The sequence below is a fragment of the Marmota monax genome, unplaced genomic scaffold (genome assembly GCF_021218885.2).
Source record: "Marmota monax isolate L192 unplaced genomic scaffold, Marmota_monax_Labrador192_F-V1.1 WCK01_AAM20220418_F8-fsc00120, whole genome shotgun sequence".
In the NCBI taxonomy this organism is placed as follows: Eukaryota; Metazoa; Chordata; class Mammalia; order Rodentia; family Sciuridae; genus Marmota; species Marmota monax.
In genome coordinates, this window is record NW_026694424.1 from 1,387,677 (window position 1) to 1,531,855 (window position 144,179).

A 144,179-nucleotide genomic window follows, 5' to 3' on the forward strand; every position below is an offset into this window, starting at 1 on the left:
GAGTGGTTGTACTAATTTACAGTTCCACCAACAACATTTGATTGTACCTTTATCCCCAACTTCCACCAACATTTATTATTATTTGTATTCTTGATAGTTGTCATTCTGGCTGGAGTGAGAGAAAATCTCAGTGTAGTTTTGATTTATATTTTCCTGACTGTTAGAGATGTTGAACTTTTTTTCAAATATTTGTTGGCCTTTTGAATTTCTTTCTTTGAGAAAGAAGTGCTTGCCTAGTTCATTTGCCCGTTTATTGTCTGGATTATTTGCTTTTTTGATGTTAAGCTTTTGAGTTCTTTATATATTCTGGATATTAATCTCCTGTCATGGGAGTAGTTAGCAAAGATCTCCTTTTCTATAGGCTCTCTACACTTTTTTTTCCTTTGCTGTGCAAAGATTTTTAATTTGATGCTGTCCTACTTGTTGATTCTTGGTTTTATTTCTTATGCTTTAGGAGTCTTGTTAAGGAAGTCAGTGCCTGTGCCAATAGGTTGGGGTGTTGACCTACATTTACTTCTAGCAGTTGCAGAGTTTCTGTTCTAATTCCTCGGTCTTTGGTTCACTTCAAGTTGACTTTTGTGCAGGGTGAGAGATAGCAATCAAGTTTCATTCTTCATATGTATGTCTAGTTGCTTAAAAGGCTAGATTTCTCCATATTTTTGGAAATTTTGTTGACTGTATCTATGTAGGCTTGTCTCTGTGTCTGTTGGTCTTTATGTCTGTTTTGGTGCCAATGCCAAGCTATTCTGTTACTATAGCTCTATAGTATAGTTTGAGGTCAGCTATTGTGATGCCTCTAGCATTGCTCTTCTTGCTCAGTATTATTTTGGTTCTCTGGGGACTCATAATCTTCCAAATGAATCAAATGAATTTTAAAACTTTTCCGCTACTTCTATGAAGAATGTCATTGGAATTTTGATGGGGATTGCATTGAATCTGTATAACACTTTTGGTAGTGTGGTCATTTTGACAATATTCATTCCACCTATCCAAGAACATGGGTGGTCTTTTCATATTCTAAGATCTTTTATTTCTTTCTTTAGTGTTCTATAATTTTTATTGTAGAGGTCTTGCACCTCCTGGTTTAGATTTATTCCCAAGTATTTTATTTTATTTTATTGAGGTTATTGTGCATGGGATAGTTTTCCTGATTTCTTTTTCAGCAGATTCATTATTGGAGTATAGGAAAGCAATTGTTTTATGTATGTTGATCTCGTATCTGACAGTTTTCTAAATTTTTTAATCAGCTATATGTCACAAACCTAAGGTCAACATCATACTGAATAGAGGAAAACTGAAAGCATTTACTCCAAAATCAGGAATAAGATAAGGTTGTCCACTCTCACCACTCTTATTCAACATAGTCCTTGAAACTCTACCTAGAGCAATCAGGCAAGAGAAGGAAATCAAAGAGAAACAGATGGAGCTGGGCATGGTGGCATATGCCTGTAATCCCAGCAGCTTGGGAGGCTGGGACAGGAGGAGTGTGAGTTCAAAGCCATCCTCAGCCACTGTGAGGTGCTTAGCAACTCAGTGAGACCCTATTTCTAAATAAAATACGAAATAGGGCTGAGATGTGGCTCAATGATAGAGTGCCCTGGGTTCAATCCCTGGTACCTCTCTCCCTCCAAGAAGTGACACTGATAGGAAAGGAAGAGGACAAATAATCTCTATTTGTTGATGACTATTCTATATTTAGAAGGCCCCCCTCCCCCCCCCAAAAAAAAACCTTCACCAGAAGACCTCTAGAGCCTTTTGAGTCATTCTTATATTATCCATCTTACTCATTGTCTTGAACATGTGAAGTTCATTTATAATAACTGTTTTAAGGTCCTTTTCTGTTAATTCTAGTATCTTTGTCATTCTAGGTACATTTCAGTTAGTAACAAAATTTCTTTTGCTAATAGTATTTTTATTTTTTGTAATTTTTTTGAGTTAGTTTCTTTTTTGTAATTTTTAATTTGATGTTAAGCATAATGATTTTTAAATTGTTTGAGTGTGGGTTTTGTTGTATTTCTTTAGAGAGTTCTACTAAAATTTGCTGTAATGCACAGTTAAGTTACTCCAGGAATTGAGGGAATGAGCTCCAGTAATTGCTAGGTGTATTGGTTTCTGATGCTTCTTTCCCTCACTCATACACAGCCCCCGTATTCAGCACGTGTCAGCCACAGTCCTACTCTGATGATCTCTAGAACTCTCACTTCCTCTCTGTGAAATTCCTTTCTCTCAGGCATTTTTAGTTTTTCAATTCAGTGAAACCAATTGACTCTGAGTTCCACCTACCTATTTGGGGGCCTGGAAATTGCTACCAGGACATACGTGGGGAAGACTAAGTCTCACCTAATTTATTTCTCTTTAAGGGCTTGTAATCCTTCACTGATTATTTTCAAATATCTGAAAACCATTGATTTTATGTTTTTAGCAGTTTATGGTGGGGATGTCAATCTATTCCTTATTATTCCAACATGGCCAAAAGCAGATGTTTCTTAAAAGCACTTACAGGAGACTTCTTATCTAATTTCAAACATGAACTACCTGGTGGTGTATTTCCCAGGGTTAGAATAGAATATCACTGAAGGTGTTATTTTTTCTATGTCTTTGCAGCTTTTGGAATAAGCCCTGACTTTGGGAAGAAGGGGCTTAATTTTACCAGGGTATTGTTATCTCAAGTATGTTCTTAATATGAATTAAAGCTCTGGAAGAGGTGTATTAGCAACTTCACTATTTGTGTAAGATATATTTTCTCTTCCGCCTGCATTTTCCCTCTCCCTATTTCTCACTTTATTAGGTCATCAGGGATTGATTTACTTTGGTGTCTTTTCTTTTTTTAAACTATCAATTCTGCCTGAACTCTTTCAGTTCATAGCAATAAGAGACATACCAGTCATTTGGAGAATGTTAGGTAGTTCAGTGCTCTGGAGTGCAGTCTCAGTGTCAGCTGTGGGAATGGTGAGAAATAAAGGTGGGGATGGATTCAGTGGAGTGGGTACATCAGGCTAAACTCAGAAGTTAGCATTTTATCTTGGATGAGTAGAAACCCACTGGAGGTGATATCACCTTTAGAATTTTGTTTTAAAAGACAAGAGATCAAAAAAAAAAAAAAAAAAAGAGATCAATCGGGTGACGATTGAAGGAATGATTTAGAGGGAACAACAATGGAAGCAAAGGTACATTGAATACAAAGAGGACGATTCTGCAGTCATCCTTGCAAGTGATAAGCAAACATCCCAAATAAAGAGAGAGGATATAAAGGGTTGAAGAGGAAGAAATTAATGATCTGAATGCACTTGATGGGATGAGAAAAGAGGGATGGTGGCCTACTCTTGGGCTCTTGATTGTAAAACTGAGTGTAGAGATGATATGACTGATATGCTACTAAATACAGATCAGGATATGATAAGTTCAGGGTTTGGAAGTCACTAAATTGATGTACCCTGAGACAGGAAGGTGGAAAGGTAGACCTGGGATTAAGGAGTGATCTGGGTAGGAGTAGAATTTGAGGAGTTACCAGTGTATAGGCAGCAGTTGAAATAATTTCAATTTTTAATTTATTATTTGTACATGCGTATAATCTAACCTTTGTATAACATATATATTTTGTTTAAAAAAGAAAAAATAAAATAAGTAGGATTAGTGACAATTCCCTGTGGTAGGGCACAAGAGTTAAAACTGTATGCTTATTATCTTCATCTGGAGTAGGGTTAGCTCCAACACTGTCAATCTTTTAGATATCTAGACTTAAAACTTCAGACTATTTTTATTTACCCCTTTAAATCTGCCAGGCAATATCCCTTGTCAATGCCTACCATCTGGCTCAGTAGTAGAGCGCTTGCCTAGCATGTGTCAGGCTCTGGGGTAAATCCCCAGCACCACATAAAAGTAAACAAATAAAATAAAGGTATTGTGTCCATCTACAACTAAAATATATGAGGTCTTGTATTTGAAATATATTTTAAAAAAGAGATGATTAACACATTATGTTAAACCTATTTATCTTCTTAATCATTTATAACTTCGTTTTGGTGAAAACTTTCAAAATCTTTTATTCTAGCTTTTTGGAATGCATATTATCTCTGTTATCGATAGTCGCCCTAATGAGCAATATAGATACCCATGGATCAACCTTCCCTCATCCCTCCCTATCCCCTACTTTCTATCGCCTCTGATAACCACCATTTTAGTCTGTTTCAATGAGATCAACATTTTTAGTTTCCACATATGAGTGAGATCATGCATACTTATCTTTTTGTGTCTGCCTTCTTTCACTTAACATAATGATATCCAGTTTCATCCATGTTGCTGCAAATAATAGGATTTCATTCTTATTTTTGGCTGAATAGTATTCAATTATGTGTATGTGCCACATTTCCTTAATCCAGTTATCTGTTGATGGACACTCAGGTGGTTTCCATTTCGTGACTATTGGGAACAGTGCTACAGTAAATGTGGAGAACAGATATCTTTTTGACATACTGATTCCATTTCCTTTGGAAATATACCTAGTAGTGGAATTGCTGAATCATATAGTAGGTCTATTTTTAATTTTTGAGAAACCTCCTTAATGTCTGTACTAGTTGACCTTTTCAACAACACCGTGTAAGGGTTCTTTCCTTCACATCCTTGCCACCACTTGTTATTCATCTTTGTGGCAATAGCCATTCTTAGTGGAGTGGGGTGATATCTCATTGTGGTTTTATTTTGCATGTCCCACGAGTCAGCTTTACTTCTTTATTTTTTCAAATTTATTTTTTAGTTGTAACTAGACACAATATCTTTATTTTATTTATTTTTATGTGGTGCTAAGAATCGAACCCAGGGCCTCACACGTGCTAGGTGAGCACTCTACCACTGAGCCACAACCCCAGCCCAGCTTTAATTCTTAATAAAACTTTCCTGCTGTCTTCAGATGGGACTTCATTTTATCCTCCATGTAATGAAACAGACTAGAAATCAGCGGTTCCACCAGCCCTCCCCATGGGGCCTATCTGCCCCAACCAAAGGTATATGTCATATTCCTGAATAGAGCTTCTTAGGTTGAATGTGAAATGATGGTTTCCTTATGATTCTACTGGGAGTAGGGAAAAAGATCATTTACAACTTCCCTATTTCTGCAAAATTCAGAAAGTTCTGGTTGACTTGTCCTGCAGGCAAAGCTGTTCCCCAGGCTCTCGTCTCTAAGACAGAGCCTGAACACTTTGCAGTTAAGAATGGGGTTAGGGCAATAGTCAATTTTATCTTCAGGACTTGCCTCTGAGAATATTTGGAGGAAGTAGTAGGTAATGTTGAAGAAGGGCTTTCTTTTTTGTGATTTTTTTTGGTGCATTATAGCTGCATATAATGGTGGGGTTCATTGTGACATATTCATACATGCACACAACATAATTTGATCAGTTTCATTTCCCAGGATCTTCTCTTTGTGTCTCCTTCTCCCTCCTCCTGATAGAAAGAAAATTTCTTATCTTGTGTTTTATAGTGGCTCTCAAACTGAAAAAGAAGTATGAGTCACATATATTTGGGAAATTATATTCTTCAAATTTATCTTGCCTTCAGGATAACCACATAATTCAATAAATAAAATCCAGGACAGTTTGTCCAGAAGGAATACAAATAAGTAAGAGTGTTTTGTTGGATAAATGAAGTTTGACAGTAGAAGCAGGAACAAATGCCATTTTTTTTAGGTCATGACTTGGTGATTTTATATGCATGTAATGGCAAACAGATTGTCCCCTCACATTTTTGTAATGAATTCCATGGTCCCTTCCTCATGCTCCCCTTGTTTCTGTCATGTTTTCTACTATCTCAGTACTAGGAATACCTGCAAGAAATATAAACTATAAAGTCCATGAAATGATCATTCCCAAGCTGCAAATATATAAAATTATTTGTCAGAAAGTTGCTGTCTTTCAGGGGCTCCTGACTAGCTCCCAATCTCCTACTATGTCTGATTGATGACCAGGCATTCTCTAATTCTCTACTCAGGTGATTTGAAGGATAATGGTGGGGTTGGAGACTAAATCAAGTAGTGAAAAATCACTATTAGAAAATCTTTGCTATAATTTCAGAGCCTGGTGAGGATTCTAGAAGAAATGGCTGTTTCTGTATTTTATCCTTTGTAACTATGGCAGTACATGGACAGTTCTGGTTAAGCAATTCCTCTGGCCTTTTTGACTGGAACCTTGTTTATTTCTTCCCATCTGTAATCTGGTTCTCTTTCCTGGCAAAACTGCCTTCACAGCAGGGTCAGCCAAGCTAAACGTCCCTAATTTACCAGCAGAACACTGGCCTTCACTGTTGGGTGAAAGGGCAGAGTACTGAGTTGCAAAATAACATGATTTGTAGCCTTTCAAAGCACTGCTAGCCCATTAGGCAGTCTATGCACATTACAGAATCTCTGTCCCATAATAAACATGAGTGGAAAAGTGATAATGTTTGCAGATAATTGTGAGGCAAGCACAGGAGTGAAACTAAAAGGAATCTGTAATTTCTTCAGAAGAACACCAACAAGCTTTTCTTCTGTAACTCTATTTGTTGGGACCCACAGGGATTCTTCCTCACTTGGGTAACATGCCTGTGTTTAAACTCTTGGGATGAACTACAGAGGGCTGACTGGGAGGGGAGGTACCATGGAGGACCAGTGGCAACTTCTCAGGGAAAGAGTAGTGGCAGGAGAAATATAAATAGTTGTTGGGGAGGAAAAGGAGACCTAAATTTCTCCTATCACAAAGCCTGACTCTGGTTCATGATCTATATTATAAGAGTGAGTAAGAACACTTGGGTGGTGTCTAACAGAGACTCTGAAGCCACCAGGGCAGAAGACAAGAAGCTGAGTTGAATGCTTCTGGGTTAGAGGGGCCACCTCATTTGCATCCTCTTCAGGAAAAGCAGCAATATCATAGACTCAGGAATATGGCCCTGCCCCACAGGGGTAAGGTAGTGAAGTACCAACCCCTGAGTTGATGTAAATATTTGTGACTCTAATGATAAATGTGTTAATATTAATAATATTTATATTACATAATTGACTTTATTTGAATAATGATTCCATGTCAGGCTTCTAAACATCTAACACGTGCTGTGGTCTGAATGTTTGTGTTTCCTTCAAATGCGTGTGTTGTTGAAACCTAACTCCCAAGGTAGGAGAATTAAGAGGTAGGGCCTTTGGGAGGTGTGTTGATCATTAAGACCCTACCTTCTTGAGTAGGATTAGCGCCTTTGTAAAAGAAGCCAGAAGGTGCTGGTTTGCCCCTCCCGCCATGTGAGGATGCACAACAATTCACCACATATAAAGAAAGGGCTCTTACCAGATGCTGAATCTTCTGGCATCTTGACCGTGGACTTTCCAGACCCCAGAACTGTGAGCAATAAAATCTGCTGTTTTGTATCCCCGTTCAGGATGTTTTGTTATAGCAGCCTGAGTGGACTACGACATGCTACTCACTTAATCCCCCGAATAGCACCTTGAGGTAGAAAATTATCTTAATTTTGAAGATGTGGAAATTAAAATAATAATAAGTTAGGTGGCTTTCTCAAGTCCTACAGCTAGCAAATGGTGGAGTCAGGATGTAAAAAAAAGTCCTAGAAATTCCTGCCAGTATGAATCCCTCTAGTATTAGGTTTAGATCATTAAAGGTTTAGTAGCAATATTATTTCATGTGACCTTCTACCTAGTTTCTATCAGTCAACCTAAACAAAAAAAAAAGGATTTTTCTGGGTGCAAAGATGGGTGGGCAGTGGTGGTATATGTGTGTAAAAAGGTATTGAAATTCTTGTCGATGAATTTATACTTGAGGGCTCCCTTAATTCTGAAGTCACTCAAGCCAAGTTATCCTAATGTTTTGTGATACTTTCTTACGCTTTCCTGTGCAGTGACATAACTGCTAGTTATAAATGGCCATTTAATTAAGGTTAACGAAGACTAAATAAAATTAAAGATTTAATTCCTGATATATTAGTTACATTTCAAGTGCTCAGTTGCTTCATGTGGCTAGTGACTACCATATGTTAATATAGGAAGAAAAATGATTTCCATCATTCAGAAAGTTTCATTGGCTAGTGCTATTTTGAGTCATTTGACTTATAATGATCTGCCCAAAGAAGTTGATTAAACTCATATCCTTTGCCTTGCTCTGTTTCATATATTTTATGCTTGGAAACAGTTTCTGATTCCATTAAGAATTTGATGAAAGCCATCACTCAGAAATTGCATACAATTCTGGCAGGATCATGGCCCCTCTGTGTAATAGTTATCTATTGGTGCATAGAGAATCATTTCTACACTTAGAGGCTTTAACACATCAATGTTTATAGGAGCTCAATTCACAATAGCTAAACCCTGGAACCAACCTAGAAGCCCTTCAACAGATGAATGGATAAAGAAAATGTGGTACATGTATACCATGGAATATTACTCAGCCTTAAAGAAGAATGCAATTATGGCATTTGCAGGTAAATAAATGGAACTAAAGACTATCATGCTAAGTAAAATAAGTCAATCCCCCAAATCCAAAAGCCCAATGTTTTCTCTGATAAGCAGATGCTGATCCATAGTAGGGCAGGGTGGAGGGTAGGGAAGAATGAAGGAACTTTGGTTTGTGTACAAGGGAGTGAGAGGAGGGGTGGAGCTGTGGGGATTCAAAGGACAGTAGAATGAGACAGACATTATTACCCTATATACATGTTTGACTACACTACTGGAGTGATTCTGCACCATGTACAGCCAGAGGAATGAGAAGTTGTGCTCCATTTGTGTACAATTTGTCAAAATGCATTTACTGTAAAATCAATCAATCAATAAATTAAAAAACTCATAAAATAATTATAACAAAACTATTTGTTTCAGGAAATAAATTAATTATTATATTAAAAAATTGTTTTAAACACCAAAGTTTTACTTTTTAATTTTTTTTTTAGTTACACATGACAGTAGAATCCATTTTGATATAACTATACAAGATGGATTATATCTTATTCTAATTAGGGCCCCATCCTTGTGGAGGAAGTACACAATGGTGAGATTCAGTGTGATGTATTCATATATGTATACAGGAAAATCAGGTCACATTCATTCTACTGTCTTTCCTTTTCTCATCCCCCTCTTTTCCCTTCATTCTCCTTTGTCTAATCTACTGAACTTCTATTCTTTCCTTCCCCCTCTTCCTTACTGTGGATTACATTTCACTATCAGTGCAAACATTCAACCTTTGGTTTTTTGGGACTGGCTTATTTCACTTAGCATGATAGTCTCCAGATCTATTCATTTACTGTCAAATGTCATAAAATCATTCTTCTTAATGACTGAGTAACACTCCATATTATATATAAACCCATTTTCGTTATCCATTCATGTGTTGAAATGCACCTACATTCACTCCATAGCTTAGCTATTGTGAAATGTGCTGCTATACATTGTGTGACTGTGTCACTGTAGTATGCCGATTTTAAATATTTTGGATAGAGATGGAGGAACGGGATAACTGGGTCAAATGGTAGTTCCATTCCAAGTTTTCTGAGGAATCCCCATACTACTTTCCAGAGTAGTTGCACCAATTTGCAATCCCACCAACAATCTTTGAGTGTATCTTTCCCCACATCCTTACCAACATTTATTGTTACTTGTTTTCTTGATAATGGCCATTTTGACTGGAGTGAGATGAAATCTCATTGTAGTTTTGATTTGTATTTTTTCATGTATTTATTGGCCAGTTGTATTTCTTCTTTTGAGAAGTGTCTCTTCAGTTCCTTGGCACAATTATTTATTGGGTTATTTGTTTTTCTGGAAAACACCAATGATTTATTTTCTCAGAGAGTTTTGTGGTTCAGGAGTTTGGGAATTGCTTAACTTAATGATTCTGGTGTAGAACTCTCCTTGGATTGCACTAGGTTTGCCAGAGTTAGCATGAAAAAGAGAAAATGTTCATCTAAATAAAAGATTCAGTTAAATAACAAATATTTTTTTAGTGTAGTATGTAGGGAACATGCTTTTATAGGGAAAACATTCCATGTTATCTGAAATTTGGATTTAGCTGGGTATTCTCTATTTTATCTTACAATCTTAGGTTGCAGTCAAGGAGCAAGCTGGGGTCTTGATCACCTGAGGACTTCAACTGGGGATCACAGATCCATTCTGGAGGCAGCTCATTTTCATGTCTCACAACTTGTCCTGCTTCTTCATAGGAAGATTAATTCTCTGCCACATGGAACTTTCTGTTGGTCTGCTTGAGTGTTCTCTTGACAGGTCAGTTGGCTTCCTGAAGAGTGAATGATTTAAGAGAACACAGTATCATTTATAACTTGTCTTGAAATTCACATTCCATCATTTCTAAAATATTGGGTTGGTTGCAAAGATCAATCCTATTCATTGTGGGAGGGGATTACATAAGGGGCCAGATTCATCTTGGGGGCCATCTCTAGAAAATATACACTAATTTTGTAGAGTATAATCTTCATGAGGGTATAGTTTTTCTATTTTTTCTTCACTTTTATGGTCCCAGTGGCTATAACAATGCCTTATAAAATTTTGTGTACCCAATAAATATTTTTTTAGTTGTCTATGGACCTTTAATTAATTAATTAATTCATATATGGTGCTGAGAATCAAATCCTTTGCCTCACACATGAGAGGTGAATGCTCTACCACTGAGCTACAAAATCAGTGCCCCAATATATGTTTGCTAAATGAAAGAATAAAGGGACCCTTGGTCCAATACTTTAACCCCAAAGATTCCTTTGGTTTTGGGATTTTATAGGATCAAAAGATGTTTTGCCAAATAGTTTAGGGATGAAGAGACTAGAATATAAGTAAGAAGAATTTGCAGGGGTGTTATTTAGGAATATATTAATAATGTTGTTAATAAATGATTATTATGGTGGTGTTAAATGAATTTAGGGTTCTGTGTTAGAAACTTCTTTTATGTACCTAATTTCATATGTGTAGACTTTCACTTAGTATTATGGAAAAAGATAAAGGATTAAAATGCAGATACTATGAAGAATATTAACACACACATACATACATGCAATATGTGTGCACACACACACATACACACACAGAGATTGAGAGAGAGAGAGAGAAGAAAGAGACTATTGAGCTCTAGGTTAAAAATGGAAAGGAAACCATGAGATTTAATAGAATGTCAGAAAGGTTTTTTGAAGAAAAGTATTTGGCATAGTCTTGATGCATAAATTAAAATCTGGGAGACAATAGACAGGTTAAAGCTCATCATAAGAGTGTATTTTATAAAGAGAAGAGTGTGGGTAGTAATTCAAAGCTGACAAAGATAAGAAAGGAAAGGTTTGTGTGTGGAAAAATAAGAGTAGCCCTCTTTTTACTGATAGTGTGACTCTGTCAAGTTCTGTCACTTTTTGATGTCTGCTGGTGTTTAAACTTCCCAAGATAGAGAGCTGACCTGTGAAAAGTCATATGGCTGTCACCAGTCAAATCACAGTTTATCCCTGAAGAGATCTTATGGGACTTGCTTTTACTAGTGAAAGCCAGCAGGGAGATTCTGGAGAGTGTGGAATACATCACCATTTCAAGATTCCCTTCTCAGGTACCATGTCTTCCCTCAAGATGCTCCAAGTTTTTGAAGTAATGGAATTAAGACAGGAGTCAGTTTTAGAAAAAGCCTAGCAGTTTATTTCTGGATGGTTTACAAAGGGATGCTTGTCTCTTTACACCTTCTCAGGAGGGTCTGCAAAGCAGCTTCAGCTGCTCTCTGGACACTGATACAGTGGTCTTGCCGAAGTTCTTGGAGACCTGAAATGGAAAGAAGAGCAAAGTTAATTAAGGAGAGAGAGTCAGGGTCCAGCAGGAAAAGCAACCCAAAGCAAGGTCCACTTTACACAGCACTGGAAGGTTAGCAGAGGGTCAGGCCTGTGAGCAACTGTTTCTCACACTCATGTTTTACTCTAAAAGGCAGAATTTGGAGCTGCAAGTTGAGGAACTATTTTAACATTGAAATAGGGGAGAGGGTGTAGTTTGGTGGTAGATGTATGCTCAGCATGAGCAAGGCCCTGGGTTCAAGGCCAAGCACACAAACAAACAACCCTGACCTTTTGATCGGTAGGGGTAGACACAACCTCCAGCTGTCACAGTCTGATGGGAATGCTGTCTGCAAAGGGGTGGAGCTGGAGATTATTTTATGCACCATGGAAATTCCAGTGTTTAGAGAACCTCAGAGACAATGATTGGGAACTAAAATTTTCTTTTTCTAAGTTTACATGGAACTTGGAGAAATAAAAGTTTCTCTTTCCCTCAGAATGGAAACTAGAATGGTACTCACGTGTGATCAATTGTTCTCTCTCTAATAACGCCACGTATTGGTTGGTCAAGTTGAGAACAATGGCATCTAAAGTCAACAGGAGAAAGAGTTACTGGTTTCATCAAAGGGGAGGAGTAGATCATGTCAGACTGCCCACCTGGCCAGAAGGTAAATGGTCTAGTTAATGAATGAGCAAATTAAATAACTTTCTGTGAGTCCCTTATAGGATGATGTGAGTGGAATCTGTATTGAGCTTTGAGAACTATGTCTGGAAGTGGTCACTCATCCAGAGAGTATTGGGAAAGTATTGGCCCTGGGTGGGGTGTGGGTGCAGGCATTGGGTTTCAAACTTGTTTAAGATATGGTTCCTGTATTCAAGAACTTGTAAGGTATAAGGTGGCTAAGCCAGTGGGCCTGTCCCCTGTAGGCTGGTTAGTCAGAACAGGCTTCAAGATAAAACTTGGGAATTTTTATAATAGAAAGATCTTCCAGGATTCAATTATTTCCCTCTTGATAGAGTTGACCAAGAGGTGACTCACAGATGCCTACTGGTTCCCATTATCAGTGTCAGCATGTTTTCCTCTTATATCACGCTTTCTGCCCAACCTCTCAGTTTGAAGTGAGTTTAGAATCTGGAGTATGGTTCACGTTAAGGAATGAAGTGAAAGGAAGTATTTAGGCAGAGGTGGCAGGCTTGGAACAAAGACTTGGGAAAAGCAAGAGCAATGCTTAGGATGAAAGGAACATGGAGGGCTCAAGAGGGAGAAGAGTCTGATGGGAGGAAGAGCTCAGGATTGGCAAACCAGAGGAGGTGATAGGTTTTCATTTGCAAGAGAAAGCAAATTCCTTTGAAGGAAGTTGTTGCAAGACATAAAATGACTTTATTCTCAGCCTTTCTAAAAATTTTCATACCAGTAGTAACAGTGTTTATGCTGGGGTAGCTTAAATACTTAGTCCAGGAGAAAACTTGATAGGGAGGATAGACACATCTGAGAGGGCAACGTGGATGTGAGCTCACCTGTGAGCTTGAGGGCTGCACTTCTGATCACCTCCCAGTTGCTGTTGAAGAAGGTGAATGAGCGTGTGTGAAGGATCCACAGAATTTCTTGGTTTTTCTTTGCCTAGATGAGATGTGTATCACAAAAAGGGCGACTGGAAAGGGACGATTTACTACATTCTGCATCTTGCAGGCCCTCAGAAGGGAACCCTAAAGGCCAGTGGACATGCCCACAGCTAGTCATTGATTTATTAACGGATTGAAAATTGTCTTGTGGGTACTTTGATCTCAATTTTATCAGGAAGGCACTGGGGCTGAAGGAACTAATCAACGGATGTGAGTCGCATGAACCTAGAACAGGTCCTACTCAGGACTTGAGCTGGGGGGAATGTTGGGGGGATATCAAGAAACACTGTGATCCTTTCAGGACAGTGGTGGCGCTGGCCAGAGATTCCTTGCTATGTTGTTTTAGGTTCACCCTCTGGGACTTGTCTATACTCTTGTTCTGCCATTTTCAAGGAAGCATTTCTGTACTGTACACTCACCAGTTTCACACAGAATTGTCTATAGAAATCCCTGGCCCTTAGTAGATCCTGATCAAGGAGATGGTCTAATACCCCATAGAGCTCCTGAAGGCCCAGGAAGGGGATGCAGATGACCAAGACATCACGGCAAGCCTGGAAAACAGTGTTCTGTGTCACAGTCCATAAGGCCAGGGCCCTCCTCCTACAGGGGAGAAGTGCTGACTCGTGTTTGGAAAGGAACAGTGTAAGTCAGTGTGGTTTGGAGGGTGTACAGTCTCCCTGGTATTTTCCCAGTTTCAAGGATGGAGGAGGAAACTTGGGAACTTATTGTAAGAATGTACCCAGAATTGGAGAAGCAGTTTTCAGGTTCACCTTTGTGGGGGTAGGGTGACTTCAGATATGGCTTCTAGTCCCGCTAGACCAGGCTTATTGGTGCTTCTCAGCCCTGGGGAGAGGAGGAGGTCTGGGTGTCTGTGGAGGGTCACTTACAGCTCCAATCTTGGGATTGGAGTCCCAGAGGTGGAGAAGGAACGAGATCATGCTCTTTTTTATTTCTTCAGCAAAAAAAATCTTCCACCTTCTTCCTGTTAGGGATGCCAGATCCTCAAATAACAAGACGGAAGTCAGTCTCACATCATCTTGCTCCTGTGGTAACAAATGTTACTTTCTCACAGGCCAGTCCCTCCTGGACCTCTTTGGTAACCTCCCCAACCTGCTCCACTTCAGCAAAGGAAGGCTGGAACTTAGGCACTAAGCACACTATTGCCACCACCCCTGTGTATTCTCAGAATTCTCCTCTTTCTCTCCTTGTAATGCATGAGTTAAAAAAACCAAGGGCCTGGAGTTCAGGTGATGCTATGGAACTAGAGACTCGATTTTTGTCTTTGAGTAGGTAGTGGGAAAGTGTGACGACAGGAACAATTAAAGGTGTCTGCAGAGGTCCGAGAGGATTCCAGTTAGCTCAAGTACATAACATTATCCTAGGGATATGGGAGCTCTAATCTAAATTTTCCCAGGTCCAGAACTCCCCTTCAAGGTGCCAAATACTCAGGAATTTGGGCCTTGGGTCTCAGTTAAACAAACAAGTTGTGAAACTTGACTGCTTTGTTGTCCAGGAGGGTAGGAAATGATTTAAAAAAACAAAAAACAAAAACAAAGGGTAAGATTATGGAGCAGGGCAGCCTCCTATTATTTCATATGTTCCAGCAATGAAAGAAAATAAAGTGAGATGAGCTTTCTGGACAACTCCCGCCCCCCGCCCCTAGGCCTAGAAACCTCCTTTAAAATACTCAAGAACACAGAGGGATAAAAGCGAAAAGTAGGCCTGAGTAGCATAAAATTATTTATCTAAATAATATCTAAACAATAAACATGAAAAGGAAGATGATATAGATCATCCAGAAAAATAAAAATAACTCATTAGGGAAAGATCAGAATAATTAAACAAGCACACCTGTGCAATGGACATGAAAATAGGAACATCTTAAAATATATTAGGAATAAGGCCAAAGTGTATTTTTAAAACATCTCTTTGTAGAAAAATGGAGAAAATCAAAACAAAGTTCCAAAAGGTAAAGAGGCATTTATTTTAAAAAAGGAAAAAAAAAAAACAACCGAAAACCAAAAACAAACCCCCAAAACCAACTTTGGAATTTTATAACATCAATAAAGATAGGATGATGAGAAAGCAGAAGAATTGGCAAAAACATTTTAGGGTGTCAGGAGAGATAGTAGGAACTATCTGTCAAATTCAACGTGTTTGGTTTTCTGTTAAAAAAAAAATGGATTCACAGAGAGTAAAGTGATGACTCAGGATGACATGTGGGAAATGACAGCAGGAAGGTTCCAAAGCATGGGAAGGCAGCCACGAGTTTGGTTCTACCATTGCACTGGAGCATCGTCATGTTTTGAGAATTACCAGGAAGTATTTATATACTTAGAAAGAGAGACCGCACTAAGGGATTACAGAGTTGTAGGCTTAATCTGTAGAAAAGTACAGCTCTAAATCTAATGAAAGAACACTACTGGAGAATAAATTGTATGCCATAACTAAGACCTAAGTTTTGTCAAACTTTACTTTCATGCATATGTGATGGTATTGATGGCTATTAGGAATGAGAAAGATCCAATCTAACAACCAGCTAAAATTTAGATTTTTTTTTTTTTCTCCTGCAGTAGCACTGAGAAACTTTATAGGGACCACAAGATCTTAGGTAGACTTGGGTTTTACTGTAGGCCCAGATTCAAGAAAAGTATTATTAGTTCAACAGCAACCCCAGGAAACCCAACACGTGGGCCCCCCAGGGGTAACTTCAGTCCTTTGTTAAAGGTTGCAATCGGTAATTTGTGGAATGAAAAAAAGAATGATAGCTATTTTTAGAGAAGACACCGAACTGCGTGGGAGCCCAGTAAGCACTTTTGAGGACAATTTGACAATTAAAAGTGATATTGGTAAATTATAGAAACTAGCTGGGAACAACAACAACAAAAAAAGCAGAAAGCTCCTTTCGAAGATGAGGTTTAGGCTAGCATATAAATCGGGGAAATTTCAAAAATAAAAAAAAAACTTGAGAATGATTGACTGTGGGCATATATGGAAGATTAGAATCTACAGATGCATGGTTAATAAATTGCCAGAGAGGAAGAAAGAGAAAGATTTTTAAAAATTGAAGCAAATAAATAGGAAAAGGTTGGACTTGAGAGGTAATTTTTCTTCAAATGGTATTCAATACTTCTCAGGCCTCATTTGGAGATCTGACTCAGACAGAGGCTTATAAAATATTTAATGAGCAGAAAAATTAGGTTTATGATAAACAATGAAGGAAACGAAGACTTTTCAATCTGGAGACTGGAAGGTAAATAAGTAATTTAATAAAGTCTTAATGTTAATGAAAATGCACTGCAGGAGGCAACCAGCAGCTTGCCGTCAGACAACAGAGCAAGGTGAAGCAGATATAGATCACAAAATAATTGATCTAATTTGTTATGAAATTGTATGATTTTTCCATTGATGGTGTGAATAAACCAAAAATAAATAATAAACTGTAGTTTTCTGGAAGGTGTAAAAAATTGACCTTCCCTGTGTGGGATTGTTGATTCATCCTTTTGGAAGTTAAGGCTGTGAACTACATTGGGAGTTGGCAAACTTTCTCTCAAAGGGCCAAAAGAGTAATCATTTGTGGGCCATGTGCTCTTTGTAACAGATAATCAGCTCTGCTGGTGGAGGGTGAAGGCAGCCACAGACAACATGGAATCAGTGTGGCTGTGTTCCCATAAAACTTCATTGACAAAACCTGGGTTTGGTCCGTGGGCTGTAGCTCACTGACTCCTGAATAAAATGAGACTTTGCATTTTGCATGTGGAAAAGACAGTGTCAGAGCAACATCATCTTTATTCAAGGCCTAGTTTTGCACTGGGTTCCCCACAAAGCCAACCTTGAAGTGAGCATTTAGGCTCAAGTAATTTCTTTGGGAGGTGACCACTGGAAGCAAGCCTGGGGAGTGGGGATGAGATAGGGAAGGAAAGAGAACTAAGAAAGGGAGTCTTAGTGAGTGCATAAATTACAGGAGCAAGTGGTGCTCCATCTGATCCTTCCTTTTAAGGAAGCTGGGAATCTAGTTTGGTGTTTCCCGTTATTTGAGGGTCCTTTCCAGGGCTTTCTTTCCCCAACAATACTAGCTCATCCTGCCTACATCAGTCATGATTCCCAGGCCAGGGAGCACCCTCAGGTAGACAGAGACAAAGCAAGTCATCGTCCTATATGAGAATTGTTGGCAGGTGACCTCTGGGCTGACCAAGGAATATTGGTAGAACACAGACGTCTTCTACAAGCAGTATGTGAATGCTTTTTCTGTTTACTCACTCCTGGGGAAGGAAGATTCCTGAACAAGCTCACTTACATCTTCAAAGAAGGTTCTTGTTTGCAGCACTATTTCCTTGAAATAGAAGCTCACGTCTCTGTCTGTAAGTAGCTCCAAGACCTTTTTGAGAGCCTTCAAGCTTTCACAGACGACTTCAGTGCGAGCCAGGTGATACAGGCCTCTGATGATAGATTCTAACATTATCTGCTTATGCTTCTTCACCTATTTTGAAATACAGTCTCTTAATCTCAAAAATTCCTCTATGTGTATCTGGAAGGCTGTAGGAGTTCCCAGGCAAGGAGACTGAAATTCTGTTAGGGTCACACGTACTTGAACCCAAGAGCCACTACACTTCAGTAATATATTGGGATTTTTGATTAATTTCTAAGCAACTACCAGGTGTGGGTTAGTAAATAATTATTTAAAAACTACTTAAGGGATGTATTTTCCCCGTGAACACCTCTTACCTTATAAGGAGCCCCACATGCTGTGTTACCGAGCCCTCGGATGGCCATTTGCCTCAGCGTGGCATTGGAATCCCAGGCACTCTGATCCATCAAGATCAGCACGTCTCGTAGATTCCCCAGCTTCCAAAGGCTTGGCTCCTTCATGAGCTGAAATCAACACACTCCTCCCCTTTAGTTAGGGTCTGACCTCCCTTTCAAGAGGGTGCCAAATGCATCTTAAATACGAAGAAAGGGCCTCACTGCTGCGTAGTAGAGAAGAAAACTTTTGGGTGAGCTAGCCGGTTTTGTAGAGGATAAGCTCCAGCTATGACAGCCCACAGGCCAAGGTTATGTGGTCATGAGAACCAGGATACCTGAATAAGAGGATTTTCCCAGTCTCAGTGGGAAAACGGGGCAGAGAAAACAGCGATTACTGATGACGTTTTTTCTTTGGAGTGTTGGGAACAGTCTTCCTGGAAGGGTCAGTAATGTTATGATTGTTGGTAATTTTTTGTTTTCTCCCTCCCAGGTTTAGTTCCCTCCCTTCTTTGCCCTGGAAGGTTTATTTCTGCAGACAGAGGGCAGGGTGTGTTTGAGGGAGTGTTCTTTCTCTTTTGCTCCCTGCTTAGGTATCTCTGGCAGGAGCTATTTCCTCTGCTACTGAAGTTCCCCTTGAAGGTCCCCATTCTATGGTTTCAGCTCTTACTGAGCACTAGACCCTGAAAGAAGTACCCCAAGAGACCCACTGAGCGTGCTTTGATGGGTGCTCTCTCTTGCCTCAGAGAAGAAAGCTGTGCCGGTGATCCGGTAGTTCTCTGAGGAGGAGGTGAGGGATGGGAAGAGTTGCTCCATGATGTCCAGGATGACTCCACGCTGCCACACCAGCATGCTCCTGCAAAATGCAAATTTTAGAAGAATCTTTTTTTATTTTTCTCTAAGCAATGGAGGAAATCTTAGCCTACTTGTTCCTCAGGCAAATTATCTAAAAAAGAATGCTTGATGAAAGATCATCAAGCCTTAAATTTTAAAATAGCCCATTCAACTATCCAGTTTAAATGTCATTTGTCTGAAGCTGTTCACTTGAATCTTCTCCCCTTTTCTTGAGGGGAGTGAGGAGTTTGGGGCTGATCCTACCATCTCTTGCTCTTTCTTTCCTGTGTTCTTCTTTGATCATACATCCTATGTGAGCCAGTTGTTCTCAGTGAAGTTGCCTGTATTGCACTTCTATTCTTTTCTTTTGGTTTTTCTCTTTTACATCTGGTTCTAGACAATGTACATTACCTGGCCAGTGCACATACGCCTATGTGATGGCTATCAAGACTGCAAAGGAGGGTCCACAAATTGTCCCCCTCGTCAGATTCTTTTGCAAGGCCTTCTTTCATGGCTTGTGCTTGTAAACATTTCAGAGTTGTAGTTGAGAGCCTAAAGGAGACAGTAGGCATCACAAAAGTAAGTCAGTCCCAAACAGGAAATTGTGAAATCCCAAAGCCACTCTTCCCGCTCCCCATAATGCTCGGACAACCCTGGATTTATGGATGTTGTGCAAGAGAAAAACAGGCAGCTTTGCTCTCATACTTTATTCTTGGGATCAAAGGAGACGTCCAGATGATATGGGCTAGTAAATATTGCCACCAAATCTTGTCAACCTTCTACAAGAAAAAATGAAAACAAAAACCCCTGAGAATGGAAGGTGAAAAATACCCTATTTCACTGATTCTAAAGTAGCCTCTGTGAGATCAGGATTCATCTTGCACAGGATGGATGGTATGGTACACAGTTACTGTTGGCTAGACAGTGGTTGTGACATGGTAACTATGGTTTGTGCATTCACATGTATGTGGTTGGATTCAGGTATAGCTCTTCATATTGTTTTCATTTTAGTCAAGTTGCATGTGTTATTGTAACTGCATGTATTGAGTCTACATGCCTTTTAAAACACTTTTACAAAAGTTGCACTATGATTTGACATTGGAATGAAAACTTATGCAAAAGGTAAAGGAAACAGTGATGTTATATAGGTTGAAAATCTCATGCCTAGTAATCCTTGATGAACTCATTTTTTAGTTTATGAATTATATTTTGATATTCATGATATATGTGACACAAGTGGTCAAATTACCATTTAGATAAAAGTTGATTTACCAAACAATTGTTTTTGATTTTTGGGGTTTTTTTTGGTTTGTTTGCATTTTTTGTTCTTTTTAGTTATACATGACAGTAGAGTATCTTTTGACATATTTATACAAACACGGAGCACATCTTATTCTAATTAGGATCCCAGTCTTGTGGTTGTACATAACGTGGAAATTCACTGTGGAATATTTATATATGTACATCGGAAAGTTAAGATTCATTCCACTCTCTTTTCTTTGCATGTCCCCTCTACCTTCCTTTGTTCCCCTTTGTCTAATCTACTGAACTTCCATTTGAAGAGCTCTTTTGATAAGTGTAAAACAAAAATTTAAAAATATAAGTGGCAGCTGCATGGCCGGGCTGTTGGCACCACAGTCTCCTGTGGTGCTCCTCAGACCTTCCCCCAACAGAAATCCCCCAAAGCAAAAAACAGACCTATCTGGAAGAGATGTATTTAGAAGACACCATCCGATTCTGTCCAAAGGAAGAAAGAGAACGTGAACAAACACCTTTCAGAGATCAAAAGACCAGAAAGGGGGATTTTGTACCTCCTTCTGCAAGCTCTTTAAAAAGAAGTCCAGTGGATCAGAATATAAGGAAAAACTAATAATAAGAATCCCTCGGGGGATCCTTTATCCACCAAACAAGATTTCTTCAGAAACTGACTTGCCCTTGCAAATGACCTTGACCAAGGAAGCATTTATATGTGACACATTTAAAGTTGTATTGTCAAGTGGTAAGATGAGGATAAATAAAGCTTGTGTCTATCTGTGTACATATCAATGTATAAATCCCTGAGGAAAGCTAAACTAATATAAATATTTACATATGAAACTAAGTCAGCATACATGACATCAAAGAGATGAAGATTAGTGTACAGTTAAGACCTGTCTTTTTGAATCACAACACTTGGGAAAAGGGAAATGAAGACTTTTTTTTTAATCTCATTATAGAAAAACACAATAAATTTGGAGGAAAATAAGTGTATATAAGAAGAAAAAAAATGTATGTAAGAAAGCATTGACTTATGGCTTAGTTGATATCTTTTTCTCCTTTCTCAATGGTACACAAAATAATGTTGTTTTTTTCAGTTACTGAAGTCTAGATTTGATGAAACATGGCATTTGTTTGTTTTTTCCTTCTTTCCCTACTGGTCTTAATATCACAGAATTCCAGCTTTCCTGGAAAGACCCTGACAAAGGAAACCAAACGAGCAGAGTGGGCCCTTTGGCCATATTCCCTGTGTGCCCGTTTTGGCAGCCACAGTGGGTACTGGGTCAGGGAAAAGGAACTGCAGGGCCTGCCATCAGAGCCTCAGGACAGTAGGACCTCATTTCTTAAAAATATTGGATGCCCTGCCGACAGGTGCAGAGCCTGGCTTTCACAGCCCCTCTTTAGGACTCTGCCTGTGGAGGACAGCCCTGAAACATTCTCCCTGCCAGGGCATTTACCTGCAGGGGTCTGGCATCTGCTGCCGTTCCCCAGGCTGCATCACGCGCCTCCTGTGGCTCATGAAAGAAGTGGGCATCTTCTGGCCGAGCGTGCAGCTGACCAGTTTCAGGAGGAGAGTGAACAGCTCTGGGTACAAGCCGGTGACAGGGGTTCCCACTGAGATCACTTCATATATAGCACAGGCCACCTGAGGGGACAAAGCAAGTCAGTCAGATGGCATTCTCTTCTCCAAGACCATCTTCTCTGGGGGCTGACCTTCAAGTTTGTTTTCTCCCCCATTGATTGTTTTCCAAGTTGACAATGCTCAGGATAAAACAGAGGAAAGGGGGGCTTATTTATCTGTAAATGTTTCTCTCTTGGGACTGCCTTGAGAACATCATGTCTATCATCATTGGAGTTTTTCAAAAACCAAAAAGTGCTTTGGTTTTCTTGAGGACTAATTTGGAAATATAGATACATAGATTTGCTCTGGGGCAGGTGAGAACTGTGCTTCCCCAAATGATCAGCCACAGACAAAATTACTGCCTTATTTGTCTAATACGAACTAGGGTAGAGTTAAAGTTAGCATATGAGAAATACGAATAAAGCCACAGAACCAAGTTCCTGGTGGGAACAGATCATGGAGTAGGGAACGGTTCCAGGCAGGTGATGCAATGTTGGACTCACAGAAATTACTTCTTTCCCAGCGACGTCATCTTCTAATCCCATCTCCAGTTTCTCTATTAACACTCGAATGACTTTGCCAGTGGAAGCTGGGTTTTCAGCTAAGGCCTTCCACAATGTCTTTGTGTCCCTAGGGTGTTAAGGTAGGAGGTTGAAAGATAAGACGCAACTCCTTGGACTGTGAGCTTTTCCATCTGACTCTCTCCAACCACATTATTCTTAATTACAATTTCAAGGACAGATTAAGAAGCTGCATGTCAAGGGATACTAAAGATATTTTATTTAACAATCTATCATTCTGGCCTTGGATTACCAAGGATTGTTAATGTCCATTAAGATGGTAACCTCTCACATAGGTGCATCCTAGGCAACAAGAAAGGAGAGAATATTCACCTTTTAATATCACTTATTTCTATGATGCATATATATTTTGAAATTATAATTCTTTCCACATTTTTATTGGTGCATTATAGTTGTACATAATGATGGGATTTATTATTACATATCCATACATGCACACATGATAACAATATAATTTGGCCAATGTCACTCCTCAGCACTCATTCCTCTTTCCCCGCCTTCCGCCCCGCCCCATTTGATTTCCATGAGTTACAGTGTGTGTGTGTGTATGTGTGTGTGTGAGTGTGTGTGTATTTTAAATCTCAGTACCATTCAATAAAAAAAAAAACACTTGAAAAAACATTACTTGTGATTCAAATACCAATTTTTAAATTATCCAACCTTTGTTTTCAATCTTTGCTATCTTTCTCTCAAACAGTAAATCCTTCCCCAAGGCCTTGCAGGGTAGCTTTTCCTGGGAGAAAGTACCAGTTCAATCAGAATCTACCTGTCGAAGGGCAGAGGCTTCTGTAAAAGGTTGACAACAACGGCATCCATGTGAAAGCTGGCTATCTGGGAGATGGCTTCTAGTATAAACTGAAAACTTTCCTCCTTTTGTCTGAGGATTGGCATGTGGTGGTAAATTATGCCCAGGATCTCCAGTAGCTAAAAGGAAGCCAAATAAAACATTATGTCACCTTTTTTCACTCTACATGAATGGCCCAGGGAAGGTACCTCAGCACATTGTGGTTGGGTGGTTGATGAATTATAAATAATGTTTAAAACAAGAATTGATTCTATGCATGGCTTATTTCTCACTCAAGAAAGTTACTGGTGAATTGGGTGTTTATTCTTAGTTCAATTTAGGAAACAGTCAGTGAAAGAGTGTATTACGCCAGGTACTGTGTTGGGCACTGTGGGTGATATACCAAAGATGAAAAAGATGCCGCCTCCTGCAAAATGAGCCAGTGATCTGATAAAGGCTATCAGTTGGCTGCCCAAAGGAATGTGCTCCAGGTGATACAAGGCAGATGGTATACAAACGGTGCGTAGAAATGATAAGGAAATCGAGAAGCAACTGAATCACGCTGGAGGAGACTTTGGTCTGCGTCTTAAAGGAACTGTAGTAATTTCAAAGGGCAAGGTGGAGATGGTGAGGGAGGGCATCCTGTCAGGAAAAAACAGGTATGGACGTAAAATAAGAAAACATGAAAATGGACAAAGCACAGAGGATTTTAAGGGCAGGAAAATTATTCTGTGGATATTATCATGGTAGGTACATGTCATTATACACGTGTCAAAATCCCTGGGATGGGCACAGTGTAGAATGCAGTTCCTTAAACCTTAGAGTCACAAACTCTATGGGCTTTGGGTGATATTGATGAGCCAATGTAGGTTCAGGGAGGATAACAAATGTACTATTCTGGAGGTGGCTGTTGATAGTGGGGGAGACTGAGCATGTGTGGAAAAAGGGGGGACTGTGGAAACCCTCTGCCCAGTTTTTCTACTGAAACTAAAACTGCTCTAAAAAAGAAAGTCCATAACAAAAACAGCAGGAAAGCATGAACATGAGAAAATGCCAACAAGATTTCTGGAAAAAAGACAATGACGCAGTTCAGAGAACTGAGAGGATGATGGGGCATGAAGGGCAGATGCCTTGATAGAAGAGATACAGCCAGGCAGATCTCAGAGGGCACTGACGGCCACTTCACTGAATTTTGATGTTAATCTGAGGACAATAGGGAAAGATATCATACATTTGGATTTTTTGATGTGGACAAGGGCATGTATCTAGGTCAAATAATGTTTCTTGTCTTAGAAATTTCTCTTATTTAAAATGTATAGACATTTTGAATTAAAAATTTATTTTAAACACCACATTTTCTCCTTATTCCTTAATCATAAATATCCCTTAGATATAATTATCACTTCAGTATCACTGAAGTTGTGATACTTGAAGAGGATTTAATTCCCTGTTGGAAGCCTTTAAATATTCTTTGAACAATTCCTTAAGCTAAGCACAAACACACAGACATTTCCTATTTATCAACTTCTAGTCTCTCCTGTCTGCTAGCACGGTAGAAAAGCCCCATGTTTGGAGAGGTTGATACTGGGGATGGAACCTAGGGGCTCTCAACCACTGATCCACATCCTTAGGCCTTTTTAGTTTTTATTTTGAGACAGGGTCTCACTGAGTGTCTGAGGCTGGCCTTAAACTTGCAATCCTCCTGCCTCAGCCCCCTGAGTTGCTGGGATTACTAGTGTGTGCCACGGTGCCAAGTACTAACTAAACACTTTTTTAAAAGTGACTTATTGGAAAGCAATTGGCACAGGGGTAATTTCTAATGCACAAAAGCCATGCTTTCGAAAAATCTTAAAATCTAGAGTCATTCACTCTGGCATACGGGGTGGGGGGGGGCAAGGACTTCTTTCTCCCTTTTTCCTTGAGATGTGTTCATTTAGTTAAAAGTTTCTTTCTTACATGTTAATCTTTGAGTAATTTGTATTCTGTGTCTGACTTCAGGAGAGAGGACAGAAGAATCTCTATTTGTAGCTCTTAATCAAGCTTCTTGAATTTAAATTCTGTTCCTTCTCTTAACTCTTCAGTTGGGAGGAAGGATTGAGGGCTTTTCTCTAACCCACTGGCAGCCTTGCTTACCAGACAGTGCACCCCCTGGTGTACAAATGGAAAGTGGGAGGAGTAGCAGTGGGATGAGAAGTTCAAGGGTATCTACTTGACTGCTGTTATTCTAGCAGATCTAACAACCTCGTTTTCCGCAATCTGAATGGCGCTGAATCAGAGCCACAACCTCTGGTTAAAATGGGGCAGTTTCGAAAGTTTTTATGATCAAAGACCAGAGAAGCAACCGAGGCAGGACTCAACAGGAGTCCTGTTAACACACAACTTGGCTTTGTGCTGAGGCCTTCTGAGGCTGTGCACATAATCTTGCCTGCTGCCCACCCAGGACAGTCTGAGGAGACGTGGCCTGTTTGGCATTTCAAGAGTAGCAGAGTTCTGCTCAGTTGTACAGTCGGTGGTCAGTTCACCTGGTCTTCCAGCGTGGCTCCGTGCTCCCTGAGGGTGGTGATCATCCATATGCCGCAGGCCTTTGTACACGAGGGATCCAGGCTTTCCAGACCATCGAGGGTCTCCTCCAAGAACATCAGGATTTCTTCACTTGGAATGAATTTGCAGGCAATCTGAGAATGTACCCAGAAAGACTCATGTCACCAAACACCTCATTCTATGTATGGACGCTTACAGCATGTTATTTATTTAAGGATATTAGCAACCACTGGGATTTCCAAACAGCACATGACTGAGGCCATTGAAACTAGAGAAAATACTCAAATAAGTTATTGGCATGACCTTTTATCTCTAAGCAATTTTTCTCTGGGCTTGCCTTTTTATCATTTCATATTTATTGAATTTCAAGCTTGCTAAGGCAATTTCCTCTCCAAACCTAAAGTGATAGCAATACTGCATGAGGGAAAAATAATGCATATTTGTACAGCAATTTTTATATTGTAAAGCACTTTCACATACATTTCATGTATCATGTAAATATGTCTTGAGTCTGTTCAAGAATAACTAAGCCTTGAGAATTTGGTAAAACCTACCTACATATAGTAAGTACAACGCTGAGTACTCAGGTAGCTGAAAGTATCCTTATGGAATATAGATTATTTTGGACCCTGTTTTTTTTTTTTTTGGTTTTCTATGCTTCAATAGTAAGAACAGTCAATAAGGAGAGCAACTAAGAACAGAGCAGGGAGGAAGAGCATGAGAAAATGATTAACATTAAACAGGGGCAAGAGGTGGGAGGGAAAGGGAGAGAGAAGGGGAATTGCATGGAAATGGAAGGAGACCCTCATTGTTATACAAAATTACATATAAGAGGAAGTGAGGGGAAAGGAAAAAAAACAAGGGAGAGAAATGAATTACAGTAGATGGGGTAGAGAGAGAAGATGGGAGGGGAGGGGTGGGAAGGGGGATAGTAGAGGATAGGAAAGGCAGCAGAATACAACAGTCACTAGTATGGCACTATGTAAAAACGTGGATGTGTAACCGATGTGATTCTGCAATCTGTATACGGGGTAAAAATGGGACTTCATAACCCACTTGAATCAATTGTATGAAATATGATATGTCAAGAGCTTTGTAATGTTTTGAACAACCAATAGTAAAAAAGTACTGCAAACTATAAAAAAAAAAGGAAAAAAAAAGAACAGTCAATAAAAGTTCAAGAAAATAAAAACTTGGTAATTTTGGTCTCTAGGGACAAGAACTACATGGAATGGTTGATAGCAATATGTGAATATGAGTGTGACACTTGTGTACTTGTGTTGATGAAAAGAGATTGGACAGGCAGACAAAAGCTGGCAGTGCCAATGAGTTCCAGGAACATTTCTAGGCTGTTAACCAAGTGAAGTGGTAATGCTTTGCAGACAGAAGAGCACACCTAGCCACAGTGGACAGCCCCCGTGCATGGCGTGGTCTGGTGATGGTTCATTGAGACCAAATGAGCTCCTTCCCATGAATAATTGCTCATGACAGCCATTTCCTGGGTGATCATGGTTCCAAGCTCAAAGGACTACCCTACTGCTTCTATCCTATGAAGCCTCCTAACTTCTCTCCCCTCTTCTCTTCAGTTTCTCATTATCTCTTCTGCTGCCACCTTGATTCAAGCTACCTCATCAAACACCTGGACCCTTGTAGTCTCCTCCAGACGGACTTCACTAATTTTGTTCTTAGTGAAGTTCTTCAGATACTAGATTCTAGTTTCCCCAAAGCAGCCAATGTGACCCTTTGGGAAATAAAAATATGATCTTTTCTTAGAATCACTATTAGGCCATTGCAGATCAGGAAAATGCATCCTATCCTTGGGCTATTTCACTTCCCTCTCTAAGTATATTATATAATATACTGATTTTATTGGATACTTGATTGTCATCTGTGGAAAAAATTTCTGAGATGCACATGTAAATCTGTGAAGCCTGCATATTTCACACCAGGCACAAATGTATGTACTGCTCAAAATCATTGATTGGCTTTTGATTTCAACAGGGGTACAAACCAATATCCTTAATAGGGTTCAGAAATTTTCTCAATAAGTCCTTAGCTAACTCTTAGATTCACTGCTTACTTCTTTATCCACCTCGGAGCCTTTGTACTTGCTGTGTCCCTAGCTGTGTCTTTCACAAAGGGCTATTTCCTAGGCATCTCTGTGGTGCTCTCCTTGAGAGTGGATTTCTCTAAAGGTTCATTTCTCCTCTATTCCTTATTTCTTCACTTGCCTTTATTTTTCTCAGTTGTCATGACCTGACATTACATTTATTTTTCAGACTCCCTTTACTGGGATGCAACCTTGATGAAGGCAGGAATTTCATCGTCTTCTACCCTTAGAACCTAGAATACAGCCTGGCATATGCAAGGTGCTTAGGAGACAGTAGGTGGATGAGTGCATGATTGAATGAATTACTGAATTGATTGGCAAATCCTCACTATAACTGTGAAGTAATCTATCTTCTTTCTTTCTTTTTGCTTGTTTGTTAGTTTGAAGAAGAATAACCCCCCCCCCCCCCTTTTTTTGGTACCAGGGATCAAACCCAGAGGCACTTAACCACTGAGCCACATCCCCAGCCCTTTTTTATATTTTATTTACAGCCAGGGTCTCACTGAGTTGCTCAAGGGCTTGCTATGTTGCTGAGGCTGGCCTTGAACTTGAGATCCTCCTGCCTCAGCCACCTGAGCCACTGGGATTATAGGTGTGTGCCACTGCACCCAGCAAAAGTAAACTTTTAACATCAAACAGTGCATAGAGTGCATTCAACTGACTCCAAAGCCTTTGCTCCTTCCACTCCCCCCCCACCCCACTGTATCCCACACTGGGAAAGTCTCCTTAGTTTACGAAATTTCTCACACCGTGACACAACCAGTAGCAGCTGTTAAGTAGGCACATGTACCCAAAGTCAATAAATGACAAGACAACAGGTCTTTCATTTAGCCCGAATGTCTAAACTCCTGCTTCCTTCATGATGTGCAGTTCATAGCTTACACATTTGGAAATTAACTCAGGATCATCTTTGTATGCTTTGGCCAATCTCCCATATTTGTTACCTTAGCTATTTTAGCAGAAATCTTTATCTGGACCTGCAGGTCTTCACATTCCAGTCCTTGCTGCAAATCCTGCAGTCTTTCCACTTCCATTTGAATACCTAAAGTGAACAAAGGGGAGAATACATCAGTTCAAAGACCTTACAAAAGTTGAAGGAGCTGGCGATGTGATACTAACTCACTGCTGGATTCCTTAGACACACATTAGGTTGTCTGATGAGATGGTGAATTTAAGAGCAAACATATCCTGAGTAGTTTCTACATGTAAGCACCATGTTATTTACTCTGCATGCAATGATTTATCACTCAGAAAGATCAACTGAGGTAGACTCCTTTGTTCTTGTCCCTATTTTGCAGATAAGAAAACTGGGGAGGAGAGATTTGAAGTCATTTGCCCAAGGTCACACAGTGAGTAACAATTGCAGAGTCAGAATTTGAACCCTGTTCTGTCTGAAGCAAATGTTTAGGCTCTAACAATTCTGCTATATTGCTATTTTTTCTTTTTTTTGGTGTTCCATTTTCAGTGAGCTACCTTGGGGGGAAATAAAAGGTAACAATTATAATAAGAAATTTACATCAGTAACTGCTTAAGTGATTGTTGATATTAATTTACAAGTGGAGACCTAAACAATAATGATTCTCTGGTTGGATTTGAATGCATATTAATTGTGGAGACTGACACTGGAACCACCCTGTGGAGGGCAGCCTAGCCCAATGGAACACATGTAGACTTAAGAGTCAAACACACCTGAGCTCAAGGCCCAGCTACACTTTCAGTGGTCCAAGTGACTGGTAAACTTCCCTTATCTTAGAACTGATGGAATACCATCCATGAGTATTCACAGGTATTTAATTTAGCATCACAATAGTTACTTGGTAGGTGTTTAATAGCACATGTCCCTTCTCTCCCTCTGACATGCTTATTTGGTCAACCAAGGAAAAAGAGTTAGGTTAATTAATAAGTATGGAATTCTTAGCAACAAACACTTTGAGGACTGGAGTTTTGTGTTTCAGGATGTTAAAGAACAGGTAGAAAAATAATAGAATTAAAATTCCTTTCTTCCTTTGAGTTCCTTTCCTAGCATAGTTCTTCTCTTACTGGAATGGTGCCTTAGCACTTTCTTATTTTTTTGGTGTGGCAAAATCATACATCCCTAATAAATTATCTCCCCATATCCTAAGGGATTTTCAGATCTACTCCAACTCTGACAAATAGATTTTTTATTTTTCTTTTGAACTGACTGCCAACCTTATTCACCTACCCCCAACTAAATCCCACCATTTGGCTTTAACACAGTTTCTTTTGTGGTGCTGGAGATTGAACTCAGGGCCTTGCTCATGCTAAGCAAGTGCTCTGTCTCTGAGCAATCCCCCTCCCCAACAACCCCTATACACTTTTCTTAGGTGACTCTTGGAATTGTAACATCTCCATGTCACCAGCATCAGAACAGTACTTAATACATGGAAAAGCACTCAGTAAGTTTTTAAAAACATACTATTTATTTTAAACCCCAAAACGACCAGTGAACATGGGAATGAGGTGGCATTATACCTGGACCAAGTGTTCCCAGCGACAACTGGTCTACATGAACTGGACACACACCATGCAGGGTTGTCCCTGGTGAAACACCTATTGATTTAGCCTTCAATAGAGGACCCTGATTATTGGTTTCAGCCTGAGACAGAAGTTTTTCAATTCCTTGTATTTTCTGATATTGACAGTTACTCTCATATAGTTGCAGAGCAAGAGGAAATGTGGATCTGTAAGCTCATAAGCCTCCAAAGAATTCTTTCTTAGAGAATTCTGAAAGTAACTTAGCACCATCATAATAGTGCAAGTTTCTCCTGAAAAGAATTATGTTAGAGAAAGCATTGCTAATATGCCTAACAGCTCAGTAATTTAAATAGGAGACTTCCAAAACATGGTGCCTACTTTAGATCTTTGTAATGCTCCAGTGTTATCTTAAAAAATAAGAAGTAAAACAAAGAAACGACCCCTCCCAAAGCAAAACACATAACAAAAAAATCCAAACAAATAAAAACCAGACCCAGTGAGGGAAAATATGACTTGTTTCAATCTCAGCAGAGAGACAGATTCTGTGATTATGAATAAGGCGTGAGAACTGAGAAACGGAGAACTAAAGAGGTGGGAGGAATGGGAGGAGACATTCACAGGAAGGAGGGAGACATAGGTACACAAAGAGGAAAACTGAGAGTGAAAGGTTATCATTAAAAAAAAAGAAAAAAAGAAAGGTTATCATTATCTCCCCATCTCTAGGTTTCCCGCCTTTCTCTCACCTTTTACGCAGAACAGGCCAATCATGGAACTCGTGGCTGCCTGGCGGATGGTGGGCAGGGTGTCACAGGAGTGAGGAGCCAGGAGCCCCAGAAGCGAACCGATTCTGAAGTTCTCTGGTGCCTGCAGGACAAAGGAAGCGCCCTGTGTGATGCGGAGGCTGATGATGACCCTGGGCATTCCCACATTGAATCCCAAGCCCCTTATTTTCTCTCTGCAGATCTTTAGAATCAAATTGAAGCATAAATCTTTTCCTAGGAGGCACATGAGAGGAGGAGCCGAGCAAGCGAAGGAAGAGACAGCTGGACAGCCTACCTCTAGGGTGTTTCCCTCTCTCTGGACTCAGGAGGCCATCTCCGTGGTCCTCTGGAAAGCCTTCCACTTTGGGACTCCAAAACCATCAGGTAGGAGCTTTGGATTCAAGAGGCCTCAGAAATCCCTGTGATTGGCAAGCAATGAAATCTGTTTGTTTCTAGGGGATTACTTGCCTCAATATCATTTGTCAGCACTTTTGCCATGATCTGGAAGGCTCTTTCTCTTTCCCACTCTTTCTGTGAAACAAGCCACATTCGGAGAAGCTGTTGGTCAAAGAATAAATGTCCTTTCCTTAGTATTCTTCATATTCATTGGACCTCCTTCTCTCCCTCTCCCTCGCTGTCCCTGTCCTTCTTCCTCTTCCAAACAAGGCTCCCATATCCCCATAAAAATTTCTTAAGAAGGCTGACCCTCTGTCGTGGGGAAGGTGGGTCAGGCAGTGTTTTTTCTGTGAAGATGAGGTAGCTTGGCGGCACCCTTGGGGACAGATCAGGGAGGAGGGGCATCAGTGTGAGTGGTGGTCCTACTCACATTGAACATTTCTTGGCAGTTTTCTGCATCCACATTATCCCATATCATGGACTTCAGAAGTTTCCCCAGAGCATCCATGGATCGTTCGTAGAGAAACTGAAATCAAATGTGAGCGTGTGAATCTCAGGCTTCCGGGAGACAGCGAAGTCCTAAGTGAGCTGTTGGTTCTACTCAGTCCTCACTGCCACATACGTTGATGTGCTCCTTGTCCTTGTCCGTCTCGCCCTCGTTTCTGAGCTTTTCTAGAGGTGGTAGGGGAAGCAGCTTCCGGATATTCTCCTCAAGAATATTAAGGTGGTCGTTTATTGAGAGCTGAGGTTTCAGTTTGCTGAAATGAGAACCATGTGGAGGAATGGATCTTATGACCAGCGGAACCTACCCAGGGGAGTTCTCAAGACCTGTCAATCAAATGGGCCACATTTTCTGAGATCTTGGGATGTTGAAGGAGGTGGTGATGGGAACAGGGAGAGACTGATTTCATAGCATCAGACTGCAAAAAAAGTGAACAAAGGAACTGGAACCCACTTTCCTTCTTTCTGTTTACTATAGACATCGAAGGATAAAACACAAAACCTAACACAACTTGGGAAAATGTGAATGTACAACAAACATTAAAACTTATTTGTTAGAGCATGGGAAGAAGATTAACATTAAACTGGGATGAGAGGTGGGAGGGAAAGGGAGAGAGAAGGGAAATTGCATGGAAATGGAAGAAGACCCTCAGGGTTATAAAAAATTTCATACAAGAGGAAGTGAGGGGAAAGGGGAAAATAATACAAGGGGGAGAAATGAATGACAGTAGAGGGGGTAGAGAGAGAAGAGGGGAGGGGAGGGGGGATAGTAGAGGATAGGAAAGGCAGCAGAATACAACAGACACTAGTATGGCAATATGTAAATCAATGGATGTGTAACTGATGTGATTCTGCAATCTGTATATGGGGTAAAAATGGGAGTTCATAACCCACTTGAATCAAAGTGTGAAATATGATATATCAAGAACTATGTAATGTTTTGAACAACCAACAATAAAAAAATTAAAAAAAATCTATGTAAAAAAACTTATGTGTTATTGAATAAATGTAAATTAAGACAAGAAGATATCACTTGCCAGTTACCAAGTTAGCAAAGAAATAAAAAATGCTGCTGCTGTCAGGGCTGTGTGGAAAAGTTCTTTCAGAGAGCAGTGAGAGTCAGTACTAACCAGGAAACTCCATTTAGATGCTTTTCTTCTTTATGGACTAACTGTGTTTTAAAAAAAATCATCTCTAATTTGTAAATCAATGGATGTGTAACTGATGTGATTCTGCAATCTGTGTATGGGGTGAAGGTGGGAGTTCATAACCCACTTGAATCAAAGTGTGGAATATGATATGTCAAGAAATTTGTAATGTTTTGAACAACCCACAATAAAATATTAAAAAAAAAAGAAATTACAAAAAATAAAATAAAATAAAATAAAATTCAAGATGTAAAAAAAATAAATAAATAAAAAAAATCATCCCTGAGGTAATGTAAGTAATCTGCATCCATTTAAGGTATACAATTTAATAAATTTACAGAGATTACCCATATAAAAACCACCACAATTTTTATAGAACATTTCTGTTGTCTCTCAAGTTTTCTTTATGCCCCTTTGCAGTACATCTTTTCCTGACCTTGGGCCCAGACAACCACTGATTTGCTTTTTGCCATTGGAGATTAGTTTTCAGGTTCTGCAGCTGCTCTAAGTGAGGGTAGCCACGAGCCACCTATGGCCATTGGATGCCTGAGTAGTGGCTAGTCAGAATTAACCTTGGTATCAGTGTGAAACACTGGATTTTGAAGATTTAGAATGAAGGGTAATTTAAAAATTTAAATACATTTAATATAATGTATCCATTATACTTATAGATACCAAATATGTTATGTAATATAAATTATATACATATAACTATAATATACTAATTATATTGGATTAAATGAAAAATATATATTATTGAAATTAACTTGTTATTTTCTTTTTAATTTTTTTAACTTGTTGCTTTTTAAAAATTTTTACTATGTAATTTTAAATGTCATGTAGTAACTTGCATTATATTTCCACTTGACTACACTGCTCTAGAGCCTAGTTTATTCTTAATTCATCTTCAAGATTTACTTGTTTGAGATTTCTACAAATCTTCCTCATCTTTGTTAAGATGTATTTTGGGCTTTCCCTTATCTTGCCTCTTTTTACATTTTGGAAAAATTATGTGGATGATTTTTGCATCTATTCTCTCCAGTAGGCAAAAACTCCTTCAGGGCAGAGCCATATTTTCTTTTTCATTGTTTTTTTTTTTTTTTTTTTAAAGATTCTTACTCAATAACTGATTGACATGGATGCCACTCAGTGATATTTATTATTTATTGAGGGAAAAATCATCAACTATTATACTTAGATGTTCTGATCACAGTTTTTGCACAAAGGTGTTTATCAAAATTTAAAGTTTTTTAAAATATGAAGCAATTAAATATAATAGGAATAGAAAATTGAGTAAGATGAGGCATAGTTACACAACAAACTATTAGGCAGCTATTAAAATGATGTTTGTTGCTGGGTGTGGTGGTATGCACCTTTAATCCCAGTGGCTTGGGAGGCTGAGGCAGGATGATCACAAGTTCAAAGCCAGCCTTAGCAAAAGCAAGGCACTAAACATCTCAGTGAGACCCTTCTCTAAATAAAATGAAAAATAGGGCTGGGGATGTGGCAGAGAGGGTGAATGCCCCTAAGTTCAATCACTTGTACCTCCTAAAACAAAATAAAATGATGTTTGTTACTTCACCATAATAAATGCCACATATCAAATGTCTGTAGTCAATATCACACTCAGTGATGAAAGACTAAAGAATTTCCCTGTAAGATCAGGACCAAGACAAAGATGTTATTTTCCGCTTCTATTTGACATAATACTGGATGTTCTGCAGAGCAGTCACGAAAAAGAAGTAAAAGGCATCCAAATTGGAAAGGAAGAAATAAAATGCTCTTTGTTCATGGATACCAGAATCTTATATGTAGAAAATCCTAAAGATTAGAATACATGAGTTCACAAAGTTGTAGTATACAAAAATCAACATAAAAAACAGTTCATTTCTATATACTGATGATGAATGATACAAAAAGGAAATTAGTAATTCCATTTACAAGAGCATGAAAAAGAATAAACTACTCAGGAATAGACTCAACCAAGGAAAACCACAACACATTTTTCTAAGAAATTAAAGAAGACATAAATAAGTGAAAAAAATATCTTGTGTTCATGAACTAGAACATTTAACAAAGAGAGTTAGAATTAGATCTTAGTATTGTTAAGATTAAACATACATATTTAATTGTAATTACTATCCAAATACCAAGAACACTTTTTTCAGCAATAGAAAAATCTATTCTAAAATTAATATGGAATCTGAAGGGAACCTACGTAGTCAACATAGTCTTGAAAAGGACTGAAATTGGAATTCTTACACTTACAGATTTCAAAACTTATTATAAAGCCACAGTAATCCAAATAGTATGGTACTGGCATAAAGATAAAAATATAGATCAATACAATAGAATACAGAGTCCAAAAATAAACCCTCATATATATGGTTAAATGATTTTTGACAAGGATACCAAGACCATTCAATAGGGGAAAGGATAATATTTTTCTCTTTATTGCAATATTTATATTCTATTGCATATATTTAAGGAATACAACATGGTGTTATGAGATCTAAATTAAAACGGTTACTGGAGAGAAACACATTGACACATCTATCATTGCATACATTACCCCTTCTTGCTCTGTGGAAAGTGCAGTTATAATCTTACAAGCAAAAATCCTTAGTACAAAATAGGATGCTTATTAGTATACTTGTTAATGCTGTACATTGCATCCTTGGACTTATTCATCCTACATGTTTGCTACTTTGTACTTTTTGATCTACATCTCCCCATTTCCTTCCACTTCACCTGCCCCTGTTAATCATTGTTTTATTCTCTATATTTGGATATTTGACTTTTTCTTTATATTCCACATTTAAGTGAGACTCTGAATTATTTTTCTTTCTATATCTGGTTATTTTACTAAGCACAATGTCCTCCAGACTTATGCATGTTGTGACAAATGGCAAAATATCCTCATTTTAAAAGCTAAATAATATTCTATTGCATATACTCCCCACAGTTTGTTTTACCCATTCATCTGTCCATGGCCACTTTGGTTGTCTTTGTATTATAGCTGTAATGAATGATGCTGCAATGAACATGGGAGATGTATATCTTTACAAGGTGGGGATTTCATTTCCTTTGGGGATATACTCAGAAGAGGTATTGCTAATTCTGTTTTTAACTTCTTGAGAGACTTCCATACTGTTTTCCCTCATAGCTATACTAATATAGACTTTCACCAACAATGTACAAGGGTTCCCTTTTCTCCACATCCTTATCCACACTATTATCTCTTATCTGCTTAATAATAACTATCCTAATGGGTGTGAGGTGATTTAGAGGTTTTGATTAGCATTTTCCCTGATGATTAGTGATACTGAGCATGTTTATATATAACTCTTGGACATTTTTATGTCTTCTTTGGAGAAATGTCTGTTAAGATTTTTTTTAATGCATCTGTTTACACTGGGTTATGTTTTCTTGCTATAGAGTTGTGTGAGTTCCTTTTGAATTTTGGAAATTAAATCCTTCTCAGATATATGGTTTGCAAATATTTTTTCCCATTCCACAAGTTGCCTTTGTATGCTGTTGATTGCTTTATTGTGGTGTAGATGCTTTTTAGACTACATCAAATGTAAAAAGTTCTGGCACCAAAGGACACACAGAGTGAAAATATGACCTATGTAATGGGAGAAAGCATTTGCAAACTGTTTATCTTATAAGGGGTTAATTTCTAGAATCTATAAAGAACTCCAGTAACTCCACAGTAACAAAACAATTTGATTTTAAAAATGAGTAATGGAAATGGATGGACATTTCTCTAAAGAAGATATACAAATGGCCAAAAAGTCCATGAAATGATACTCAGTATCACAAGTCAGTAGGGAAATGTAGCAGTTCACAATGAAGTACTACTTCATACCCATTAGGATGGCAACTATAATTTTTAAAATTTGTTCTTTTTAATTCTACATGACAGTAGAATGTATTTTGGCAGAATATGCATATATAGAGTACAAATTATTTACTTAGAATTTCACTCTTGTGGTTGTACAGTTGTGGAGTTACCCTGGTCATGTATAAAATACAAGTTATGACTGATTAATTTTAATGTCTTTTCTATTCTCCATCCCCCTTCCCTTTCCTTTATTTAATCAAATAGATTTCTATTATTTCCCTCCCCAACTTCCCTTGTTTTGGGTTAGTATTCATGAATCAGAGAGAACATTTGGGATTGGCTTATTTCAATTTGCATGATATTCTCCAGTTCCATCCATTTACTGGCAAATGCCATAATTTCATTTTTCTTTATGGCTGAGTAATATTCCACTGTGTATATGTACCACATTTCTTTATCCATTCACAGATGGCAACTATTAAAGACACCAGAAAATTTCAAGTGTTGATGAAGATGTGGAAAAATTTGAACTCTTAAACCCTGTTGGTGGGAATATAAAATAATGCCACTGCCATGGAAATCACTATGGTGGTTCTGCAAAAAATAAAAAATAGAATTACCATGCGATGTAGCAATTCCACTCCTGGGCATATGCCCAAAAGAAATGAAAATAGCATCTTGAAGAGATATGTGCACCCCATATTCATAACAGCATTATTCACTATAGGTAAAAGATGGAAGTAACCCAAGTACTTATCAAAAGATGAATGGATAAAGATATGTCAGATATATATCTATATCTCATATCTATATCTACATATATCTCAGCATTAAAAAATAAATAAAATTCTGATGTGTACTATAGCCTGGATGAATCTTGAAGACATTGTGCTAAATGAAATAAGCCAGTCACTTGACAAATACTGTATGATTTCACTTATATGAGGTGCTAGAGTACACAGATTCCCAGAGACAGAATACTAGTGGTTTCCAGTGACTGAGGGGAGGAGAAAATGAGGAGCTATTGTTCAATGGATATAGAGTTTCAGTTCTTAAGAAGCTCTTGAGGTTAAGGGCACAACACTGTGAGTGTACTTAACATGATGGAACTCTTCCCCTAAGGATGACTTAGATGATACATTTTATGTTGTATAGGTTAAAATAAAAAGTGTTGTTTGTGAAGAATGAATAACAAAATGGGACTACATAACATGAAGTGAGAAAAAGCAAGATAAAAAAACCACATGTAGAGTAGCATCTCAATTATGTAATAAAAATGGAAGACTAGAAACAAAGACTTGAAGGAAGCATGTCAAAATGTTGAGAGTAGGGGGCTGTAAGCTATCTTTACTATTAATTAGTTTTTTTTTCTATAGCTTCCTAATTTTAACAATAACTTTGAATTTGTTTTACTACAGTGGGAAATATGTCTTTAAAAACTTGATTAAAATTATTTCTTCTTCAGGTTTATTGCTGCTAACCAACTAGAATGTGATTAGGACTTTCATGAGATTTTAATGGGAAGATTAAAATTTGTCTGCAGACAAAGATGTAGGAAGAGAAATTTCCTTTTACACAGAGATTTCAGTCTCATATAACAATAAATCTGATTCCTCTGAGTAACTCTTTGTCCTTGTCACATCAAATGATCAATCTCTCTGCCGGTTTGGTAATTCTTTGGAAAGAGAAAAAGCTTCTGTTTTAAAGCCCCCTTAAGGAATTATGTTCATTTGGGGGAGGGTGTGCAGGATCAGGAGTGGTGGGGAGAAAGAGATCCTTTTTCCATGAGAATAACAAAACATTCTCTACCTTAGGTACCTGATGGCAATTAAGGCTTTCCACCGAATGGGGCTAGCTAAGGAGTCCAGAGGCTCATCCCTGATGAAGTCCTGAAACACAAACAAGGAAGTGAAATGTTTCAGAAAGGATCAGGGGAGTTCCCAGACACACTGCCATCCTCATTGGGCCCTTGGTGCTCTGGGGCAGAAAGAGCAAAAACCTGTTACATGGCACTGATGAGTTTCACCCATTTTTAAATGGAACACTTGGGGGCTTCCTCCTTCCTTTTTTGCACCCTCACCAGCATGTAACCGATCAGCATCTCTTTGTAGGAGAACTGGAACTGCTTATCCTCAGCGTCTTGGACAGCAATGCCTATCTCAGTGATGCTTCTGGTGAAACTCATTTGCAGATCTATGTCCTAAAGCAAAAAAAAAAAAAAAAAAAAAAAAAAAAGACAGTGTAAGCTGAGGTCTTAGGTACCACACAGCTGGATCTGTGAACATGTGACACAGGGTTGAAATAAGTGCTCAGACAGGAGGAAGAATCTTTGTTCCCTTTGACATCTCTATCCCAGCCTGGGATCTAAGTTGCAAGGAAGTTAAGCAAAGCACTGGGGCTGCAGCTCAGTGGTAGAGCACTCGCCTAGCATGCGAGGCACTTGGTTCAATCCTCAGCACCACATAAAAATAAATAAATAAAATAAAGGTACTGTGTCCATCTACAACTCAAAAAAAAAAAAAAAAGAAAAGAAAAAAGAAAAAGAAAAAGAAAGGTCAATATCTTCAATATCTTATCTTTATTATTTGCCATAGATTAAAGTTTCTCTACAGCAGTGGTTTTCAGATGTTTTTTGATCATAAACCATGGTAGAAAAGTGTTTACCATTCTCTCTAGAACTTGTGTAAAACATAACTAATATATAACTGAAAAGTTGAATGATACTTGCTATTGCTATATGAAAGACATTCTACTTTATCTTTTATTTTATTCCATTAATTTTTTTTTTGCTGTTATGAACTATTAATTTGACTGGTGGGTCACAATCCAAAGTTTGGAAAACACTGTTCTAGTTTACAAATCAACTTGCAAACAACCTCAAACCAGAATACAGCACCTTATCCAGTTTTGGATTAAGCTTATGGATTCTGGCTAGAGAATTGAATGAATCACTTATACATCAGGATCCTTTCCACTGGAATTAAATCTAGAGGACATCTATGCTTGATATACTTCAAGGGAGTGTGATTGATTGATCTATAAAGCATTTCATACCTTATTCATCACAGTCATGCCCAGAACCTGATAAATTAAAAGCAAAAGCAGATAATTAGTAAGCAGTGGTCAGAGATACCCCCAGCCCAAAAGGAGCTACCCACCATCCTGAGAGACAGCAGCAAGTAGAGTCTTTCCAAGGCAGGTGTGGGGGCTGTTCACTCCCCTCACATTTATAAAGTGAGACCTTGCACATGGACAGGGTAGTCAAGAGTAAGCTAAAAGAGGCAAGACAAAGACTCCAACCTTTGGTGTTCAGGCTTCACAATCAGTTTAAAGAGGCCCTAACTGAATGTGGTCAGGACAAAGGGTAAAACCTTTTGGAGGAAAGTTCAGTGAAGAGTTAGAAGATGAGAAGTCACAGGGCAGCTAAATCTAGAACAAAGAGTGTACTCAGACTTACTGCAGGTTTCTATTGAAAAAAAAAATGTTCCAACAAGATCGACAGATTAGGATACTTTTAGCACATGCCAATTTTGTGTTTGCTCGTGTGCAGTTGCACAGCTGAACTGAGCCCTGCGAGAACACCCAAAGCACAAAGGTGCCCACGGTGTGGACCCCTACCAGCTACCTCAGTTTGCTGTGTGCAAAGAGCCTCCTCCATCGAAATCTGGTGTTGCAACCTCACTGCACTTCAGATAGGCCTCCATTGTTTCATAAGTCAATATTTGCAACCGGCTTCAGGTGTTTCAAGATAAAGTGTCATTTTTTGTATTCTAATTAAAAAATTTTTTAAGTTGGTTTCTGTCTTATTTTAAAATGTGCCTCTAGCTCCTTAAAAGACTAGGCATGGGACCACCATATGACCCAGCTATACCACTTCTTGGGTTTTACCCTGAAGAATTAAAGTCATCTTACTTCAGTGATACATGCACAACCATGTTTATAGCAGCACAATTCACAATAGTCAAACTATGGAACCAGCTTAGGTGCCCATCAATGGATGGATAGATAAAAAAAATGTGGTGTCTATACACAAGGGAGTTTTATTCAGCAATAAATAAATAAAAATGAAATTATGACATTTGCAGGAAAATGGATGGAACTGGATATCATCATGTTAAATAAAATAAGCCAGACTCAGAAGGTTAAGGGTCATATGTTTTCTCTCATATGTGGAAGCTGGAGAGGAAAAAGGAAAACAAAGCTGGGGGTGGATCTCCTAAAAATCAAAGGGAGATCAGTAGAAGAAAGGAACCAAGAAGTGGGAGATTGGGAGGGAGGGGCAATGCTGGGGGGTGATATTGGCCAAATTATATTGTTCTATTTGTGTGCATGTATGAATATGTAACAGCAGATCCCATCAGTATGTACAACTATAATGCACCAAAAAATGTGGGGAAATGTGTCTCTATTTACAGGTTTTGAATATTGTTCTTCAATTCCACTTTCCCCATAATCCCAGTTTTTCCTGTTATCTGTGCATATGTTGCATGATAGCAGAATTTCTTGTACTCTATAAATATAGTCACCTTTATCTCCACTTTTGTAATAAGTTTTCTCAATGATTGGCTAATAGTTAATGTAACATAAAACATTTTTTATTATGTATCTCATCATTGCTTATTAGATTTGGGGGCATCAGAATCGGCTCTGGAGGAGTGTGTTGATCCATCCCTAAAGACTGGCTTAGGCGTCCTATCTCCAGGCTCTCCATACTATTCTCATGCAATTGAAGTGTGGGGACCACTGCCCCACATGCTTCCATGGACTTCTGCTGCTATCCATGTTTTATGAGCTCCCCACAAGTCTACTCTTATCAGATAAACTTGTGAGGAAAATCAAGAGAGCACATGAATCAAACATGTGGTTCATGAAAACACAGAAGAGGGGATGAAGGGGGATGAGGTACAGACCCTGACATCAAGGTGCTGGCAACCTAAGGAGGGAGGTGGATGTGCGCCTGATCAATGAGAGCTCCCCACACCTGCCTCTGGATCACAGCCACTCATAAGCCTTGTAAGCCTATAGATTTCTAGATGCTTCTGGGATCTATTTGATCAACCTCCCTGGAAAACTATTCTGGAAGTCTAGATTTAAAACTTCATCCCTAGGGGATTCTGAGGTAGCCAACCTGATATTTGTCAGCAAAAGAGTTTTGAATTGACCATGCTCAAAAGGCAGTTTATTAAAGACAGTGCTTTGTAGGGGGCAGGGGCAGAAATGATCAGATGAATTCCAACTCAGATCAGTAGCTCTGAGGCGAACATTCTTGTCATGTTTGTAAGGCATCAAGAAGGGTCACGGTGTCTGGGATGAATGTGAAGGGGGAAGACAGAACAACATGAGGTGAACCTGGTAGCTTGGTGAATAACATGCTTTATTCGCTTAAGAATACATGTGTGGACGGGTGTGGTGGTGCACTCCTGTAATCTTGGTGGCTCAGGAAGCTGAGGCAAGAGGATTGTGAATTCAAAGCCAACCCCAGCAACTTAGTGAGACCCAAAGTAACTTAGTGAGACCCTGTCTCTAAATAAAAAAATAAAAAGGGCTTGGGATATGGCTCAGTGGATAAATGCCCCTGGGTTCAATTCCCAATACGAAAAAAAAAAAAAAAGAAAAAGAAAAAGAATACATATGTGGGTGGGCTGGGGATATGGCTCAGAAGTTAAGAGCCCCTGGGTTCAACCTCTGGTACCAACCAAACCAAACCAAACAAAAAGAATACACCCGCGGCACTTAACTGTTCATGATACACTATTTGGGGTAATTTATAAATATTATCATATAAGAGATTAAACAACTACCATTGGGTCACACTTCTGAGAACTATTATAGGAAAGTTATAAACCAGCTGCCCTAAAGTGGTAAAGGAGTAATTATTTTAAGTTTAAACAAGGCTGAGCTCATCATGGACACAGCTAATCTGGGGAGACATCACTGGAGGGGTAGGACATAAACTGAACAAGGCCTTGGGAAGCCAACATCACCCGGCCCTTCTTCATAATGAATTTTTCTGTTTGCATGTATTTTTGCCTCCCAAACATGCCTGATCTAACTTTTTTATTTTTATTTTTGGCGGGGGGGGGGGGGGGGGCGGGGCTTCTGTTCTTTGAACTTGAACATTTCCAAGAGCTGTAAGATTTAGGAGCTGTGATGAGTGTTACCTGAGAACACTGGCCATAGAGAAACAGGATTTGGGCCAGGAAGTCTTGATTAAGCCTGGTGAGAAGCTGCTCCTTGGGAGCATGGAGGGCCACAGCTCCATAGATCACGATGACATCAGTTTTGGTCAGTTTCTTTTTCCCAGAAAAAATATACTGCAGACCAGAAAATGGAGACATTTGATTAAAAAAAAAATTACCTAAGGAGTTTCTTTTTCTCTCATTTTTTTCCCTCCTCTAATCCTGTGGATCACTTTCAGGGCTAAGAGACTGGACCGAGATGATTAAAGTGAGTCTAAAACTGATGTACTCTTGCTTGTACAAATGTAAAGAGGCAGGACTACCATGGGACTCTCAGGCCGTGGTAGAGGTAACTGAGAGAGGCTTTTTCCATTCAGGGGAAGCAGAGCACACATAATGGGAGTTATGCTGGAGGCCTGGGGAGCTGGTAGCAGGACAAATGCAGGACCTTCCAAGCAAGCACGAGTGACAGGAAAGTGGAGTAGACGTGTTACTTAGCTGACTGTCCGGCAGGGCCTGGGCTTACGTAATTTGGGTGTAGAATAAGGACCTGGGGATAGGAGTTGGGATAATATGGAAAAAGGATATTCACTGAGAAACCAGTATTGTTTTCCCTTGCAGTGACCAAAAGCTTTGGCCATGAATAGTGTATTTACCTTACATCGATTCATGAAAAACTTTTCCTGATCCTGGAATGTTTTAAGAACTTTTAAAACAATGTCCAAGTGGTTCTCGGCACAGTATCCTAAAATAGATGTTATTCCCTGAAATCAGAAAAGGTGTGAGAGTTTGAGGTCAATCAGGCATTCATTCAACAGGTACGTGTTGAGTACCCGCCCATCATGTGGCAGACACTTTTCCAGTTTTTAGGGATACAGTGGTGAACAGAATACACCAAACTCTGTCCCAGCGGATATAGACCTGAGAGGAAGGATGGAGATGCAAAGAGGAAGTGAGCGAACACATAGATTCAGTAAAATGTAAATATATAGTATTTCAGGTGGTGGAAAGTGCTACAGAAATAAGAAAAGCTGGAAAATGGCTAGTGAGGGTTGGGGGATGTTTGCAATGTAAACAGGGTAGTTGGAGAGGTGCTCCTGAACAGGGTGGCATCAAGGAAAACCCTGAAATAAGTAAGAGGGTGAGTTACTGAACTACCTGAGAAGGAGAGATTCAAACATAAAGTAAGTGCAAATGTCCCGAGGACCACTGAAGAGGGCAGAGTAAACAATCATGGAAGAAATCTGTGTAAGATAGGGAAGATGGGATTTTATTCTAGGAGGTCTTTTTAGGTGACCCTCAATGATTTCAAGATTTTGGAGTTGTAACTTTAGATGGAAAGCCAATAGAGGTTTGAGCTGACTGATTTTTTAAAATGTATTTATTCTTTTTTCTTTTTAAATTTAAAATTTTTTTAAATTAAAAATAATTAGTGCATATATTCATACTAGGTACAATACATTTTGATACATATATACTTTGTGGAATGATAAAATCAGGCTAATTTAAAATCTATTTTTTAGATATTTTGAAATATGCAATACATTTTTACTAACTATGTTGACGGACATTTTTAAAGGATCACTTTGTGGCTGAAATGTTCTTACATTTTGAACAGTGAATTTCTCGAGAATTTCTCGAGAGCTGAGAGCTCCTGTATGGCACTCTATGGTTGTATTCCCCTCTGCTCATGCTGGCTTCTCCCCATGTCTCCAGTCCAAGGCTGATTTCACCATAGTGCATGAATCCTGCGGTCTCATCCTACTGCGACGTGTTCATGAATGGTGTTATATTTCATTTTGTTACTTAACCCCACTTGACTTACAATGAGAACCCATAGGTTAGACTGTTGCCAACAAGAGCTCAAATAGCTGTTCTTGGCCTCAGATGCTAGGCCACACAGCTCCCAGCAGAAGGTGCTGGGAACCCTTTGAAGTCCTGGGGACTGACTTCCCTTTGTCCCTTGGTCATAGTCTAAGATATAAACCTCTCTATCTCTGATCTTATTTGTACTCTCACCCCACAATGCTCATTTTTTTTAAAAACATAGAAAATATATAAGTAAAACAGATTATTTGCCTTTTTATTGACAATAATGTGCTATAATAGAAGGAATATGAGTTTTAAGTTAAAGAAGCTCAGATTAATATTCCTGGTCTTCCTTATGAGATGGTGTGACTTTGTGAAAGTTGACTACCCTGCTCATAATATTTTTGTATCTTTAAATTGCAGTAATGCAATTTTTTTTACTGACTAAAAAACATCCATTCTGTATTAGTTTTTAGAAGTAAGCTATAAAAACTGTTGTATGAGATGATCCCACTTTCATAGAATCTCATGTGTAAGACGTACACAAACTCATGGAAGATACTACCAAAATATTAACAGTGGCTATATTCAGGAGGTAGGTTTTACTTAATATATCTTTCTATATTGTTTAAATATGGTATACCAGGATGCATTATTTTTATAATAAAAAGAATAAACCTATTTACATTTTTGAAAAATAAAAACATAATCTTTAGAAAAAACTGAAGCAATGATATTTGTATTATATAATATTTATGAGTGCTTAATCAGGTAACAAAAGAATGGTGGATATTGACCATTTTGCCCCATTGTCTTGATATCTGATCACTTTTATTTTGGTTATATCCACATGTATGAATGTTCGTGGAGAGCAGAGGATTTTTTTATGAATAGTTTTTTAAAAATTTTGTTTATTTATTTATTTTTTTAAAAAATGTTGTGCTGGGGATTGAACCCAGTGCCTCATGAATACTAGGCAAGCACTCTACCACTGATCCACAACCCCAACCCTATAAATAATTTTTAAAAAATTTTAATTAATGGGCTCAGTGGTAGAGTGCTTGCCTAGCATGCATGAGGCACTGGGTTTGATTCTCAGCACCACATAAATGTAAAATAAAGATATTATGTCCATCTAAAACTTAAGAATAAATATTAAAAAAAATTTTTAAATTAGTGTCTTGTAGATGTACATGATGGTGACACTCACTGTTGTATATTTGTATATGTACATAGGAAAGTTAGGTCAGATTCATTCCAATGTTCTTTCCTTATCCCACCCCTACTTACTCCTCTTCAATCCCTTTCATCTACTCTACCCATCTTCTATTTTTTTATGACTGGCCCCCCCATATTCTGGATAGGCTTCTGCATATAAGAGAAAACATTTGACCTTTGACTTTTTGGGACTGGCTTATTTCACTTAGCATGATAGTCTCCAGTTTCAACCATTTACCAGCAAGTAACATAATGCTGTTCTTCTTTATGGCTGAGTAATATTCTGTTATATCTATCTATCTATCTCACATTTTCTTTCTTCATTCATCTGTTGAAGGGCACTTAGGTTGGTTCCATAACTTAGCTATTGAGAATTGAGCTGCTATAAACATTGATGTGGCTGCATTACCATAATATGTTGATTTTAAGTCCTTTGGATACATTCCAAGGAGTGGGATAACTAGGTTAAATGGTGTTCCATTTTTATTTTCTTCAGGAATCTTCATATGGCTTTCTAGAGTGGTGATACTAATTTGTAGTCCCACAAACTATGTATGAGTATACCTTTTCCCCAACATCCTCACCAATATTTATTGTTTATTTTTGATAATTGCCATTCTGAAGTGAGATGAAATCTCAGTGTAGTTTTAATTTGCATTGCCCTGGTTGCTAGATATATTGAACATTTTCTCATATATTTGTTGATCCTTTGTATTTCCTCTTTTGAGAAATGTTAATTTAGTTCTTTTGCTTACTTATGGACTGGTTTAAATTGTTTTTTTTTGTGTTAAGTTTTTTGAGTTCTTTTTATATTCTGGATATTAATGCTCTGAGGAGCAGGTGGCAAAGATTTTCTCCTGTTCTATAGACTCTCTCTTCATGGTCTTGATTATTTCCTTTGCTGTGAAGAAACTTTGAATTTGATGTAACCCCTCCTGTTGATTTCCGATTTTATTTCTTGTGATGTAGGAGTCTTGTTGAGGAAGTCATCTCCTGTGCTGACATGTTGGAATGTTAAGTCTATATTTTCTTATAGCAGTTGCAGGATTTCTGCCCCAATTCCTAGGTCTTTGATCTACTTTGAGTTGGATCAAAGGCAAGATATAGGGGTTAAATTTCATTCTACTACATATGGATTTTCAGTTTTCCCAGCACCATTTGTTTAAGAAGGCTATATTTTTTCCAGTGTATGTTATTGGCACCTTTGTCTAGTATGAAGTAACTATGTTTATTTGAGTTTGTGTCTGTCTGCTGTTCTATTCCATTGGTTTTCATGCCTGTTTTTGTGCCAGTACCATGTTCTTTTTGTTACTATAGCTCTGTAGTATACTTTGAGATCTGGTATTGTGATGCCTCCTGCTTTATTCTCCTTGATAAAAATTGCTTTGGCTATTCCTGAGACTCTTTTCCAAATGAATTTCAGAATTCCACTTTCTAGTTCTGAGAAGAATGTCATTAGAGTTTTGATGGGAATTGCACTGAATCTGTATAGTGCTTTTGGTAGTATGGCCAGTTTGATAGTATTAACTCTGCCTATCCAAGAACATTTATTTTTTTGGCAGATTCATCATTGGAGTATAGGAATGTGATTAATTCATGGGTGTTGATCTTGTATTCTGCTACTTTGCTGAATTCATTTATGAGTTCTATCTTTTGGTGGAGTTTTTTGATTTTCTAAATATATGATTATGTTGTCAGCATACAGAAATAATTTGAATACTCAGTGTTTTTTTTTCTTCTTCTTCCAACTCATCTTCCTAACTTCTTGTCTCTTTCCCCAACTTTTAAGATTCTGTGATATTCTTATTTTTGGCAAAACCCAAGCCCTGAATTAACCGACTCTCCTGTTTCCCCAGCACCTAGTCTGCTGGTATGACTGGAATACAAACAACAGCTCTGAGAAAGGTGGTGGAATTTTCTGGTTTCAACCCCATCTGATCTCCCACATTAACACAGAATACCCCAACTTCTCAGTCAAGTTTTTCTCCCCAGTTCCTTAAGATGCAATTCCAATCTCAAAATTTCCCTTCACTCACAACTTCTCACTGAAGCACCGTATCTGAATATGAACTTTGAGTTAGGTTCTGTTTCCAACTTATATCGGAGGAACTTGAGTCATACAGAGAGTACGTTGCACAGCCAAGATTTGAATTATTTATTCCCATGCCGGAATTGGAGCTCTGCCATTATGTTATAGACAGGGTCATGCTTAGGAGATTAAAAGACAGTTGGGTGCTAGAAGAAAACATAGGTTCAACACTCCAACATATTGGTGCAGCCACTGACTTCTTCAACAAGACCCGTCCCTAAAGCTCATGAAATTAAACCAAGAATAAACAAATGGGATGATATAAAATGGAAAACTTCTTCATGGTAAGAGAAGATTAAGAGCATGAAGAGAGAATTTACAGAATGAGAGAAAATCTTTGCCAGCTACTCCTGTGACAGAATTAATATCCAGAATATATAAAGAACTCAAAAACCTCTGCATGGAAAAAAAATGTAACTCAATAAGTGGGCAAAAGAACTGAACAGATGCTTTTCAAAAGAAGAAACACAAACGACCAACAAATATATAAAAAAAGTTCAACTTCCCCAACAATCAGGGAAATGCAAATAAAAAAATACACTGAGACGAGGTAACTGCATTCAAAATGTCAATAATCAAGAATACAACTAATAATAAATGCTGGCAAGGATGTGGGAGAAAAAGTACACTTATACATTGTTGGTGGACTGCGAATTAGTACCATCACTCTGGAAAGCAGTATGGAGATTCCTCAAGACACTTGGAATAGAACCACCATATGACCTAGTTCTGTCCCTCCTTGGAATTTACCCAAAAGAACTAAAATCATGATATTATAGTGATATAGCCACATCACTGTTTATAGCAGCACAATTCACAGTCGCCAAGTTATGGAACCAGACTAGGTGCCCTTCGGCAGATGAATGAATTAAGAAAATGTGGTCTATATACAATGGAGTTTAACTCAGCCATAAAGAAGAATGAAATTATGGCATTTGCCAGTAAATAGATGAAAATGGAGAAACTCATGCTATGTGAAACAAGCCAGACTCAGGAAATTAAGGGTTGAACGTTTTCTTTTATATGCAGAAGCTAGAGCAAAATAAAGGAAGAAAGCATTGGGAGTGGGTATTAGACATTATAAGAATAGAGGGAAGATCAGTGGAGTAGAAGAAGGTGACTGAGGGGGAGGGAAGAGAAACAGAAAAGCAGAGGAAATGCAGAACGATTTGACAAAATTATGCTATATGCATGCATACATATACCACAGTGAATTCCACCTTAATGTTTATCTATAAAATACCAATTAAAAATCAATAGATAAATAAATAGAAGATCAATTGAGTGGAGGAAGGGGAATGGGGTAGAGAAGTGGGGAGAAAAGGAGGAGGCACTGGGGACTGAAATGGAGCAAGTTAAATTTCATGCCTTTATAATTATGTCAAGACGGACCCAACTAGTATGTAAAACTATAATGAACTAATAAAAGTGTAAAAAAAGGGAAGAAAAATGTGGTGATTTTATTTTTTTAAAAAGGTCAGTTGGGCTTAGTGAGATTGAGAAACTCATGTGTTAACACTTTATTCACCCAATGTCATTTTCTAAGCAACTTGAGCGAGGGAGACTCAAGAAGGAACTTGAAATTAAGTCAACAGTGTATCTGAGAAACTCAAACGGATGCCACAATGTGTCTTGTAAAGTTTGTGCAATGCTCTGACCTTAAATGAGAGCCTTATTGCATGCTTACATCTAAAAGAACTCTTTGTTTTCTACAGTTAAAGCAGAGCTAAAAAGGGCAACTGAGATGGGGGAAAAGGTGTTAGAAATTGTGCCAGAGCAATAAACGATAACACTATCTTACAAGGAAAAAAGAAATAATGGTAATAAGGAGGCAGTTTCAAAAGTTCATTAAAGTATAGTGGTTTCTCCTAATGAATGTGGGAGAAAGGACCCCAGACATCTCATAATTGCTGATAGGAGATATCATACAACACATGACAAGATTTTATACTAGTGCTCTCTGTTAGCCTGGGGAGTTTTTTGTTTGCTTGTTTTTCATACAATCCTCTCCTTCTCCACAGGTACATATGTTCCCTAGCCGAAACTAGGTAGGGAGTAAGTAAAAGTACTGAGTAAAAGCTCTCTGGGTTACACTCACATTCTCTCTAGATTGAAAACCAATGGTCAAAGCTTACTGTCAAATTGTGAATACAAGGATTTCAAAGGTCATGACCGTGCTCTAAATTATGAAGCCAACATCAAAATATATCAAAGATGCTCTTGTTCAGTAAGGATGTCTGAAGCTCAGTTTTCAATATTCCTACAAACGTGGCTAAAAAAATGAAGTATTAATAATTACACTGGGAAACTTCATTTTTCAAAAAAAAATTCTGTTGGATTATTTGAAGTATTTCTGGATAATTCTGGTTAAGGCATATCACCAGAGCTGTACCAGGTTTTCTAGATAGGATTAGCAGTCATCCCCAAAAGAAGAAATCAGGATTAGCAGTCATCCCCAAAAGAAGAAATCGAAAGCAAAAGCAAGGGGTCCCACCTGTCTCTGGTCCCCCAGTTGGCTGGGAGCAATCAAAAAGTCCTTAATCTGTGAGCTTACAAAGTCCGTATCTTGGCAGGATGCTAAGGTGGTCCCCAAGGCTTTCCAAAGAAATTTCTGAAAAACAAAAGGAGAACAACAGGAGTGTAAAGGTTAGAAAGCCAGGTTGATGAAAAGTGGAAGGAATGGAAATTGTCATCCAAAGGAAAGAAACTGGGGTGACTTAACCACTGCTTAACAGTCATGCACCTCACATGCTATCTCTTCTTGAAGGTGTTTCTTTGCTCCAGGTCTGTCTTCCACTGATGCTCTTCTGATTACTCTACACCTTGGGCACCACCATTATAATGCCTTTCACTCTCTATTAGAATTTTAAAAATCTTCTTTGGTTCTGTGCTCAAATTTGGGTTCTTGGCAACCAAGTGTCTTATGCATTATTTCCAATGTACAATTCCTGGTAATAAAAGAGCATTTCACATATGCTCATTGGATAAACATGTTCAATGAAAAAAGGCTTATTTCAAAATTGGCTTTGATTTGTTTTCTAAGTTTCAAATAACTTATGGCTATATCACATCAAATGAGCATCTCTTTGTGTAGAATCTCCATCTTGTCAAGTGCAGGAGAGAAAACTGGCCAGTTGCTGGTATACTTCAAGGACTTTGCAAGACTTGCAGGATTATAGCTATCATGGTCATCATTAATCAGAGGGGAATCTATAGAACAGGGAGAAAGGTTGGTAGAAACAGGTGGAGGGAAATTAATGCGTTCAGTAGAAACTGTGTAGACCAGTCTGACCTGGGACAAGAGGGGGCATAGCTATTAAAAACAGGTGGAACTGTTGTTGCACTCTCAACTACCAGATGAGAATCTGTTTAGGTACCACCCACTTCGTTCCTGGGTATCCAGGAAAAAGGCTCTCCTGTGATAATAGAATTAGAATGAGGAAAACTGTGTACAACACAGAAGTAAACAACCGACAAGGGCAAACTTTCTTGTTTGTTTTTTTTTGATATTGAGGATTTAACCCAGGGGTGCTTTACCACTGAGCTACACCCCCAGCCATTTTTATTTCATTTTTTTTCCCTTTGAGACAGGGCTTTGCTAAGTTGCTGAGACTGGCCTCAAACTTGTGATCCTCCTTTCTCAGCCTCCCAAGTCACTGGAATTACAGGTGTGTGCCATTGCGCCCTACTAGGGGCAAAGTTTTTAGGGTCTATTTAACTTCATCTTGGGGGAAGGACTGGAAAGAACCTGGGAAAGTCTTGTGCTGTGGAAAAACACTGACACGATGAAGAGAAAAGTTGCTTCTCTGCTGGTTTTGGCCAAATGTATAATATATTCCCATACTGGAATTTAGAGGTAAGTCTAAAAATATCAGGAACCCAGCATTGGAAGAAAAGGTGGTAGACTTCAAAAACAGCTACAATGTTTCTGCTCTACCTCTATCCATGCCATGTCTTTTTACTATGGGTGTTGCAACCCCTCATGAAAGGATTTTGTTTTCCTGATCCTTGTGTTAATCTTGTGTTTTACCAACAGAATGTGACAAAAATGATTGTGCCACTCCTGAACCTATATCTCAAGAGACTCTGCAAAGTTTGTTGTCACCCCCATGAAGGCCAGCCTCACCTGGCCTGCTGGACAATGAGACCACAGGAACAGAATCAACTGTCCTAATTGAGACCAGCACCTGCCAGGCAACCTCCTTGAGCCTAATTAAGATTAGAAGACCGCCCAGCTGAGCCTTGCCTAGACCCTCTCAAATTTTTCACCAACAAAATTGTGAACTGAATGGGTGGCTGTTATTTTAAGCCACTAAGAGTAGCTTCTTATACAGCAAAAGCTAACTGGTACACTCTTACTTTACTCTTGTTCAGCATAGGGCTGAAGGCTATGTAGACATCTCATTGCTAAAATTGCTCTGCCCACCTGTACCACCATTATTCTGGAGTAATCTTACAGTAATCTTGTAAGTCTGGAAACTACTGGATGAATGTATGACCTTAGGTGCACAGGGCAAATCTGTAACAAGAAGATGGAACATTGCTTACAAAATCTTTTTAATGTATCTGCAGGCTTGGTAGACCAATTTGGAGAATCAATACTCTGTACCAAATCAGAGAGTTGATTAGTGAGGGGAATTTCAAAAATCACATAGGAGAGTTGAAGGTTAATAATGAATAATTTGTAGGAAAAATACTTATTATTGGAACTGAAGAATTTTAAGAAATGTTTTTTTGGGAAAATAAAATTATGACTGATTTAGCATAATAATGACCATGATCAGCTTTTATATTAAGCACACCCTTACCTGTTCCAGGCACTTTACCAGGAACTTTCTATATGTTATCTACTGAATCCTCATGACACTACGACCCTCAGAGGTGGGGGCTGTTCCTATTTTAAAGATGAGTATGCTGAGGATCCAGAGAAATAAAACAGTTTCTCATGGGCTACATGAGGAGCAAGAAGCAGACACTGGATATGATCTGCACTTAAAATGGAAGGATGCCAGATAGGTGTGACCCTGTGAGCACATTTCAGCCAAAATTGAGGTGAAGAGAGGTAAATGGCCTTAAAAGGAGGGAACTAATTTTATGTCATTGGCAGGAAAATGATTGCAACTGGAGAACATCTTGCTAAGTGAAATAAGCCAGACTGAGAAAGTCAAGGGTCAAATGTTTTCTCTCACATGTGAACGCTATAAAGAAAAAATAGATCTTATGATAATGAAGGGTTAACAGTAAAGGAAAAGAAGGGAGAGGCAAGAGAAGAGAGAGGGGGGAAGTAATGGGGAATAAAATTGATCAAATGATATTATGTGCATGTATAAATATATTACAATGAATCCCACTATTATGCATAATTATAATGCATCAATATATTTTTAAAAAAGATAGAATGGAAGGCTACAAGGTGGAGGGTTACATAGAGGTCACTGGAGACATAGGGATGGAAAAACTGTCTTTTGAGCATTTTCTTACCTCTAAGCTTTTGTTAGTGTAGTGGATCATTTTTGGCAGCAAACCCCACAAGACTGGCATAATGGAAACCAGTACCTAAACTGACATGAAGCCACCAATGTGGTAGAGACTGCCACTCTTTTTTCCCTTCTAGAAGAGTACCCTTGACTCTTAGGCACATATCTATCTTGTCCCAGTCTTCCTTGCAGATAGGTGTGACCCTGTGAGCACATTTCAGCCAAAATTGAGGTGAAGAGAGGTAAATGGCCTTAAAAGGAGGGAACTAATTTTTCTAATCATTCCTCCCTCATTTTGATTGCAGTAAAAACAAGATGGAGCTTGAGAAGCATTTTGGACCATAAGGTACCTGCTTAGGTCCCTCAGCTGAAACACCAACCTTCTCAATGGAGGTGTTGCTGTAACTGTCCATTTGTTGATTGAAATCCCGACTCAACTGGACGGTCCAGGCCGTGTCGTTGATTTTCCATAAAGATTCTTTGAGCAGCTGTTGTTGGAAGTGGAAGTGAGAGATGAGCGTGATGGTTTTATGTGCTTTGTTGGTACTTTTTTGTTGCCTTATCTTTTAAAAGAATAAAGGTATATTAAATGGGACCTTTTCCTATAAAATAACTGGTGACTTGAGAACTTTTCCTCTTTATTTAAAAAAGCATTTTCTGATATGTTCTGAATTCTCTTTAAGAACAAAATACACAAAATATGAAAATAACTCTACGTTAGTGCCTTCCTTATTTTTCCCTTCAACAAAAACTTCTGAATGACTGAAAGTAGAAACTAACCCAATGTGAAATTTAAGTTGAAGCTAACGTTTTTCAAATTTTGATAGACTTGGAAAAACTTCATTTTGTCAATGTGAGTTTGGCTTATTATATATCAAAAATTTAAAAAAATCCATGAGAGAGATCTTTAGAATAAGAAATTAAATGCACTTAATAACCAATTAAATGTACAGGCACATCTCTGCCAACTTCCCCAGTGGTAAAGTAAATACTTCTGGATTCACCAATTGTTTGAGCCAGGGTTATATTCGGTCCTCTGAACCCTTGATATTTCATTCAACAACACATAAAAAGACATTTTTTTTGTTTTTGTTTTTGTCTTTTTGGAGGACAAAATCCATGAAATTTCTAAAATGTATGATTTCTCCTATATTTTTCCACTTCAAGGTTAGAAAAAGACACAATGTCAAAGCCAGTGAAAATGCTTATATGCATTATTTTTTAATAGGAGAGCATCCAATGGGTTCCTTAAAAGAAAGAAATTAAACAGACTTAGAAGATGAGGGGAAGAAGGCACAGGCACACAGTTTTGGAAAAAGAAGACTAGACCTATATTGAAGATAAGAGGAAGATAATGAACTGCTATGAAGGCTTCCTAACAGAGAAAGAAAATTTCTTTTGTTGTTAATCTAGTTGTTAAAAGGAGTAGATGTAACTTTATCCTATGTTAATATATAATATACCACAGTGGATCTAAGCATCAGGTACATCCACAAGAAATTAATTTAAAAAATTCTATGGTTAAATGGCAGAAGATTAGTAGAGGAAAAGGAACAGAAGATGGGAGAGGGAAGGAAAAGGGGAGGTACGGGGGGGGGGGGCTTGTTGAGAGCCACAGCCGAAGGGGCCACAGCCGAAGGGGCCCCAGCAAACTTCCAGCTGCCAGCAAACTTCCAGCTGCCGGCTGATGATTGGCTCACAGCGGAACTGGAACAAGACATATTCCATGTTTTCACAATTACGTCAAAATGGATTCTACTGTCATGTCTAACTAAAAAGAATGAATATAAAAAGAGGGGTAGCTACAGTTTATTTCCTCATTCATCTTTAACAATTCACCTAGAAGCCACCCTTACCTGAAGCAGCATGAGTTCCCACAGCACACTAGCATTGTTTCCTAGAAATAAAAATTGAAGCAATAACTGCAAACAAACTTGTCTCAAATTCTTCCCCACCAGGCCCCCAGTTGATGCTGGAACTCCATTTCAGGCTTTCTTCCTGCTCTGTGATGAAATTTACTATTTTTGCAACTTTAAAGTACTTGTTAGGTAAAGAGTGCGTATTTAATCCCTTAAACAAATCTAGGTTTTTTTTTTCCCTAATTTCAGCAGTAATTACTGAAATCACTATATTTTGATACTCGAATGTGAATGAATAATGACTTTTTAGAAGAATATCAAAACAGAGTTTGTCTAGATATAAGAAAAAGGTCAGAGCAAAAGTAAGCCTTCCTGCAAAGTGTGTGCCCCACCAGGTCCTCTCACAGTATGAGCATTGGTAGAGAAATAAAACACGAGGAATTAAGGAAAAATACATAGATTGTTGTCTAACTTGCAATGCCAAGCTCAGAGCTGTAGCCTAAAATGAGCAACAACAGTTTCACACAGAGAAATGGTGCACCATTTTTTTGTGTTCCCATCTCCTTAGTAAAGACTCTATCCAAGTACCTTCCAGAGGCTTCAGGAGCTCAGGTACTAGTGTTTTCCATAAGTCTACCAATTTGGGGTGAATTATCTCAGGCAGTATCTTCAAAAGTCCTATTGCACCAGCTCCACGTAACGAACCTAGACTGGCAAGCACAGATATTACCTGAAGGATGAAAGAGATAAGTATTCATCAATTTTAGAGGTATTTAAAAGGTTCACCTACCTTTTCCTTTTTTTTTTTATTCCAGATTCTCTTGATTCCTAAATTGGATAGTCACTTAACAAATCATCACAGTCCTTACTTATTCTACAGCAAAGATAATATTTAGACAATCCTCCCATTTTTTCCCCCTGATGATAATAAAGATGAAAAAAATACATGGAAGCCACACACACACACACACACACACACAAATAAATAAATAAAAAGGAAGAAGAAAAGATAAATGGAAAGAATCAATACTCAGATCTATCTATTTATTAAATAAATGAATGCATATGGAAACATGCTTGAGTAAATGATACATATGTGACCAAAAAGATAGAAGGGAAGTCCATACAAATGGTGTGGGATTTGTTTGATGGTACTTCTGGATGAGATTCAGCCTATGAGTATTATAAAGTCATAAAGTTTGAAAAACATTTCAAAGTGAGGAAACAATCTTGCCAGTAGTTGCATATACCACATGTCTTTAGTATAGTAGAAATTTTGTTACTGAGATCATGTTAGTGGTTTTTTTTTTTTTTGAGTATGTATGTAATTTGTTGTTGGGAAAGTGTCTCACTATGTTTGCCAAGGCTGGCTTTGAGCTTGCGATCCATCTTCCTGCCTCAACTTCATGAATAGCTGAAATTATAGGTATGTACCACCATGCCCAATGTTTACGCAATTTTTATTAGCATTGTATTTTGAACTGAATTATCCACAGCAACTGAAATTCGTCTTTTTAACTCACTTACCAGAAGTCTGGCCAGTAGCTGCTGTGGTGAAGGAAGGTTCACTAGAAAGAGAAAGCAATTTTCAATCATCACTGTAGGGGCCAGAGAAATTCAGACTGGGGTTGGGTGGAAGATCAGAGCACAGAAGACTTTCTGGAAATGAGTCTCTCCTAATAGCAAAACTTGGCTTTGTTTCTGAATGTACGAACCAGCTCCTGTAGAGAGGACGAGTGCCGATGACTCCTTCATATTATACTTCTTCCTCTCTTCTGCCATGATCAGAATTCGGATGATGTTGAACAGGTAGTCCAGGGTTCCTGTGTATTCTTCAGGCACCACAAAAGTCAGGATTCTTGGCCATAGGACCTGTGGAACACACAGAGCAAGATGATATGATCACTTATTCTTTTCTATGACTTCTTCCTAAGCCTCACTGAGGTTTCCTTCTGATTCAGAAACTTTCATTGTTTAAAATCTTGTGGTTCAGGACAGGTCAAAATGAAATAAGTTAGGTAAAATCCCTTTTATTTTCAAGTGCTAGTTGTAGTAAGTGTTGCTCAATGGTTCTTCCTGGAATTTGGGGCAGGACAATTCCTCATTGTCAGGGATGGTTGCAGGTACCACAGGAAGTCTAATGTCCCAGGGTCCCCTTCACCAAGTTCCTGTCATCAGTGTGACAACTGAAAATGCCCTACATATTTCCCCAGGCTGCTCCAACTAAGAACCACTGGGAGAGGATAGGATATTCTCAGTGTTCCAGGCTCTCATCTTTCTGCTCTGAAGGTCTAGAATTGCTATAGTTTGTATAAATACTGTGTTTCATGCCCCATTCCCCTACCCAGGAAATCTCTCTTGTCATAATGGAGACCTTGGTGTCAACTTGGACTCTTCTTTCTTCCTTGTCGTCTGCATTTTATCACCAAGTTGTCATTTTCATTGTAAAATCTTTCATGCCCTTCTATGTTTCATTCCTACTGTTACAATGCTGCCGCAGTTCCAATTCCTACAGTTACAATGCTGTGAGTTGTGGCTGGTCTGTCACAAAGTCTCTTTGCTTAGACTACCTGTATCTTGGTCCATTAGTTTCCTACAACTATTATTTGCAGTGCTTAGGCTTTTGATTAAAATTTTCATTGGTTTGTTAAACAAAACACAAGGTAGGAGTTTGGCTTTCCAGGACCTTTAGAGTCTGGGACAGCCTTTATTTGTGGAGTCAAAAGTTTCAATCTTAGGATGCATTAGAAATATTGGAATGGATTTGATTGCAGACTCATGGGCTCCATGTTCAGATTTACTGATTCAGCACATCTGGCATGTGGCCAGGATCTTCATTTTAAATGAATGTCCCAGATAACTCAAACCACGCACCAACATACATGAAGCCTATGATCCACTTAAATCGGGTGGTCTGTTAATTGTCTCCTTGGATGGGCTATGTACTTCTGGCCATGAACATCCTTTCTCAGGCTATTTTGCTTAAGGAAAATGTTGATTCCAAGACTCCTCCCCCTAGGTGCAGATTAATTGGGTATTTGGTAAGGCTTCAGCATGGGTGACTTAACATCTTCCCAGATGAATCAGGAAAGTTTAGTGTCTATTGCATCATAGCTCCCATTCACTACTCAATACTATTTCTAGGTAGGTTCGGGGAGAAGAGAATATATACGCGTTTATAAAACTATGCTGCACTATTCAGATATATGTAGCTATTATTAGTTACCTTAATTATTAAATTGATTTATTCCACTTCTGATTTTTGAGGAAACTCTATGTGCTGAACATAACAATGTACATCCTGTAGTCAAAGCATCAAAAAGCTGATGACACAAACCCCTGTCTTTCATCCTGAGAGGGCAGAGCTTTGGGCAGGTGGTTGAAGTAACTGTAGCAGTTGACGAAGGAACACTTACCTGGGGCATTCCAAAGACGAGTGGATCCAGGTTTCTAAGGACCTTGAGACTTGTTTCTTGAACAGATTTCTCCCCAATTTCTTCCTCGTGGGAATTAGATTTCACTGTTTTTTCCTTTAATAAAGATGAAACAGGTGACAATAAGCCCTAATGTTGGTCCTTCTAACCTTATGTAGATGTGTTTTCAGTTTCTAGAATGGGGATGTTGTCACTCAAGGAGCTCTGGATCCTGGTGATATTGTCTCCAACATCTAATCCCTATTTGAAAGGGCCCCTTGGAGGAATGGGTTGGAAAATACACCCCTGGATAAAATAGAAAAGTAAAAATTGTGAGGATCTTTGAGCAGAGGATATCCCCACCCCCAATCAGTTCTTTTTCATTTTCTCTGGGGCAAAAATTTTTAAAGCACTGCTTCCTAGTGGAGTAGATTGCAATTTCAGTTGTGATTTCTTCCTAAAATTGCTGATATATCTCAATTTTTTTTTGTACCAGGGATTGAACTCAGGAACACTTAACCACTGAGCCACATTCCCAGCCTTTTTTATTTTTTTATTTTGAGGCAGGGTCTTGCTAAGTTGCTTAGGGCCTTGTTAAGTTGCTGAGGCTGGCTTTGAACTTGTGATTCTCCTGCCTCAGTTTCCAGAGACACTGGGATAACAGGTGTATGCCACTTTGCCTTGACTTACACACAATTTTCATCTACAGAAATTTGAGCCCTGTTGTTATGGTCTGAATGGTTGTGTTTCCCCAAAATTCATGTGTTGCAATCTTAATGCTCATGGTGATGGTATTAGGAGGAGTGGCACTTGGAAGGTGATTAGGTCATGAGGGCAGAGGCTTTGTGTTTGAAATTGATGGTCATGTGAAAGGAATCTTGGTGGGCTAGGTGGCTGTCCTATGTGTGGACATAGGGATAAGGCACCGTCTGTGAAGAAGCAAGACCTCACCAGACATTGAATCTTGGATTTCTCATCATGCAGAACTGTGAGGAATAAAGGTTCACAAGCCACACAGTCTATGTCATTTTTGTATTAGCTGACCAAATGGACTAAAACATTAGTGCATTTAGTATCAGTGTCTCTTGTTTTCTTAAAAACAGTACACTCTCTCTGTGCCTCTCCACACCAACCCCATTCTCAAAATTAAGGATGCTGGTTGTCTCCTCAGAGAAAACTGTGATTTAACCTTCCTTTTACTTGTTGACAGGAGTGAAAGGGAGCTGAGAATCCAGAGGCCAATAAAAATTACCGAAAAATCACAATGAAATATAACTTTGAAATCAGTTATTTAATAGAGCCCAGTAATTTTTTTAAATCCCAGGTTTCAGCGTGACACTCAAAACTGAAGACCCCTCATACCAGTTTCTTGTTAGACTTTGCAAACTGGGAGAAGACATAATCAATCAAGGGCCATCCTTCCCGGTCTTCAATGTAGCACTTATCACACATGGTTTGGATGAGAAGAAGGGTGGATTTCCTCACCTAGAGTAGGAACAAGGCAATAGCAATACTTTAGTATTTTTAGAAGAATGGAGATGTACCTTATCTTATAACCATTGTGAGTCATTCAAAGGTGGGAACCTTTTCAAAAGAGAATATAAAATGAGCTATATTTACAATAAATAAATGGAGTAGGAAACAATCTACAGAGTCACTGGAAATGCTCTCTTCAACCTAAATATTTTTCCCCAGATCCCAAAGACATATCCTTTATTGTAAAATGTTGGAAACTTGGGGCTGAAACACTGCCTCACTTTAAATATACTCAATGAAGAGTATTGTAGATTGAATTACAGGTCCTCAATTGTTTATTCACAATTCTAAAATCCAAAGAACCCTGAAAACTGGAATTTTGTTTTTTAAAATCATTTAGTGGCAAAATCCATATTAATCTCTTTTAAAGCTGTTTGTAGTCTTATGCGTAGTGTGGATATGTGTACATTGTATTGCAGAAATACCCATCGATTTAGATTTTGGGTTGCTATTACAATAATATCTTTCTATAATCTAAAAAATTGTGAATTCTGAAATATATCTAGCCTTTAGAATTAGAGGGAGATATTATAAATTTGCGCTATAACATTTTTAGCAATATTTGGTTTAAATTCATTTATTTGATTGCTTCCCTGGAGGACAGAAACCTGAAGACCCAATCCTTGAGTGAATGGGTAATTTATTGCAGTGGGAAGTAAAAACTAATTTTTAACAGAAAAGCAGGGCTGCTTGATGGTCAAAGTATGAAGACACAGAATTACTCTCCATAGTAAAGCAAAAAAGATCCATCTTCTTTTTTTATTTGCCTAGGGAGCTGGCCTTTGAATGTATCCATACTTTTTTATTCTATTCCAAACTACTTTCATAGTTCTTCTATTGGCTTCATTCATTACTGGAACACACACGCGCGCACACACACACACATATATAAATATATAAATAAATGTATATGTATACATAATGGAGTGATATATATTTTTGCATGTTCATATTTTACTCCTTTATTATGTATTGCAAAGTTTTTGTTATTTTAAATAACAAAATATCCATTGAAGTCCAAAGCCTTTTAGAAGGTTTTTCTCCTCTTCTTTCTCCCCTTCTGCAAAGAGTTTGTTCTCAAGGTGTAGGTTTCATACAAAGACTACAATAACTGCTAATTTTCTTGATTTCTCCTAGCATAAGTTCTATATTTTCTGACTTTACTACTTTAATCAAATAATCAGGAAATATTGAGCAATCTATGGTGTGCAAGACTTGTTCTCAGTGCTCTCTGGATGGAAAAGAGGATATATAAGCTAAGAACAAGATTCAGGGTTTTTTTTGGGGGAGGGAGAGGGAAACACATTATCTTTATAATTAACATTTATTTTTAAATATCTGAAGAGCATTGACATAGTGCTGCTCTGGGTGAGAGTCCATTGAAAGGACTCTTAGGGTTTTACCTTCATGGAGTTTATCTTTTTGGGATTGAGTTATTTTAAAAATGAAATTGATCATTGATCTCTTCTTAAAGCAGTCTCACAGTTGATTCTTTAAAAATTAGTGTTATTTCATCTATTCCTATAACTACCAATAACAAAGTAAAAGTTTCTATTAATTCTCTTACTTTTGTATTGGGGTCACCCATGACAACTTTGACTGTTCTTTCAATTGAAATGATGTGATCCCTCAACCTGGGTTCTGGAAGAAAAAGAAAGATTGTGAGGTCAGATCCAGTAGGAGTACAGTGTTTTTACGGTTGGTGAAAACCTACTAGAATTATGGTACATGATTGTCTTTTGTCTTTAACATGTTATTCAATTATTTCCTACCCTTTTCTTTCCTAACTCTTTAAGGAGTCTGTGTCTTTCTTTACTTCCTTTGACATTTGTTTCATCTTGTTTGAAGTGTTCACTTCCATCAGGGATTCAATATGTCATTCCTGGTGGATCAGCTCTGAATTTTGTAAGACTACATTATGTTTTCTGATATGCTGATTCTTTAGTATAGTGCTAACTGTAATTTTTAAAAAAATCTATATTATGTTGTGCAAAAAATGAATTCTCATTTTATTGAATCACAGGTATCATCAATTTTATGATGCACTGTTATTTTATATTGCACCAAAAAAAGAAAAAAAATAGTGGTTAACTAAAGATGTTTTAAAATGAAAGACTCGTTCAATATTATGAAAATACTGAATGCTTTTTGGAATTAATGAAATGTGGTAATTCATTAAATTACTCTCTATTTTAAATGTACTAACATGTAGGGAATTGTACATTCCTCCTGCCTACCTGCTGTTTGTAATTGATTTTCTTAATCTACTTGCTGGATCTTCTAAAATTGAAATTTGATTTGAAAAATCTACTCATCTATTTCAACAGAATGTATCCAAAGTATCATGAAAGAAGAGAGGCAACTGAAAATGTCTGTTTAAAAGTAATGGACTGCTTAAGACTGAGAAGGCAGAGTTTAATGTGCATATGATGTTTTACAGATAACTTAGGATAGAATTAATGGGATGCATAGGCATTAGTTTGCTTCTTGGTATGAAATAAACCACTCTGTATTGTCCCTAATGCTTACCCTCAGCACTGATGACTGATTTTAACAAAGTCAAGACTCCTATTCGAATAACTTCATTGTTACTTCTTATCTGTTCATCAAAAAATTCCATCAGGTCTGCTGCATTGGAATGGGCTGCAGGTTTAAGAAATACTGGGGTCATAAGAACTCATTTTCATCTCAGGTAAATGCTTCTGCATGGGAAGAAGTGAATTTTATCATGAGGATTGTCAAAGTCACTCTTCAGTTTGTAATTTGATTATATGATGTCCATGCTTCGTATTTCAGAATTACTTAAGCAGTTTGGTTACTAAGAACTTTCTATATCTAATGGGTTCACTTATGTTAATACCTGTGAACATGGCCTTATTTGGAAATTAAGATCTTTGCAGATATAATCAAGTTAATAGAGGGTCCTTAGAGTGGGTCCTGGTTCAACATGACTGGTGTCCTTAGAAGAAGAGGAGAAGAGACACAGTTTTGGCCAGACGGAGGTATGGAAATGGAGGCAGACGGGAGTGATGTTTTGCCAGATGTGAAGCTAGAGGACTGCAGGCATTGAAGCAGGCCAAGTTGAGGAAATGCCTGGCTGGAGGAGAGCAGTTTGTTTCAGAAATTGTCAGAGATGAAATAAATTAGTTAATTAGGCCGAGGAGGAATGTATAGAGACAGAAGGGTTTGTCACAAGAGAAGTAGAACATAATAGAAAGGTATACAATGAAGTCAGTGTGGTGACATTTTGGATGGAGACTGGAGATGTGGGAGGCTTTAGATGGATGCTGCGCTTCATCCCCAGGAGCTGAGCTGGTGCAGAGTTTTGCATCCTGACCTGGGGACTTGATTTCTTCTGTGGCAGTCATTCCAACCAGGTGATGAAGGGGCTATGACAGTGCCATAAGAGCAAGAAGAAAAAGGAGAGTGAGGAGGTAGAGAAAGATTGAGGGCTAAAGAGGCTTGAACACAATGGGATGGCCAAAGGTGAAAAGGGGTGACTTTGGACTTGACAGTTTCTCATCATCTGAAATACCAAGAAAAAAATAGCCAATTTCCTATTCTTAGGGTTAGCAACTCTTCCTAGTTTCCCAGGGACTTCTATGGACTGAGAGCTGAAAATTCTCTATTCCCAGAACCCTGCCACCTTACCTATACCATCCCTCCTGGAAGCTTACGGGAGAGGGGCAGGCATAGAACTGTGAGCTGAAGAAACATTTTGTGTGTGTTATATGTGGTGATAACTAAAGTGACAATTTGCACACCCTCTTACAATTGTTGTTTTGGTCACCTGGGGACATTTTTTTTAATGCCCTCAGGATGCAGGATCCTACCTAGAATGAGGAAACAGTTTGAAGCTTCAACTTCATTTTCCTTTGCAGAAGGCTCTGGAATTCTGCAGAACTGAATGGGGAGGGAAAAAAATCAGGTGATAGAAGTGAAAAACAGAAAACCAGTTAAAACCAAACAGAGTTGACAGCAGGGTCATCTTACCTGGTGAAGTAAATTGATAAAAATGGATTTTCTCAAGTTTCTGGGAAGGACAATGTCATACACGACTGCTGCAGCCAGTATCTCTTTTATACTCTAAAATGGAAGCGCTCACAGGTTAGGTGGAATCCACCAGAGATGCAGAGACCCAGGACATGGAATGCAAATAGGTAAAATTTGTGAGGAGAACAACCCCATAACCTTCCCACAGTTACAGGTTTTCTTCAATGATTCAGGCTCCCTTTGCCTTGTTCAGTGCCTCAGTATTTGGAATGAAATTTTTCAGTCCCTTCGCGGAGTTACCATCACTAGCTAAGACAACCTATCTCCACCTCCCATTTACCAAGTATTTAAGTTCAGCTGCCAAACAGGTCTTTAAGTTCCATAGGTCCTTTGAGACTCAATGTCCTCAGAAAGGTTGGAGACTGATTCTGATTCAGTTCCTTTAAGGTGTGGCTGTTACCTGAGTGATGTGGAAATCAATCTCTTGGTCTTTATACTGGTTCAGGAGCCAGTGTACCTGGTTTAGGGCAAATTCACAGAAGTCTTCTCGGTGTAGCAGCAGGCTCACAGTGGGGCCATGGACCTTTACTATGGCCAAAATCTGTAGAAGCAGCAAAATATACCATTTCTAATACATGATTATAATATTTATATATTTACTGGGTATAAGGAGCTTTAGGGGATCCCAATAATTTTTACTTGATGCTTTCAGGCAAGAAGAGGTTCTGTAAAAATCTTTTTAAAAAATGCTTTGGTGAAGGCCACTGCATGAGGCAGAGCAATATTTATATTTGCATCTGTATCTACATTGATACTCATTGTAATACTTGCCCTTCTTCCTATTTGTTGAATCTCTAAGTCACTTTCTTTTATATATTAATGAATTGAAAATTTCCTTCTTTTAAGAAATACTTAGTGACTGCACATCACCTTGATCCATTACTGTTAGCTCCACCCAGTTCCCCCCCCCCCTCCCTGTCTTGGAATAAAACTTTTTGAAGAAGTTTGATACATGTGCTATCTTCACTTTCCACCTCCCATTCACTTCTCCACTATGCTTTCCTCTCCATTTGACTATGAAAATGAACAACTTCCACAGTGCAACCTATAAATGTAATAAATTTTGACTATAAAAATTTAGATATCACAAATATTTGGAAAAAGAAAACAATAGCCACAACAGCCATATATGACATGGTTTGGCATATATTATTTTTAAATTTTTAAAAAAAATTTGTTTCTTTTTAGTTATGCATGACAGTAGAATTAATTTTGATAAAACTATGCAAGCAAGGAATAATTTTATTCTAATTAGGACCCTATTCTTGAGGATGCACACTATGGTGGAATTCAATATGCTATATTCATATATGTACATAGGAAAATTATTATGGATTTGTTCCACTATCTTTCCTTTTCTATTCCCCCATCCCTTCCCTTCATTCCCCTTTGTCTAATCCAATGAACTTCTTTAATTCCCCTCCCCTGCCTCCTTTGTTATGAGTTAGCATCCAAATATTAGAGAGAATGTTCAACCTTTGGTTTTTTGGTGTTGGCTTATTTGACTTCTCATGATAGTCTCCAGTTCCATCCATTTACTGGCAAATGCCATAATTTCATTCTTATTTATGGATGAGTGATATTCCCACTGAGTATAAATACCACATTTTCTTTATCCATTCACCTGTTTAAGGGCACCTAGGTTGGTTCCATAGCTTAGCAAATATGAATTGAGTTGTTATCAACATTAATGTAGCTGTGCCACTGTAGTATGCTGATTTTAAATCCTTTAGATATATACTAAGAATTAGAATACCTGGATCAAATGGTGTTTCCACTTCTAGTTTTTTGAGGAATTGCCATACTGCTTTCCAGAGTAGTTGCACCAATTTGCAGTCTCACCAAAATTTTTTTTAGTGCACATTTTCCCCAACATCCTTGTCAACATTTATTGTTATTTGTTTTCTTAATAATGGCCATTCTGAATGGAGTGTGATGAAATATCAGTGTAGTTTTAATTTGCATTTCTCTAATTGCTATGTGTGTTGAATACCATTTGTATTTCTTCTTCTGTGAAGTGTCTGTTCCATTCCTTAGCCCATTTATTGATTTTTTTTTCTTTTTTGGTTTTTTTGAGCTCTTTATATATCCTGGAAATTAATGTCCTATTTGAGGTGCAGATGACAAAGATTTTCTCCCATTCTGTAGGCCCTCTTTTCACATTCTTGGTTTCTTTACTGTGAAGAAGCTTTTCGGTTTAATGAATTCCAGTTTATTGATTATTAACTTTATTCCTTGTGATTCAGGAGTCATTGAGAAAGTCATTTCCTAAGCCAACATAGTGAAGAGTTGGCCCTATTTTTTTTTTGCAGCATTTGCAGGGTTTCTGGTGTAATTTCTAGGTCTTTGATCCACTTTGAGTTGAGTTTCATGCAAGGTGAGAGATAGGGGTTAAAATTTCATTCTGCCTCATATGGATTTCCAGTTTTTGCAGCACCATTTGTTGAGGAGGCTATTGTTTCTCCAATATATGTTTTTGGTACCTTTGTCTAGTATGAAGTAATTGTGTTTTTGTGGGTCTGTCTCTGTGCCTTCCATTCTGTTCCATTGATCTTCCTGTCTGTTTTGGTGTCGGTATCAGGCTGTTTTATTATTATAGTTCTGTAGTATAATTTGAGGTCTGGTATTGTGATGCCTTCTGCTTCACTTTTCTCCCTCAGGATTGCTTTGACCATTATTGGCCTCTTATTTTTTCAGATGAATTTCATGGCCACTTTTTCTATATCTATAAAGAATGTCATTGGAATTTTCATGGGGATTGCATTGAATCTGTATAGTGCTTTCACTATATGGTCGTTTTGACAGTATTGATTCTGCCTATCCAAGAACATGGGAGGTCTTTCCATCTTCTAAGGTCTTCCTAAATTTCTTTGTTTAGTGTTCTGTTGTTTTCATTGCAGAGGTCCTTTACTCCTTTTGATAGATTCCCCAATATTTTATTTTTTGAGGCTATTGTGAATGGGATAGTTTTCCTAATTTCTCTTTCAGTGGATTCATCACTGATGTATAGTAATGCATTTGATATCTGGGAGTTGATTTTATATCCTGTTACTTTGCTAAATTCATTTATTAGTTCCAGAAGTTTTGAGTGTAATATTTTTGTATTTTATAAATATAGGATCATGTTGTTGGCAAATAATGATAGTTGGAGTTCTTCTTTTCCTATTGACACTCCTTTAATTTCTTTTATCTGTCTAATTGCTCTGGCTAGAGTTTCAAGACTAAGTTGAATAGAAGTAGTGAAAGAGAGCATCCATGTCTTGTTCCTATTTTTAGTGAGAATGCTTTCATTTTGTCTCTGGTTAGAATGACGTTGGACTTGGGTTATTTCTTCTATCCCTATTTTTTTCTAGTGTTTTAAACATGAATGGATGCTGTATTTTGTCATACGCTCTTTCTGCACCTATTGAGATAACACATGATTCTTTTCTTGAAGCCTATTCATGTGATGAATTCCATTAATTGATTGCTGTATGAACCAACCCTGCATCCCTGGGATGAAACCAGTTGATTATGGTGCACTATCTTTTAAATGTGTTTTTATATGGGATTTGCCAGGATTTTATTAGGAATTTTTGCATCTATGTTCATTAAGGATATTGGACTGAAGTTTTCTTTCCTTGATGTGTCTTTGTCTAGAGTTTAATATGCTTTTTAAAATTTTTTACCTATTCTTTCCTTTTTTATGTATTTTAATTAAAATGCCTTACACTATTTTTTCAATTTTTATTATAAATGTTAACTCCTATTAATTGTACAAATCAATGGATTTCACTGCAACATTTCCATAGATACACATATGGCATTTTAATCATATCCCGCTTCCCCACTACTCCTTCTTCCCTCCCCATCCTCTCCAGTCCTTGATAGCTCCTCTTCTACTTTCAGGTCATATTTTCTTTCTTTCTTTTCTTCTTCTTCTTTTAATTTGCCACATATAGTGAAAACATGCTACTTGTCTTTCTGTGTCTGGTTTATTTCATTTAGCATGATGACCTCCAGTTCCATCCATTTTCCTGCAAATGAAATGATTTCATTCTTTAGGACAGAACAACATTCTATCATAAATGTTTATTATATTTTTAAAAAATTCATTCACCTTTAATGAGCACCTAGGCTGAGTATGAAATGTTAATATTGTAAACAGTGCCACAATAAAGATAGGTATGCAGGTATCTCTTTAGTGTGCTGATTTCATTTTGGGGGGTGTATACCCTGGAGTGGTATAGCTGAATTGTATGGTAGTTCTAGTTTTAGTTTTTGTGAGAAACCTCTGTACCTTTTTTTCCCATAGTGGTTATATACTTTATCTAAGGATTCCTTTTTCTCCATATTATTTCCAGCATTTTTTTTTCTTTGGATAATAGCCTTGCTGACTGGGGTGAGGTGGACCCTCAGTATAGTTTTGATTTGCATTTCCCTGATGGCTAAAGATGTTAAGCATTTTCCCCCATATTATTATTGTCTATTTGTACTTCTTTTGAGAAGTGTCTGTTCAGACTGCTTTTAAACTGGATTAGAGTTCTTTTGATGTTTTTTGTCCTTTGTGTATTCTGGATATTAACTCTCCGTCAGATAAATAACAAACGAAGGTTCTCTCCTACTCTGTAGTCTGTCTCTTCACTCTGTTGATTGTTTCCTTTGCTGTGCGGAACCTTTTTAATTTGATGTAATTGCATTTGTCAATTCTTGCCTTTATTTCCTGAACTATTTCTTGAGTTCAAGTCAGGAAATTGTTGCCTGTGCTTGTATCTTAAGGTGTTTTTCCTATGCTTTCCTCTAGTGGCCTTGCAGTTTCAGATCTTATGTTAGGTTTTTGATCCATTTTCATTAATTTTTGTACAGGCTGAGAAATGGGGATCTAGTTTCAACCTACTAAGGATGGATATTCACTTTCCCCAACATCACTTGTTGAAGAGGCTATCTTTTTTTCAACACAAGGTTTGGACATCTTTGTCTAGAATCATATTGCTGTATATGTGAGAGTTTATTTCTGGGTTGTCCATTTTATTCCATTGGCTGTGCCTATTTTTATGCCAATTCCATGCTGTTTTTGTTACTATGGCTCTGCAGTATATTTTGAAATCCAGGAATTGTGATGCTTTCAGCCTTATTCTTTTTTTTGCTAAGGATTGCTTTGGCTATTTGAGATCTGTTGTGGTTCCAAATAAACTTTAGAATTTTTTTTTTTTTAGTTTTGTGAATAATGACATTGATATTTTAATGAGTGTTTCATTGAATCTGTAGATTACTTTGGTAGTATGGCCACTGTAGCAATGTTATTTCTCCTAATCCATAATCATGGGAGGTCTTTCCATCTTCTAATGCCTACTTTGATTTCTTTCTTCAGTGTTTTACCATTTTCACTGTAGAAATTTTTCACTTCCTTGGATAGGTTTACTTCTAGGTACTTTATGTTTTTGAGGCATTCCGAATGATATTGACTTCCTGATTTCTTTCTCAGAGGTTTCATTGTGAAACAGCATTTTTTTTTTTGTTTTTTAATCTTTCACTTCTATTTATTTTCTGATTTTCCCCAATTTCCTTAAGCTGTTTAGCTTCTTTTTTAAATTTATTTTTTAAAATTTTAATTTGTTATATATACAATTCTTAACTAACTATATAGTTCTATAGTCTACTATTCCTAGCTAATATTATATGATAATTTTTTTTTGTTTGGGCTGAATTTTGTTGCAAGCAGACCAGCTCAAAACAATGACCATGTATTCTATTCAAGACAAGATCAAGCTGGGCATGGCAGTGCATGACTATAATTCCAGCAATTGGAAGGCTAAGGCAAGAGGATTGCAAATTTAGAGCCATCCTCAGCAACAATGAGACCCTAAGTAACTTAATGAGATCCCATCTATAAATAAATAAATAAATAAATAAATAAATAGGCTGGGGATGTGGCTCAGTGGTTAATTTCCCCTGGGTTCAATCCTGTATACAAAAGATTGCATCAGGTAGGTGGTGGCTCTTCTACCAAGCATTTCTATGCAACAGGTACTTTTCAAGACTTTTCTTGATTGAGCACTCTAATGATGGACTCTGTAGAACTTTATTCTTCTTAAAAATTTTTCTTTCTTTGTTTCTAAGATTTCAGCTTACTTTGTTCTCCTACTCCTCCAGAACAATCCTCAAATTCCTGTCATGAGTCCTTCCTTTGCTTTCCCGCAGAACTCTATTTTTTGGCACTTTCCACTCTCCATATTTTCCTTGTATAGCTCTATCTGAAACAATGACACTAATATCTATGCAACCAGTTTTTGTTTTTCCTTTTTAACTCCAACCTGAAAATCCCCTAACTTACTAATATCTCCACTTCAATGAACCAGAGACATTCAAGTTGGAATGTCTACATTAATCCATGTTGTACTGTCCCAGATTTGTTCTTCCACCCATTTCCTTTTATCTAAATTCATGGCACCAAGACCACTGATCCCAGAAATCTAGGAAACACACTAGGTGTCTTCTTCAGAGTCTGACTTCATTCATCAAGACCACCGACACTACATTAACTGATCCTTTTACCATGTATGACCTTGCCTTAATTCATCCCTATTCTGAATCTGTCTTTAACACTGACATTACAAAGTGGGAGCCCATGCTTTTGGGGCGATGCAGAGCGGCTGATGGCGGCCTCTGCAATGGTGTCTGGGTGTCGGGCAGAGGTGGCCGCAGCGCAAGAATTTAACGCTCTCAGAAGTATACTGTGGAACCAAAGAAGGCAAAACCACCAAGGGTCATCTGAAATTGTGCTTGGCTCACTGATAATCCCCGGACAAAATTAGAGATCACTACTCAAGCATAAGCTGACCCCCCCAGTGTTCCTAAGACTGCTACAAAGATGTTTGATATAAAGGCTTGGGCTGAGTATATTGTGGAATGGGCTGCAAAAGACCCATATGGGTTCCTTACAACAGTTATTTTGGCCCTTACTCCACTGTTCCTAGCAAGTGCTGTACTGTCCTGGAAATTGGCCAAGATGATTGAAGCCAGGGAGAAGGAACAAAAGAAGAAACAAAAACGTCAAGAGAATATTGCAAAAGCTAAATGACTCAAAAAGGACTGAAGGAATGTATAGGCTCTGTAACCAGAGAAAAATCATTTGGAAAATTATGCAGCTTTGGAAGGACTCACTAAGGTTTCTTTGGATTTCATGATAGTATTATTTAGTATGAAATCTGATCATGTAGAAGAATCATGTTTTGACCTCCATACTGTAGTTTTAGGCTTGGGTACCGAAGTTTGTAGGTATCTACTGGCAGTTATAAATAAGCATACATACAGGTTGAGCATCCCTAATCAGAAATTCTCAAACTTGGAATGCTCCAAAATCCAAATTTTTTTGTGCACAAACATGATGCCACAAGTGGAAAATTGCAGTCAAAACACAAGTATGCTAAAAATATATAAAAATACCACATAAAATTACTTTCAGGCTATACGAAACAAATGAATTTTGTGTTTAGACTAAGGTTCTGTCCTCAACACATCTCATTATGTATATGCAAATATTTCAAAATCTGAAAAAAATCAAACACTTCTGGTCCCAGACATTTCAGATAAGGGATACCCAACTTGCAATACAAATTCTTCATAGGTGATTAAGTTATTTGCCATTTTGCAGCTTTTGTACTGAAATGATTATGGAGAAATGAGTTTAGATTGTGAACTTTATTCAAATAGTGGCTTAAAATGGGATCCTGTTCTGAACAAAATATGTTAAGAATATAAGACAATTATCCTTTCTGAGGTGAAAAGTTTGTTCTTAAAGGAGATACAGTATATTAATCACATCTTTTATCATTATTGCTTATTCCTTGGAATGTACTCATTTTTGGATTTCTCAAAGTAAAATAGTATTAATGAGTATACAAATCTGTTTTCTTCATTTTTTTCCCTGATTTTAGCCTTTAAGACAACTGGCAATTATCAAGACATTCTCATTTTTAAAACCTAATTTTATAAAGAATTTTCTTGATTATGTAGAATACTGTCTTCTGGTTATAACAGTCTTTGTACTTATGAACATTGCCATTTTCTTAAGAGATGGGTTGTTGAGAAGAATGACACTATGATTTAAAGCTTGTAGTAAAAAGGCCAAATACTGTAGTATCTTGGAACCATTTTATTTTTGTGTTATATAAAACAGTGAAACAGTTAAAAAGTTTTATCAGGTAATTTGTTGGTTATATAGATGGCACTTTTGGTTTTATTCCATTCTTTAACTCATAGGTAGTGATGTCCTGTACTTTTTGATTCAAAACGTTTGAGGTAAAAATTGAAATTTCATATTTTTTAATAGAGTTAACAGCTAAGCCATAACTTCTTCAATGGTAAGAAAGGCTTAAAATTTGGGAAGATTTTGTCGGGTATAGTAATAATTGTACAAATAGAATAAAATTGTATTCAAAATGAGAATAGTATAATTCAAAGTACAGAGCTAAAGGATCTCTCCTTAAGTAGTATAACTGGAACTTTGACTATTAAACATGGCTTTTCTAAATGCATGGTCCAGTAATTTTATTCATTGTATTTAATAGCTTATTAATGTTTCTGCACCTCTGAGAATGAATATTAAGTAATTGTCCAACAGCTCTCATTTTAAAATGAAACCAGATAATGAAATAAATTTGATACTTTTATAAGAAAAAAAAAACACTGACATTACAATGATTTTTACCCCTAATATTCTAATCCTTGATTTAAAAACTTAAATGTTTCTCATTTCTTGAAAAAAGTCCCCGTTCCTGGGTAACATGTCAGTCTTTTCACAGTGTGGCTGGACCACCTTTCTGGTTTCATTTCTTTCTGCCTTAGATCTCCTGTCTTCCCTCCAGCTCCCTTTCTGTTCTCACCAAAGTAGGCATCTTTCCCCATCTGCAGCCTTTACTTTGAAGGGTTCGGTTCCCTCTTGGAGGAATGTACCTTCCCTGTGGTGGGTAACCTCGTGGGCTGCAAGGCTCAGTTCCAATGCTTTGCTTCACCAGGGGAGACAAGTGTCTTCCCTCTGTGTTCCCTTATCACTTTGTGTACCCTCTTCTTCATTTGCCTGGCTCTTCCTATGGGAAGCAAAGGGAATGGCCATCAAATGGACCCACTGAATCCTGTTTTGCAGATGTCTTCAAGAAAAGGTTTCTACAGAATATTTGAAAAGTTTCATGTCTGCTACTGACTTAACCAATGCAGGTTGTTAAAAAAAAGTAAATGCTCTTATAACTTAAAGCATAGAAAAGAAACTGAACTCGAGAATGTAGTTCAGTATCAAACTTTTTAATAATATAACAATAGAGGGACCTAAATTCAATATAATTTAGCTTACTTAAAAATTATAGCGAAGAGCAGGAGAAGAAGATTAACATTTAACAGGGATGAGAGGTGGGAGGGAAAGGGAGAGAGAAGGGAAATTGCATGGTAATGGAAGGAGACCCTCAGGGTTATACAGTGGAGGGGGTAGAGAGAGAGGAGGGGAGGGGAGGGGAGAGGTGGGGAGGGGAGGGGAGAGGTGGGGAGGGGGGACAGTGGAGGATGGGAAAGGCAGCGGAGCACAACAGACACTAGTATGGCAATATGTAAATCAATGGATGTGTAACTGATGTGATTCTGCAATCTGTGTATGGGGTGAAGGTGGGAGTTCATAACCCACTTGAATCAAAGTGTGGAATATGATATGTCAAGAAATTTGTAATGTTTTGAACAACCCACAATAAAAAATTAAAAAAAAATAAATAAAAGAAAAAAAAAATTATAGCAATTTAGCAAGATAAAAGATGGGATTATATATGTGAATGCACTTTGTAATCTATTCTCTATAGGGCATTCTGGTATTTTGACACAGCCTGATACATTGTTCAGATATTATTTTATTTAAACATGATGTTCATAGACACTGGATATTTCTGCAGCCTGTTGTTTTCCCAGTTAGTAACTCGGCTCAAATGTGGGTTATGATATATAAAATGTGAGACAGTTCACATTCTCTCTATTTTACTCATTTATTCTCTTTACACTTTGAAATATCAGTTTCACAAGAGCATTATTTGGGTTTGTTTAATCCTTGCTACATCCTCACTGGAATATTAACTGGCATACCGTGGGGATTCAATAAATACTAGATGAAAGAATGACTAAATGGTGATTTGAAACAGATGGAAACAATGAAAGATCTGATAAACCTAAAAAAAATCCCAATAGTGCAATAGTGTCCAAAAAAACAGAGCTCAATTTCCATGTTACAAAAAAAGAGGAGTTTCAAAAAGTTCTATGCTTGATAATGATTCAACTACACTAGGATGTTAAAAAAAATACCTTAATAGGTTAAAGTTTAGAAAAGAAACAGAACTAGAGAAGGTAGCCAAGTATTTGACCTTTTATATTTTACCACAGAGCAACCTAAATAGGATACAACTTAAACCTAGATTGAAATCAAGCCAGAGGGAAATCCATCTTGGTGCCCTCAGAGGCTCCACTCACTTGTGCATGGGAGGCCATGGGGGCCCATTTTTCCATTATGTACCGGAAAAGCATGAAGATTTTGTCAGACAGTCGGTTGGCATCCATTCTGGGATAGGGGAAGTCTTTCCAGTGGTTGACATACTTGTAAATGGCCTTGCTGAACTTCTCAAGGGCTGCATTTAAAAAAAAAATCCACATAGAATAGGCATAGTCAGTGCATTTTCAATTTGTATTTTCCATTTTAGTTTATTAGGACATAACCCCATCATAAGTCAAAGAACTTCTGTATTCCAAATGGGGATTTATAATACAAGTCCAGAATTCAAGACAACAGAAAAAAAAGGGAATCCACTTCAACTCAAGGGACCGTTTTGCAGCCAATTTAAGAAAGTATAAGTGCAAATTAAACAGAATAAAAATATAACCATAGAGAAAAATATAAGAAAGGGAAGAACTATTATGATTAACAAACATATTATAATTTATATACAATCTTACAACTGTACAAAATAAACATATAAAAAGTGGTCAGTCAAGTTAGTAAAATACAAATTGAAACGGTATGAGACATGACAACACACCATACAGAATTGATATTATTTAATATAGTCAATGCCAAAGATTGATTGGTCTGAGGTGTAGCTGGTATTCTTACTTATTACTGGTGAGAGTTGAATTGGTATAAACACTTTGGAAAACTCTTTGGCACTGTATATCAAAGGTGAATATGCATTCTAGATGACCCATCAATTCTAATCTGCAGATGAAGTAATTTTATATGTATATAAAATAAAAAATACATATACCAAATATATATATACCAATAAATATACAGGGCACTATAAGAGTGTATGGTCGAAATTTCTGCCAAGAGCTGGTGAGCGCTCATGATCATTGTCGAGGAAATGTGATTGAAGAAGGATGCTAGGAGAAGAGGAGGCTGTACAGAACAGTATACAAATGAGTCTGGGTGGTCATGAAGACTCAGGTTGAATGCCACCTGTACATGTCACTGAGTATGTCACTGCCTTAGGAAAACTGATTAATTTTCATGATCTTAAAGTTCTCATCTGCACAATGGGATGATGGGACCATTGATGATGTTGCAGAATTGTCGTGAGGACTGAGTGAGAGAACCGGCTGCAGAGGGCCTTCCACAGTGGGAGGCACTCAATAAATGGCACCCATTAGTATTAGAAAAGGCAATAGAGTAGAAGGGAAAATAAGACTTGTGTTCAATTGGTAAAGACTGGTTGTAGTTCATCTTAAGCCAAAAGGAAATCACAGGTATACCCACCGATACAGAAAGTTTGCTTCATACTTTCATCCTCTGCCAGCCTGAGCATAGTCTGCATGGTGAGCAAGGTCATCATCATGAAGGGAATACTTTGGGACACTGCAGTGAAGGAGGTGAGAGAAGAAAGGTATGACTCATTTTCTCACATGGGGGCTCAGTGACTTCCTGCATCAGCAACAAGCATGTCAAAGCTGCAAGGAGGAGGCAGGTGAGGTTCAGGAGGGAGATATTCTCCTCCATCCCCTCCTTCCCCATGTGAATGCCAGGCTGTAGTTAGTACCCCAAAAGAAGGTACTGCATATACAACTACATGTCCCTGTTGTCCAGTGGCTATTGTTTATTTGGATAATTGTTTTATTAATATCAATGTCTCCCGCCCAACCTTCCCTGTATTCCCAAGGCCCAGCAAATTTAATGGGTGCTCAATAATATCTGTTAAACTAAGTAGTGTAGAAACTAATGGTAGGAATCTTTACAAGTGTTCATCAGTTTGCATAATATGCCTTTTGGCAAATATACTTCTGCAAAAGCAAAGCCAAGTAAAGGGAAAGTTGAGGATGGGAGTCAGGTCAAATTCACTGCATTCTGGACTAATGGCTGGTGGGCAGGCTCACAAACATTCATAAATAGCCACACCATGTCCCTGTCAATTCTCTATAGTAGGCAGAGATGCTCTCCTTTCTGCCATTTTCTGAAACCACTGGGTTTTAGACAATTGTTCAGAGGTGGTTGTTTCCTAGTTAAAGTGTATCAAATATTCTCTTTATACCATATCTGGTTGCCAGTTCAGCCAGGGAGAGCACAACAAATTCGTCTGGGAGCTCTAGAATCCTGAAGTTACTCTGGACTTCATACATCACAGAGTTGAAATCATGTGCAGCTAGAGACACCAAAACCTCACCAGCTAGCATTCTGATTTCTCTGGGATTCTGAGAAGGAAAAGAAAAATAATAACAGCTAGAGGAAGATCAAAGTCTTCAGAGAAAAATAGCTTACATAATATTGTGATTTTCCCTAGATATGGCATACAGGGAGAACAGGCTATTAATTACAAATCTATTGTAAAAGACTCTCAGATGTTACTTGCTGGGAAAGAAGATGTCACTTTAATGTATTTTTTTTAAAAAAATGGTTTTAAGGGTTCTTGTAAACCTGGGGTCAGTAGGTGTTTTCTAGCTAATTGATCATGTACTATGAACATAGGATTTATGTTTTATGCTTAAATAATAAGAATTATTGTGTTCAAAAGATCAAAAGTAATGGTGAAAGGAAATGGGCTAGGAGTTGAGAGGGTTGGTTTCATTATCTTCTGACCTAATTGTCTTTGATATTGGAAATATTCTGCTTTTGTTGATGGTGAACTAGGTAAATTTGATCAATCCTCTGGCTAAGTAAAATAAAAAGATCAAGACAAGATACTAAAAAATGTTCTCATAAAAGCATCAAGGAGCTCACGATGTGGAGTATAATGAATTAATGGGTTGAAATCAAGAAAAGATCATACAGTCCCAGATAAGGAGGCACATAAAGAGATAAAAAATCATAAGGGGACCAAGAAAACTGATTTCTAGTTACTTGTTCAGTCAACAGATAGTTGTGTTACTTTAAAAAAAACATGTCAGCATAAAATTCCCTATCTAAATGGAGTCTGGATGATGTTACCTCTAAAGTCTTTCTCAGATTTCCCTGTTTCCTCAACTGTGAAAGGATGAATAATGGGCATGGGAACTGTATTCAAGTATCCATGTAAAAGAAGGAAAAGTCATTTGTGGTTCTAGCAGAGATATAGAAAAAGATTCTGCCATCCACACAGATGCTCTTGGGTGACTTGAAGACCCTGTTGCTAGCCCTGTGCTGATTCACCAATAAGAACCAAACTTACATGGTTATCTCTCATGTCCTTAGAAGTGTAATAAATCAACCGTTGGACAATTGCATCATCCAAGATGTCAGAATTCTGAATAATAGACGTGAGATGACTGTAAATGTCTTCCTGTGAATATATAAGGAGTATTTGGATTGTAAAAATAAAGGAATTGGATGAAGTTCAAATAAATAACACAATTAAAGTAGGCAATATATTTTTATTACACAGTGGATTTTAAATATCTTAATTTGGGCTTCCCAAACATAACATGAATCTTTAGGAGTCAAAAGTTTACATGTAGAACAAAACTAATTCTAAAATTGATTTGAACTTGTTACATCCCTATGGCAAGATCTAACTGAAGGCAGGGACAGGTTGCTTGATATATTAGTCTTTTGAAAGTCATTGTTGTAGAGGTCCCGGGGTGATGGAAATGCCTGACACCCTAATTACCGCTCTTAATTACAGGGAGTGTATAAGGAATCACACTGTATTTCCCAAAAAGGTTTTTATGCCATGAAACTGGATCAAAAGGGAGAGTTACTTTAGGTAGAGGGGAGTGAAGGGAGGGGCGGGGAGACGGGGATAGGAAGGATAGTAGAATGAAACAGACATTATTACCTTATTTACACATATGACTGCATGACCGATGTGATTCTATAACATGTACAATCAAAAAAATGAGAAATTATACCCCTTTATTTATGATATATCAAAGTGCATAAATGCATTCTACTATTATATATAACTAATTAAAGCAAATAAAAAATGTATAAAGTGAAAAAAAGGGAAAGTTATAAGTTCTTGTTTTATTCATGCCTTTGCTAAGAGAAGGGTGAATCCTTTTTGGACGAAGCTGTGGCCTCGGAAATTACGTGGCTTGGCCAGATGCTTGTGTGTGAGTGCCTCTAAATCTCTACATGAAGGAGAGGCTGGTGTGCTCAGATCTCCAACAGTATCAATTGCACACCTCCAGCTGCTGCACCCATATCTGAGGTGTGAAACAGCTTCCTTTGCACTATTTTTAAGGGCTGAGCCTTAGAAGACTCAAGAATACACTCTGCTTTGCCTTTGCTTTCTTCCTTTAAGTACTTTCAGAGACTGTCTCATCATTTGCTCCATGTATGCATTCTGCTTTCTGCAGGCCTGTTCTCTTGGAAAGGTCTCCACTGGGGGGGCCCTCACTGTGTACCTGGAACTGGGCCAGGCCCTTTATCTGGAGCATCTCTTTGGACTCACAGTGAGCCTCTGTGTTAGATGCCACTAATAAACCTTTTTATGAATGAGAAAATTGAGTGACAGAAAGCGTGTGGTTAGTATTAGGTGGTATCGCTGCCCTGGGAACCTGGCTCTTAGCTGGCACTGTGACCTATTTGTCATGCTGGCTATTTCAATTCCTTAACTTGACACAATATAAAAATAAACTGTAAGCATTTGTTATTCTCTGATGCCTTCTCTGGAATTTCTTCCTCAGTACTTAAGGGGTCCAGAGACCATTTCCTACATGCTCCCAAATATTTGAGAAATAGTGCTTCATGGGAAAATTAATTCCTACTAAGAGATTAATATAATGATTTTCAACCATACCTACATGCTAGCATAAGCTCTGTGAGCTTTAAATGTCTAGGCTCTTCACAGGTTGGTCAAATCAGAATCCCTGTGATGAGGTTTGGCAATCCGTGTTTTCCTAAAATTTTCTAAGGGATTCTAATACACAGTCAGGGGTTAGAGCTGCTGAATTAAGAGATAAAGGTATAGGTATTGCCTTTTCCAGGAAGCAATACTGACTAGTTATTAGAAGCATTTTGATGGAGTGAGATGGGCTTGTGTTTTGTTCTTCTCTGGGAAAGTCATGTAACTTCTCTGTCTTATTTTTCTTAGTTGTCAAATGGAAATAGCAATATTTAAGAAGTTGTTGTGAGAAGTAATTATTATATAGTGCACCATTGTGTTGAAAACATCTAGCCCTTCACTTCCTATATAAGTGTCCATTGAAGGGTAGTATTGTTATTTTGGTTGTTGAAGTCTGAATAGCCTTCAATTCTCAGGAAAATTTTCCAGTTGTGAAATTTCATTAGAGATGAGTATGGGAGCTCTTTGTGGATTTTCCTAGGAACCCTAAAATTATGAAGGAGGAGTCTTTAACCCACACGATTGCAAATTTGACATCCCCCACTTTCCACACCTACCTATATAAGGTTATGAATCAAGGCATCATTTGCTAGTTTCTAGAAGTGGATATATTCTTGAAATGCTAAATGATTGCTAAGTGCCATGGTTCTTAAAATGCTAACTATAATTGTTTCAGCGTTATAATGACTTCCGTTATTACAACTGCATTTTTGAAAAATCTAACACCACGTCAGAAGCCAGAAAAAAAATAAGGCAGTTGAGGCAAAAAAGAATATATATGAAATGTTGCAACAATGATACTAAAAATGGTGAAAGATTTTATTCCCTACTTGTCCTACCTTACTAATATTATCCTCCTTGTTCAGCATCCCAAGAGTGAGATTAATATCACCAAAAATCTCTAAAATGCACAGAAAAAAAGAATTAAAATATGTATCAAAATGCTCTCTGTTAGTTACTTTGCAGTAGCCACAGAAAAATTAATTTGTTCTGTCTCCACCCATCCTTTCTTTCTTCCTTGACAGAAATTATATCTTATTCATATTTCACATTCCTGATACATTTGAAATTATCAGATGCTCAGTAATAGTTTTGAAACCTGAATTCAATGGAGAGGATGATAGATTCCTATTTATCCCTGTAGTCAAGTGGCCATCATCCTATACATGTTCTCTAGCCAAGCTCAGCTGTAAGATTCAATGAGCTGAATCCACTTCTCATGACTTGAGCTCTTCATTTCGCACTCTTTCTCCTTCAACACCTCTCCTGTCCATCTCCCCCTACCCCCTGTACTCTCTTCTCAATATCCCTCTACTCTCTTGTGCCTGCCAGGTCCTTTTTTTTTGTGCCATGTTGATGAGACCTTGATTTCTCTGATAAAGACCTAAGTGTTTTGATTTGCACTTTGCAGGAATATATATATATATCACTCTAGAAAAGTATAATAAAAATTTGGAATCAAAAGAATTGAGCAATTTCAGGCCACATGGCGGGTTGGTAGGAGGAATGATTTTGGGGATGGAGATTTCTTTTGAATCTCCAAATCAAACAACACAGCCTATTAATACCGCATTTTTGGCAAAGCAGAAAGAGCCATACTTGTAAATTGGAGGAAAACAATTCTACGGGATTCTTCTAACATTTAAAATTAAACAAGAGACTGCCTTTCTTTGATATGTAGCCACTCTTCTCAAGTGGGCTTTTTTTTTTTTTTTTTTTTTGTGGTGCTGGGGATTGAACCCAAGGGAAGCACTCTACCAACTGAGCTATGTCCTCAGCTCATAGAAAGTTTTACAACAGGTAAAACAGTAATGTCTCAGGTTTCCAGTCTATCATTGGTCCTTCACAATCAGCATTTTAAAAAATTTTTATATAAAGGGAGAGTAGCGGGAAATAATCTTACTTTGGCAAAACATTTCATAAAATCCCATAATGACACACCCTCTGCTAGACCCAATATGTGCACAAGACACACGGTACACAGCAGAGCCCCAACTCTCTGGGACCTGATGGTGCTTACCTGAGGATTCCTCCATGCCGTGAGTTATGTCTTGGCTATTTTAGGGTTTCTAAGAGACAGCACCTAAGTATCAGAAATAGTAAGGCTGAAAAATCAAAGAAGCAGGTCAGCAAGTTTCTCATCTAAAGTTCACATAAGGTCCCCTAAATGAAAGTCCCTTCTCCACTTGGTTGGCACAGTGATCTGGGAGCTTCCAGTGATGGGTTTGCTGTTGAGGAGGCTGATGCTGTACTGTACAACTATGACATTGTCTTGCTTTTGAGCTCCTGCCGACCAACAAAATGGCTGCATCTCACTGAGTATTGTCCCTTTGGTGGAGGCCAGAGTATTTGAGAAGGAAGAAATTAGAGACTAGGATTCAAACCATTGTTATAGACCAGAGGAGTTCCTCTCCCCAAACTTGGGTCCATTGAGCACAAATTTGGGAATGGTTTTCAGTAGTCACTTTACTGGCCTGATGTTGGTAAAGCCTTGAGATGAGGTTGCTGATTATTCTATTTGGTGAAAGTCAGTCACACAAACTGGGCATGCCCAATGGACCGGAATGCCTGTCAGGGGCAGTTGAATGGAATGTCCAACTGACACAGTGGCAAAGCCAAGCATTCTTTATTTCCCTTCCCAATACTTTTTCCTGTCTTGATCAGGCTTTTTCTCTGACTCCATTATCTCTGTTTGGCTTCAATTCATTTTTAATTCAGACCTTTTGGCTATCAGACTTTGAACTTTACTAGCATTGACTTAAATCTGGTCCTAATGCCCCTTAACTCTAAATCTATAGGATCACAATCTCTGGTAAATGCAGCCTGTGTGTTAATATGGCATATGAGAGAGAGAATGGGAAAGAGGTACTAACAATCCATATGGCCGATGCAAAAGGGGTGAGGAGAGGGCTCATGATAATTCTTAGCGGCTTCTTCTCTATCTTCCCTTCATTAACGCACCTTATTTCAGATTCAAAGGTCAAGTTTTGGCTCACAACTCAATCACAACTCATAGATAGATATTTAGGTCTTCACCAGGCCAGTGATTGAAAACTTTCTCTGCTTTGAAAGTATCACTTTTCTCAAACTGTGGTCCACAAGTGCCTTGTCATAGGATTCACCTGGTGTCCTTACTTAAAATGTCGATTTTCAGGCCCCACCTCAGACCCGGTAAGTTAGAATGAAGGGGTCAGGGCTCTGTATTTTTAATGAGTACCCTTGGTGATTCTAAGGTTCACTGAAGTCTGAGAAGCACTGGCCAAGATCCTGGCCCAGTCACCCATGAATGGATGAGTGAAAACTTAACAGTTAACTGAGAGTGTTCTTGGCGGTTGACAAGAATAACAGCTGCTTCTCCTGACTCATTCACAGTCAAAGAAGGGGCTGAGAACTGGTGAGTCAGAGAGGTAGTGGGGTGATTAGTGCCAGCCTTATGCCTCATAAGGAAAGATAACATTAGAAATGATGTGCTTTTAAAATCATAAAGAACAATATGTAACAAAGTTGAGAAATTAGCTGTTTAGGTCGTTGTTATAAACATTTTCTTCTTTTTTATTTTTTGTGAATTCAAAATATGATTTTCTTCATCCCTTACATAAAGGTTTTCTTGATTTCTTAAAAATTGGTAAAGTCAGGGGATGATTGATTTATATTAACTTTGTAATGTTATCATCAGGACAATAAAAACACATCCTTTCACTAAAGATAAAGCAAATTCAGATAGATTAAAACAACAACAACCAAATCCTCAAAACAGCTCATTTGCTTTCATTTTATTTCATTTTAGGAGGTCTGTTTTTTTTTTCTTTTATTTTTATTGTTGGTTGTTCAAAACATTAGGAGGTCTGTTTGTTGTGTCTTTCCATCATTCCCTCTTCTTTTCTTTACACCCCGCTTACACAATGCAGGTTTGATTTCTTCAAGCCTATGGGAGCTTGCTAAGCAGCGATTCTCTAATCTAATTGGATGGAACATGCTAACTAATTCAGTATTGTTTCCAGATATTTTATTTTGAAGGAGACCAAATTCAGCCTGCTGAGGAACCACAGCGTCTCCTCAGACATGTGATAACTCTTTCCTTTCTATGCAATTTGTCAAATTAAGTTTCTACTTAATCCAAGGAGCACTAGGTTCCCAAATGAAGTGTTAGCAGACAAGAATGTGAAACAACTACAACAAAAAGCAGTTGAGGTAAAATATAAAGCTAGGGGAGAATATATGCATATAAACATGGAAACCATCAAAATTTATATTTTGTGGTTTTAATGTAAAAGCTTTTAATTGTAGAGCACAATTAATTTAAACTTTTGACATCAATTCCTTTATTCTTCAAATGAGGTGTTAGATATTATAAAACAATTTAAAAAGTCAAATTAGCTGATGCTTTACTTTTTGTCAGTTTCAAGAGGTTAAACACAATCACTTGTGTTTTGGCATATGAAAGGACAAGGAATATTACACAACAGTTTTATATAGAGGCAAATATACCTCAATTTCCCTGTGTTTCTTTTATTTTTTTTATCCTTTCCTACCTCTTCTCTTTCCTCTCTCTCCTGTCTTCTCCTCTGCTTTCCTGTAACCAGGTCTCTCTTTTCTGTCCTGTTGTTTTTGTTTTTAATTTTTCTCCTTCTTTATCTTTGAACTGATAGTAAACAAAAACAAACAATATCAGAATAATTTCTAGGGGTTGGGGTTATGGCTCAGTGGTAGAGTGCTTGCCTAGCATGTGTGAGGCACTGGGGTTCAATTCTCAGCACTGCATATAAATAAATGAAAAAATAAAGGTCCATCAACATCTTAAAAAAATAAAAAAAAATAATTTCCAGTATCATTCAGTTTAGTTGAATTCAACCCAGTTATTTGTTGACTTGTTAGGCAAGAAGCCCCATGGTAGAGACTTTTGAGCATATCATAGTCAATGAATCCGCCAGTCCATCAACACAACAAACTGAACAGTAAGCCAAGGTTGAGAGTGTTAACATAGAGGCGCAAACTCAGAGCACAAAGGAATTGTGACTTCTGTCCACCAAGCACAGGGTGGCACTGGAGTTGGTCCTCGGAAACAGAAATGAGTCCTTTTCAGAGCACTCAGAAAAACCTCAGCAGCCTCCTTTCCTAAATAGAAGATTTACTCATGCTGAGTAAATAATACCATTTTATTGATTTTTTTCTATTTAAATTTTCCAATATTTAGAGTGTTCGATTGTATTTATTGCAAATATACAGTGTTCCGTTTTTGCGACAAAATGTATGTTCAAAATAATTTTCTTCCACTCAGAGCAGGATTAATGAATAAAATAAAAAGAAAGAGAAGACACAGCAGGAGACCTGGATTTCATACACTTGAATCTTATCTAGGTTCTGCCTCACAGTAGTTGTATTTATTACTCTGGGAAAAAAATCAACCAGGTTTCAACTGCAAAAAAATGAGGGTATTGAGTTAGCTGGCCCAAGGACCACTTCCTGTGTTAAGCAACTTTATTTTCACTTTCTTGGTAATTTCAAACCATTAATAATGTTGTTTCTAATTCCAAAGCAATTATATTGTAAATGAAGTTTTGTATTACAAATTTGGTAAAGGGAAGTTATACTCTTCCCCATATCTTTCTTGCTGCATTGGTAGTAGCAGCAGCCAACCATACAGGGAGAGGAGACTGCAGAACTGCCTAGGGACTGAGGCAAGGCAGTCATCTCTGTGGACAGAGAGCTAAGGGTGGTCGATACAGCTCAAAGCCCATTCCAGTGATTGAGCTTCCATTCATGTTTCTTGACTTAAAATCCTCAAGAGCTTTTAACCATGAATTACTAATTTGAAACATGTGCAAATAGCAGTAACTTTTCTGTATGTTATTTGAGCATTTTAACATCAAGAACCTGGTTTTAAAGGTACCTCTCTCTTACATGTCCAGAAAGACCTTAAGTATTTATTAATTCTGGAACTTGTGGATGATTTATTTGATGTTTTCACTCTCAAGCAATAGATAATTCATGCAGATGAAGAAGCATGTTAGAAGCAGATTATTTCTCAGAGCCTTTCATAGTAGGCGTATCTAACTTTGTGGTCTACAGGTTAAAGGAGAAGAATCCAGTCCATCTTTGTAATTTGGGGGCCCTTTACCTTAGAAGACCGTATCTAACAACTTGGCCTTTTGGGTGTTGGATTTCTGCTTTGTAGGGATCATCTGACCTTGGCCAGAACTTTTACAACAGGGTTTTAACTGTCATTCACCTTTTGCCATGCTCCCCTCCAGGGTTATGTTGGTGAGAAAAGAAACACCATTTTTTGACTGAGGAGCCTATCTTTAATGGCAGCTAAATTATTTGGATACTTTTGTTTATCTCAACTTTTCATAATGAAAATTGGGTTTTATAACTGCCCAAGTAAATAAATTTTAGAAGAAAAGTCATAAGTAGCATATTTTTAAGGACAGTTTTATTGCCTTTCAATGATTTTTCTATATTTAGAAAAAGAAAAAAAAACTTGTCATTTATTTGAAAAGAAACAAACCTGTATTTGTTGCTTTTTTTATTTTTATAGGATGACAAATACTAATTTTTTTGTTGTGTCAGTGTCCTGTAAATAAGTCATAAAAAATAGGGATATTCTCATGTTACACTTGGAGACTTTGAGATCCCTAAAAATGATTAGTGAGTTTTATAAAAACAATTTATTAAGTGAAAGTGTTCAAGAAATTTTAACTAAGAAGTGATAGTGAACTGTCATATAAAATTTTAAGTAATAAATTTACAAGGCAAATCTCAAAACCATAATGTGGATCCAGGATTGTGAAACACAATTTAACTTTCTGGGCTGGAACTCACGTTGGTATCTATAACTTTTTGTTTGCTTCTGTGGTGCACAAAGATGAAGACAGAAGCTCAAGGAGATAAAACTGGGGCCCATTTCAGCATGCTGTGCTTACTAAGGCAGGAAAGTAGATGCACCCATTAATAAATATTAGAGATATTTACAAGGAAGTGGCTTAATCCACCTATGCCTCAGTTGCATCATCAATAAAATGGATAATTGTATAGATAAAATTAATAATGCAAAGAAAAGATGCAATTTCATTAGATCAGCATTAAGTTATTATTGTTATCTGCTATTTTGCTGCTGCTTTTCTTGGTTTCATACTCTTAGCAACTGAAAAACAGACGGAGACCATATCAATCCAACAATATTCTGCTTATTGAAGTCTTAAGCTTATTGTTTCTGACATTAAGAGAAAGCGTTCTTCCAGGACTGTGAAATAATCATATTCGTGATTTAATCAAGCTAATTGATTGCATATTACTCAATTATCAACTACTTCTTAGGCATTTCTCTTTTGTGTTGTATTTTGTAAAATAATGGTCTTTAATTCCTCATTGCTTCTTAACATTGTATTAGTCCTTCAAAAAAATATTCTGATTGGTTCCTTTGCTGTTTGCAACTAAAGTATGTGATTGAAAACTAAATTAACTCTAAACAAGGGAGCTTCCTGAAATATCTTAACAAAGAGAACCATTCTCTTCACAAACCTCACTCGATTCTCTAGTGATTTTCAAGTATTAGGGCAAATAACTGTGAGAATCCTTTGCTGTTGCCAGCATTTGTAATCACACATAGCAGACCAAAAGCATCATGTTAGTGGGGAGAATTATCACAAATTAATAAAATGGCATGTGATCTGAAAAGGTTATGGGAGTTCTCTTGGGAGTATTTTGCTCAAAATACACGTACACTGCAATTATTTTTTATAAAAAAAGGGGGTGTATGTTTATTGCAATAAGCATGCAATAAATTATACACCTTTTAATTTGATAAGCATTTTTATTGGTTCTTTTTATTTATGCATGACAATAGGATTCATTTTGACATTATATAAGCATAGAATATAATTTGTTCTAATAGTCCCTAGTATCTCCACTTTCCCTCTCCTCTACTGATCTTTCTGCTATTAGTTTTTTTTAAAAATTATTATCTTGAAGATATACATGATAGTGAGATTCACTGGTATATTCATATATGTACATAGGAAAGTTAAGTAAGATTCATTTCACTGTCTTTCCCTATCACATCTCTCTGCCCTTCCCTTCATTTCCCTTTGTATACTCCACTAATCTTTATTTTATTCTTTTTTAAATCCCTCCCCCTTATTGTGGATTAGCTTCTACATATCAGAGAAAATATTTGACTTTTAACTTTTTGGGATTGGCTTATTTCAACTTAGCATGATAGTCTCTAATTCAATCCATTTACTGGCAAATACCATGAAGTTGTTCTTTGTGAACGTTGTGTATACGTACCACATTTTCTTTATCCATTCATCTGCTGAAGGGTGCCCTAAGCCTGCACCCATGAAACCACCGTAATTAAGATAATAAACATACCCATCACTCCAAAATTATCCTGTGCTCATTTGTAATCCAAACCTCCTGTTCCTCTCCATACACCTGTGTCTTTGTCCCTAGGCAACCACAATTTCTAGAATTTTATGTAAATTTATCAACAAGGAATGTACCCTTTTGGTTTCATATGGTCAGCATAATTATTTGGGGTTTTATTCATATGTAATGACAGTTCATTACTTTTATCACTGGATCTTCTATTATATGAATATGGTATGATTTCTTTTGTCTATTTAGCTGTTGGTAAATGTTTAGGTTGTTTACAGCTTTGTGATATTACTAATGAAGCTGCTGTGAACATTTGGGTACAAATCTTTCTGTGTTCATATGTTTTCTTTTCTCTTGAGTAAGTACCAATGAATGGATTGGCTACGTCATACTGTGAACCTTTGTTTAATTTTTCAGAAACTGACAAAGTGTTTCTAAAAGTGGTGGTTACATTTTAGATTCCCACTGAAAATGCATGAGAATTTCAGTTGTTCCAGATTTTGTCAATACGTGATAATTTCAGTATGGTTAGTTTTTGTCATTTATGTGGCTCTGAAGTGATATCTCAAGGTGGCTTTAATTTATCCTTCCCTAATGACCAATGATGTCGGTATTTTTTTCACCTGTTTACTTTTCTTGTGTGAAACATTCATTCAGATCATTGCCCATTTTTATTGGGTTAATTTTCTTGTATTTTAAAAGTTCTTATGTATTCTGCATATTCCTTAACAAATATGGTTTTACAAATATTTGCTCTCCGTTTTTGGCTTGTCTTTTCATTCTCTTATATGTCACCTGAAGAGTAGATATTCTTAGATTTTTATGAATTCTGATTTATTCTTTCTTCTATGGATGGTATTTTTAGTGTCCCTTCTAAGAAATCTTTGATTCCCCAAAGATCATGGATTTTTTTTGTTGTTGCTGTTTTCTCTACAGGTTTTATAATTTTAGGATTTACATTTATATGCATGTTATGTTTATTTATTTTAATATGAATAAGGTATGGATTGAGATTCTTTTTTTTATTTGTTCTTTTTAGTTATACGTGACAGTATAGTATATTTTGACATATTTAAACAAACATGGAGTACATCTTATTCTAATTAAGAGAGTTTTTTTTTCCTCTTATGTGAGAATCTGGTTGTTTCAAAACTGTTTGCTGAAAAAGATGTTCTCTTCTTCATTGAGTTGTCTGTCTATACAACTCCATAAAAAAATCAATTGTGTATATCTTGGGCCGATTTCTGGACTTTTCTTTTTCATTGATCTATTTCTATCTTTAAACCAATACCCAACTGCCTCAATTACTATAGCTTTAAAAATCTTGAAATAAACTTAGTGTAACTCCTACAACTTTGAACTTTTTCAAAGTTGTTCTATCTTTTCTATGGTCTTTGCATTTCTACACCAAATTTAGAATCATTTGGCCATTTTCTACCAAATAGGATAGGAAACAAAGAAAGAAAAGAAAAGCATACTGAGATTTTGATTGAAATTGCATTAAATTTCTGGATCAGTTTGGAAAGAATTAACATCTTAATAATATTGAATCTTCCAATCTACAAGCAAGGTATCTTGAATGTAGAGTAGTATATTTATCTAGTTTTCCTTTAGTTTTTCTCATCAATGTTTGGTAGATTTTAATATACAGGCTTTACATAGGTTTTGTCAAATTTATCCTGAAATCATTTAGAATTTTAGTATTATTACAATTTTTTTTTTATTTTTGGGGGTATTGGGGATTGAACTCAAAGGCACTCAACCACTAAGCCATATCTCCAGCCCTATTTTGTATTTTATTAGAGACACTGAGTGGCTTGCTTTGGCTGTGCCTTGTTTTGGCGGAGGCTGGCTTTGAACTCGCGATCCTCCTGCCTCAGCTTCCCAGCCACTGGGATCACAGACACGCAACACTATGCCCAGCTACAAAAATATTTTTAAAATCTCAATTGCAATTGTTCATTGCTAGCCTATAGATGTACTATAAACTGATTTTAAAATATTGATTTTATATCCTGTAGCCTTGATAAACTCATTTAGTTGACAGTTTTATGAACAAACAAACATATTTTTACTTCTTTCCCTGCTGGATCCTTGTTTTTCTTTTTTTCCATTTATTGCATTAGTCAGAATTCTAGTATAATGTTAAATAGAAATACCAAGAGGAAAAAATCCGTACTTTGTGTTAGTTAGCTTTCTGTAACTGTGACAAAAAGCCTGAGATTACTTAATAAAGGAAAAGGTTTATTTGGCTCATGGTTTCCAAGGTTTCAGCTCATGGTTGCTTGGTTCTATTGCATTGGGCTTGTGGTAGCATAGCATATCATAGCAGGAGTACCTGGTGGATGAGGCCTGTTCACCTGGATGTCTGTGGAGCAAAGAGAGAAAAGGGTCCAGGATCCCAGACCCCTTCAAGGGCACACCCCTATGACCTAACTTCTTCCCACTAACCCTATACTTCCTAAAGGTTTCCATACCTCTGAGTAGCAACACATGCTGGGGACTAAGACTTCAACTTCTGAGCCTTTGGGGACCCTTGTAAAAGCCATCCATAGTACTTTGTTTCAGATCTGGTGGGGAAAGCATTCAGTCTTTTGTCTCTAGTTAGGATATCAGCTGTATGGTTTTCATAGGTGGTCTTTATTGTGGTAAGAAAGTTTTCTACATTCCTAGTTTTTTGAGAGTTTTCCTTAGAAATGGATGTTGGCTTTTTCAAATAATTTTTTTTGAGCAACTATTGAGAAGATTTTGTTGTTTCTCTTATTAGTCTGTAACATTGTGAGTTATATTGATTGGCTTTTGAGCATTAAACCAATTTTGATTCCTAGACTAAGCCCCTCAATTTTCTGAAAGAGATTATTTACAGTTGGTACAAGTTCTTTCTTAAATGTTTAATAGAATTCACCAGAGAGCCTGAACATGTGTGTGTATGTGTGTGTGTGTGTGCATGAGAGAGAGACAGAGACAGAGACAGAGACACAGAGAGAGAAGCACAGAGAGACAGATTTTTAAAGAAATGCAATTACTTTAATATATATAGTGTTATTCAGAGTATTCCATTTGCATGAGATTTTCCATTTTGTTTTTTTTCAGGGAAAATATTCATTTCATCAGAGTTGTTGACTTCATTTGCATAAAGTTGTTTATAATGTTAGTATTTTAAAATGTTTGTTGAGTCTGTAGTGATTTTACCTCATGGTATCAATAAATTTTGCTGCCTTTAATTCTAGATCAGTTTGGTTAGAGTTTATCATTTTAATTGATCTAAAAAAATAGTTTTAGTTTCATTGACTATTATTTTTCTGTTTTCTCTTTCACCAATATTTGCTCTGATCTTTATTTTTACTTTCTTTTCTTCTGGATATTTGGGTTGAGTTTATTCTTTTTCCTGATTTCTTAAGGTGGGAGATAAAGTAACCAGTTTTAGGCTTTTTCTTATATAATAAATTTCTATCTGCACAGTGCTTTAGCTACATTCCACAAAACTGGATAAATTATATTTTATTTTCACTTAGTTTCAAATATTACTTAATTTTTTTTTTTGATTTTTTTCTTTAACTTATGGGTTGGTTGAAGGATATTACTAAATTTTCAAATATTTGGGAATCTCCTGGATATCTTTCTGTTATTTCTAATTTAATTACATTTTGATCAGAAAACATGCTTTCTCTATTTATAATTACTTTAATGTATCAGTGCTTATTTTACAGTGCAGATCATAGTCTGTCTTAATCAAAGACTGTGTGCTGCTATTGCTGAATGTTATATTCTAGAAGTATCAATTTAGTCAAATTGTCTGATAATGTTTTCACATCTTCTACATCCTTACTGATTTTCTGTATGCTTTCCTATTATGTCTTTGATACTTTTCTATCAATTATTGAAAGAAAGTATCGAAAGAGAGTATTGGAATCTTTGTAGTTATGGATTTATACACATCTCCTTATATTTCTATTATTTTTTACTTAATATATTTTCAAATTTTGTTAGTGGATACATAAACACTTAAGATTATCATATCCTTTAGATACATTGACCTCTTGTTATGAAATTACCATGTATTATTAGTAACACTATTTGCTCTGAATTCTACTTTGTCTGCCATGAACATGACATGTCAACTCTGTTTTGATTAGGTTAGTGAATTATAACTATTTTCTTATATTTATTTCCTATTTATATCTTTGCCTTGTAGTATATTTCTCATAGATATAACATCCAATCCAATGATCTAGATCATTTGGTGGAGATGTTGAAATTGTTTACATTTATGTGATAATTATTCTAGGTTTGGGTTACAATCAACCTCACATATTCTGTACTATTTATTTTATATTTGTCTCATATGCTTTAAAAACATATCTTTATTATTTTTGTTTATTTATTTTTTTAATGTGGATGAGGATTGAATCCATTGCTCTTCTACTGAGCTGCACCCCCAGCCCTTTCATTTGCTTTTTTTTCTTTCCACCTTTAAAAATTTGTTGTATCATTCCATTTCCATCTCCTTTGTTGGATCATTAGCTAAAGGTGTTTGTAAATTGTTGCTTTAGCATTTAGAGCATATTTTTAAAAAATATATCACAGTCTACCGTCAAATAATATGATATCTCTATCTATCTATCTATCTATCTATGGTATGAAACATTACAATAGTATACCTTTATTTTACCTTTTTGGTCAGTGTGTTATTGTCATATACATTGTATTTCTGCACATACTAGCCTCCAAATATATTTTTGTCTTTGCCTTATTTAATCATCTATTGACTATGTTAAGAAAATAAAAAGGTTTTATATTTACTAATATCTGTGTCACTTCTGGTGATCTTCATTCCTTTGTATAGATTTGCATTTCCATTTGGGATTTTTTTTTTTACCCAGAAACACTTCTTTTAACACTTTTTTGGTAGTGTCGTTCTACTAGTCATAAATTTTCAGCTTTTGTATACCTAAAATATTCTTAATTTTATGTACATTTTGAAAGATGCTTTTGCTGGATATTCACTTATATGTTTGTATATTTTCTCTCTCAGTGTTTGAAAACTACTGCTCTGTCGTTTTTCAGAGGGAATTATTTCCAATGAGAACTCTATTACTTTTCTTATCTTTGTTTTTCTGTAAATCTTATGGAGTTTTTCCTTTAACTGACTTATAAGGGTCTATTCTTATCACTTTTTTCAATTGTATTGGGCCTTGGTATAGTTTTCTTTGTACTTCTTGTGTTTGCAGCTCATTGAGTTGCTCTAGTATATTTATCTTTAATTTTCTTAAAACTTGAACAAATTTTGCTTAATATTTCTCCAATTTTTTTTTCTGCCCCCTCCACTCTCTTGCCTCCTTCTCTTCCTCAGGGATTCCAGTCACACATTTATTAGGCATTATTTATTATTTATTTATGCTGACTCTCAGCTCTTTGATGTTATCATTTTTCCCCTCTTTCTCTCTAAAATTTTTTTTTGTGTTTTATTTTGGATAATTTTTAGTGTTTTATCTTCAAGTTCACCAATATTTTCTTCTGCATTCCCTAAACTGATGGATGACTGGTATATTTTAAAATTAGATGCTAGTTTTCATTTCTAGATTAGGGATCTATCTACTCTTTCTGTCTCCATTAAGTTGCTTCATTTTTCCTCTAGCAGTTTTAATCTTCTGTTATTATTACTCTTCTGTTTTGATTATTAATTTTCTTACTTATTAATTCTGTCATCTACACCATGTCTAGGTTGGTTTCTTTACCACTTGGTATTTGGTATTCAATGCCTGAAAATTTTTATGTATATTATATGGTGCCTGCTTTCTTTCTTCCTTTATTTCAGGTGGAAAGGTAGACCTAGCTCCTGTCACTTCATCTTTACCAGAATCAGAAGTCTTCCAAGATTCTCACATGATTTATGTTGTTCATGTTCTGAGATCTTCTACTGCCTCTTTTTCTACCAGGAATACTAGTGTATATGTTAGGAATATCTTTCCCTAAAAAAAGAATGGAAAAAAAGCAACCAAGAAACCAAAATCAAATCAACAACAAAAACAAACTCAGAAAAACACTCTACATTGGTTTAGACATGAAAAATGTTCTTTTCCTTACATAAAGTCCATTTGGAGATAGATAGGCAAAGGTAAAATAACTATTCAGCAATGTGTTATAAGTCTAGTTATTCTTTTTGTTTTTATGTTTTTCTGTCTTTAACACATTTTTGACCCCTTAGTTGAAAGATGATTGCTATGCACTCAGACAGCAAGAAGAGAGAAACATACAGAACTTTTTCCGTGTGAGAATTTACATTTTCAACTTGTAGAAAAGATGTTGTTGTGATAAACTTTATGCTAACACATTTTTTTTTGGTTTGGAAAATTCTAGTGTAATGATATAGAAAAATAACTCTGTTTAAATTAGCTGATTAAAGAGATGTCTTAGCATGAGAAGCAAGGTATGTAGGTACAGACTTTAAGCATAATTGATTCTTTTTAGTGTGTTCTTTAAAGCTGGTGCTAGTAGGCTGTGAGTCTTGTTTTTCTGTTCAGGATTCCAAGTGTGACATCAGATAGAGCTCTAATCTCTAGGGTATATAAAGAACTCAAAAAAGCTAAGCGCGTGCACACATACACACACACACATACACACAAATAACCCAATCAATAAATGGGCCAAGGTTATGAACAGATACTTCTCAGAAGAGGATATACAATCAATTAGCAAATATATGAAAAAATGTTCATCATCTATCTCAATTAGAGAAATGCAAATCAAAACTACTCTAAGATATCATCTCACTCCAGTCAGAATGGCAGCTATGATGAAGACAAACAACAATAAGTGTTGGCAAGGATGTGGAAAAAAAGGTACACTCATACATTGCTGGTCGGACTGCAAATTGGTACAGTCAATATGGAAAGCAGTATGGAGATTCCTTGGAAAACTTGGAATAGAACCAACATTTGACCCAGCTATCCCATTCCTTGGTCTATACCCAAAGGACATAGCCACATCAAAGTTTATAGCAGCACAATTCACAATACCTAAACTGTGGAATCAACCTAGATGGCCCTCAGTAGATGAATATATTAAAAAAATGTGGCATATATACACAATGGAATATTACTCAGCAATAAAAGAGAATAAAATCATGGCATTTGCAGATAAATGAATGGCGTTGGAGAAGATAATGCTAAGTAAAGTTAGCCAATCCGCCCCAAACAAATGCCAAATGTTTTCTCTGATATAAGGAGCTGACACATAGTAGGGTAGAGAGGGGGAGCATGGGAGGAATAGACAAACTCTAGATAGGGAAGAGTGGTGGGAGGGGAAGGAAAGAGGCAGGGGGTTAGCAATGATGGTGGAATGTGATAGACATCATTATCCAAAGTACATGTATGAAGACATGAATTGGAGTGAACATACTTTATATACAGAGATATGAAAAATTATGCTCTATATGTATAATAAGAACTGTCATGTATTCAAAAATAAAATCAATTAAATATTTTAAAAAAGGATTCTAAGGGTGAGGTAAGAGCTGAATTGCTTGAGAAAACATGAAAATTGGAGAGAAAAATACAATGAAATGTGAAGATTTGATTGCTGGTGGTTGAAGAAAGACTTTTAGAGGAAAATGTATAATTGAGATTTGATTTAGTTTATTTATTTATTTATTTGTAGTTGTACACAATAACTCTTATTTATTTTTATGTGGTGCTGAGGATCGAACCCAGGACCTTGCACATGTGAGGCAAGCGCTCTTCTGCTGAGCCATAACCTCATTGATTTATTTTTTTAAAATATGGAAAATACTAAATATATACAAAAGCAGAACTAATTATATTATGAGTGTGCATTTATGTTTCTATTGCCAATTTCAGTAATTATTGAGTCCTTGCCTATCTTCTTTTGGCTATAGCTCCTTTTATTGTCCCTCTTTTTTTTTTTATGATTTTTTCACTTTTTTATGTGGTGCTGAGGTTCGAACCCAGTGCCTCACACATGCTAGGCAAATGCTCTACCACCCAGTCCTTATTGTCCCTCTTTTATGGGTTATTTTAAAGCAAATCCAAGACATCATTAATTTTATTCACTAATACTTTAGATTTTTTTCCTAAAAAATGAAGGGTTTAAAAGACTGTAAAGAGCAGACATTATTACCTTATGTACATATATGACTGCATGACCAATGTGATTTTGCAAATGTAAAATCAGAAAAATGAGAAATTATACTCCATTTATGTAAGATTTATCAAAATGTATTCTACTGTAATATATAACTAATTAGAAAAAAATTAAAAAGAAATTCAAGAAAATAAAAATAAAAATAACTAGTCCTAAGAATTTATATATTTTGGGAAAGATGCCTACATTTTTAAGGTTTGAATTTTTAGTAGATAAGTATGTTTTAGAGGTAGAAAAAAAGATTGTAAAAAAGCAAGCAAGCATAATATTATTATTATACTTCAATAATTAACAGGACTTTCTTAATATCATCAAATACCCAGTCTCAGCTCAATTTCCTAGCATCATTATGATTTTTAGAGTTTGAATAAGACCCAATTATGGCCTATTCATTAGAATTTGTTGATATGTCTCTTAAAGATAATTTAAGGTATAGATATTAATTCAGATTTTATTAATTTGATTTTTATCTAAAAAGTGAAGTAGTTCTCCTATCTCTTAACCAGTCAATAAAATTGAAATAATTTCCTTGTGCTATTTGGATCATATTTGTACATTTTGGTGGAATAAATTAAGCAAGTAAAAAAAAAAGGAAAGAATAGAAAATAAGGTTAAAGACATCAACACTGCACAATTTAGCTATAAACTTTCTTAGTTATTCATTCTAAGGGGAAATTCCTTTAAAAAGTATGTGTGGAGGAAGGAAGATGGCGGCGAGGGGAGTGCATTACCCCCGTGTGCTGCTTCACTGTGTGGGAGTATGACAAGTCAGGACGGCTAAAGGATATCTTGTTAGGAATTTCCAGCAATAGTGGGGTGCTCCGGAACCTGGAGGAAGGATTTCCATCGCACGAGGATCGGCTACGGGGACTCAAACACGAGAGGTTTGTCGCACGGAGGGTAACACTGCTTATTCAGCAAATCGCCCCGCGGCTAGAGTCTGCAGCGCGCGCTGGGATAGAGACGCAGGGTTACAGCGCTGCAGTTTCTGCCAGCCGCGCAAGCACCGTACTCAGGGCTGAATTCTGGGTTCGAGACGGGGGAAGGAAGCGGTCCATCTCGGTTCTCCACACCGGTCAGACCACAGAGGAGGCCAGCAGCCACCATGTTGGAAAGCTGACGTCACCTTCCCTGTTTTCGACTGACCGCAGCTCATTCAGCCATAGAACAGGTAATTTCAGGCTGCAATTCGCCTGCGGCTTACAGACAGATTGCTAGGGTTCAGCGCCTGGGTGCTTCTTAGAACCTGATCTTATCAGAGCGAACACCGAGCGCGGGGCGGCCGAGTTCCAGCTCCCGGAACCGTCCCGGAACCGCCCTGGCTCAGGGCTGCAGAGCCTGCGGAGGCTGCTTCTTGGACCCTGCTACTATCAGAGCATACACCAAGCACTAAGCAGCCGAATTCCGGCTCCCGGAACTGAGCCCGCGGGGACTGCTTCTTGGAGCTTACACTTATAGGAGCTTACACCGAGCACTGAGCAGCCGAGTTCCAGCTCCCGGAACTTCCCTGGACCGGGGCTAGGAGCCCGCGGAAACTGCGTCTCGGTCCGGGTCCTGCTGAGGGCCGGTCAGGACTCACCCATTGCTTTGGTTGCCCGGCAAGGGGAACGAAATGCTGCCATTCGCATAGGATACCAACATGGCAGAGATCTGATGTCAGCAGAAAGCGGCGGAGGAGAGATCTTCATCAATACCAGCGGTGACATAAGCAGTTGGTCTCCTGGTAGGGGGGGTGAGGCACAGTCACCCGAGTCTCCTCAATTTGTCCTCGAGCCAGAGGGGAGGAGCCGGGCCGCCGCCAGCACCCGGAGCAGGCCCAGCGGCTCGCCAGCGTGGTGACCGCGTGACCCCAATTGGAGAGGGGGCGGAGCAGAGCCGCCACCCGCACCCGCAAGGTGGGCAGACCCGCGACCCAGTGGTACATGGGTGTGGTAGGAGGGGCAGGGCAGAGCCCCCCTTCGCGCTTGCAAGGTAAACAGACCTGTGACAGACTGGCGGGTCAGGCCCAGTGGCCTGCCAGTGTGGTACACATGTCACCCCAACTGGAGTAGGGGCAGAGCAGATCCTTCTCCCACGCCCGGATCAGGCCCTGCCGGTGTGGTGGTCACGTGACCCCAATTGGAGTGGGAGCGGAGCGGAACCGCCACCCGTGCCCGCAGGGTGAGCAGACCTGTGACCAACCTGCAGATCAGGCCCAGGGGTCCGCAGGCGTGGTAGGAGGGGCAGGGCAGATCCGCCGCCCACGCCTCCAAGGTAGGCAGTCCTACAACAGACCGGCGGATCAGGCCCAGGAGCCTGCCGGCGTGGTACAAACACCACCCTAATTGGAGTAGTGACAGAGCAGAGTCGCCTCCCGTGCCAGGAAGAGGCCCAGCGTCCTGCAGGCGGGGTAGTCACGACACCCCAATTGGAGTAGGGGCAGAGCAGAGCCTCCACCCGTGCCCGAAAGGTGGGCAGATCTGCGACCGACCAGCGGGACAGGCCCAGTGGCCTGCCGGTACGACAGACACGTCACCCCATTTGGAGTAGGGGCAGAGTAGAGCCGCCGCCTGCGCCTGCAGGGTAGGCAAACCTGCAATCGACCGGCGGATCAGGCCCGGTGGCCTGCCGGCGTGGTACACTCGTCACCCCAATTGGAGTAGGGGCAGAACAGAGCCACTGCCAGCTCCCAGAACAGGCCCAGTGACCTGCCGGCGTGGTAGCCACGACACCCCAATTGGAATAAGGAGAGAGCAGAGCCGCCGCCCACACCTGCAGGAAAGATACGCAAGCAGTATGAAAAGACAAGGAAAGAAAGGACCACAAGCAATGCAGGTCAACGCAACTTTAGAAGAGATAACAGCTGCAGCAGATGGAATGTCAGATAAAGAATTCAGGATATACATGCTTCAGATGATCTGGAGTTCAAGGAAGACATTAAACAGCAAAATCAGACAATGAAAGATCACTTCGACAACGAATTACACAAACAAATCCAGGAAGCAAAGGATCAACTATACAGGGAGATAGAGGTTATAAAAAACAAGCAATCAGAAATCCTAGAAATGCAGGAAGCAATAAACCAACTTAAAAACTCAATGGAGAATACTACCAGCAGAGTAGAACACTTAGAAGATAGAACATCAGACAATGAAGACAAAGTATTTCAACTGGAAAAGAACATAGACAGCTCAGCAAGACTGTTAAGAAACCATGAGCAGAACATCCAAGAAATATGGGATAACATTAAGAGACCAAACTTAAGAGTCATTGGGATACAGGAAGGTACAGAGCTCCAAACCAAAGGAATGAGCAGTCTATTCAATGAAATAATACAAGAAAACTTCCCAGACTTGAAGAATGAGACAGAATCCCAAATCCTAGAAGCCTACAGGACGCCGAATGTGCAAAATCATAAGAGATCCACACCTAGACACATTATAATGAAGATGCCCAACATACAGAATAAGGAGAGAATTTTAAAAGCTACAAGAGAAAGGAAGCAGATTACATTTAGGGGTAAGCCAATCAGGATAACAGCTGATCTTTCAACACAGACTCTGAAAGCTAGAAGATCCTGGAATAACATATTTCAAACACTGAAAGAAAATGGGTTCCAACCAAGAATTGTGTATCCAGCAAAATTAAGCTTCAGGATGGAGGATGAAATTAAAACCTTCCACGATAAACAAAAGTTTAAAGAATTTGCAGCTAGAAAACCATCTCTTCAAAATATCCTCGCCAAAGCATTACAGGAAGAGGAAATGGAAAATAACAATGAAAACCAACAGTGGGAGGTAGGACAGTAAAGAGCGGGGGGGAAATAATCAAAGAGGAAAACAAACCATGTTTAGTAACAGAAATAAACAAATATGGCTGGAAGAACAACCCATATCTCAATAATAACCCTAAATGTTAATGGCTTAAACTCACCAATTAAGAGACACAGGCTAGTAGAATGGATCACAAAACAAGACCCAACAATATGCTGCCTACAGGAGACGCATTTGATAGGAAAAGACATACATAGGCTGAAGGTGAAAGGTTGGGAAAAATCATATCACTCATATGGACTTCGGAAACAAGCAGGAGTGTCCATACTCATATCAAATAAAATAGATTTCAAGCCAAAGTTAATCAAAAGGGATAAAGAGGGACACTACATACTGCTTAAGGGAACCATACACCAACAAGACATAACAATCATAAATATTTATGCCCCAAACAATGGTGCAGCTATGTTCGTCAAACAAACTCTTCTCAAGTTCAAGAGTCTAATAGACCACCATACCATAATCATAGGAGACTTCAACACACCTCTCTCGCCACTGGACAGATCTTCCAAACAAAAGTTGAATAAGGAAACTATAGAACTCAATAACACAATTAATAACCTAGACCTAATTGACATATATAGAGTATACCACCCAACATCAAGCAGTTACACTTTTTTCTCAGCAGCACATGGATCCTTCTCAAAAATAGATCATATATTATGTCACAGGGCAACTCTTAGACAATATAAAGGAGTAGAGATAATACCATGCATCTTATCTGATCATAATGGAATGAAACTGAAAATCAACGATAAAAGAAGGAAGGAAAAAGCATACATCACTTGGAGAATGAACAATAGGTTACTGAATGATCAATGGGTTATAGAAGACATCAAGGAGGAAATTAAAAAATTCTTAGAGATTAATGAAAACACAGACACAACATATCAGAATCTATGGGACACATTGAATGCAGTTCTAAGAGGAAAATTCATTGCTTGGAGTTCATTCCTTAAAAAAAGAAAAAAACAACAAATAAATGATCTCATACTTCATCTCAAAATCCTAGAAAAAGAAGAGCAAAACAACAGCAAAAGAAGTAGAAGGCAAGAAATAATTAAAATCAGAGCTGAAATTAATGAAATCGAAACAAAAGAAACAATTGAAAAAATTGACAAAACTAAAAGTTGGTTCTTTGAAAAAATAAACAAAATCGACAGACCCTTAGCGATGCTACTGAAGAGAAGAAGAGAGAGAACTCAAATTACTAGCATACGGGATGAAAAAGGCAATATCACAACAGACACTTCAGAAATACAGAAGATAATCAAAAACTATTTTGAATCCTTATACTCCAATAAATTAGAAGATAGTGAAGGCATAGATAAATTTCTTAAGTCATATGATCTGCCCAGATTGAGTCAGGAGGATATAGAAAACCTAAACAGACCAATATCAATTGAGGAAATAGAAGAAACCATCAAAAGACTACCAACTAAGAAAAGCCCAGGACCGGATGGGTATACAGCAGAATTTTAAAAAACCTTTAAAGAAGAACTAATACCAATACTTTTCAAGCTACTTCAGGAAATAGGAAAAGAGGGAGAACTTCCAAATTCATTCTATGAGGCCAACATCACCCTGATACCTAAACCAGACAAAGACACTTCAAAGAAAGAAAACTACAGACCAATATCTCTAATGAACCTAGATGCAAAAATCCTCAACAAAATTCTGGCGAATCGGATACAAAAACATATCAAAAAAATTGTACACCATGATCAAGTAGGATTCATCCCTGGGATGCAAGGCTGGTTCAATATACGGAAATCAATAAATGTTATTCACCACATCAATAGACTTAAAAATAAGAACCATATGATCATCTCGATAGATACGGAAAAAGCATTCGACAAAGTACAGCATCCCTTTATGTTCAAAACTATAGAAAAACTAGGGATAACAGGAACATACCTCAATATTGTAAAAGCAATCTATGCTAAGCCTCAGGCTAGCATCATTCTGAATGGAGAAAAACTGAAGGCATTCCCTCTAAAATCTGGAACAAGACAGGGATGCCCTCTCTCTCCACTTCTCTTCAACATAGTTCTCGAAACACTGGCCAGAGCAATTAGACAGACGAAAGAAATTAAAGGAATAAAAATAGGAAAAGAAGAACTTAAATTATCACTATTTGCAGATGATATGACTCTATACCTAGCAGACCCAAAAGGCTCTACAAAGAAACTATTAGAGCTAATAAATGAATTCAGCAAAGTGGCAGGATATAAAATCAACACGCATAAATCAAAGGCATTCCTGTATATCAGTGACAAATCCTCTGAAATGGAAATGAGGACAACCACTCCATTCACAATATCTTCAAAAAAAATAAAATACTTGGGAATCAACCTAACAAAAGAGGTGAAAGACTTGTACAATGAAAACTACAGAACCCTAAAGAGAGAAATAGAAGAAGATCTTAGAGGATGGAAAAATATACCCTGTTCATGGATAGGCAGAACTAACATCATCAAAATGGCGATATTACCAAAAGTTCTCTATAGGTTTAATGCAATGCCAATCAAAATCCCAACGGCATTTCTTGTAGAAATAGAGAAAGCAATCATGAAATTCATATGGAAAAATAAAAGACCCAGAATAGCAAAAACAATGCTAAGCAGGAAGTGTGAATCAGGTGGTATAGCGATACCAGACTTCAAACTATACTACAGAGCAATAGTAACAAAAACAGCATGGTACTGGTACCAAAACAGGCGGGTGGACCAATGGTACAGAATAGAGGACACAGAAACCAATCCAGAAAACTACAACTATCTTATATTTGATAAAGGGGGTAAAAGCATGCAATGGAGGAAGGATAGCATCTTCAACAAATGGTGCTGGGAAAACTGGAAATCCATATGCAACAAAATGAAACTGAATCCCTTTCTCTCGCCATGCACAAAAGTGAATTCAAAATGGATCAAGGAGCTTGATATCAAATCAGAGACACGCCGTCTGATAGAAGAAAAAGTTGGCTACGATCTACATTCGGTGGGGTCGGGCTCCAAATTCCTCAATAGGACACCCATAGCACAAAAGTTAATAACTAGAATCAACAAATGGGACTTACTCAAACTAGAAAGTTTTTTCTCAGCAAAAGAAACAATAAGAGAGGTAAATAGGGAGCCTACACCCTGGGAACAAATCTTTACTCCTCACACTTCAGATAGAGCCCTAATATCCAGAGTATACAAAGAACTCAAAAAATTCGACAATAAGAGAACAAACAACCCAATCAACAAATGGGCCAAGGACCTGAACAGACACTTCTCAGAGGAGGACATACAGTCAATCAACAAGTACATGAAAAAATGCTCACCATCTCTAGCTGTCAGAGAAATGCAAATCTAAACCACCCTAAGATACCATCTCACTCCAGTAAGATTGGCAGCCATTATGAAGTCAAACAACAACAAGTGCTGGCGAGGATGTGGGGAAAAGGGTACACTTGTACATTGCTGGTGGGACTGCAGATTGGTGCAGCCAATTTGGAAAGCAGTATGGAGATTTCTGGGAAAGCTGGGAATGGAGCCACCATTTGACCCAGCTATTCCCCTTCTCGGTCTATTCCCTAAAGACCTAAAAAGAGCATGCTACAGGGACACTGCTACATCGATGTTCATAGCAGCACAATTCACAATAGCAAGACTGTGGAACCAACCTAGATGCCCTTCAATAGACGAATGGATAAAAAAAAATGTGGCATTTATACACAATGGAGTATTACTCTGCATTAAAAAATGACAAAATCATAGAATTTGCAGGGAAATGGATGGCATTAGAGCAGATTATGCTAAGTGAAGCTAGCCAATCCCTAAAAAACAAATGCCAAATGTCTTCTTTGATATAAGGAGAGTAACTAAGATCAGAGTAGGGACGAAGAGCAGGAGAAGAAGATTAACATTTAACAGGGATGAGAGGTGGGAGGGAAAGGGAGAGAGAAGGGAAATTGCATGGAAATGGAAGGAGACCCTCAGGGTTATACAGTGGAGGGGGTAGAGAGAGAGGAGGGGAGGGGAGGGGAGAGGTGGGGAGGGGGGAGGGTGGATGATGGGAAAGGCAGCGGAGCACAACAGACACTAGTATGGCAATATGTAAATCAATGGATGTGTAACTGATGTGAATCTGCAATCTGTGTATGGGGTGAAGGTGGGAGTTCATAACCCACTTGAATCAAAGTGTGGAATATGATATGTCAAGAAATTTGTAATGTTTTGAACAACCCACAATAAAAAATTAAAAAAAAAGGCAATCTTGGGTGATAAAAGTTCTAGCAAATGGAAACAACTCCCCTGACTAAAGGCAGAAAGCCAAAATCGGGTCCACCTGACCTTTGCTCATAGGATCAGAATTGATGAGTCTTTCAATTTAAAATATATATGTATTTTTTAATCATAGATGGACACAATCTCTTTATTTCATTTTTTTTAATGTGGTGCTGAGAATCAAACTCAGTGCCTCACACGTGCTAGGCAAGCGCTCTACTACTGAGCTACAAACCCCAGCCCCAAGTCTTTCAATTTTTAAAGAGATTTGAGAATCCACATGTTTATGTAAAAATTACCAATTTTATTCAAAAATCCTGTTTTAAAATATTGTTGTGGTATACTTCATTGTTGTTCTGAATTTTTCTCTGTCCCTGTAGTAGAATTGCACATCCACTCATTTGGGGCAGAGTACAGCTTCTTAGTCTAGTAAGGGCTTGTCTATGTGTTGTGTTCCATGTCTTATCAGAGCTTTAAATGTTAACTGTCTTATGTACATACATGAATACACCACAGTGAATCTCCCCATTATGTGCATCCACAAGATACCAATTTTTAAAAAATTTATAAAAAAAAACTAGTAGAAAAAAATCAGTAGAGTAGAAGGATGGGAACAGGGAGAGGGATTCTTTTAAAAAAAATTATAATAAACTAGCAGGAAAAATGAGTAGAGTAGAAGGATGGGAACAGGCGGAGGGAGAAAGGAAGGGGAAAGGTAAGTACTGGGAACTAAATTATACTCCATGCTTTTATAATTATGTCAAAATGAATTCTATTGTCATGTATAACTAAATGGAAAAATAGAAACTGAAAAAAAAAAAGGAGAAGAAGAATCTCTACTCAAAAAAAAGTGCCTCTGGTGCCTCCAATCCCAAAATTAGAAATATGTGGAGTAGTCCTGAACACAGTTTGGACAGAAGAATCACCCCAGCTGGCTTGCAAACATATGAGCCTGAAAACTAAATGTTTGTTATAAGCCACCAAGATTTCTGAGGTTTTATATCCCAGGACAACATGATTTGCTGGGCCAGAGTACTGAAGGACATCCTGTTTGTAAGAGGGCACTAGAATAGTGTGGGCTGTGCCAGCATTCCTTACCTCAGGATGCTGCATTCCCAACACATTCTTCACTTTTCCTTGGGAACTACAGGCAAAAAAGTGGGAAGAACTGGATTGGTCAAAGGACAGTGGAGAACAGACTTGCATGAAGGGCATTCACAGTGACTGCATTTTAATTTAATTTCCCTGTTCCTGTCATTGTAATACTGAACAATTCAACCATCTCAGTAAAAAAAAAAATAAAAATTAAAAAGTTAATTAAAAATAAACTGTTTTTTTACTCAATAATAACTGTATTTTATGTCAAATATCTTTTTCAAAAAATTAGGAAACTCTTGCCCAGAGTTATTGCAGGCAGGTCATCCTAAGAAAGATGATTAATTATCACTAGAATAGCTTCAGTTTCTGGACACTATTCCATACATAAACCCTACAAAATTAGCACCCTTGAAGGAACTTTTGAAAATGCTCCTCTTCACCACGGTTAACTCTGTTGAGCATTCTGAGACAAATAGGAATAATCGCATTTAACAGCAAGTTGACAATAATTCAAAGCTGTTTGTCAAGGTATGGATCCAGCCTAGGTATCCATCAACATGAGTGGAGTTATATTCAGCCATAAAAAGTGAAATTATGTCATTTGCAAAAAAAAAAAAATGGGTAGAATTTAAGAGCATTATATCTAGTGAAATAAGCCAAAGTCAGAAAGTCAAGTGTTATATGTTTTTTTTTTCTTATATGTGGAATCTAAAGAGGAAAAAAAAAAGCAAGTGGGGGGTGGGGGAATCTCATGAAATTAGAAGGAAGACCAGTAGAGTAGAGGAAGAGGAAGGTCGAGGGGGAGGGAAGAGGAAAGGAAAAGGGGAATTCCTGGGGAAATAAACTGATAAATTATGATCATTTAGGAATGAATCACAATGAATTCCCATTTTGTATAATTATAACGCAGAAATAAAATTAATTTTAAAAAAACTAAGTTGGATTCAATCCTAAACCCAGACAATTAAAAATGTTATGCATAAAGAAGTTTATTTCTCTCTCTAGAGGTTTTGTTTTATGTCCTGGTTGGTGCATAAATTTGAAAATTTGAATCTTCTATCATATTTTCAACCATTTCTCAGCAATGGTCAGGAATAAATCACTACCATCTCCATATTCCAGTCCACGGGAATGTGCTGGAAAGCAAAGATCAGGTTCCTTTCTTTCTGAAGATATGACCCAGAATCTATACACAGAACTGCTACTCACATCCTGCTGGCCAGAGGGTTGACTCCTTGGTGGTAAAGAAGACTAAGTGGAAAATATAGTTTTTATGGAAATGTTGCTACCCTGCTAACCCTCCAATTTCTATAGAAGGAGAGGCTATGTAATTAACATGAAGACCATTCACAGTCTCTGTAACATGCATATAAAGAGGAAACATTTTGACAAGTTTTTAAGCATCAATTCTGTTTTGGTCAGGGTATGTGTTTTCATAAGTAAATCTGTCTCTATGTATTCTTTTATAAAAATATTAATAAAATACTTTCCCTCCTTACTTCCACCAAATAGATATTTTTAAAAGATAAAGATAAATTTAAAACAGGACCATAATTTTAGTCTAACTGAAATGGCCAGAAGATTTAATCTAATGTAGTCTTTTTCTTTCTTCCCAAAAGATTGACATTAGAAAATTTAACTTGAAGTAAAAAGGTGTAAATTTCACAAATTATACTCATCCAGGTGAACTGTACTTATTCATGGAGTGGTTTGGGGTTATCTATTTACTGAAGGACAGCCATGGTCAAAGCATTTTGCAAGCATAAGGAATTCAAATACATAGCAAAACATGCTTGGCCCTGATCTTCATGGCTTTAATCACACAATCACAAAACAGAAACATGGTTACAAATGCAAGCTAGTGCCCTGAAGTTATTATGCCCATTGCCTGAGAGCCACCAGAAGTTGGGGACAGGAAGACACACAGCTATGAGAGAACACAAGCTTTCTCTTTTGTACTCAAGAACCCACTGCAGTTCTCTGTGTGTCTTTTGTGCTGTGAGGGGAGATGCCCAAAGATCACACCATGTGGAAAGGTAACACATTAGCTTCTGGCCTCTTAGGAGTGAGGTATCAACAATAGTAATTAATTTTTATTTTCTACCAAGAAAACAAGTATGATATATGTAAAATAGAAAACAGTTCAGGGATGCATTTGTCCCAAATCATACTCTCTGCTTGTCCCATAGAAGTCTGATTGGGTTGCCAACATAAGAATCATCTTCATTAAAATCATCCCAATAGTCAGTACACTGTAGAAATTGATGAAGATGCTGGGAAAGTGCCACTGTTGTTCCAGGATCCTGGCTCTAAATAAAAAGGAGCAAGTTTTCTGTTGCAGCAGCATGAGGCACAAACTAAAGTAGTATCTCTGAATTATATATTAGCCAGAATTTTTTTTTCTAGATCTAGTTCGAGCGTCTCTGGTTGTACAATAATATTTTTAAGTTTTGTTATGATTTTGTGAGTCTCATTCTTACAATGTCCTGTTCAATGGCCCCTGCCTCCTGCACTGGTCAACCCTTTCTGCTCTGTTTTCTCTTCCAAGACTCCCATGGACTCCAGGGTGACATTAGGTCATCTCTCATCTTGGCCATTAAGCCCACAAAAGTACCCTGCTCCAGCCATCCTCCTCAGTGTGCAACAAAATAACAAAATTTAAACATCCAATAATTTCATCTTCTAATACAAATTGAGTACTTGCTGACTTCAATAAGAAAAGAGGGAAGGGAAGGAATTATTCCTCGAGTCAGGAAAATTTGGACAAGATGTCAGCCCTGGGAGAGCTTTGGTCTGCTCAACAGTAAATATAGTTTAAAATGACTGAGCTTTACCATGTGGGTTTTGATGAGAGGAAGTACATGAAAAAGTGTTGGAGAGGAGAACATACACTAAATAAGCCAAAAGCATGAGGATCAGGATTTGCCTGAATACAATGGATGGGGATGTTTGAAAGGTGCCGAGAAACTTGCTGTCCTCATGGCTTCAGTGTTCCCCAAATCTCAACATAATCCAGCTCATCTTACCTAAAACTTACACTTACCATTGTTCCTTTAGATTGGGATTTATGTCCCCAAAGTCTCCATGAAAAACAGATCTAGTGTTAGTAACAACTAAACCTTGAAGGTCGACACAGAAAGTAGTTTGATTATTGATGGGATAGGATACAGCATGGGCAAATTTGGACTGAGCTGAGAAAAATCAAGTTGGGCTGAACTGCTGTGTGTTCGGTAGGACACAAGGACAGACATCAGATTAGTCCCAAAAGGAAATTTCACTTCAAGTACTATACAGAGAATTCTGCTTAACCACTTGACTCAAATCTAGACCACAAGGACCCAGCCTGATGGTGACGATCAATCAGCTCTCTCTCAGTGTCCCTTTTATCACATCCTCTGTAAGTTTTGTTTTCCTCTTTTGGGACATGTGAACAGCAACATGTTATAGGTGTGTAGGAGGGTTAGACATCAAAATAATGAAATGAGCAAAAGACAGTGTCTGAAATACAGTGTGCACCCAATAACTGAGTTCCATGGAAGTTTATTATATACAGTTTTGATTAGGGATGCAAAAGGAAGAGATGTCACAGAGAGGATGACAGCATTTAATTCTGCCCCTGGTAGGATCTTTCCACTCTTCTTTGGGAACTCCAGAGCCTAGACATTTCATGTAGTTTCTGTAATCAAAGGCAAATAGAAAACAGAAGCAAGGGATCCTAAGAATTTAGGGAGGGGTGTCAAAAATCAGAAGGCAATGAAGTATTCAAGCATGGAAGAACACAGACATTCAGGGCTGTGCTTGATGGAAGGACTCAGATAAAGCAGACTGCATGATGCAGAAGATTCACTGACAACAAGTGAAAAGAGATAAAACAGGATGACTCAACCAGGAATTGCTCCCAACCTCTCCATGAATGAGAATTACTTAAGAAGGAAGAGTTAAAAGAAGCAAGATTAGGCAAGGCAGATGAGACTAGAAAGCATGCACCTAGCTCTGTTGATGGAGATCAAAGCTTCCATCAGAGTTAATTTGCACTTCGGTGTACTGAGAGAAATCAAAGCTGTAGTCCTAAAACTATCCTTAACACTTAATAAATTCTTGGGAGACACACAAAACAAATACTAGAGAGAAAGAAAATGTTCTGATTTTCAAAAGGGAGGAGGAAATTTAATGCTAAATAACAGTAATTTGATACAACAGAAAATGGAGAATTGGTAAATATAAGTTTAGTAAACACTTGGAAAAGAAAGATGTGATGACAGAGAGTCTAAACCTCCCTCTGAACCGCCCCCCCCCAAGCATCCTTTATTAACACAGTTCTTACACTCATCAGGAATACCATAAACAGCATGATTTTACTTCAATGAGCACTTTACAAAAACTCTCACAACACCGAAGTTGAGAGAATTATATAATGGATATGAACAGGAAGGAAATTTTGTAGAATAATTGTATATCAATTCTCAAATAGGTGGTTCATCAATGTCACCTTGAAGAAATAATCTAGGGCTCATCTTTAGATTTCAGTTCCTGCTTGATTTTCCTTGCTTCTGTCTGTCCTATCTCAAGGGCTCATTTCCCAAATTCTCCCTATATGTACCCTCAAACCAGCCAAACTTTCCCAAGCTAATCTTGATGGAACAGAACATACATCAAAAAAAAAAAAATGTTAATTGCTGGAGTTCAGTACTCTAGCCACAATTCCTTGGTGGGGCAGGGAGGGGGGATTATTTTACTGACTCTCCTATCCACCAGGGTCTTCAAAGCCAATTAGAATTAGGACCTAATGAGCCAGACTGGATTACAGTGGCCCAGGTGTGAGCCTCCGCAACCCTGCATTGACCCATTGGCTATCATCCCGCCGCTTTCCTTCCAGGGCTGAGTTTGCCCTCTGGGCTGGTGTTGAGGGAGGCCCACCATTTCCCACTGGGTTGCTCTGGGACTGGCTCTGCTCCTTACACACTGGCTCCTCCTCCCAGTTGACAGGGCTTTTATTTCCAGTGTCCTCCATAGGTGTGACTTGTCCCCATATCTGTCTGTCATTTGAAATACAGAATCTTCTTTTGTAAATGTAAGCTTACCTTCTTGGTTCCCTTAAAGACGTTTATTCTCCCACTCAATAAACACAACTCTGGATTCCTGATATTCTCTCTCTACTGGTTGACCCAGTCAGTGTTACCAATTCCTAAATATTCCTGTCACAGGAAACACCCTCTAAGTTATAAACTTTTTAAATTATTCAAATCAGTTTATTTTCAATTTATTTATTTGACAAATATTTATTGAGTACCTACTATATGCCTAAAATTTATCTAGAAAGTAGACAGAGAGAAACAAAAAAAAAGTAAATTTACTTTCTTCAGTGAAGAAATGGGTGTGTGTGTGTGTGTGTGTGTGTATCAGTTGAGCTTTTTATAAAAGGAGGAGGAATAATCAATAAGAAGATGAATGTCAAAATGCAATAGAGTAAGCCAAAACAAATAAGACTAAATATAACAGAGCAATATATTTTTTCTATTTTTTAGTTATTTTTATGGGCCAGTAAATAGTTTTTCATCAATTAATTAAGGTATAAAATTGTATTGTATCTTTATATAAAATATACAAAATTATATTATTTATATATATGTGTGTGTGTGTGTGTGTGTGTGAAATAAGCAACATATCCGTCACCTTACATCCTTAAACCATTTTTTGTAGTGAAACCTTAAGACCCATATCTGAGCAATTTTCAAACATGTAATTTGTCATTACTAGCTCTATTCACCATGTTTACATTAGGTCTCCAGAACTTATTCACCTAGTAAAAACTTTGTACCCTTTCATTAGCATCCCTCCCACACCAACCCATACAACCACCATTTTAAAATATATTTTTTATCCTAATTAACATGTAATAATTATACATATTTATGACGTACTTGTGACATTTAATACATACATGCAACGTGTAATGCTCAAATAAGTGTAATTAATATTTACAGCTCTTTTTCATTTCTTTCTTTGCAGCTTTCAAGCTTCTGTCTTCTAGTTCCTCGCATATACATATATATAAATAATAGGTTTCCATAAACTATAGTCACCCCACTTAATAGACCTGTAACTAGTATGGTGAATGAATCAGAAATAAAAAACCTTCTAAAAAAGAAAATCTGACAGGCTGGCTTGGTGCCTCTACCCACAGGAGCCTGCGTGAAGCCTGGGTCTGCTGTAGCAGGCCTGTCTCCTGTCTATGGAACCTGGGTCCACAGAGGCTCTTCTGTACCTTGGATCCATAGGGGACAGCCTGAAGTGGGTGGGCCTAGAACCTGCAGCCCCTGGTGCTGACCTGGCATTGGAGCAGACCTAAAGACTTGGTCCACAAATACTGGCCCAGACCTTGGGGCCCCAGATGCCGGTCGAGCACTCAGTTTCACTTTATGCTTTGGTCGACAGCAGTCTCAAGGAGTCAATTTACTCTTCTTTCCCTCAGCAGAAGCTATCTTTCTCTGCACTGTGCTGCCAGGGCTTGGGAAAAGGCTTATGTAGGCAATGTGTAACTTTCCTTTCTGTGCCCTTTAATGAGTTTTTCTTAGTTCTAAGTTATACCCACATGCTGTTATCTCTCATCTGAATTTCTTAGCTATTATTATTTTTCTGCATGGATAGTTTTTATTTTTATTTTAAAAATGTTTTTTAGTGCATTATAGTTATATATAACATTGGAGTTCCTTTTAACATCATCACACATACATGGGTATAATTTACTCCACATCAGACCCCAGTGTTTCCTCTTTCCATCTTCTCCTCCTTTCTCCTCTTCTATTGGTCTTCCCTCTCCTCTGACAGGGGATTGATATCAGAACATACAAAGAACTCAAAAACTTAATACCAAAATACAAGAGAAGCCCAATCAATTAATGGGCAAAAGAACAGAAACTTCTCAAAATAAGAAATACAATTGACCAATAAATATATGAAACAAATTTCAACATCCCTAGCACTTAAGGCAATGCAAATCAAAACTAAGTTGAGATTTCATCTCACTCCAGTGAGAATGGCAATACCAAGAATATATACAACAACAAATGCTGGCAAGGATGTGGACGAAAAGATATACTCATACATTGTTGGTGGGACTACAAATTAGTACAACCACTTTGGAAAGCAGTATGGCGATTCCTCAAAAAACTAGGAATGGAGCGACCACATGACCCAGCTATCCCACTCCTTGGTATTTACCCAAGAGAAGTAAAATCAGCATACCACAGTGATACATGCACATAATTGTTTATAGCAGCACAGTTCACAATAACCAAGTTTTAGAAAAAGCCCAGGTGCCCATCAACAGATGAATGAATAATGTGGTACACATATACAATGAGGTTTTGCTTAGCCATAAAGAAGAATGACGTTATGGCATTTGCTGATAAACGGATGGAGCTGGAGAACATCATGCAAAGTGAAATAAGACTAGTAAATCAAGGGTCAAATGTTTTTCTTTCATGTGTGGAAGGTAGAGCAAAATAGGGAAAAGGGGGAGTGAAATTGACCAAATCAGGCTGTGTACATATATAAATATACTACAGTGGATTTCTGTTTTATGGAGATATATAAAGCACCAATTTTTTTAAAAAACTATAGATAATTTTTCAAGTTGATGTTTCTGCAAGGAGATGAGCACCCGACAGTTCTGTTTACCATATTGCTGACCTCACATAGCTACATTTAAAAAAAATTAACTTAAACTCTTCTTCACTTAATATAAATTGAAGAAGATCTGACATGCTTGTAGTTCATATAAAAAAGATCTGTTAACGTGAGCATTGAAATCGGAAAGCCATATTTCGGAAGGAATTATTAAGAGATCATCTGGAGACTTTTTGCCTAGAAAATATAAAATGTTTGAATTGTAGAATGATTCTGGAAATCTTTTCAAATATCTTTAGTACTGCCAAATGGAAGAGAAAATGGAATGTTCCTAATACAAAGGACAGAATTATGGCCAAAGATAGGAATTCAAAAACCAAAGAAATTGGCTCCTAAGGTTGGACTTTCCAGTTCTTTTAGTTTTGTCAAAATGGACTAGTCTCCCTGTGTAAAAGTGGTGAAGTCCCTGTCCTGGAAGGGAGTCAGCAGAAGCTAAGTCACCACCTGCTAAGAACAGGAGACTTGGGGGTGGGGGAGAAAAGGGAGTCTACAGTAGCAAAGAGGCCACCTTGTCCCTCAATCTAATACTATTCCCCAATATTAAAATTTAGTCATCTCTGTGTACCTTAGTCCTCATGTCAATGAAAGATATTTGCCACTCATTAGAAAGATATTTAGACAAACCTGATGGCTTCCCCACAGTGGAGAAAGCTGTACCCAGCAGCAGTCAGCACAAATTGAGATGAAACAGCCCTTGTGGGGATTGCTAACTCAGTAGATGAGATAAAACTGTCTAAATTTGAGAGCACATATGGTATTCATTTAATAAATTTTGAAAGTGACATTTCTTCACGGGCAAGGAAAATATTTTTAAGTGCCAACTTCAAAACCACAAATCTGTCTAAACACTATTACTTATGATACTTTGCCTATTTATAATGAAAGTGTGGTGCACACATACTTTTTATTTATTTTTTTTTTCTTTTTAAATTTTTTATTGTGGGTTGTTCAAAACATTACAAATTTCTTGACATATCATATTCCACACTTTGATTCAAGTGGGTTATGAACTCCCACCTTCACCCCATACACAGATTGCAGAATCACATCAGTTACACATCCATTGATATACAAATTGCCATACTAGTGTCTGTTGTGCTTCGCTGCCTTTCACATCCTCCCCCCTCCCCCCTCCCCACCTCTCCCCTCCCCTCCCCTCCTCTCTCTCTACCTCCTCCACTGTATAACCCTGAGGGTCTCCTTCCATTACCATGCAATTTCCCTTCTCTCTCCCTTTCCCTCCCACCTCTCATCCCTGTTAAATGTTAATCTTCTTCTCATGCTCTTCGTCCCTACTCTGTTCTTAGTTACTCTCTTTATATCAAAGAAGACATTTGGCATTTGTTTTTTAGGGATTGGCTAGCTTCACTTAGCATAATCTGCTCTAATGCCATCCATTTCCCTGCAAATTCTATGATTTTGTCATTTTTTAATGCAGAGTAATACTCCATTGTGTATAAATGCCACATTTTTTTTATCCATTCGTCTATTGAAGGGCATCTAGGTTGGTTCCACAGTCTTGCTATTGTGAACTGTGCTGCTATGAACATCGATGTAGCAGTGTCCCTGTAGCATGCTCTTTTTAGGTCTTTAGGGAATAGACCAAGAAGGGGAATAGCTGGGTCAAATGGTGGCTCCATTCCCAGCTTTCCAAGAAATCTCCATACTGCTTTCCAAATTGGCTGCACCAATCTGCAGTCCCACCAGCAATGTACAAGTGTACCCTTTTCCCCACATCCTCGCCAGCACTTGTTGTTGTTTGACTTCCTAATGGCTGCCAATCTTACTGGAGTGAGATGGTATCTTAGGGTGGTTTTGATTTGCATTTCTCTGACAGCTAGAGATGGTGAGCATTTTTTCATGTACTTGTTGATTGACTGTATGTCCTCCTCTGAGAAGTGTCTGTTCAGGTCCTTGGCCCATTTGTTGATTGGGTTGTTTGTTCTCTTATTGTCGAATTTTTTGAGTTCTTTGTATACTCTGGATATTAGGGCTCTATCTGAAGTGTGAGGAGTAAAGATTTGTTCCCAGGGTGTAGGCTCCCTATTTACCTCTCTTATTGTTTCTTTTGCTGAGAAAAAACTTTCTAGTTTGAGTAAGTCCCATTTGTTGATTCTAGTTATTAACTTTTGTGCTATGGGTGTCCTATTGAGGAATTTGGAGCCCGACCCCACCGAATGTAGATCGTAGCCAACTTTTTCTTCTATCAGACGGCGTGTCTCTGATTTGATATCAAGCTCCTTGATCCATTTTGAATTCACTTTTGTGCATGGCGAGAGAAAGGGATTCAGTTTCATTTTGTTGCATATGGATTTCCAGTTTTCCCAGCACCATTTGTTGAAGATGCTATCCTTCCTCCATTGCATGCTTTTACCCCCTTTATCAAATATAAGATAGTTGTAGTTTTCTGGATTGGTTTCTGTGTCCTCTATTCTGTACCATTGGTCCACCCGCCTGTTTTGGTACCAGTACCATGCTGTTTTTGTTACTATTGCTCTGTAGTATAGTTTGAAGTCTGGTATCGCTATACCACCTGATTCACACTTCCTGCTTAGCATTGTTTTTGCTATTCTGGGTCTTTTATTTTTCCATATGAATTTCATGATTGCTTTCTCTATTTCTACAAGAAATGCCGTTGGGATTTTGATTGGCATTGCATTAAACCTATAGAGAACTTTTGGTAATATCGCCATTTTGATGATGTTAGTTCTGCCTATCCATGAACAGGGTATATTTTTCCATCCTCTAAGATCTTCTTCTATTTCTCTCTTTAGGGTTCTGTAGTTTTCATTGTACAAGTCTTTCACCTCTTTTGTTAGGTTGATTCCCAAGTATTTTATTTTTTTTGAAGATATTGTGAATGGAGTGGTTGTCCTCATTTCCATTTCAGAGGATTTGTCACTGATATACAGGAATGCCTTTGATTTATGCGTGTTGATTTTAAATCCTGCCACTTTGCTGAATTCATTTATTAGCTCTAATAGTTTCTTTGTAGAGCCTTTTGGGTCTGCTAGATATAGAATCATATCATCTGCAAATAGTGATAATTTAATTTCTTCTTTTCCTATTTTTATGCCTTTAATTTCTTTCATCTGTCTAATTGCTCTGGCCAGTGTTTCGAGAACTATGTTGAACAGAAGTGGTGAGAGAGGGCATCCCTGTCTTGTTCCAGATTTTAGAGGGAATGCCTTCAGTTTTTCTCCATTCAGAATGATGCTAGCCTGAGGCTTAGCATAGATTGCTTTTACAATATTGAGGTATGTTCCTGTTATCCCTAGTTTTTCTAGAGTTTTGAACATAAAGGGATGCTGTACTTTGTCGAATGCTTTTTCCGCATCTATCGAGATGATCATATGGTTCTTATTTTTAAGTCTATTGATGTGGTGAATAACATTTATTGATTTCCGTATATTGAACCAGCCTTGCATCCCAGGGATGAATCCTACTTGATCATGGTGTACAATTTTTTTGATATGTTTTTGTATCCGATTCGCCAGAATTTTGTTGAGGATTTTTGCATCTAGGTTCATTAGAGATATTGGTCTGTAGTTTTCTTTCTTTGAAGTGTCTTTGTCTGGTTTAGGTATCAGGGTGATGTTGGCCTCATAGAATGAATTTGGAAGTTCTCCCTCTTTTCCTATTTCCTGAAGTAGCTTGAAAAGTATTGGTATTAGTTCTTCTTTAAAGGTTTTTTAAAATTCTGCTGTATACCCATCCGGTCCTGGGCTTTTCTTAGTTGGTAGTCTTTTGATGGTTTCTTCTATTTCCTCAATTGATATTGGTCTGTTTAGGTTTTCTATATCCTCCTGACTCAATCTGGGCAGATCATATGACTTAAGAAATTTATCTATGCCTTCACTATCTTCTAATTTATTGGAGTATAAGGATTCAAAATAGTTTTTGATTATCTTCTGTATTTCTGAAGTGTCTGTTGTGATATTGCCTTTTTCATCCCGTATGCTAGTAATTTGAGTTCTCTCTCTTCTTCTCTTCAGTAGCATCGCTAAGGGTCTGTCGATTTTGTTTATTTTTTCAAAGAACCAACTTTTAGTTTTGTCAATTTTTTCAATTGTTTCTTTTGTTTCGATTTCATTAATTTCAGCTCTGATTTTAATTATTTCTTGCCTTCTACTTCTTTTGCTGTTGTTTTGCTCTTCTTTTTCTAGGATTTTGAGATGAAGTATGAGATCATTTATTTGTTGTTTTTTTCTTTTTTTAAGGAATGAACTCCAAGCAATGAATTTTCCTCTTAGAACTGCATTCAATGTGTCCCATAGATTCTGATATGTTGTGTCTGTGTTTTCATTAATCTCTAAGTATTTTTTAATTTCCTCCTTGATGTCTTCTATAACCCATTGATCATTCAGTAACCTATTGTTCATTCTCCAAGTGATGTATGCTTTTTCCTTCCTTCTTTTATCGTTGATTTTCAGTTTCATTCCATTATGATCAGATAAGATGCATGGTATTATCTCTACTCCTTTATATTGTCTAAGAGTTGCCCTGTGACATAATATATGATCTATTTTTGAGAAGGATCCATGTGCTGCTGAGAAAAAAGTGTAACTGCTTGATGTTGGGTGGTATACTCTATATATGTCAATTAGGTCTAGGTTATTAATTGTGTTATTGAGTTCTATAGTTTCCTTATTCAACTTTTGTTTGGAAGATCTGTCCAGTGGCGAGAGAGGTGTGTTGAAGTCTCCTATGATTATGGTATGGTGGTCTATTAGACTCTTGAACTTGAGAAGAGTTTGTTTGACGAACATAGCTGCACCATTGTTTGGGGCATAAATATTTATGATTGTTATGTCTTGTTGGTGTATGGTTCCCTTAAGCAGTATGTAGTGTCCCTCTTTATCCCTTTTGATTAACTTTGGCTTGAAATCTATTTTATTTGATATGAGTATGGACACTCCTGCTTGTTTCCGAAGTCCATATGAGTGATATGATTTTTCCCAACCTTTCACCTTCAGCCTATGTATGTCTTTTCCTATCAAATGCGTCTCCTGTAGGCAGCATATTGTTGGGTCTTGTTTTGTGATCCATTCTACTAGCCTGTGTCTCTTAATTGGTGAGTTTAAGCCATTAACATTTAGGGTTATTATTGAGATATGGGTTGTTCTTCCAGCCATATTTGTTTATTTCTGTTACTAAACATGGTTTGTTTTCCTCTTTGATTATTTTCCCCCCCTTTACTGTCCTACCTCCCACTGTTGGTTTTCATTGTTATTTTCCATTTCCTCTTCCTGTAATGCTTTGGCGAGGATGTTTTGAAGAGATGGTTTTCTAGCTGCGAATTCTTTAAACTTTTGTTTATCGTGGAAGGTTTTAATTTCATCTTCCATCCTGAAGCTTAATTTCGCTGGAAACACAATTTTTGGTTGGAACCCATTTTCTTTCAGTGTTTGAAATATGTTATTCCAGGATCTTCTAGCTTTCAGAGTCTGTGTTGAAAGATCAGCTGTTATCCTGGTTGGCTTACCCCTAAATGTAATCTGCTTCCTTTCTCTTGTAGCTTTTAAAATTCTCTCCTTATTCTGTATGTTGGGCATCTTCATTATAATGTGTCTAGGTGTGGGTCTCTTATGATTTTGCACATTCGGCGTCCTGTAGGCTTCTAGGATTTGGGATTCTGTCTCATTCTTCAAGTCTCGGAAGTTTTCTCATATTATTTCATTGAATAGATTGCTCATTCCTTTGGTTTGAAACTCTGTGCCTTCCTGTATCCCAGTGACTCTTAAATTTGGTCTCTTGATGTTATCCCATATTTCTTGGATGTTCTGCTCATGGTTTCTTAACAGTCTTGCTGAGCTGTCTATGTTCTTTTCAAGTCGAAATACTTTATCTTCATTGTCTGATGTTCTATCTTCTAAGTGTTCTACTCTGCTGGTAGTATTCTCCATTGAGTTTTTAAGTTGGTTTATTGCTTCCTGCATTTCTAGGATTTCTGTTTGTTTGTTTTTTATAACCTCTATCTCCCTGTATAGTTGATCCTTTGCTTCCTGGATTTGTTTGCGTAATTCATTGTCGAAGTGATCTTTCATTATCTGATTTTGCTGTTTAATGTCTTCCTTGATACTCCAGATCATCTGAAGCATGTATATCCTGAATTCTTTATCTGACATTCCATCTGCTGCAGCTGTTACCTCTTCTAAAGTTGCGTTGACCTGCATTGCTTGTGGTCCTTTCTTTCCTTGTCTTTTCATACTGCTTGGGTATCTTTCCTGCAGGTGCGGGCGGCGGCTCTGCTCTCTCCTTATTCCAATTTGGGTGTCGTGGCTACCACGCCGGCAGGTCACTGGGCCTGTTCTGGGCGCTGGCGGCGGCTCTGTTCTGCCCCTACTCCAATTGGGGTGACGAGTGTACCACGCCGGCAGGCCACCGGGCCTGATCCGCCGGTCGGTTGCAGATTTGCCTACCCTGCAGGCGCGGGCGGCGGCTCTACTCTGCCCCTACTCCAAATGGGGTGACGTGTCTGTCGTACCGGCAGGCCACTGGGCCTGTCCCGCTGGTCGGTCGCAGATCTGCCCACCTTTCGGGCATGGGTGGAGGCTCTGTTCTGCCTCTACTCCAATTGGGGTGTCGTGACTACCCCGCCTGCAGGACGCTGGGCCTGTTCCTGGCACGGGCGGCGACTCTGCTCTGCCCCTACTCCAATTAGGGTGGTGTGTGTACCACGCCGGCAGGCTCCTGGGCCTGATCCGCCGGTCTGTCGCAGGTCTGCCTACCTTGGAGGCGCGGGCGGCGGATCTGCCCTGCCCCTCCTACCACGCCTGCGGACCTCTGGGCCTGATCTGCAGGTTTGGTCACAGGTCTGCTCACCCTGCGGGCACGGGTGGCGGTTCCGCTCCGCCCCCACTCCAATTGGGGTCACGTGGCCACCACACCGGCAGGGCCTGATCTGGGCGTGGGAGAAGGATCTGCTCTGCCCCTACTCCAGTTGGGGTGACGTGTGTACCACACTGGCAGGCCATTGGGCCTGACCCGCCAGGCTGTCACAGGTCTGTTTACCTTGCGGCTCTGCCCTGCCCCTCCTACCACGCCCATGTACCACTGGGTCGCGGGTCTGCCCACCTTGCAGGTGCGGGTGGCGGCTCCGCTCCGCCCCCTCTCCAATTGGGGTCACGCGGTCACCACGCTGGCGAGTCGCTGGGCCTGCTCCGGGCGCTGGCGGCGGCCCGGCTCCTCCCCTCTGGCTCGACGACAAATCGAGGAGACTTGGGTGTCTGTGCATCACGCCCCCTACCAGGAGACCAACTGTTTCTGTCGCCGCTGGTATTGATGAAGTTCTCTCCTCCGCCGCTTTCTGATGACATCAGATCTCTGCCATGTTGGTATCCTATGCGAATGGCAGCATTTCGTTCCCCTTGCCGGGCAACCAAAGCAATGGGTGAGTCCTGACCGGCCCTCAGCAGGACCCGGACTGAGAAGCAGTTTCCGCGGGCTCCTAGCCCTGGCCAGGGCGGTTCCGGGAGCCGGAACTCGGCCGCCCCGTGCTCGGTGTCCGCTCCGATAAGATCAGGTTCTAAGAAGCACCCAGGCACTGAACCCTAGCAATCTGTCTGCAAGCCGCAGGTGAATGGCAGCCTGAAATTACCTATTCTATGGCTGAATGAGCTGCAGTCAGTCGAAAACAGGGATGGTGACGTCAGCTTTCCAACATGGTGGCTGCTGGCCTCCTCTGTGGTCTGACTGGTGTGGAGAACTTTTCACATCAGATGTGTTTTAAGAGTGGTTTTCAGAAGTTGAAATTTTTACATATCCCCTTTTATTATGGCTGACATTTCAATATTTCAAGAACTCTTAGGGAATATTTTGATTGTGTGAAAATTTTTCCTTCGTTTTGCATGAAAGCAATTCTCAGACTTTTGTAGGGTTTTAAACCTGAAGAATTTAAAAAAATGTACTAATTCCTTCTGCCATGTTGAGTATGTATATTAGTTATTGCCACAAAACTGTGAAATAATTGTGTAACAATTCATCTACAAACTCATTGGACTGAAACGATAACATTTATTTTCACAGATTTGTGGATTGACAGAGGCGACTGAACTAGGTGGGTTTGGCTTGGTGGTGCTGGTGGTCTTGGTTACCTTTGCTTATGTCTTAACTTGCTGCAGTAGCCAGATCCAGGCTGGGTGGATTTTTTTTTTTTGTATGTTTCTTATTCTTCCCTGTGGATCAGGGAAGATGATTAATGGTGCTGATGGAGCTGGAAAAGGCAAAATTTCTGTTTTTAACATGTTTGCATCCATTGGCCAAAGCAAGTCACATGGCTCAGACTAGAGTTAAGATGGGAGTTTACTCTCTTTCCACAGAGGACTTTATAAAATTATAAAATGGTAAAGGGTTTTTACAGGAAACGCTAAAGAATTTGGAGCATTAATACAATGGATCACTTGGAGCAGATCAACTCTCATTCAACATGTGCACACAAGGCTGGAAAGATCAATAGTTTGGGAATTAAAGAACCCTGAAATCCCAACTTGCCTCTACTTATTTGTTTGCTGAATTTTACCATCTTGAAAATGGGGATGGTAACACAACCTACTTTTAATGATACAATACCTGCTTTGTATGATTGCATGGAGTGCCTAGAATCTAGTCAGGATTTAGCAAATGCTAGATCTCTTCTTCTGCAATTACTTTTTCTCCTGAATTTTTCTCTCTTTATCTTGTTTTTGGGGCTATAGTTTAATACACTCATTTTATAATTTCTATCTTTAGAGAAAGATTCATCTGCTATTGTTTGGTGACTTGAATCAAACACTCATAGAACTTTTTTAATCTTACAGGAGGGATACGGATGAACATATTCTAATGCTATCATACCTCCTCAGGAATAGTGCCTTCAATTATTTTCAAAACATGCTCATTGAAGCTCTCTAGGCATGAACATTTTTTTGACAGAACACAAGTGTAAGCTGGGTGAAGATAGATTTGTGATTTCTAATGAAAGTTATAAAACTAAAAATAAACATGAATTACAAACGCACTACAGTGATTTCTGAGCTTTCAGCAGAATGAATTCTAAAATAACAAGGGTGCTGCAGGCTGGCAATGCGTGATGTGATGTGTTTGGAACCAAATTGACATTACCGATCTGTATGGAAACAAATGTGTTGTCAAGGTAGAACTGTCAAATTTAAAAAAAAGTTTTTAGGAAAAACACTTGCAGTACTAAAGAATAGAGTCTTGGTTAGGGAAGGATGCAAATTTGTGTGGGTGAGTAAGAATGAAAGGTTGAGGCCAAATGAAAGTTCCATCAAGAGTGAAAAAAATTCCTGAAATACATGCCATGTTGTCTATTAGGATTATTAGGACAGTTTATCACATATTTCTTTCAAGGGGGCATGTCAGTGTTTATTTTTAACAAGCTGAATGGAAGTGATATCATGACTTGTCATATTAGAAATGAAAATAATTCATGATGGTCTGTCTAAACTCGTCAGAAATTGAAGTGCATTTATGTGAATGGAGGAGGTCACCTGACTTTGATGGCAGTGTGACCACCGTCTGATTATAGTCAGGGTTAGCTCCTAAGTGGCCATTTTTGTAATGTCAAAGTTAAGAACAAGGATGAGAATAAGTCTACAGCAGCATTCAATTGAAAAGGGTCAGTATTAATCAATGTGCTTATATAACATTATACCAAACGGAAAGTTCTGGAATAGAATGGATTCAGAAAGCTCAGTCAGTTATATAAATTCTTAGTTTGTTTTAAACAAGGTACTGATGGTAATGTCTGTCCTACCACTTCTACAGGCTTGTTTTGAATATCAAATGAAATAATATATAATGAGAAAGTAATTTTTTAAATGTTGAAGTGTGAAGGTGTAGCTCAGTAGAAGAGCAATTGTCTGGCATGCTTGAGGACCTGGGTTTGATCCCACTACACACACATATACATACGTGAACACAAACACAGTACAATAAAATATTTAAGTGCTGTACATATTTCTTTTAGCTGTCACAAAACACTTATTTTGAAGAACTCTTTCTTTTTTTAGGACCCTTTTGGTCTCGGAAGTTCCTTTGCTGTATTGGTTTTAATTCAACCAAATACCATATTTAAAAAGTATTAGGATTAGGCAACAAATGCTAAGTTCTTAACAGCATTCACTCTTTGTGAACTAATAGTAAGTTCCCAATAAGCAACGAAACAAGGAGGCTCATCACAGTGATAATTATAAATACTTACAATTATAAAATGCAAATATCTTTTAAATCCAAATTATTCAATAATAAGAGGATATCTGTATAGATCACATTGCTGCCACAACATGGGCATTGTGATGATTTTTTTTTAAGGCAATGACATGAGCATAGTGGAAATATTTAACAACCTGTATAGCACAGATTATAATGTATCAGCCATTATGCCATCCTGCTGGAGTAGAGTTCCGGAACTTTCTGATAGCATCACACATATTCCTCCAGCTGACAAAATTTGAGAAAGCCTACGGGTTGAAGCGAAGGCATGTTTGCTAGGGGCAAGTGGGGAGACCCAGTGCAGCAACCCTTCCCAAACACTGTGGAAATATATTAAAACTTTAGTAACTCACATGGTTGGACTGCATCTTCTAGCTGAACATCAGCTTACAAGTGAGTTCAAAAATTATGGGATTCAAAGCCATATGTGAAGAACTATCCCATTAAATTATGGGATTAAATTAAATTATATGAAAAATGCTAACAATGGCATTATTCTTTATTTTTGTCCACAGATACTCCATGTGTTCTTTCAATAAGAAGATATTCATCTTTCTAATTCTGGAGAAATTATAGCATTTATTTGTTAAATTTCCTAAATATCTCCTTGTCTTTATTTTCCTTTTCTTTTGCTTCTGGAATTTCTATTATCAACTTTTATTATGTAGATATCAGAATTTATAATTCTATTTTTCATTTCTGCTTTTTGTTTTTAAATAGTTTTGCTTTATTTCTCTTTATTTGATCAAAGATAGTTTCTAGAATTCCTGAAAGAATTCACTAGGTCTTTCTTTATGTGTATTCATTTAAATATTTATCTTATCTTCTGTGATTTTAAAGAATTTAAATATAGTTTAAATTTAATATTTTTAATATTAATAAATTTTAGATTTTAATTAGTTTTGTTCTATACTCTTTATTTCTTCCTTTATTTCCTTTGGTGTATTTACCTTAATTATTTAAAATTTCTTGGACTATTTATTCTAATTATTTTATTTCCAGTGGTTCATTTTGACCATTTTTGGGGAAGTGTTTGTACTCTTTAAATCACGCATTATTTTGGGTTGTAAGTCTATATTCTTCTAGGGTATTAGCAATTTTTTTCTGATAATATTCTTTGAGTACAGATAAAATTCTGTGAATTGAATATGAATTTCACATACAACTTTATATCTCTAAGTATTAAGTTGCTAGACATGGAGTTTCTGGGCCAACAAGTGTGTATGATATATAGACCACACATTTATTAATATTAAAAAATCAAATTTCAAATTATATTTAAATTTTTTAAAAAATCACAAAAGATAAAATAAATATTTAAATTAATATACATAAAGAAAGACCTAATGAATTCTTTTAGGAGTTCTAGAAACTGTCCTTGATCAAACGGGGAATGAGAAATAAAGCAAAACTGTTTCAAAAAGAAAAAAAAGGAAAGAAGCATAAGTGAAAAATAGAATTATAAGTTCTGATATCTACATAACAGAAGTTGATAATAGGAATTCCAGGAGTTAACAGGAGGTGGTGAAAAACATCCCATAATATTCACAATTCCATAATTTGGGCCATTCTTCCCCTCTTATTTGAACAGTTTTCATATTTATGATATTTTTGTTTGTTTTGAGGAGCTGAAATTCTACACTCTTTGAAATACAAAGGGTTATTGTCTTCATAATTTCTTCATTTATTTTATGCTTACAAAGTATTTGTCACCCTTATTTCCAAAATTTTCCATAGCTATAATGAAAATATATTTAATCCTTTAATCTGCTTGGAATTTATTTTTTGTGACACAATTAATTGATTGCAACCTTAGTAAGCAGTTGGATATTGATGGATAATTGAGGGTCCCTTTTAAATTGTTGCTTTCAAAATAGCAACAATTATATTTGTTATTCTCTAACAGCACATAATTAGAAAAGTTAACATGTGACCAGCATTTATAAGTATTCCTTCTTTTACACATTAAATATTCTGGGGGAAAAAGAATACAACCAAAATAGTACTTGGCGTCTTTGTGCTCTCAGATTGGCAAAAATGAAAACATTATGATAAATAATGTATTATGGAGTGGAAAAAGGAACATAATCAAGTCTCTTTTTGTCTATAAGTTAAACCTTTCAAATGAAGGAAAATTGGCAGTACCAACTGAAATTAGCAGTACCAATTTATGTGTGCTAAAAAAAAATCACACAAGAATTTTTTTAATTAAAGACTATTTTTAGGGCAATTTTAGGTTTACATAAAAATTGAACTGACAATACAGTTGCATATATCCCTTCTGTCCCTCTAGTTTCCCCTATTATTAGCTTGTTGCATTAGTGTGGTAATTTTGTTGCCATCAATGAATCCACACCGATAACACTATTATTAACTAAAGTGAAGAGTTTACAATTAGAATTTATTTTGTGCTGTTCAATTCTATAGGCTTTGACAAATGGATGTTATAATCTGCCATTACAGCAACATAGGGAATAGTTTTACTGCCCTAAAATTCCCCTGGCTCCACTTATCCATCTCCCTTCCCTCAATCTTCTAGCAACTATTGATCTTTTTGATGTCTCCAGGGCTTTGCCTTTTCCACAATGTTAGTTAGTTTGAATCATACACAGTGTAATTTTTTTCAGATTGGCTTATTTAATTTAGTAATATGTATTTAAGAATCTTCCATTTTTTTCGTTATCTGAGCTTATTTCCTTTTTTGGTGACTAATATTCCATTGTATGAATATACTATATTTTGCTTATCCATTTGCTTGTTGAAGGATATCTTGATTGTTTATGGATTTTTTAAAAAAATATTATCTGTTTTTTTTAGATATACCTGACAATAAAGTGTATTTTGACATATTAAATATACGTGGAATGTAACTTCCCATTCTTGTGGTTGTATATAATGTGGCGTTTTGCTGATCATATAATCATATATGAACATAGGAAAGTTATGTTTCATTAATTCCACTGTTTTTCCTATTCTGTCCCCCCTCACTTCCTTCCTTCCCTTTGTCTAATCCAACAAACTTCTATTCTTCCTCCCCATCCCTCTAATTTTGTGTTAGCATTCACATATCAGAAAGAACATTCAACCTTTGGATTTTTAGGGATTGGTTTATTTCATTTAGCATGATAGTCTCCAGTTCCATCCATCTACCAGTAAATGCCATAATTTCATTCTAGTTTATGGATGAGTTATACTCCATTGTGTATATATACCACATTTTCTTTATCCATTCACCTGTTAAAGGGCACCTGGTTTGATTCTGTAGTTTAGCTGTTATGAATTGAGCTGCCATAAACATTGATGTGGCTTCATTACTGTAGTATGCTGATTTTAAGTCCTTTGGCTATATACTGAGGAGTGGGATAACTGGATCAAATTGTGATTCCAGTCCTAGTTTTTTTTTTTTTTTTTTGAGGAATTTTCATACTGCTTTCCATAATGGTTGTACTAATTTGCAGTTCCATCAGCAATGTATGCATGTACCTTTTCCCCACATCTTGCTAACATCTGTTGTTATTTGTATTATGAATGATTCCATTCTGACTGGAGTGAGATGGAATCTCAGTGTAGTTTTGTTTTGTTTTGTTTTAAAAGAGAGAGAGAGAAAAAGAGAGAGAGAATTTTTTTTAATATTTATTTTTCAGTTTTTGGCGGACACATCTTTGTTTTTTTGTATGTGGTGCTGAGGATCGAACCTGGTCTGCAGGCATGCCAGGTGAGCGCGCTACCGCTTGAGCCACATCCCCAGCCCCTCAGTGTAGTTTTAATTTGCGTTTCTCTAATTGCTAGAGAAGTTGAACATTTTTTCACATATTGTTGACCTTTGTATTTCTTCCTCTGTGAAGTGTCTGTTCAGTTTCTTTGCTCATTTATTGATTGGATTATTTGTGTTTTTTTTTTTTGGTGTTAAGTTTTTTGAGTTCTTTATATATCCTGGAGATTAATATTCTATCTGATGTGCAGGTGGCAAAGATTTTCTCCCATTCTGTAGGTTCTCTCTCATGCTCTTGATTATTTCCTTTGCTGTGAAGAAATTTTTTAGTTTAATAGCATCTTATCTATTGATTCTTGATTTTACTTCCTGTGCTTTAGGAGTCTTTATTGAAGAAGTTGGTTGCTAAGCCAACATGATGGCAAGTTGGACCTATAGATATAGAGAAAGCAGTTATGAAATTCATTTGGAAAAATAAGAGGCCCAGAATAGTCAAAACAATTCTTAGTGAGAAAAGTAAAGCAGGAAGCATAACTAACATACTAGGCCTTAAATTATACTAAAAAACTATGGTAACAAAAAAGGCATGATATTGCCACAAAAACAAACACACAGACCAATGGTACAGAATAGAAGACATAGAGACAAACCCATATAAATACAGATATCTCATAATAGACAAGGGCACCACCAACAACATGCATTGGATAAAATATAGGCTATTCAACAAATGGTGCTGGGAAAACTGGAAATCCATATGTAGCAGAATGAAGTTTAACCCTATCTCTCACCCTGCACAAAACTCAAAGTGGATCAAAGACCTAGGCAATAGACCAGAGACACTGCTCCTACTAGAGGAAAATGTAGGCCCAACTTTCCATTTTGTCAGCTTAAGAATGGACTCCCTCAATGAGACTCAATATTTACTGTTTCCAGAATTGTTAGAATTTTAACCATTCTAAGCAAGAAGTAAAATCAAGAATTAATAAATAGGATGATATCAAATGAAAAAGCGTCTGTTTATAGATTTTTTGACAATGATGAATAAAAGTACCTTAAACGTTTGTGTGCAAGTTTTTATATGGATATAAATGTTCAACTCCTTTGGATAAAATTCCAAGAAGCATGACTTATGAATCATACAGTAAGACATCAGCATTGTACCATATAGCATTGTAAGAAACTGCCAAACTGTCTCACAAAGTGGCTAACTCATTCTGCATTTATACCAGCCATGACAGAAATTTCCTATTGCTCCACATTCTTGTTAATATTTACTGTTGCCAGAATTGTGAAAATTTTAAACATTCAAATAGCTGTGTGATGGTATCTTATTGTTGCTTTTATTTTCAGTTCCCTAATGACATGTGACGCTGAACATCCTTTCATATTCTTATTTGTGGTCTATATATCATACATACTTGTTGGCCCAGAAACTCCAGGTCTAGCAACTTAATACTTAGAGATACAAAGATGTATGTGAAATTCATATTCAATGATGCTCAATAGTGAGTCATTTGTAATAGTCCAAGATTAGATCCTTCTTGATTTCTAAAAATATGGCACTTAATGAAGATGAAAAAATGTGGTCACACCATAGATTCTTTTATGAAACATATGCAGAACATATAGTTAACTAAAAAAATGAAGTCATAGAACAACATATAATAGTATAATCCAATTTGTATTAAAAACTATGGGAATTGGAATAAAAATATCTGTATTAATGTAATAAAAATAAATCAATCTTGGTAGCCTCTAAAATGTTTTCCTTTAAAATGATTATATTAATTATTCAAGCTTAACACAGAGTACCATATTATTCTTACAAAAATGAGGTTGCCAGATAATCTTAAAAAACTATCCATAATTTTATAAGTTATCTCTTCACAATACTATACAGAACTCTCCCAAATATATGTATCTGTATTATTATAATAAGGTAAATAAAAAACACATGACTTTTCCTCTACAATCTTACATGAGCCCCACCTGCATGTTAAGAACATTTATCTCAGAGCTGGGACTGTGGCTCAATGGTAGAGAGCCTGCCTAGCAGGTGGGTTTGATCCCCAGCACCACATAAAAATAAGTAAATAAAAATATTATGTCCATCTACAACTAAAAATATATATATATATATATATATATATATATATATATATATATATTTTAAAAAGAACTTTTATCTCTTGCCAGAATGTTTTGGAATTGTTAGTTGGTTGATTTGTATCATGATCTAAATAGAAACATTCCCTGTGTATATAGACCATATTTAAGTATGATATCTTTAAAAAAAACCTGAATATTTTTTGTTCTAGTTTTCTGGGACTTCCATAGCAAAGTAACCACAAAACTAATGAATCTGATCTAAATTTCTTATATACATACATGGATATACTACAATGAATCTCACCATCATATATATTCAGAAGACACTAAGTAAAAACCAAAATAACAAGCAAAAGTAAATAGAAGAAAGATCAATAGAGTACCGGGAAGGGATCAAGGGGAGGGAGAAGGGGAAGGGTAGAGGAAATACTGGGGACTGAATTAAAGCAAATTATATTCCATGGTTTTATAATTAGGTCAAAATGAATCCCGTTGTCATGTATAACTAAATAGAACCAATAAAAATGAAAAACACTGAATGGCTTAAAACCATAAAAATTCATTGTCTTATAGTTCTGAAGGTTGGAAGTCTGAAATCAAAGTGTCAGCAGAACCATCATCCCACTGGAACTTTGGTCAATTCTAAGCTTCTGGTGCTTTTTCATCAGTCCTTGACATTCCTTGGCTTGCAGCTTTGGCATGTCCATGTTTGCTTCTATCACCACATGGTGTCCTCCCTTCCTGTATCTGCATCCCTGGGTCTCTTCTATTTTGGGGACTCCATTGACATTAGCCTCCTCCAATTTCAGTATGACCTCATCTTAACTTGATTATAACTGCAAGAACCTTATTTCCAAATAAGATCATATTTACCAGCACTGAGGGTTAGGAGTTCATGAAGTTTCTTTTTTTTTTTGGGGGGGGGATACAATTCGATCCATAATTAATGGATTTGAAAATAATATTATATTGTGGTTATAGTAGGGATTATATTGAGAATATAATCCCTACTATAAAATGTAAAATAAGTAGGTCATTATATACTGATGTAACAAAATGTTAGGATTTATTGCTCATAGTAACAAAAACAGCATGGTACTGGAACCAAAACAGGCGGGTGGACCAATGGTACAGAATAGAGGACACAGAGACTAATCCACAAAGCTACAACTATCTTATATTTGATAAAGGAGCTAAAAGCATGCAATGGAGGAAGGATAGCATCTTCAACAAATGGTGCTGGGAAAACTGGAAATTCATATGCAACAAAATGAAACTGAATCCCCTCCTCTCGCCATGCACAAAAGTTAACTCAAAGTGGATCAAGGAACTAGATATCAAATCAGAGACTCTGCGTCTGATAGAAGAAAAAGTTGGCTCCGATCTACATATTGTGGGGTCGGGCTCCAAATTCCTTAATAGGACACCCATAGCACAAGAGTTAATAACAAGAATCAACAAATGGGACTTACTTAAACTGAAAAGTTTTTTCTCAGCAAGAGAAACAATAAGAGAGGTAAATAGGGAGCCTACATCATGGGAACAAATTTTTACTCCTCACACTTCAGATAGAGCCCTAATATCCAGAGTATACAAAGAACTCAAAAAATTAGACAATAAGATAACAAATAACCCAGTCAACAAATGGGCCAAGGACCTGAACAGACACTTCTCAGAGGAGGACATACAATCAATCAACAAGTACATGAAAAAATGCTCACCATCTCTAGCTGTCAGAGAAATGCAAATCAAAACCACCCTAAGATACCATCTTACTCCAGTAAGATTGGCAGCCATTAGGAAGTCAAACAACAACAAGTGCTGGCGAGGATGTGGGGAAAAGGGTACTCTTGTACATTGCTGGTGGGACTGCAAACTGGTGCAGCCAATTTGGAAAGCAGTATGGAGATTTCTGGGAAAGCTGGGAATGGAACCACCATTTGACCCAGCTATTGCCCTTCTTGGACTATTCCCTGAAGACCTTAAAAGAGCGTACTACAGGGATACTGCCACATCGATGTTCATAGCAGCACAATTCACAATTGCTAGACTGTGGAACCAACCCAGATGCCCTTCAATAGATGAATGGATAAAAAAAAATGTGGCATTTATACACCATGGAGCATTATGCAGCACTAAAAAATGACAAAATCATGGAATTTGCAGGGAAATGGATGGCACTAGAGCAGATTATGCTTAGTGAAGCTAGCCAATCCCTAAAAAGCAAATACCAAATGTCTTCTTTGATATAATGAGAGCAACTACGAACAGAGCAGGGAGGAAGAGCAGGAAGAAAAGATTAACATTAAACAGAGACATGAGGTGGGAGGCAAAGGGAGAGAAAAGGGAAATTGCATGGTAATGGAGGGAGACCCTCATTGTTATACAAAATTACATATAAGAGGTTGTGAGGGGAATGGGAAAATAAACAAGGATAGAAATGAATTACAGTAGATGGGGTAGAGAGAGAAGATGGGAGGGGAGGGGAGGGGGGATAGTTGAGGATAGGAAAGGTAGCAGAATACAACAGTTACTAATAGGGCATTATGTAAAAATGTGGATGTGTCGCCGATGTGATTCTGCAATATGTATTTGGGGTAAAATCGGGAGTTCATAACCAACTTGAATCTAATGCATGAAATATGATATGTCAAGAGCTTTGTAATGTTTTGAACAACCAATAAAAAAAAAAGGATTTATTACTCATAAGGGATAAAAAGATTGCAGACCAATTTGTAAACTATGATCCTGTGCACATACAAAGCATCTGTTTTTATTCCTACATAATTTATATATCTATCTCATCTTTACCCATTTTTATATCTATACATAAATCATCTTATGAAGAACAATGTTTTTCATAAGGTTTGAAGTAAAATATTTTATAATATGAATATTATATTTCTGGTATAGTTTTAAAACTACTTAACAAAAATAAAGACAGAACGAAATTTACTAAAGAAACACTGAGTGACACAGAGATGGGAAAGTGTGTGTGGGGTGTGTATGTGTGTGTGTGTGTAGGGGAGAGAGAGAGAGAGAGAGAGAGAGAGAGAGAGAGAGAGAAATTAGCTTCACTCTCATTAACTTCAGCAATGCAAATTATTTGTGGTTTCTGAGTTTTGCCTTCTTTTCTAAACCTACAAAAGTTGCTTGCTGCTTTTTCCTCGGTCACACAATTCACTTTATTCAGACAATAATTTTTAAAAGTGACTAAAGGAGCTCAAAGAAAGAAAATGAATAAAGTGATATGATCACTTGAGTTATATACGTGTAACTTGCCTTTGTGGAGACAAGATTTTTTTCAATAAAAGTGTAGGCAGATGGATCTCGCCAACGACCTGTGCAGATAAGATGAATTGGGTTTAAAAGAGCTGGCTGCAATATTAAGCTAAGAAAGCGGTGAAAAATCACGCAATACAGAGAGTAGTTTTTAAACCCAGGATTGGACGGCTCTGAGACCTTAAGGGTCAGCTTCTATGCTGGAAAGAGCATTGGAAAAGAGACTGTGAGCCCACATTTCCTTCATTTTATAGCAGAGACATCAAAAGGGGATAAAGTTTCAAGGGTGGAGTCTTGCTTCTGATGTCTCATGGTCAGCAGACTGACTGACATCCTGGCCAGGTCACACCCATCTTAGGTGCTGTGTGGGATCTTAGGCAGAGCTAGAGGGGCAGGCGCACCCGCATCATGCGATCATTCCCTGACAGGGAGCCTGCAATGACAGTCTTTTCCCTCATTTGGCAACTGTTCACACACACAGTCCATGGATGGCTCATGACAGGTGGACAATGTTTGACAGGTGGCATTTAAATTACACTAAAGTTTTGGATCTCCATCATCCCCCATTTTATGTAAGCCTGCCTACCATCTGCTCCTTCTCTTTATCTCTTCCTCTGCTTGTTCCTTCTCTCTCAAGATGTCCAATTCTATTACATTTCAACTTTTTTTCCTTCTTTCATTTAAAAAATCCAAAAATCTTTTGGCTTTGAAATGCTATAGGAGAACAAAAGATTTTAAACTCTCTCATGTGTTTTTTGTTGTTTATCTTTTTATTGTAGAAAAATTCAACTATATAAACAAAGTGAGAATGTGTAATAATGGTCATACATGTATCCCCATGTGTCTGTCAATCAACTTTAATAATTGCCAATATTTTGGTATTCTAATTTTATCTACCCCCTCATACACATACATCTTAATGTTTTTAGCTTTATTTTGGAGAATTCAAAGAAAATCTCAGATAGCATATATCTCAGTTGTAAATAGTTTTGTTTCTGGATCCCTTATAAGTTCTTAAACGTTGCTCCTTAGGATATTTTATCTAGTGGGCTGGAAGGTAAGACAGTAAAGAAAAGAATTAGTATTCAAAAGTACTCTCTCAAATATAAGATTTAACATCCTGGCAAAGACCCAAACATAAGATTAACATCTAGCAAAGCAGATAGGGAAAGTTAAATCCTGCGTGGCTGTTAGAAATATAGTTCTTAGAAGGCGGTAGCCCTGGCTGAGTGATGCTGAAATGCTGAAGTAGCTGAGGCAGAGTGTAGAGGAAGCAAAAACACTGCGGGAGTTTAGCATTCTGGGTGATCACGGTGTGAGGTCAGAAGACCCACCAGAGGATTATGCTGCACAAGAGGATTTGATACCAGAAGGAGGCAAGAATAAAGGAACAACAGGCTTGGAAGGTTGCCCAATTTAATGTTGTGATGCCTTTGAACAGTCATTTTTGTCCCTTGTTGAGCTAATTGTCAGATGAAAAAACAGTGAATTTAGGGGTGGTCAGGTCAAAATGATGAACCCTATCATGGCAAGTGTCTATTACACTATAAAAATGTCTCTATTTCTTCCCATTTACTCAGACTGTTGTATATGGAATGCTGGAGAAATGAAGATGTAAAAATATTTTAAAGACTATTGGACACAGAATCTGACCAACAGACATTGATATCCAGACATGTGAAGTGTCATTCTGACTTCCCTGATAGAGCAGAGACTTGTGGGAGCTGGGTAATCAATGGAGTGCTGCCGAATGCCGGCCTCACCATGGGCACATTTCTTGTCACTGAGTGTCTAATGGCAATTGATAACCCTCACGTTGAGTTTCTGGCTTGTGGCTTAAGAGTGAATAAGATGGGTGAGCTGGGGTTGTAGCTCAGTGGTAGAGCATTTGCCTAGCATGCGTGAGGCACTGGGTTCCATCCTCAGCACCACATAACAATAAATAAATAAAATAAAGGCATTTTGTCCATCCACAACTACAAAAAAAAAAAAAAGAGTGAATAAGATGGGGAAGAACAAATATTAGATTCTGAAACAGCCTCAGGCCCCAGATACTAGGTATGAAACAGTCCTGAGGGGGGCAGTATGTGGAAATTAGTGTTAAAAGATACATGATGGTGGCTCCTATAATATTCATCAAATTAGGGGCTGGGGTTATGGCTCAGCAGTAGAGCGCTTGCCTAGCATGTGTGAGGCACTGGGTTCGATTCTCAGTACTTCATATAAGAAAATAAATAAAGGTCTATCAACAACTAAAAAAAGTTTTAAAAATTCATCAAATTAGCCAGTCCGTCCCCTGTAGAAATCACATGAATGCTTAAGAATTGCTATAAATGTACTTCAGTGTCATCCAAGCAGTAGTCTCAACTGTAGCTGTCATGCGAGATATGTCATGGACAGAGCAAAGTAATAATGCCTCAGTTACATTATTTGTAATGTAGCCCTTTATTTGGCAAATATACTCTCTCCCATTTTTAATAGGAGAGAAATAGTTTGCATCCCATGTGGATCATTGATTTACAGTTTGGCCTTGCACCTGGACCACTTGGATATCCCACATAACCCACACTGATCCATTATACTTACCATGCTGATTGGGCAAGACAAGCAAACGGTAACTAGTCTGCTAGAGGCCTTGGTATTGCAGAGAATGGGAGATAACACCTTCTGGAAATTCAGGGACCTGACTGTTCAGAGAAGTTTTTAGGGGTGAAATTGGGGGTGTGTCAGGATATCCCTTCCACAATTTAAAAATTTTAAATTCCGCAAATTAAAGGACACATTTTTGTGCAATGTCTGTTGGTTTTCTTTAGGTTCCAGAGACAGCATGTTCTCAACCCAACAACTGTACTCTGGCCTACACATAGTAACAAAAGGGCTGCCAGCTTTGACACACTCACCTTTGCCCTTCGTGCCATGTGATTTACCAACACTGTGGTATTGGAAGTGTCTGAGGTGAAATAAAAAGATTCATTATGGAATTTATAGTGAGCACCAATAGAAGAATTAAAATGCAGGCCTCTGGTGTTTGGAGAAAGGCCATGTCATCTGCAGTAAAGAATTATATGCATTTTGAGAGACAGCTCCTGTACTGAATCCTGGTAGAATATATTTGATCACAGGTACCAAGTGACTATCTCAAGTGACCATGCATCTCTATTTCTAATTATAACCTGGATTTGATCAGACCTGTTGAATCATAAGGTCAGAAAGACCTAGCAGCAGTCTAAGACAGAAGTGCTATGTCCAGATTTGGGACTGTAGAAATCAGAATGATGCATCCAGGATTAAGAACATGAGGTTGCTTTTATACAATGGGCATGGAGAGCAATAGTGTTGCTTTTACTACTCTTTTACCCAATGAGAGTTGTGAATGCACAAATGCAGCAACAGTGTTGTGAGAAGAGTGTGATTACCAGGATCTCAGACCTTTCTGAACCAGGGTGTGGGTAGTATTACCAGGTAGGCACAAAAACTTGCAGATATGATAACTGAGGTGAGGGGCATTGAGAATACATGCAGAATTAGGGAGACAATGAGCACCACCTGCAGCTCTACAGTTTGTTTTAGTAAGTTTCCTCTGTTGTTTCCCTCAGTAAGCGAGGCCCAAAAGAAGTTGCTATGGGTCTATGTAGCATAAAGAGTAGACAGTGATATCTATGAGACAGGTTGCTCAGACATGTCTTTAAGAGAGAATCTGCTGCAAGGAGTGTGACAGCCCCCCATCTGCTTTGGGAGCTGCTACTGCATTCAACCCAAGGTCATTTTTTACTTAGGCTGCTTCCAGATGATGAGTAGGCATGTCCTGGCCACTAGGACCTTTTCTGTCCAATGCACCACCTTTGCTCTGGGGCTCCACATGGACCTGGCTGAGACTTCCCTAGCACTGTATTGCATTCTGAGGCTCTTTCTCCTTGGTCCACCTTCCCTTTTAGTTTTTTTTTTTTCCCACCGGTGTCAGGTAGAACTTCAATGTGGTTAGAGACTCCCTGTAGACTTCTGTTTCCTCTTCCTTTTCCTTGATGCCTTCTATCTCACACCCTATCCTGGTGCCTGCTTTCTGTAGGACCCAAAATGATACATTATATTTTGCTTTGTATTTAACGTAATTACTGGCATATTCATGTATTTACTATCTTGTTGTTTGTCTCCGATTTGCCCTGTTCTTAATTCCTTCTTGTTCTTTTGACTTCCTTTAAATTATATTTTTAATCATTACATGATCCCTTTTATTAACTTCTTGTTTTTTTTGTTTTGTTTTAATATTGTTTAGTTAATACAAATCTAGGGATTACAATCTGCATTCCTGAGTTATTAAAATCCAATATGAATCAATACATTTACCACATTCCAGAAAATGCTAGGACCTTAATGCAATTTAACTCCATTGAGCCTCTTCTCAAATCGTGTCATTCTGCTTTCATAAATTTAATTTTCCCTCTCATAATGTCTTCATATTGTATTTTAATTCTCATGGAAACATCTCCCTACACGTATTGTCTCTGTAGTCAGTATTCAGCACACATTAGCCTTTCCACTTGCATTACTTCTATCTAGATAATAATTTTCGTTATTTTAGCACAGATGTGATAATGACAAAATCTCTCAGTTTGTGTTTCCTTTAAAGTATTTTTAATTTCTTTTATTTTTGAAAAGTGTTTTTGATGAATATAGAATTTATATTAGTAAATGCTTTCTTTTTGCTCCTTAAAATTATCATAGTATTGTCTTTGCCTTCTATTATGTCTGTTTAAAGTCAACTGGGGGCTAATTGTTGATCATTTGAAGATTCTTTCTTTTTCTTAATGAGTTTCAAGATTATTTTTATGTTTAGTTATTAACTATTTGACATTAATGGACCTATATATGGTCTAATTCAGCATTATTTCTAAGTCTTAGCTATAGAAGGTTCAGTTAATCCATGAATTATTTATGAGGAACTATGTTTTTTGTGTGGTTCCTGAACTCAAATTTTTGCCACCTCATAAATTGATACTCATGAAGCTCTTCACAGCTGCTATTTTCAGACTGGCTTCACTAGAAGAAGAGCTTACTACTCTGGACCTCACTCTCTGGAACTTGTACCACACATTCTCACTCACTTGATAGTTTTCTGATGCTTCTGTACCAAGTTCTAAAAAAAAATTACCTAGATTTTATAGTTGCTCTCAGTTCGAAGGTTAGTGTGGAAAACTCTGTTGCCAGGTACAGAAAAGGTACCCAGAGTGATGTACACACTGATAATGTCAATCCATATAATAAAATGCATGGTGAAGATTTAATATGTTCTGTTCTAGTGTATGCTTAGTATTTTATTTCTGATGACTTCTGTCTTTCTTTAGGTCATGAAAATTAGCAGCCATGTTTCCAATTCTTTAATTTTAGAACAACTATGAGTTATATTTTGGAACTTCTTGAACTGTTGTATATATCTCTATATCTTCAAATGCTTTTTTTCTTTCTTTATTCTCTTTTGTGCTGAGTACATACTTAGCTAATATCCTCCCATTCACAAATTCTCTCACTAGTTGGATTCTTATTCTGTCACTCATTTTGGTGATTGTATTTTTCATTTTTGTGATTTCAGTTTTCCCTCAGCTCTGCTTATCCTTGATCCGTATTTTCCTGTCTTTGTTCCATAAGTATTGAATTCAGGAGAAGGCAGGGAAGCTCATAGTCCAGCATTTGGCACCATTTTATTTTGTCTTGAGATGTTTTCTGATTTTAAACTCAGGAAACTGAGAAGCTAAACCAACTTTCTGTGAATTAATGGGAACCAGGTAAAAATTGCAGTTCCTCCCTTTATTTCTTTCAGTGAGTTGTTGTATTAAATGAATCAGTGCACTTTGGAAGTGACGTAGGCATTCAGTGCATTTCAGCTGCCATTATTTTGTTGCCATTGTTGTTGTATTTCTTCTCATCTTCCTCCCATCTATGAAGATTTTCAAGTCTTTCTGAGAAGAATGTTTTGCTATTATTTCAAAGTTATTTCTCTCTCTCTCTCTCTCTCTCTCTCTCGAGCCTTATGGCATTCACTGTTCTTGTGTTCCTGGGCATTGAAGAATTTATTATATGTTTAGAATTTATTATATGTTTATGCATGCTTGTATGTGTTTTCTCTTTCTCTTGCCATGTGCATACCTGTAGGTTAGTATTTTACTATTGCATTTACACACTATGATGGAATTCTCAGCTTGGAATCAGACCTTATTTTGTTAGCATGGGTATTTCATTCTACAAGAATATTAATTACTTCTTAAGCTAGCAGATTAGCTGAACCCAAGTTTAGGATCTGCTGCTCTTTAGTTAGGAGTGTTCTTTTTATAAAGGTTTTGGTTACAGCAAAGTCACCATTAGATTCATGCTACAAAACTGACCCAGGTTGTCTAAAATATGTGTGACATTTTATGTTGTAACTAACCACATAGAGAAACTGATCACCTACATATTTGTTCTGATTCTATCCTGAAACTCAGTAGGTTTATAGAGTTCAGCACACCTTGATTTGCCTTCTGGGTCATGAATATTTGGCTAACTTTTAAGAACAAATAAAATTTAAAAATATTTGTGCAATTTTTTTAAAAATTTATAATAAAGATTTATTTATAATAAAGATGTCTATGAACACATCATATCACTTTGACTAGAATTATTATTACTACTATCATCAGTACTAATAGTACTAACAGTAGAAATAGTAATGGCAATTATTGCAGTATTGGCTCACTTTATGATTGTTATTCCTTAGAATTCTGATATTTTTTTCAGATGAACTGTTATAAAGCCTGTATTTGATTTTCTACATGCACAATAGCATTTTTGTTGTATTCATATACTTTTCCAAGCAGAAGGGGGAAACTAGAACATTCTTACAGTCATTAAAAGCTATATTTATAACAAACTATATAACAGTCAAGTCATAACAGGTATCTTGAGAACAAGAAAAATTAGTTATGAAAATTTGAAAATTCAATGCAAAAGTGATAATAAAACTTAAAATTTTAACTTGATAACAACAGTTCTGTGGGTCATATACTTGTGAGATATTTCATTGTTATTTAATTGCTTCATACATTCCTTAATTGATTCAATTTTCGTCCTTTTAGTAAATACGTTTTTAAAAATTAAGCATGTAAAAGACATCCAGGCATTTTGTCAAAGGCGCACTATGCTGATGCCCTGGCAGATTTGGTTCTATATTAACACACTTAGAAATTACAAAGCTGGCAAGAAGCATCTAATTTGAAAGGCTTCCCAGTGAAACACACACAATTAAACATTTTCTTTGATCATTAAGCAATTTAGTAAAATAGCTACAAAGTAGTTCTTTTCACATCATTTTGTTGTTGTTGTTGAAACTCATATGTTGATGTATCCCTGGAAGCTTCTACTTTGTGATTCTTCTCTTCCTCTTTCTGTTGTCTCTTCCCTGGGTGATGAGGTTGAGGATTCAATCTCAAGGGAACAATAAATGTATCAGGCAAGCTAATCCAATTAATTTATTTGGATTTTAGTTGTAAAAGGTTGGATTAATCATAATCCCTGGACCACATTTCTCATCATTAGTTTAGGCATGGCCCTCTGTTAGATTTCTGTTTGCTTATGGAATCAAATTTAGACTTCTATTTTGAATACAGATATGCATGGAATTACAAACACGTTGCCATTTTCAATATGAGGCAGAGCAGAAGGAGGGTTCTCAGACAGGACTCATCTATTTTTTTGTTTATGTTTAAAGGCAAAATAATGTATTACTAAGAACATTTGCATTTACTTAGCGGGAGTTGGTAAACTGTATATAAACTTATTTTAAGTGGCCAGAAAAGTCACTGAAATAGTTTAAAAAATTGAATCAGAGTGTCTTTAGGTGGTATGTACACGGCAGTTTAATCAAAAGAGCCTCTTCCCCGTTCCCGTTCCCTATGATCACACAACTTCATCTTCACCATCTTATATTTTCTGGCTCTGAAAGCATTTGCATTGGCCACCCATATGGTAAACCACAAAATTAACATTTGACCACTCTTGGAAAGTGGAATCCTAACCAAACATTTTTCTGTGCATTGTTTGTATAATACAGACAGACAAAATAGTGCTGAATAGAATTTCTAAAGGAAAGTTGATTTAGTATGGTAGAGAGCACTGGAGTAAGAGTCAGGATCCTTAGATTCTAAAGTTCTTGTTTTGCCACTATTTGGTGATTATAAGGAAAACTCTGAATTTAAATGGGATTCTCCTTACCATCCTGTCTCATTTCATTCCACCCAGAATTCTGAGACTTAATTTTTGGTGTCTGTCTTTTTCCAATCAATTACATCAAATCTACCAGCAAGTCCTGCAGATCCTACCTTTAACATGCCTCTTAAATCTAGCTATTTCTCTCTTCTGGGTAGTTCTTGCATGACCAAACCTTACTTTCAATCTAATACCTCACTCTTATGTGATGTAGCTGCAGTGGTATTATTTCCTCCTCTTTTTCCTCCTCCTTTAAAACAAAAACAAAAACAAAAACAAAACAAAACAAACAAAAACCCAAAAAACTTCTTGAACATAATAATCACAGCTATTTTAATGTCCTATCTCTTAACTCCAATATCTGAGTCATATGAAAATCTGCGAATATTATTATAATTTTGGGGGGTTATTGGTTATATAACTATTTTGTGGTCCTATTTACATGCTTAGTAATTTTTGATTAAATATCAAGCACTGTACATTTAGAAAAAAAAGTAATAGCTCCAGTTGACATTATTCTCCACCAGAAAACTTTCACCCTTTCCTGACTAAGCAGGTTGAGGTGGAGTCTACTGCCTGAGGTGGGCTGAGGCAGGATTTCAGTTACTACTAGGCCACTGTGTTCATCCATGGTGAGACATAATACAACTTTTACTCTAATTTTTTAAAAAAAAAATTTTTCTTTTTAAGCAGGTTTTTCAAGAAATAATTTAAAAACCATAAACTTTGCCTGTTTTAAGTGTACAGTGCTCTTTAGTATATTTTCAGAGCTGTGCAGTCATCACTATGATCTCATTTTAGAACATTCCACGAGGTGTTTGAATTGGTTCTTTAGCTTTCCACCTTATGTGGCTTCAGAATTGGCAGATGTCTTGAGGAAGACTTCTGCTATGCTGATGTCCCATAAGACCCCATTTTTATCACACTACCTACCCTCCAGGAATGTCTCATTGTTGGTGATGCAGATTGAATTTTCAGCCTCCAGATGTGCTGATAACCCCATATTGGCAAATGCCTCTGTGAAAAATGTGGCTGGATGTTGCCAGGGTCAGTCATTTCAGCAATCCCCCAAGGACTGAATTCTTACTTGTTCCTTTCCTCTCAGATCTTCTGCTATTCAGCACCTGGAAACTGTGGCAAATACTTGTCTGTTTTTCTGAGGCTTGGGTTTAATGTTTTAGCCTTCTGTTTGGCATCTTTGAAATCTATGTCAGTGTTTGGGGGAGAACATGCCCCTGTGCCTGAGGCCCTTCACTTCTCTCATTTTATCACTGGAATCCTATATAACCAAAACAGCCCCGTGGTTTCTCTGGCCCGCAGCAGTGGCTCACTACCTGTGCCTGATTCACAGCCGCTTCGTGTGCCCCCAGAGACTATGGCAGACCCTCAGCTCACCTCTCCAAGGTTCTTTCTCTGAACTGTTATCTCCTTCAGTCCCATTGCTTCTACAGCCTTCCTGTGCCTCAAATAAATGCTTTTCATATCTGTCTGGCTTTTTGTCTCCAGAGACTTGTTGATCTCTTACCTGTGTGACAGCAGAAGTCAAATTAGTGTCATCTCTTGAGAAAAGCCCAGACTATTCCTCAGCTTAGGTCCTTCACACAAATGGTTCACACTGTCTCCCTGAGGCTTCCAGTGTCTGGCTTCGGCCACATCTTCAGTTCTCAGCTTGGATATCTCCTTCCCACAGACATACTTCTTGACTGCTATTTAAAGCAGGGTTTTTCTTATCCTTTCTTCTCATTACTCTCTATCAGAGCATTCTGTTTTCATTTCCTTCATAGAACTTGTTGCATTTGTAATAAGTTATCAATAATTAACAATTATTTTTTATCTGCTCCACAAAAATAGGAGATAACCTTCTCTGTAAGAATTATCTGTGTCCCTAATGGTACTTTTAGTAAGCTCTCAAGTGAATGAATAAATAAATGCTGAAATGAGTTATTGAATGAATAATTCAAAAAATAATTGGGCTTTAATCTCTTAGGGAAATGTTTACTTATATAGCTTCTTTTGTGTCACTGGTAGATGATTTCCAATTTCATATTTCTAACCCAATGTTTTCTTTATTTTTCTATGCTTTTACTTTAATAAATTAAATATGCTTTGATCATTTGCTGTGTAAATTGCTTTGTGCCAGTTATTCTGAAGTACACCAAGATTTTTAGCATAGCTACTTTCTTCATGTACATTACCATCAGTTTGATGAAGCACAATTAGTAAAGCTTACAATTTTCCTTTGTACATGACAGTTAAGATGTCTCAAACTAAATTTATTTTTTAGCCCAAAATGTTTTCTTCTTGTGATCCATATTTCTACTCAAATAATTGTCCTCTTAGATATTGAAGTAAGACCATTTAAAATCACCTTCAATATTCCTTCTTATTCTCCAAAGGCTGAAAGACTTGTGTTGAAATCTTAATCAGTTCCACTCATGGCCTTGGGAAAGTTATTTTCTTAGAACTTTACCAATAATGCTGGGCATGGTGGTTCACACCGGTAATCCCAGCTACTGTGGAGGCTGAAGGAAGAGAATCACAAGTTTGAGACCAGCTTCAGGGACTTAGTGAGGCCTTACCTCAAAATAAAAAATAAAAAAAGGAATAGGGATGAGGCTCAGTGGTTATGTGCCCCTGGGTTCAATCTCTGGAACCAATCAACCAAACAACAGCAACAAACAACAACAACAACAAAAATCCTTTATCTATAAAATTGAGGATATTAAAATTTACTTCATGTGGTCATAGGGTTAACTTATGGATCAAATAAAATATGGACATTATAAGAAAAAAAATTCCCCAGGTATGAAAAGATTAATAAAAGCAAATACTTAATGTATACTCTGATTGCATTAATGTATAGGTTTGGTTGGTCAATGTACTAGCAGTTCAGCAGAGGAAGTGTGTAGGAACAGGGCAAGGGGCTGATGGGCTTGTACTCCAGGATAAGGACCCTCCCTGGCCTCCCTCCCCTCTCTAACACTTTCATGAGAACAAGTCCATATGTAGATGATTTACTCTGGGGCATAGGTGTCTCACAGTATGTATGAGAACACTAGTTGCTGATCCTTCTTAACCTAGTTCAGTGAGGGCCCCTGCAGGAAGAAGACTTTTCCTGTCTTGCCCAGTAAGTTACCAGAAAATGCCTCTCAGATCATTCACCAGGTAGTCTTACTTGTTTCTTTTCATAATGACACATCTTGACACAACCTCGAACAGAAATCAATTGGATATTTAGTGGTTTCTGTTTTTGCTGTAAATGATAGAACAGGGCTCAAAGAGTATTATAAGGTCATTTGTGAAGCCCCCCTGAGTCTC

General features: G+C 37.5%; 2 protein-coding genes across 2 annotated transcripts; one reads left to right on the forward strand and one right to left on the reverse strand.

Moving 5' to 3' along the window:
- Positions 1 to 11,648: 11,648 nt before the first annotated feature.
- Positions 11,649 to 81,926, reverse strand: Mroh2b (maestro heat like repeat family member 2B). Its single transcript, XM_046468302.1, has 42 exons — positions 81,911 to 81,926; positions 80,730 to 80,791; positions 78,274 to 78,384; positions 77,161 to 77,320; positions 76,392 to 76,490; positions 75,113 to 75,267; positions 65,034 to 65,174; positions 64,574 to 64,666; positions 64,414 to 64,483; positions 63,110 to 63,223; positions 62,148 to 62,221; positions 60,407 to 60,529; positions 59,048 to 59,161; positions 57,347 to 57,503; positions 57,159 to 57,199; positions 56,220 to 56,361; positions 55,629 to 55,669; positions 54,153 to 54,260; positions 50,790 to 50,906; positions 43,836 to 43,943; positions 43,162 to 43,314; positions 40,055 to 40,081; positions 39,081 to 39,200; positions 38,810 to 38,889; positions 32,127 to 32,262; positions 31,935 to 32,030; positions 31,577 to 31,666; positions 31,091 to 31,211; positions 28,796 to 28,893; positions 25,723 to 25,875; positions 23,183 to 23,340; positions 22,339 to 22,465; positions 21,672 to 21,859; positions 19,369 to 19,509; positions 18,865 to 18,979; positions 18,109 to 18,255; positions 17,681 to 17,863; positions 14,271 to 14,426; positions 13,803 to 13,934; positions 13,279 to 13,381; positions 12,282 to 12,347; positions 11,649 to 11,755 (listed from the first exon to the last, which is right to left on the reverse strand). Exons 1-42 carry the CDS (start codon positions 81,924 to 81,926, stop codon positions 11,649 to 11,651), a joined length of 4,743 nt encoding a protein of 1,580 aa, XP_046324258.1.
- On the forward strand, positions 71,239 to 72,498 carry LOC124109595 (small integral membrane protein 15-like). The gene has a single exon (XM_046468256.2). It carries the CDS (start codon positions 71,484 to 71,486, stop codon positions 71,691 to 71,693), a length of 210 nt encoding a protein of 69 aa, XP_046324212.1. The 5' UTR covers positions 71,239 to 71,483; the 3' UTR covers positions 71,694 to 72,498.
- Positions 81,927 to 144,179: the final 62,253 nt, after the last annotated feature.

Coding starts and splice junctions, on each gene's coding strand:
- LOC124109595 (XM_046468256.2), top strand. CDS start 71,484: ATGTTTGATATAAAGGCTTGGGCTGAGTATATTGTGGAATGGGCTGCA.
- Mroh2b (XM_046468302.1), bottom strand. Junction 57,504..59,047: donor TCGTCTTTGGAATGCCCCAG/GTAAGTGTTCCT, acceptor TGTGTTCCACAG/GTCCTATGGCCAAGAATCCT. Junction 39,201..40,054: donor GCATGACTGTGATGAATAAG/GTATGAAATGCT, acceptor TTTTTGCTTTAG/GACATAGATCTGCAAATGAG.